Below are 121896 nucleotides of genomic sequence, written 5' to 3'. Positions count from 1 at the left end.
GAAGGAATGAATCAACAGGACAAGTCCTGCCCTCGACCTCGCTCCATAACTATCCAGGGCTCCAGGGAACCTAAAACCAATTCAGATGGATGATGGGGGCATCAGGGAGGAAGAGGGGGTTGTGGTGGGGGTGTGAGAGGAACCATCAATACGAGGTGATGTCAGAGAGGCAAGAAGAACAGGATTTGATGTCTAACAAATAACGCATAGAATTCCATAAGGATTTTTTTTAGAAGAAATGTTTATTCTTAGTCAACACAGTAAACTGGCCAATACGTCTTTGATGACAAAGTTGCATCATCAAGGCCTCTTAACAGTACCTACTTAGTGAGATACAATGATAAATAAATACACATGAAATGTCAAAACTGTGACCATAACCAGATTAGAAGAGAATCAAAAAGGTGACAGAAATAAAATGAAAAAAATACATTTGCCATTAGAATCTCAAATGAACACATCTTTCAGTTACATACTCTACTTCCTTAGAGAAGTGTGCACAAGATACTCTGTAGATAGAAGTGTAAACATCACCCTGTAGATAGAAGTGTAAACATCATCTTGGTGCTCAGACCAACTATCCAGTATCCTGTGAAGACGGAGGAAAGGGGAAAGGAAAACAGAGCAGGTGACTATGTCCACAATAGTGAACCTTCGCCAGTGTCTGAGGCAAAGACTTAACTGGCTTTGAGGCAAAGGCAGAAAACAGGGAGGTGGGAGGATAAGGCCCTCAGTCTGGTACCCAGAGCCTCCTGCTGGAATAGAGGACAGGAGCAATGGAGTGGAGGAAAGATAATGGCAGCGAGAGGAAGAGAATGAGACACAAGGATAGATATAGAGGGAATGAGCCAAGACCAGAGGTACCGCACCAGTGATGGATGAGGAAGAAAGGACGGGAAATGTGTCAACACGGAGCAAAGAGGGGAAGAGAAAGGAAAGTCATCACATGATAGAGAAGGGCAGTCACCGGACAGAGCGGTTCAATGGTAGCGACAGGAGGGAGGGAAGAAAGTGGTAGGAGAAAGAAATGGGAGAGAGAGAGAAGGGATGTGATGGGAAAACGATGGCAGTAAAGAAAGGAGAAGATCGGGAGTAACAAGGGAATGTAAACTTCTCTTCAGCTTCCCTGTGCATGGCAGCATCGCATTAATCACAGTATTCTGGTTATGAGGAGGAGGGTGAGCCCCTCTTCACAAGCCTCACTCTGCACTGCAGTTTGACATTCAATCGTTGGCTCTTGTGATGGTGCACGCTTTTGCACAAGCCTCACTCCACACTACGACATTCGATCACCGACTCCTGTGATGATGGTGCACAGATCCCAACAATTTGCCCTCTTGCTATAAGAAGGAAAAGGGTGAATGGGTCCTCGCTGTGGTGCTAATAGAAAGATGTCTACCAGTCTCCCTCCACTGTAGTGAAGGTGGAGGCCTGTGGCAGTAAAGAGGGCATACAAGGTCACACCTCTCCATGCACATCTATATCTGAATGAGTTCTGTCCAGAGCCCTCCTGTGTGTCGGAAGAGAGGGGCAAAGATTGCACAAGGTCACATCCCTCAACGCACATCTGGTCCTGAATAGGTTTTGTAGAAAACCCTATTGTCCACATCAAATACACCTGGGCATTTCACGAGGATGCCTCGGGCTAAACCATCATTTACTTATCAGAAACCTGGAATGAAGCGCGACAGTGATTTATGCCTTACAGCTCTGACCTGTGTCCAACATCTCATCTGCTTGTCGTCTTCGGTCTAGATCTTATAATCAGACTTGGAGCTCTTGTCTGCCTTGGAAGCTCCCGCCATCTCAGTTTATTGCTTATTTTGCCTCATTTCAGGAGGGGGTGAAGTTAGAGGGTCAGCAACGCTGAGAAGGGTTGCAGCCTTTTACATGGAAAGACATCAGCGATATGTTCATATTTTAAAGATCACAAAAGGGCTTTTGGAGAATTTGCTCTTTTTTGAACCAGCAGAAGATTGACAACTGTACCACCTACACCAACCTCACCCACGCTTATGGCCAGAAACAGCCTCACGTCTGAAGACTGTGGGTGGGTATGATGAATGGCGGGGGCTGCAGCCCCTACTTCTGCCTCTGCTCTGCTGCGGAGTGTTGGGTGTTGATAGGAGGGTATCTTGAACACTACATCTCACACCAGCCTCACCTCAGCCCTTCCCCAGAGGTGGAAGTATGGGAAGAGCCGCTCTGTGAAGAGGGCCTGCGGGAATATGTAGAGAAGCTCCCAGGAGTCAGCATTGTACAGGGACAGCCGTCCCCCCTCATAGTCCAGATACACCCCCAGCTTCTGGGGCTTCTCACGCGGGGACAGAGAGGTCGGAGGGGAGGTGAGAGCCTTGTGGTGACCCTTCCACCACTGCACAGCCCAGACTCCCTCCTCGGGTGACCATGTGAAGTATTCCTTCCTCTTCACAGACTCCGCTGCGACCCCCAAAATCCATGCTTCCCCCTCCTGCAGCAGCTGCACCTCCCAGTAATGTCCGCCGGAGGTGAACCCCTTGCTCCCCAGCACACAGCACCAGAAGGTGAATCTCTTGGGGGTGTTCGACAGGGTCTGTGTTGTGCCTTTGCCTCTCACACGTCTCCCTCCCTCAGACATGCGGAGCCGAGGATGAGCCGTGTCAGGATCCAGAGTCACCATCACTGCAGAGAAGAAATTCATAATTAGAGAATTAATGACACAAATACAGGCTGTAATTACTACATTGTTTTTATAGGATTAATCTAAACCACACCTGGAAGGAGCACACTGTGCTAAAGAGTGCACATCACAAGACTGCTCCCTCCACAAATGTGTGCATTCATTTAGAGCACACTACACCAAAGAGCACACTGCACTACATAGACCGGACATTCTACTACACACTACCATGTACCATGTGGTATACTACATTATAACCACACTATCACATATGAAGCATGCTACAGCACATTATCACAGATGATTAATACTACACAGCACTAGCAAACCTGACACTACTCAACACCACACTACACTACCACACAAAGCATGCAACACTTCACCAAACTACCGCACATGACACTATACCATGTTACAACACATGATACACTATAGCTGAGTGCCATACATGGAGCATGCTACACTACTCCACATTACCACACAACGCATACTTTACTGCATTACACAATACATGGACCAAAGTACACTACACCACTATCATAAATGGGACATACTACATTACAACACACTACCACATACAACATATAACAACATATACTACACCACAATACCACATATGAAGCATGCTACACTACTCCACATAACCACACGATGCACACTACACTACACCACACTACCAGACAGGACTCATGATACCCTACATCACAGCAACAGACATGACGCATGATGCCCTACACCACACTACCAACACGAAGTATACTACACCATACATGACATATTCTACATTATTCCACATATTTGGGCAGCACACAGCTGTAGACAAAACACTGTACTACATTGCACTATATGGTCCATTCTATTAGACAATGAATATTATGGGGCAACATTTTCGTCCCAATCCAAAGGCACAGCTAGCTGCATTCTTATTGCTTTCACGTTTGACGATGTGTTCCAATTTTATTCTGTGTAATCATTCACTTATTCCATCTCATCTTGTTCATCTGTTAAGTTTCTACGTGCACAGAATCAAGCAGATTATCCATCCGGACCACTATTCAAAAACTAGTACTGACGCTTTTGTTCGCCATATTGCAGCATTTATTGAGACCCAATGCATTTCGGGCCGCTGGGGCCCTTCGTCAGGGGTTCAGAGAGATCCCCTTCCTCAAAAGCTAGCCGAAGAATGATTAATCGAAAATAGGTGTGCATTCCCTACCCTAAGATGTCCATTCTATTATACAACACACTGTACTAGCTAGAGGAATGGTAGACCGTACTAAGCAGTGCACTGTCCTAACTTTCACAGTGGATTAGACCGTTTACTGTCCGGGGATGTACACTGTACTAGAAAGCTCTATACTAGCCTAGACAGCACACTGCACTATAGAGCACACAACCGTAGGTAGCACATTACTTTAGCACAATACACTAGAGAGGATCCTAAGCTGTAAAGCATACTGCAATACAAATTCCACTTTACTACAACACACACTACACAGCATATTACACCAGACACAACATAGTAACAGACTGCACATTGTTCGAGACAGTGCACTGCACAAACCACCTACCGTATTAGGCCAAACGGAGCTAGCACAATCCGTTAGATAGTACTGTATCCACTACACTTGAAAGAACCCTGTACTAAATACTAAACAGCACTAGATAGCGCACTATACTAGAACACACAAACTGTATTCAAATGAACCAGAGGTTTAAACGGGGGTTACTGTCATGCACTGTGTACCTGCACTTCTGTAATGTGAAAGGAAGAACACCAGCACTACTTTAATGTGAAAGGAAGAGCACCAGCACTACTTTAATGTGAAAGGAAGAGCACAAGCACTTGTTTCCTGTGAACAGAAGAGCACCAGGCATTTTTTAGTATGGAGGGAAGAGCACCAGCATTTCTATAATGTGAAAGGAAGAGCACCAGCACTACTTTAATGTGAAAGGAAGAGCACCAGCACTACTTTAATGTTAAAGGAAGAGCACAAGCACTTGTTTCCTGTGAACAGAAGAGCACCAGGCATTTTTTAGTATGGAGGGAAGAGCACCAGCATTTCTATAATGTGAAAGGAAGAGCACCAGCACTACTTTAATGTGAAAGGAAGAGCACCAGCACTACTTTAATGTGAAAGGACGAGCACTAGCACTTGTTTCCTGTGAAAGGACGAGCACTAGCACTTCTATAAAGTCAAAGGATAGCACCAGCACTTTTGTAATGTGATGAGGATGATCATGGATACTTCTCAGATGATTGCATTATTTATAACGGGAGAGCAGACAGGCACTCAAGGATAGTAAGTAACTACAGTTTAATTTTTTCATTTCAAGAACTGGGCAGACGCTTCTTTAAAAAGCGCACTATACTACATGGCACACTGTATTAGACAGCACACTGCACTAAAAAGCACAGTGCACTATGCTGCGTAATACACCAAGCAGTACACATCGCAAGAGAACACTGCACTAGTGCCAACGCTGTACTCCGTATCACCACAAACTCAACAGAACACTTTAGACATTAACCTGTCGTACACAGTAGAGTGATATTACAAAACACATTGCACTAGACTCTGCACCATTCTGCATGGCAAACTGCACCAGAGAGAACTGTAATTGAGGGCAGACAATATAATTAAGCACACTGCATTAGTCAGTGCTTTACAAGACATCACTTTGCACTAGACAACACATCACCTATTTGGTACATTGTACTAAACCAAATATTGTAATCAACACAACACTGCACTAGATAGTGCACAGTACTAGCGGTCACACAACCTTAGGGAGCACACTGCACTAGATGGTGCAGTGTAACAGAAAGCAACTAGAAGGTACATTGAACTAGTCAGTACATTCTAATAGCCAGCTCACTACTAAATTACATGCTGCCCTAAATAGCACTATGCACGAGAGCACCCTGTACCTGGAAGTACACTTTGCAAAAGACACAATTCCTTCGCTAGACACAGTGCACTGCACTTGACAGTGTACGACACCAGTGACCCTACAGTACTTTATGGTATAGTGTAGTAGGTAGGGAGCACACAGTACTAGATTGCAGTCTATATGCTCTAGAATCCACAGTGCATTAGTCCTCACACTGCACTAGCCATAATACTGTACTAGGCGAAACACTGTTCTAGCCGATACATTGTACAGTACAGCAGACTGTATTGAACTGCATACAGCACTAGGCAGCAAACTATACGTAATAGCCCCACTGTAATGGATGGTACAGTAAACCAGACAGCACAGCTCACTAGCCAGAAGACTGTACTAGACAGTACACTGTGGCCCACATGCAAGCTAATTTGCAACCAGAAACATTGCGAATGGGTAAAAAATGCTGTTTCCCATCGCAAAATAGCTAGTTCTGATGCATGAAGCAAATTCGCACAAAACATTTTTCACAATTTTAGCGCTTCATAAAATACAGAATCGGTAATACAGATTCTGTATTTTAGGAAGCTGTTAGACTTGGCACCTTGGCGTGAGTCTTCCTTCCACTTTTTGCTGATGTGCCTCATGTGTTTTGCTGGTGTTAGCTGCTCAGGGCACGGTGCCACTGATAATCAGTGCCACAGTGCAAGTGCTCCATATGAAAAGTGTAAACATTGATTGGTGTCCATGATTGACTTATTTGGTTTACTGTCAGTCCCCAGTAAAGTGCACAGGAGTGCCAGGTCTTGTAAATACAAATGCTGCTGGTGGGCTTGCAGCACTGGTTGTGCCACCCAGAGAAGCGGCCTAGTCAAATGTGTCTAGGGTCTGCCATTGCAGAACCTGCGCGCAGTCTGGTACTGTCATGCTGACTGGGCAAGTGCACCCACTTGCCAGCCCCTAAACCTTCCCTTTACTTCATGTGAGTCACCCCCAAGGTAGGCCCAAGGGCAGGGTGCATTGTAAGCATAAGGTAGGCAAGCCCGGATGTGTGTGGCCTGTCCTAATAGTGAATTACAGGCATTTTCCTTTTTCACTATTGTAAGGCTACCTGGTCTCATAGGCTGGAATGGGCTGCTGGAATTATTACACTCTGTAATCCCAGCAGGCTCAGGGAACATGGTAGAACGTCAAGTTTAGTATGCCTGAACTCAGAATAATAAAATACTTCTTTAAGTAAAGTTTGTTTTAATACCCTGTGTTTGCAAATGCTACTTTTAGAAAGTTAGCATTTGATTGCCTGACCATTTCAGCCCGCCTCTGCTAGGATGTGTGATTGCTGTCTGGTTTCTGTGAGTGACGGGGCTGGGGGATTCCAGGAGACTGGGCTGCCAGGTGGTAAATAGAGAGATTACACCAGGATGGGTGGGAGGAGTGCCCCTTGACTCTGAATAGGGCTGTGCTCTGCCACCACAATGCTGGCTCCACCTCCTACGGAGGTGGAGCCAGCATGGTCTGTCTGATGTCTCTGCCCTGCTCACTGAAAGAAGCCAGTCATCAAAACAAAATGCTCCAAAACTGGGCTGAACCAGGCTCAGGCCCCTTGGCCTGCAAGAACAAAGGCTTTTCAGTATAAATGTAGGAGCCCTGCTCCTAAGAAACTAGATCCTGTTTACGCCAAGAAGAAACTCTGCCCGAAGAGAAGGACCTGGGAAATCTGGATGAAGGACTACTGTCTCTAGCCTGAGAGACTGGCCTGTGGTGGGTGCCTTGCTGCAAGAAGGAGAGAAGACAGACTGAGAAAGACTATTTCAACTTGTGCATTTTTGTGAACAATCTCCAAGGGCTTGCGTGTGAACCTGCCCACTGAACTGCGCCCCAGGAACATTGGGCGCTACCCCCCTGAAGGAAGAGCTGCTAGCTGTGCTGCTTGTCCCTGCAGCGCTGATCAAGGAAAGCAAAGTGTGCTGTGAATCTTCATCATGCACTCTGACAACCTGTGCCACCCTGTCCCGCCGAGCAACGCGACTCCTGCCAGGCTGCGCCGCAACTCGCACCGTAAGGACCAGCCCCCCTGGCACGAACACCGCGACTGTGGCCAAAAACGAGCCGTAGCTCGCAACGTAAGGAGGGACCCGTCCAGTCCAAGCACTGCGATCTTCAGACCCCGAGCAGTAGCTCGCAAAGTGAAGACAGGCTCCGCCCTGCGTTCCTTTTCCCCCTGATCGACGTGCTGCTGAAGCGCCCCGCTGCTGTTGAGTGAACAGCTGCGTCGCCTACTGCAGCTGTGTATGTCTCGTACCTGTGGATCGTACCACCGCTTGCACCGCAGTCAGCCGCTCCCCCTCCAGGGTCGATGTGTATGCTTCATCGAGAGCCTGCCCCCACAACTCATCGCTAACCCGAGCGCACCGTGACTAACCAGCCCTCGAGCCGTAGCTCGCATCGCACCGGGGAGGCACCGCAACATGGGACGTCTGACCTCCGCACCGTCCGCCTCGAACTCCCAAAGACCAAAGGTACTGTGTACGTGTCGTGCGCCTCGGACTAGAGAGTCCACGAGGCGCTTGAATGAGGCCCATTTTGTTTGTGATCATCCTACGAGTCGTCAGAGCCTACGACTCGCACCAGCCTTGTGTCCACAGTCCCCCTGTGATCGCCCCGTGCTGTGACCGAGAGGCACGTACCAATTTCGCAAGCCTTTGTGTCCCGTCAACGAGGTACGTCGCACAGGAGTGCTACGACCCATACCCTCATGTAAATCCGGCAGCGCCATATGCGTCAGACCGCGAGGCGCGTGCAACTTGGCAAGGCCTTCGGGATCGCAACGCACAGGAGCGTTACAACCAGTCCAGTGGCAGTTCAGGCTGGACTGTTCCCATGAGACACAGGGTCAAGGTTGATTTGCATATGGCCATGTCTGAACTGGGGTGGTGTGGAGTGCAAAAAAACAATGGATTTAGGCCCAGATCTCTATACTGTGGTGAATGTATGACATTGTTCTGCATTCTGTCCATCAACTGTTTTTGTATTTGTCACCCCGAGTGGGACGGGTATGCTCAGACGTGAGTCCCATGCTCTCCACACCACTGAAGTCAAGCTATCCTGGCTGAAGACGGCTGATAGCCAGAAACCGGTCCTAGGATGCTAGATTCCGGTCCAGGGAAGATATGGCTTGGCAGTTCAGGCTGGACTGTTCCCATGAGGCACAGGGTCAAGGCTGAGTTGTATATGGCCATGTCTGCACTGGGGTGGTGTGGAGTGCAAAAAAACGATTGATTTAGGCGCAGATCTCTGTACTAGGGTGAATGTATGACCTTGTTCTGCATTCTGTCCATCAACTTTTTTTGCATTTGCCACCCAGAGTGGGACGGGTATGTTCAAACGTGAGTACCGTGCTCTCCACACCACTGGAGTCAAGCTATCCTGGCTGAAGATGGCTGATAGCCAGAAACCGGTTTTAGGATGCTTGACCGGTTTCTGGTTTGGTTTGCATCAATTCCTGTTGTGTCGTGGGGAACCTAATGTGGTGGTGTATCCTCTGCAACATGGCATTTAGGAACTGTTAAAGCGTGATATGGCCCTTTGGGAGACCCCTCCAGCTGCTGCAATACTCCCTGGAAGGTCCATGAAGCTAGGAGATGCAGGGCACACAGGACCTGCACATGGGTGAGTATGGCAGGTGTCCTGCGGGTCTGCCGCTGCAGTATAGGGTCTAACTCCGCAATTAGATCTAAGATAGCTGCAGCATTCAGCTTATATTTATCATAGATCATCTCCTCAGTCTGCTCTAGCAATGTGACGCGCACTCTAAAGATTCTCTCCTGGATCCTCCTTCTCTGTGCTGTAGAGCGCTGCCATTATGGGTCATTGTAATGCATTCTGGGACTGTTTAAGTTGTTTGCTGAGGATTTATCTGTTTTTGCTTGTATGTAATTTTTACCACCTGATTTGGGCCCATATGCAGCAAGCTAATTTGCGACCGGAAATATTGTGAATCAGTAAAAAATGCTGTTTCCGATCGCAAAATAGCTAGTTCTGATGCATGAAGCAAATTCGCACAAAATAGTATTTTTCGCAATTTTAGCGCTTCATAAACTACAGAATTGGTAATACAGATTCTGTATTTTAGGAAGTGCAATTAAGAAATCGCAAAATGGGATGAATCAAGTTGTTGCAAATACACAACCAGTCACAAATAGCTATTTGCATTTCTTAAACTAGAAAAAAAAAAATCAAATCAGGTGGTAAAAATGACAAATAAGCAAAAACAGGTGGAAATCATCAGCAAACAACTCAAACAGTCCCAGAATGCATCACTATGACCCACTATGGCAGCGCTCTACTTCGTGGCGAGGAGGTTCATCCAGGAGAGAATCTTTATAGTGCGCGTCACATTGCTAGGGCAGACGGAGGAGATGAGCTATGACAAATATAAGCTGAATGCTGCAGCTATCTTAGATCTAATTGCTGAGTTAGACCCTATACTGCAGCGGCAGACCCGCAGGACACATGCCATACCCACCCATGTGCAGGTCCTGTGTGCCCTGCATCTCCTAGCTTCATGTACCTTCCAGGGAGTAATTGCAACAGCTGGAGGCCACATTGCGCTTTTTTAACAGTTTCCTTCATGCCATGTTGCAGAGGATACACCACCACATCAGGTTCCCCACGACACCACAAGAATTGATGCAAACCAAATTAGAATGTTATTAGGTTGCACAGTTCCCACATGTTATTGGTTGTATCAATAGGACACATATACTCATTCACTGCAGGGGGACATATGGGTACATCTACTGCAACCGTAAATCTTACCATTCACTCAACATACAGGTAACATGCAACTCCAAAACACTAATCACTGACATAGTGGCAAGTTACCCTGGCAGTGCACATGACGCCTACATCTTCCGGCACAGTGGTATACAATGACGTCTACTTGTGGGGGATTTTGGAGAAGGATATCTTCTGGATAAATCTATGTAATCCTGTATTTCAAAACAGTTCGCCATGGTGACACATAGCAGTGACTAATGTTTGTTGATCGCTCAGATCCTGTAGGTGATAGCGCATACCCTGTGAGGTCTTTTATACTCACCCCATACCTGAATCCTGCCACACAAAGGGAGCGACACGCCATGTGATAAAAAGGACATTTTGGGTACTAAAATCATGATTCAGCATCCTACACAAGACCGGTGGGGCATTACAGTATAGTCCGGAGAAATGCTGTAAGATTGTGGCAACGTGTGCTATGTTGCACAACATAGCCACTAATAGAGGCATACCATTGGTGGACTGACAGCGAGCCGGAACAGGACATACAGCAGACACAACCACCCCATGCAGCAGGCGGACCAAATGCAGCAGAGGGCAGACAAGGAAGAGCAGAAATCACCAACATTACTTCTAAGGTGAATAAGCTCATGACAACACAGTATTTGCTGAAAGGTTTAATGTGTCAGTTGTGTGGTTGTGTCAATGCACACATACCATGTACAGACAATTACTTTCCATTGCCTTGGGACTACAACTACAGTGTGAATAAGTAACTCATATCTGGTAACCTCACCATATTGTTTGGATGTCCAAATGTCTAACTCTTCCTGTAACGCCCTCCTGTGGCCCTTGTAGTAGTCCCAGCTACATCTGACATGGTGCCTTCTGTGCCTGCCTGACTCCTGCTACTGCGCCTCCTGTTATGTGCCACAAGCTCCAGTAGGCTGCTAAGGCTGGAGGCCTCCTCACTGTCCCCACCTCTATGCAGGAGGTTCCCACTGGCTGCTGCTGTCTGTAGCCCTTCCACAGCAGTGGTGACTTGGATGAAGCCCCTGGCCACATCCCCACAGCAGTGAGTCATCTCAACCTGCATGCCGACTGCACGCCTGCAACGCTGAGCTGTTTTAGTACTCTGCCTGTTGATGGCCCTGGTGTATCCGCGTATGCGCCCCATAGAATAGTGTTGCCTCCTGGCATTAGAGACCTGCTCAGCCTGGATGACCATGCACATCTGTTCAATGGCTGTTACACAGTCAAGTTGCTCACTGTGCGCCCTGAGCCCCTCAACGACTGCAGTGGTCTGCTCCTTCATGCAGTCACGTATACCACCCATGTGTGTGACCATTGTTCCTAGTTGCTCCTGCAGAATAGGCATGTTCTTTTGTTGCAGGTGGTGGACCTTCAGCATCTTGGACCCCAGCACACTGCAGGCAGATTCACCATCGTCCTCAGCAGACCTCAGAAATGCACTTGGTCTTCGCCTGCGGAATGGACAGTGATGTTGCGGTATTGTTCCCTCTGTTGGTGGGGGGGTGTATGGGCAGTGTCCTGTGGGTGCGCTCCTGTTCGGGTGTCCTCCTCACTATCCAAATCGGGAAGTGGTTGGACTCTTCTCCTGCGAGGAGTGGGAACAGGTAGGGGCAATGATGCTGGCCTCTCTTGTTCTTCATCTGGCTGTTCCGTATGTCCCTCAGAAACGTGGAAGTCTGCCACATCACTCTTGTGATGCATCTGAGGGAAATAGTGCAAGATCCTTTTTTTGAAAAATTAAATATATATTTTTTTGCACATGTTTGTGACATTGAGCTAACAAAGGTCTAATAAATTGACTTCTGTGATGTAGAAAGTCTACTGTTGTCACTGCCTTGCTGTACTCGGATGCAGTTGAGCTGTGCTACTCCCTCCATGCTTTGCCATTACATTTGTATGCATGCAACTCCCACAATGCATTAGGGGGTTGCAAGTAATAGGTGGACTGGACTCATGTCTGATACACTACGCAGGGTATGCATTTGTGGCAGTTTGGGTTACATTTCTATGGAAATATGTTTGGTTGTGCTCTTACCCTGGGAGGTCCCTGCATGTCCTGAGGTGTCAATCCGCGAGATCCCGACAACTGCCTCCTTCTGCAGAGTGGATTCCACCAGGTAATCCAGTGGGGTGTTTGCAAGCTGAGTGGATGTTACCCCTTCTGTTTGACTTGCAGAGACCAGCCTTTGAGCCACTCTTTTGCCCGGCTGCAAAGGTCATACCATCTCTTCTGTAGGTTGTTGTCACGTGGTGTTACCCCCACAGAATTGAGCCTGGCTTGTATCCCAAGCCAGATCTTCCTCTTCACTGACTCTGCAACATGCAGGGATAGTTTCCCAAACAGCTGGTCATGTTTTTAAACAACTTCCTCAGATGGTATTTCCAGTTCCCTCTCACTGAATGTAATCTTCCTCTTCCTGCCTTCTCCTTTTTGCTGTTTTTTTCCTGTGTCCATGGTGTTGGTTTGTCTCAACTTCTGCAGGAAAAAGTGTTTTCCAGGCTGAGCACCAACAGTCTTCCTCCTCCTCAGTCTCTCCCTGTGCACAGGTGTGTGGAATCTGAGAATCACTTCCTGCTTGTGTCGTCATCTCCATGAGACGGTTGACGCTTTCGCAATTACCGATTCTGTAATTGCGAATTTGCAAATACAAATTCGGTAAATAAGTAATCTGTAAATATCTTAGCGATTTTTAAGGAATCACAAATATTTACTGATTTATTTGGTGCATTCGGTTTAACGAATCAGTAATAGCGTTTATTTGATGCACAGCAGTCTATGGAACACTGTACTAGAGAGAAGACTGTTCTAGACAACAAAGTGTACTAGAGAGTATATGGTGCCTGGTACTAGACTAAACTCAACACTAAACTGTGTACAGTACTAGAAAGCACAGTGGACTAAACATGACACTGTACATAATGATACACTGGGTACACTGTACTAGACGGTACCTCGCATCAGATAGCACAAAACATTAGTATGCTAGAAATAACACTGCACAACTCTTATAGCTAACACTATTTTAGACAGCAAAGTGCACTTAACCTCCCACTTTTCACACACTTTACTATAGGCGACACTACACTAGAAAACACATGTTAGTACCTGACAAACTGTAATATAGGGCACACTGTAAGACACACACTACACTAGGAAGCACCCTGTACTAGATGTCACAGGGACTAGATGGTCACCGACCTGGACGGAATACTGCACTATAAAGAACAATGTACTATGTGCCACAGTGTACTAGATGGTACAGTGCAATAGAGAGCACATGGAACAAGACCGTAAACTGCACTAAACAGCACACTGTACTAGACAGGTCTGAGGACATTACTGGAAGGAAATGCCTCTTTTCGCATCATCACCCCCTAACCTTTTGGACTGATGCTGCTGTTTTTTTTTTACTCCGAGAGTGCGCTGAGGCATGCCAACCAGGCCTCAGTGCAGTGTTCTACCCCATAAAAAGTATACTTTTAATGGTTTACGCACAATTGGCATGTTAACTTACTAATAAGTCGACCGTATATGGTACCGGGGTACCTAGGGACTGTAAGTTAAGTGTAGCCCGCAGGATGCTAAACCTCTGGGTTGGGATAGGGAGCTCCACAGACCGAGGAAAGGGTTGTGCCATGTGGGTAACAGTGCATGCTGGGATAGACCAATGCCACACTTCTCAGGAATTTGTCATCAGAAGTGAGTGGACCTGGTAGCCTTTTGGCTAGTTAGTGGCCGCATTCTCCTGGGTTCTGTAACAGGCATGGAAGTGGCACACAGACCTGACCAGGTCTGTCCTGGAGATTAGATGAAGAAAGTCTGCCCTGCTGTTCCCTGGACCCAGCAAACAGAGGCTGCTCAAGACTGGACTGCAGTAGCTGCACCTGTTGAATTCCAGAGGCAGTGCAAAGCGATGCGCAGGACTGCCCCGCTGGTCTCTGGTCCTAGCACAGAGAGTCTGCTCAAAACTGGACTGCAGGGGCTGCACCTGTTGACTAGCAGAGGACAGTGCCGGTGGTCCTCATCTGTAGAAAAGATTGCCCACATGTGCCAGACAAGAGAAGGTGAATCAAGAGTCAGTTCACTGGCTCCTTGTTACAGCCAAAAGACCAGAAAAGCTGAGAAATTGCACCTTTGAGAGCCTAGCGTCATCAAGTTTTGTCACCGCTGGATGCCGAAGTGCGGCCTGGAAGAAAGAGTCCTGATGCTCAAAAGTTGCACCAGAGTCTACTCGGACCTGGGAGAGTGACCAGAGTGAACTCAAGTCACCCAGCTAAGACATAATCACCAATTAAAGGAAACCAATGGTTTTACTGTAACTAGAAACCAGTAGAAAAGTTGGAACTGATCTTGTGCTGGAATGCACCCAGATTCCAAGGGATGTGGACCCCTGAGGCCAAAGTCGTCTCCCAAGTTCGAGAACCAAAGGGTGGCCACGGGAAGACCCTCAGTCACCGACTCAGCATCCTCAGATCCCTTGAGCATCTTCAGCAATCTGTATCCCTTGCATCAGGACCACTCCATTGACTTCAATGGCGGTTTGCCTTTAGGACTAAGGAACTAGACTGGAAACTGCTTAAATCATGTGGCAACTTTCCTTTGTGGTAACTGTTCACAGTGACTGACTCAGCATCCTCACCACTCTTGAGCATCTTAAGCATCTTCTATCCCTAGCATGGGGACCACTCCATTGAGTTAAATGGCGGTTTGCCAACAGAATTGAGGAACTAGCCTGGGGACTGCTTAAATCTTGCGGGGACTGTTCCCAGTGACTGACTCCCTGCTTGAGCTGGCACTCCCAAGATAGACCACATAGCAGTTTTCAACTTGCTTGGCTAATCCTGATCCTTTAACATAGTAGATCGCAATCAGTTATTACATCGAATTAAAAGCAAAGATTTATTGTCTCTTTAAAAATAAATCTCTGGAACCCTCCAGTGGATTTTTATCTTTGAGTGTCTATTTAAAGATAAAAACATAATAAAAAATCTAACAATTAATAAAATTAGGTTATGTTGTCGTTAGTGTTTTGGGACTTAATGCTTAAGACTTGTTCCTTTGATAAAGCCAGACTCCTCTGTTCCTAGATACCCAGGGCTGAGCTACGCTTTTACATACTTACCTGAATGAACCGGATAGGAGTCTGTTATCATCACATGGTGATGTCGCACAACCATACCATATATTAATACTGGTCTCTCACAACTACACTGCCCTTAACAGTACCACACTGGACAGCATAATGCACAGAAGTAGACTGCACAGTATTAGTGATTTCCCCAGCTCATATTTTTGTAATTTCAACAGTAGAGCCCCTTCGGTGCTGATGACAGAATGGGTCCGTCATAAGCACCCGTATTCATGACGGAACTATTACGTCATGTGCACAGACACACAAAATCCCTCTGCTCCAAACAGCAGAGTGATTTCCTATTTTAAATGTTTGCCACGGAAGGTGGGGGGGAAGAGCTTTCCCAACCTGCTGAGGTTTCTTATTTTTCTTTCAATATAATGACGATTACGCACATTGCAGACAGACGTCATTACATTGAAAAATGAAACTGCACAGAATCACATGGGTGAGGTATCATTGGAAAGGTGAGAATCTCCCCTTTCCAGTAGTACCCTTCCCTAGTGGATCCCTGTTTGGGGATCGCCCCAGGAGGGCGATCCGCAATCAGGGATCCACCCACTAGGCACCAGGGAGGTGGGAGCGGCCCCTTAAGCAAGGGTCTTTGCCCCCACCATAAAAATTGCCATAACTAGTCTTTCTGCCCCACCTGGGGGGCAGAAGACTCCAATCTGCCCCTCCGGAGGGGAGGGGGTAGGAACCACCCTAGACACAAGTCAAGTCAAGTCAATAAATTTATATAGCGCGCTACATACCCAGAGGGTCTCAAGGTGCTTGAAGAAGGATGGGGAATTACTTGTCAAATATCCACGTTTTAAGTTGCTTTCTGAATGCTAGGTGGTTCTGAGTAAGGCGAAGGTGAGTGGGAAGTGAGTTCCAGGTTTTAGCTGCCAGGTAGGAGAAGGATCTACCTCCCATGGTGGCCTTGTTGATTCGAGGTACAGTGGCAAGGGCTTGGTTGGAGGATCGTAGCTGGCGAGGGGGGGTGTAGAAGGACAGTCGTGTGTTGAGGCATTCAGGTCCGGTTTCGTAGAGTGCTTTGTGTGCGTGGGTAAGGAGCCGGAAAGTAATCCTCTTATTGACGGGGAGCCAGTGGAGGTTTTTCAGGTGACCAGAGATGTGTTCTTTACGCGGGATGTCTAATATGAGCCTGGCTGAAGCGTTCTGGATGCGTTGGAGTTTTTTCTGGAGTTTTGCGGTGGTACCGGCGTAGAGGGTGTTTCCGTAGTCCAGTCGGCTCGTGACCAGAGCGTGGGTGACTGTTTTTCTAGTTTCGGTGGGGATCCAGCGAAATGTTTTTTTGAGCATGCGAAGAATGTTGAAGCAAGATGAAGAGACGGCGTTGACTTGTCTGTTCATCGAAAGTGAGGAATCCAGGATGACGCCCAAGTTCCGTGCGTGGTCCGTCGGGATGGGTGCTTTTCCGAGGGCCTCTGGCCACCAAGAGTCATTTGTTTTAGGTCAGGGGTAGGTTCTGCCCAGAATGGGCAGGCCAATGCCCCACACTTGCCTCCCCCAAAAATTTAAACATCTCCCCCCCAGGAAGAAGATAGGGGTAATAGCCCCTGATCGTCAGGTATCTACCCTTCCATCTGGAAAACAGCAGTGGTCCAGCCAGCCAATCCTCAAGAAAGAAGGCGCAGACCCGGCAGAACTTAAAAACTTTAGGCCTATCTCCCTCAGATTTGACTCTACCCTCTCGGGCAAGTTTCCTCGTCATGTTTCTGAAAACTGAAATCCCTGTGGAGATTCCTCCTTCCAAAACAAGAGAGGAAGCGTATAGGTACTGATAGAATCACCCTCCTAGCAGAATTGTATAAACAATAGGATTCTATCAATGTGAAGAGGTGATAATTTTTATGATGTTTTTATTTTAGTGGGGTCCGGTGAGGTACTCTGCTTTCTCTTAGGAATAGAAAGATGAGAGCACAGTGTGCTTGTTAAAATACCCCTCACACACTAAAAAGTCCTTTAGTGTCATGCTTCATCATAGGGGTCTTCCCGTCCCTATAACGGGGCGGGGCGTGCTGCGACCAAACGAATTACGCAGGAGCACTTAAGTTGTGACAGAGGCTATGTGTAGGTGTAGGGGTGTCAGTGAAAGTGTAGGGACCTAACAAGTGAGTGCAAGAAAAGATACAAAAAAAGTTAAAAAATTCCCTGGCTTAGTAGAAAAATATATTTTATTCACTTCTCTAGCTGGGAACGTTAAAAAAAGGGAATTGTGAGGTAGAGCAATAGCTTGCTACCTAGTCGACATGTTTCGTAAGCAGTCCCCTACTGCTTACTCATCAGGACCATATATTGATCCCTACTACTAATCGCTCAGTTCTACAGAGGTATGCCTACTGTCCTACAAACAATGCAGCAAAAATAGGCTGACTGTTTGGCTTCAGGGCATGAGCTGGCCCGAGTGAAGCATGGTAATTTGCAATGAATACCAAAAATATTGACCTATTGCGGTCTCTGTAAAGGAAAAGGAGAAAAAGAGAGGGAGAAACCAACATAAATGCGTGATTTGCACATCAATTTGACTTGTGACACAAATTATTCATGTGGTCATGTAACACAATGGTAAGAAAGCGCCTTATTCATAAAAGGCGATTGTTTTGCCTTTTGTAATAAAATAGGCAAAATCAGAACACCTCTCATAACTGGTTGATTATCACCAGATATATGCTATGGAACCCTCGTGGTGATGGGGTTCATGAGACATACGTGAACCCCATCACCACGAGGGTTCCATAGCACACCACATGAATAATTTGTGTCACCAGTCAAATTGATGTGCAAATCACGCATTTATGTTGGTTTCTCCCTCTCTCTTTTTCCTTTACAGAGACCGCAATAGGTCAATATTTTTGGTATTCATTGCAAATTACCATGCTTCACTCGGGCCAGCTCATGCCCTGAAGCCCAAACAGTCAGCCTATTTTTGCTGCATGGTTTATAGGACAGTAGGCATACCTCTGTAGAACTGAGCGAGTAGTAGGGATCAATATATGGTCCTGATGAGTAAGCAGTAGGGGACTGCTTACGAAACATGTCGACTAGGTAGCAAGCTATTGCTCTACCTCACAATCCCCTTTTTAACGTTCCCAGCTAGAGAAGTGAATAAAATATATTTTTCTACTAAGCCAGGGAATTTAACTTTTTTGTGTCTTTTCTTGCACTCACTTGTTAGGTCCCTACACTTTCACTGACACCCCTACACCTACACATAGCCTTTGTCACAACTTAAGTGCTCCCACGTAGTTAGTTTGGTCGCAGCACGCCCCGCCCCGTTATAGGGACGGGAAGACCCCTATGATGAAGCATGACACTAAAGGACTTTTTAGTGTGTGAGGGGTATTTTAACAAGCACACTGTGCTCTCATCTTTCTATTCCTAAGAGAGAGCCGAGTACCTCACCGGACCCCACTAAAATAAAAACATAAAAGTTATCACCGCTTCACATTGATAGAATCCCATTGTTTATACGAGATTCCTCCTTCACCTACCAATGGACTGTAGGAAAACGGTGCTCCACGCATTGATCGCCTCTCAGCTAGACGATGTCAACAGTCTGTATTTGGGAGCCCCAGCCTATTTGATCAGAAAACTACGGGTTATTCAGAATGTGGCAGGTAGGCTCATCAGAAATGTGCCACTCTGCCCCAACATTTCTCCCCATCTGCGTAGCCTATATTGGCTGCCTGTTAAAAGGAGAATAGAGTTTAAGGCTTTGTCCCTCGCCTACAAGCAAGCTAGAGACACTGGCCCTCAATGCTTGAAGCAGAGACTTCATAAATACCACCGTACTAAGGCTCCGAGGTAGAATCACCAGGAACTCCAAGTCATTCCCCGCTTCGCAAAAGCCAGGCTTGGCAGCCGATCGTTCTCCCTTAAAACCGCCTCTTTGGAACTCCATGGCGGAGCACTTACGGAAAGCCAAATCAGAACCTTTGTTTAGAAATGACCTCGCCTTTTGGCCTACCTTAGAGCTATTCCTACCAGCTACTACCACTCTGCACCCGCTGTTAGCCCCAGCACACTTCCATTGGAGGTAGCCGTGCACTCTATAAGCTGCAATAATTATTATTATTATAATAATAATAATAATCTTTGGGGTGGGGGCATAAAGCACACCGGGCACAAGGGATTCGTTTTTTTTCTAATACATGGGGTGGGGGCTGGCCAGTATGAACCTGTCAATGCCCCCACCCCAAAGAAAATTGCCACAGTCTTTCTGCCCCCCTCCCCCCCAGGAGGCAGATGGGGCATTAGCGCTTTATCTCCTCCCCCCCCCCCCCACTCCCGGGGGGCAAAAAGCCCAATAGGCCACAGGGAGGTTTTTTTCAAAGTTCAGGGGTGGGGGCTGCCCAAAATGGGTATGCCAATGCCCCCATCCCCCCAAAAATGCCAAACTTTCAGCACCCCCAGGAGGCAGATGGGGGCAATAATCCCTGATCGCCCACCCCACCCCTGTTGGGGCAGAAAGACCACTAGGCACCATGGAATATTTTCTTTCAGAGTTTAGGGGTGGAGGGTGACTAGAATGGGCATGACAATGCCCCCACTCCCCTCCAAAAAATAGCCACAGACTTTATGCCCCCTTGGGAGAATATCAGAGCAATAGCCCCCGATCTGCCCCCTCCCCCCCACCCAGGAAGGTAGAAAGCCTAAAGGCCAGCGACTGGGAACAGCAAAAAGATTGTGATTGAGGGGGATAGCAAAGCGAGCTGTAGGTACTATATTTGTTTTTAAATACACTTTAGGCAATCCTTCATTGGACACCCACACAAGTGAGGTATCATTTATCTCGAGATACGGTGTGTGGTAGGACATTTGTACCAGCACAGTGATCCCACACATATATGTAAGGAGAATGATTGTTTCAGCTAAATTTGAGGTATGCAGGGGATTATGGGTAGGAAAACTTTGGAGGATCCCCACAAGTCACACCTCCCTGGACTCCCCTGGGTATCTAGTTTTCAGAAATATCTCAGATTGGTAGGTTTCTCTAGCTAGATGGCTGCCGAACCCAGGATCAAAAACACAGGTGACTCACTCGCAAAACAAGGTCTTTTTGTAATCGATAATTTTGAAGTCTCCACAGTACGTTTTGGGCTGTTGCCTGTCACAGGCACTAGGCCTAGCCATACAAGTGTGGTACCATTTTTATTGGGGCACTTTGGGGAATGCTGGGTGGGTTGAAGTTTGAGGATCCACGCAGAATCGAGAACTTTCCATCACAGAAATTTTAGTAAATTTTTATTTACAAAAGTTTGAGGTTTGCAAGGGATTCTGGGTAAGAGAACCTGATGAGAGCTACACAAGTCTCCCCATTCTGGATTTCCCTGGATGTCTAGTTTTCAAACATGTATAGGTTTGCTAGGTTCTCTTAGGTGCCGGCACAGCTGGGTCCACAATCCACAACTAGACACATTGTATAACAAGGGTCTGTTTTAAATGGAAAAATGTGATGTGTCCACGTTTTGTTTTGAGCCACTTCCAGAAGCGAGTACTAGGCCTACCCTCACATGTGAGCCACAATTTTTATCGGGAGACTGGAGAATGCTGGGTGGGTAGAGGTGTGTGGCCTCCTGCAGATTCCAGAACTTTTCATCGAAAAAATGTGAGGAAAATGTGTTTTTTTGTACAAAGTTTGAGGTTTGCAAGGGATTCTGGGTAGGAGAACCTGGTAAGAGCCACACAAGTTACCCATTTCTGGATTCCCATGGATGTCTAGTTTTCAAACATGCATAGGTTTGCTAGGATTCCTTAGATGCCTGCAGAGCTAGGGTCCAAAATCCACAACACGGCACATTGGAAAAAAGGGTCAGTTTTAAATGTAAAAATGTGATGTGTCCACATTGCGTTTTGGGCCGTTTCCCGTTGCAGGCACTAGGCCTACCCATATAAGTGAGGTACCATTTTTATTGGGAAACTCAGGGGAATGCTGGGCGGGTGGAAGTTTGAGGGTACACGCAGAATCCAGAACTTTCCATCACAGAAATTTGAGAAAAAAGTTTGGGGGACAAAGTTTGAAGTTTACAAGGGATTCTGGGAACCGAAACTGGTGAGAGTCACACATGTCACCCCCTCGTGGATCCCCTTGAGGTCTAGTCTTCAGAAATGTATAGGTTTGCTAGGTTTCCTTAGGTGTCCGCAGAGCTAGAGTCCAAAATGCACAACTAGGCACACTATATTTTTCCATTTAAAAGAGACCCATTTTTGCAATGTGTCATATTGCGTTTTTTAGCCGATACCTGTCGCGGGCACTAGGCCTACCCACACAAGTGAGGCATCATTTTTATCGGGAGACTTGGGGAAACACAGAATGGTAGAACCAGTGTTATTACCAATTGACTTTCTTGGCATTTCTGCCTTCCAAATATAAGACCATTTGTAAAAAAGAAATCATTTTGAAGGATGACCACTAATTCAGATGCTTGTATGGGTATACACAATTTTGGAGATGTGCAATTAACCACTAGCTCTCAACTCTATAATTTATTCTCATTTCCGAAATATATAGGTTTGCTTGGTAACTAGTTTTTCACTATTTATATTTTACCAAATTTATTGCTTCATACCCGGTACACAATGAAAAACCATTGCAAGACAAAGCCAAGTTTTTGGCTCTGGGTTCCTCTGGTTCTTAGTGAACCTACAAGTCCTATATATCACTGCAACCAGAAGGATTCAGCGGAAGTAACGTTATATTGATTTTAAAAATCTGTCATACCTAGAAGATGTTACAGGTGAAAACTTGGCAAAAATGGCTGTTTTTTTAAACTCAGTATCAATATTTTTTATTTTCAACAGTTAGTTTCCATTTAAAAATAAACTTTGAAGGATCTACACAAATTATCCCTTGCTGAATTCAGAACTGTGTCTACTTTCCAGAAATGTAAAGCTTTTGCGGATCAATTATTGCTTTCACACCCATTGCTACCACTAACTGGAGGTTGAAAGGACAAAAAATAGCAAAAATAGGCTGTCCCAATAAAATGCCAAAGCTGTGTAGAAAATGTTAGTTTTCTGACAAATGTCTGCTTGTCCCTGAAAGCTGGGAAGATTGTGATTTAAGCACCACAAACCCTTTGGTGATACCATTTGCAGTGAAAAAAATAGCCACTTTCTTCGGCAGCATTTTTTTCCGCATTTAAAACAACAAAAGAAATGTAGCTGTATTTTGGCTAATTTCTGGGTCCCCTCAAGGGAAATCCAGAAATTCTGGGTACCTTTAGAATCCTCAAGATGTTGGAAGAGAAACACGCAAGTTTCGAGTGAATACTTTGTGGACAAAAAGTTACAGGGGCTTAAGCGCAGACTGCCCCTAATAGCCAAAAAAAGGCTTAGCATCAGGGGAAGGCCTAGCAGTGAAGGAGATAGAATTCTCTTAATAAACAGGTTAACTTGTATATTGAAAAGATGAATACAATTTTAAAAACTTTTACTCTGATCATCTTATGCAGTCATTGCTCACTACTTTCAATTTCCAAATCCAATTTCACATTAGAAATCTAAACACTTTACAAATAAAAGGTGCACCCCTCAAATATTTCATACAAGCTTCTTGTTCACATATTTCTTTCTCCCCCAACTACTTACGATTTATCACCTCTTGTGTTTTATTGGCACTTGTGATTTGCTAATGCTTACGATAGATCACTGCTTGTGAATTATAAGGCTGATGATAGAAACATGACCCCTGCATGAGACAGAGGGGATTCTTTAAAGAGCAGAAGAACTTTCAATCAATTAGGAGTTTGTATAGTGCAGCTACTCACCCATGAGACTCAAGGCACTGTGGAGTGGGATGGGTGGAAGGTACAACCCCTTTAAACCAAGGGCCTGTTTTCCTGCACATAGTTCTGTGTAGGTGCAGAATCCCCGCAACACTTTTAGGCTAGTCCTACCAAGTTTACACTTATTACCATACATTGTCCCATTCACATGGCAATAACGGTTCTGTAAGGGTGACCTTTTTCTTAGGAGTTTGCTCCGGTCTCTTTGACACCAAACTCTTAGTATTCTATCTTAATCCCTGTATATGATGTCCATAAACAGGTCCTCAGGCACTGCATAATTATTCTGAATAAAGGTCACCACTTTTTTTCCATCCTTGGCCAACAGACCAGCTGTGTATGATCGGATTGTTTGGAAAAACATTGATTGTTTTCAAAACATTATTTCTTGAAGAAACCCTGGAGTGACCACTCAAGCATATACGACCCTTTCTTCCCCCTGCAAATCAGAGGAGAATTCCTTCCAAGCTGGTACGAGGTCCTGCATGCTGAATCTTCGACACACAGCGGTCTGCTATTTCTTGATGGGTTTCTCCTCTGAGCAGAGATGGGGCCCTTCATTCTCTAGCATCAGGTGAGATGTGGATATATATATAGATATATATATATATATATCCATCCATCACCAAAACCTCCTCCTCACGAACAGAGCAGAGGCTACACAGGGGAAAATCAGGGAAAGCACTTTAATTACGGTGGAATGCATTTTCGGCCAGTCGGCCTCATCAGCGCCAAACAGTGTTCAGAAAAATTCAAAGCGCCACCCAAAGTAAGTCCTGCTTTATAGTCTGTTGGACAAGGATATCTCCGCCCCCAAACAAATGTCTTTGCTCACCCTGCAGTAGTTAGAGACCGTGCTGAAAACTACGAGTCCCAGAATGCAAAGTGTATATATGCATGTATAGATATATACATAAACATATACACATCTATATATATATACATACATATACGTTCTACACCTACATATCCAGGCTAGTATGCGCACATTGTAGGAGTATGCTACTGCTACTTTTTTATCGGAACTGTATATGTTCATCTTCTTAGCTCCATGGTACAAATGTACCTACTGTTTACCACATTAGTACTTGCGATTTCTTTCGTATGCTTCTGTTTCCCAATTGTTGCACAGCCAACATCGCGAAAGCGAATAAATTGACCCGTAAGGAATACTGCCTGTGTTTGCCACCTGGTTGTGAAGAACCTGTGTGAACCTGAGTGAAGCGGCAAATCGACACTGTCCCGCAAGTTCTCCGACTCCTGAGACCGAGTGGAACTCTCACGTTAACAGTAGTGCATGTTAAAGTAAATGAGGCACCAAAGTGCATAAAATTAATCAGGCGCCAACAATCATGTCCGTAAACCGTGTCGCCGCAACTGAAGCACTATTTTTAAATCTCCCGGAGGTTAACAACCATGAACATGCACATATAACAAAGGAAATTAACAATTATGCAAGGACTCTATTAAGATCGAGAAAGACACCTTAAAACAGAACTTATCAAGTTGTGGGAGAAGAAGTCCCTAGGAAAATATCAATGTTGAAAGAGTACCGAGAGTATTGAGTGTAATGATAGCGCCCACATTTGAGAATCCCAATCCTTTAATGCTTAAAGAGTGGGCAGAACATAATTTGCAAGCCCCCATGAGTATGGTTAGGATTTTAATCAAGTATGCAGAAATTGATCGGGAGGCAACATTAAAAGAAATTGAATGCATTAATGGCATTTGGGATGGGTTGGATCAAAAAAACATGATAACGAAGAGTCGCAAGGAAATAGATTAATGCCTAAAAAAGCATGAAGAGGTGATAAAGGCGAGAAAAGCCTTCAAATTTGCAAGGGACAAGAATGTCTATGGGTCAGGAAGGGTGTTTACATTCTCAAGGAAGTTTGACACAGTAAAAATACATCATTTAATGAAAACAGTGTCAGCAAATTGCCAAGCAAAGGGGTTGGGCAATGCCAATGCAGCTTCAACCTCAGATTTGAGCTCGATACAAAGCAGTACAGATTACGAGGACAACAGGGTCAGGTCACGTGATAATAGAGGAAAGCTCATAACAAACCTCACACCTGCGGAGGAGTTGAATCTTTTAAGACGGGACCAAAAGCAAACCCTGCGTCCTTGGAATACCCAACAAAAACAAGGGCGCGTAGAAACCTAAGAAGGGAGAGGAGGAGGAAATCAAGGAAACACGATCAGAGAGCCCACGCCAAAAAAGGGCGATGGTAGTTACATCTACCAACAGTACAGTCATCAGTCTTACAAATCTAGTTAACTTCTGCTGAAATGCAGCTACCATACCGTGGTCCTGTCCTGAGAGCAACTTCAAGTACAAACAATCCAGGGTTGAGGTCTACAAATTTATTCAAAAACTGAAATTAATGAAATTTTAGAAACTGAACACCATGACAATCCATCCAATGAGGCAATGCACAATGACACTGACAGCAGCACCCCTTTGCAAGCAGCAGATGTGATAACATTAAGAACCGTTCATATGCTGGCTAATGACGAGGGCAATTCTGTCATGTTGACTCAACAAGCCATGAATTAAGCAGGAATTAATATAAATGGTACAGTTTGAAGCCCTTTCAGACCTGTCTCGACTTTTGTACCATCATGCCCAGAGAGGCAATAGATGTGTTCAATGGCAGTCATTGAACTAAAAAACGCAACTGGTCAGTCAATCAAAAGATGTACAAAAGAAAGCATCAACAGATACAATGTTCTAACTTGATGAAAAAGTTGGGGGACAGCAAGGAAAGGGTCATTAATAAAGCAGACAAGGGAGGAAACATCGTCCTGTGGCCCAAAGACCAGTATTTGGAGGAGGCTAAAAGACATCTGGATGACACAGCCGGTTATAGGAAGGCAAGACTTCAAGATCTATGTAAATTTAAGGAAATGTATGTAGAAGCGCTGAAGGGCTCAGCACCACAACGTCCCCCAGAGCACTGCTTGCAATTTATTAAGCCCGCTCTCTATCCTAACCTGACCGCTATAGAAAGGTCCCCCATACAATACAATCAGTCTGCAGCAGAGGAGTGTCCCCCACATCACACATTATCACACTGACCTCCTTCCACCTCAGATAAGGGCAACAATGAATCACAGATACCGGTTTCCACCATACTTATACTAAGGTTAATCTTAGACATGGTCTCATGGCTCCCTTATTAGTGAGGACTCTCACTCGACTTCCAGTCTCACTTTGTGACCCGCATTCCCTAGATGACAGCCCCTGACCAGTGTGAATCCCTCACCCTATCAGATTCACAGTACCCCCTCAAAGAAACGCAACAATGTCACCGGGCACGCCACATTCCCCCAACCCCCCCCCCCATACCGGCCTACTTGAAACCTCACGGCGGGAACTCCTTCATAATTAGCTTCCCCCAAACCTCTCCCTTAAACCTCAAACATAGGCTAATTACACAGCATCCAGAAATACTATTAGTGGACACATTACTGCTCCTCCAAAGGGCAGATAAAGATGGATCTCATCTTCCACACTGAAATATCCGATAACTGGACTGCCAAATTCAGAACGCAACTTCTGATCTCCAAAACTACGACTACTACGCATAGCTGCAAACTGACGACCTCGCCCACTAACCGCTCGACACGGAGCAGGAGCACGTCTGTGACCTTCTACTCCCACACAGTCTTGATACAGGCAAACGAGAACCTAGAGGCCTTCGACTCCCTCTTTCCCGCACTCCGAACCGCCCCTTACATATGCTTTGACCTTCCCTGACCCAGTACTTATCCCCGGACAACCTGTCTCACCAGGTGAAGCAAACAACCACTCCTGCACCCCTTGCCAGAACCACCATCCTCCCCTCTCTAGTCACCACCCACTCCTCCGCCCCCACGAATCGTGATCTACAACTCCCCGATGAACGTCAAACGCAACCTCACCCCCCCCCCCGACTCACCTTCAACAATATCATGACCCTGCCCTGCCGGCACGGTCCACTAACTACACTACCACACCCGTAGACATCAAGAGGATGAAACCACGACATGACCCAATGCACCCCATAACCAGGGTCCCAAACAGAGTGAACATGGTCAACACAAGCAGCAATAGGCACCATAACACAGTCATGCCCTCCACCTCACGGGACGACCCTACCCAAGACTCCCTCACCCCGCCCCAGAAAACGTGGCGCAGCGTCTCACCCTACTAGAAAGCCAGCTAGAAATTATATTCCTGGGCCTAAACGAAATCTTTACCAACCTCGAGAAGGCTCGAAAGCCCCGGTGATCCCCACCCAGAGCTCCCACTCCGACCAGCTCCAACCAACTAAAGCGCCCTATCGAGTCCTAAACCACCCCCGTGACCCGGATACAGAGACCCATAAGAACTGACAGAGATCCTGACAAAAGAGACCCATAAGAAGCAAAGCCCCCGTGTCCCGGTTACAGAGACTCATAAGAACTAATACAGAGATCCAGACACAGAGACCTATAAGAACCAAACCCGCAATGTCCTCAGAAGAAGCGACTGATCTAGCCTCAACGTACAACTCTCCTCCCACGGCAACCCCAAAAACCAAAGATCCAAGTGATAACGGGTTTTGGAAGAGACCACCCCCTCACTAAACACCCAAGACCCACACCCTCTAACCACCATACCAAGGGCCCCCCTGGAAAGAACCACAGCAAAAAAAGGCTTTGCACCAACTGCATGCTCATTAACTGCAGATCAGCCTCCAAGCATGCAACTGAACTAGCAGACGCCATCCTCTCTCAGGTAAGACATTGCGCTCATCACGGAGACTTGGCTAAATGAGCTGTCCTCACCATGCTTGGATACGCTTGTGCCCCCAGGTTTTACTATTATCAACAAAGACAGAAATGATCAACGAGGTGGAGGTATAGCTATCATACACAAGGACAACATCGCCATCGTGGAAAGGGACACTTGCAAGTACAGTACCTTTGAATGTCTTACCGCCAATATCAGGACTAAGAATAATAAAGCAATACTCTGCCACCTTTTCTATCACCCACCAGGCAACACCCCCGCATTCGGGGAACACTTTTTCGACCTGATTGCTCACTGCTCACTCAGACTCTAGCAACTTAATTCTTGGTGACCTGAACCTACGTTGGAATGAAGTGAATAACCCGCTAATTCAAACTCTAAACAATCTTTCCGTGACAAAAATTTATCCCAAATATCAGAGGAAATGCACAATAAAGGAGCAACCTTGGATGCCATTATCGCTCAACGAAACGAAATTACGATCGACCACATACTCTCTGTGGACTGGTCGGACCACTACATTATCTTATTCCACAACATAAAAGTGCTATCCCAGCCACCCGTGCAAGACCCCCCAAATGGGCTAGAAATCTCACCCAGATTCCCCTTGTCGTCCTAGAAGAAAGGATAAGCTTGCTCCTCCCCAGTGCTAATGATCACCTCACCACAACTGAACTCACCTCGCTCTACAACTCAAAGATGGTGGCCCTGCTTGATCAACTAGCCCCCCTGAAATTAAAAACAACGCACAGCCACTCCTTCCAGATCATGGTTCAACTCTGACATCTACTCCAAAACAAGACGACGAAGAGCCACAGAAAGACGCTGGAGGAACAATCCTACGAGTATCCTCCACAAACAACTCCGAGCAGTTTACAGGAAGTACAACAAACATAAAAAAAACACGTTTTTTGCACCGCGCTGGACAGCATAAAAACAGACCCAAGAAGCTCTTTAACATCAGGCAACAAACCTCCAAGCCCGCTATGTCCTCACTGCTTGCATCCAAAGAACTATGCGACAACTTTGCCAACTTCTTTAATGACAAGATCACCAAGCTCCAGCTCTCACTGGACACTAACAGCACCCCCCCCCCACCAATAGCAGCACATCTGGGGCGTATGATAACGCTCCCATACCCCCTACCAAACCTTGGCTACTCTTCCACCCCATTCAGGAAGCCGAGATAGTCAAACTGATCTCCACCTCCAATCCCTCATCTCGTCCTGCATCCTATACTCAACCCAACTGACCAAAAAAGCTGAAACTCTCCCTAGCCCCGCTCTGGTGCAAGATCATAAACAGCTCCCTCAAAAGCAGAGTCATTCCAGAATGCCTCAAAGTAGGACAAGTCACTCCACTGCTGAAAAACCCCGCCTTGACAAAGGATTTAAATAACTTAAGACCGGTCTCTAACCTTCCTCTACTAACCAAAATCCTAGAAAGATCCCTACTCCAACTAACCCAACCCATGGCAGTATCAACCTCCTTGACTCCCCAAAAGTCTGGCTTCAGAAAAGGCTGCAGCACTGAAACCAGGATCCTCATCATAGACGATATCCACAAATCACTTGATTCGGACCAATGCTGTCTCCTCATTCTCCTAGACCCATCTGCAGCATTCGACACAGTAGATCATAAACTTCTCATTAAGGTTCTCCAAGAAAAGGCCGGACTTGATGAGGTGGTACTCGAATGGTTCTCCTCCTTCCTACACAACTGCACCCAAAGAATCAAAATCAAAAACTTTGAGTCCATCTTTCAACCAGTCAGCAGGGGAGTCCCTCAAGGTTCAGTACTCTGCCCGCAACTTTGACATTTACATGGAACCCCTAACCACCCTACTTAAAAAAGCCTAAATTTGCTTCCACCTATATGCAAATGATACACAGATTTACTTGGAAACCTCCTGCATCAAGGACATTCATAGACTCAATGACCTACTGAGAGAAGTCCAACACTGGCTGTCAAGTAACCACCTAAAACTGAATCCTAACTAAACAGAAATACTCCTCATCTCGAACAAAGAAGAGAACCCCCAAATTGCAGAATGGATAAAAGCTATTGATGTGCTCAATAGGAACCTCACCCTGGCCGACTCTGTAAAATCACTAGGTATCAAGCTAGACTCTGAATTGGACATGACCAAACACATCAGGAACTCAGCTAAGAGCGCCTTACTTAATCTGAAGCTACTGAACAAAATAAAACCTTTATTCCTGCCCAATGATCTCAAACAAGCCACCCAAGCATTGGTGTTAAGCCTAGAATATGGGAATGCAATCCTCTCAGGAATAGCAAAATCACATCTTGCTCCCCTCAAAACAACTCAACGCGGCAGCCAGACTGGTACTGGAATCAAGAAATTTGATCACGTTTCACCTGCACACAGAGAACTTATGTGGCTCCCAGTCGAAATGCGGATGAGCATAAGAACAGCCTGCCTCACACACAAAGCCTTGCACATCGGCAAACCGGAATATCTGGCTTCCAAACTCAAAAAAGCCGGTAAGGCCGGTCAGACCAGGAACCTGAGAAGTTCGAACACTACTCATCCCGCGGAAAACACTCAAACAAAAACCAGCGGCAAGGTCCTTCGCCAGGGAATGCGACCAAAATCTGGAACTCTGTTCCCCCTCACATCAGAATTATTTCCTCTTCTTTTACAAAATTCAAAAGTCAGCTCAAAGTCCTGTTCCTTGAGTGTTCCCTAGTGAACTGATAGGAGCAGTCAGAGCGATGAAGCAGACACCTCATACAGATTCGACTCGTGTTCGCAAGACTTCTACACCTGCCTCACCCTTGACCCCACTCTTCTCACTGCTCCCCGAAAATAGAGCTCTGCTCATGATAATAACTTTCCTCTAAGACATTCCAAGACCACAGCACCTCATGGTTAAGCTACGAATTAGAACTCTCCGCCAATGACCTATATTATTATTGTATTACGTGATTTTCTGCATTGTAACTGATGTAAAGCGCTCCGATACCCTCGAGTTAGGTCAGCGCTATGTAAAACTTCTTCAATAAATAAATGATCTAAAAAAAACAATGGAAACGAAGGGGGATGCTGACCAAGGATGTGACAAAATTTTTAAGATTGAATTCCCTATACCAACTGTGTTATACTTTATTCCCAAAGTCCATAAGGGTATAATGCAGGTCCTTGGTGACCTATAATTTCGGCTAGAAAACGTCTGTTAGAACCAATGTCCAAATATGTGGAATATTTCCTGCAAGACTGTGGCTGAATTACCATCATTTATCAAGGACACAGAAGACCTTTTGAGAAAAATACATAATATGAAGTGGGATAAAGATTTCCTTTTTATAGTGATGGACATCACATCACTATACACCAGCATCAACCCCAGCGATGGCCTAAGAGCCGTGAAATACTTCCGCAACAAGAGATCGAGAAGTCTTCATTGACAGAACAAGATGCTAATTGCGATGATCAAATTATGACTAACAAACTACTATTTTATATTAAATAAGTATCAATATATGAGGGGAATAGCCATGGGAGCCTGCTTCTCCCCCAGCTATGCGTGTTTCCATGTGGGCTGGTAGGAGGAGCAGGTCCTCAAATCACAATTTAAGCAATTGTGGGAATTACATGGGATACAATGGTGGTGCTTATTGACGTCTGTAGTTTGGAGGGGCAATGCTGAAGATGCTAATGCTTTTGTGGAAAATATCAATACAAATGATCTAAATCTAACATTTACAGCCCAAATCATGAACCAGTCTATCAAGTTTTTAGATGTGCAAGTCTATATTGAAAATAATATGGTACAAACTAAACTACACAGAAAACTCAAAGCAGGAAATTCAATCCTGCACGCTAAGAGTGCACATCCCAGACATTTGATTTACCTCCAATCCCTTGCTTGCCATACCTCCAATCCCTTGCTTGCCTTTACACACCTAAGAGAAACCTCCGGTCCCAGACAGCAGCATGGTTCTGTATACCAAGGTTCAAACGTGTTAGATCAGGGGGCAGATCTTTTGCCTATCTTGGACCCTCCCTGTGGAACACGCTTCCTCCAAGCATTCGGAAGGAAGATAACTACCATAGCTTCAGAAAGCTTGTAAAGACCTGGTTGTACGAACAATAATCCCTCTTTAGTCCCCCCGTTTCTGTCTTTTCGCTTCTAGCTGTGTCTAGGCGCCGGGAAACCCTTCTTGGGTAGCTGTTGCGCCCTACAAATTGACAAAATAAATAAATAAAAAAAATAAAATAAATTAGAGCATCCCCTATGGGGAATATTTAAGAATACTTCGAATCTGTAGCTCTGAAAAAGATTTAAGGCAGTGCCAGAAAGAAGCAACCCATAGATTCATTGCTTGTGGGTACAAAATCAATGACCTACAAAAATCCATACTTAAAGCCAATGCCCAAACAAGAGAGGCTAGTCTGTTTGTTAAGAATGATAAGAGGGAACCTGTTAATAGATCAACTCTGAACACATGGGAGACACCACGTGAGATCAGAATGATCATGACCTATAGCAAACAAGGGTGGCAAATCTGAAAAAAATCATCAACATCCAATAGTCCATAGTGTTAACCAACATTACACTAAGCCAGATTATTCCCCAGAAGTGTGACTCACTGGTTAGAGCGGCAGACTCTGAAGCAGAGAGCGGGCCCAGGACCAGGGTTCAAGTCCCGACGCGGCAGGGTCTTGGGCTCAATGTCCGCGGACTTGATAATTCTCGCATCGGCGCCTACTCTAATCATGGGTCCCACGCTGCAACTCTGGGCAATAGCTTGCTTAATCTCCACAACGGCCCCTACAACACTGGGATGCCTGGCTTCACCTTGGGGGTGCCCAGGAGAGGCATCTCACAGGGAGAGCCAGGAAGGGTTCCACAGCGTTATACAGCACCAGGACGCCCCGGTGGGGCAGCTGTGCACTTTACAAAATACACTACATTTACAATATTCAGACATTCTCTCTCCATGAGAGATTCATTAGTGAGGAGCAGCCCGGAGGACACTCAGGCTCTTACCCGGTAATAAACCAAGACAGGATTTTTCAAATGCAGCTCTTGTAGAGCCTGTAAATTTGGAGTTATCCAAATTAACTTCACCACTGCATTTAGCGACGTACCCGTTAAAATCAGAGGTCACTACACTTGTAGAACAGAATATCCAGTATACGTGTTAGAGTGCCCATGTGGGTTAAAATATGTGGGGAGCACCAAACTCCAAGTTTACAGCAGAATCTTGCAACATGGGGCTGCAGTAAACTCAGATCCAAGTTACCCCGGTGGTCAGGCATTTTAAACTGATACATCAGAACATCATAAGGGAACTCAAATACTTTGTGATTGGACTGGTTCCTACACCAAGAAGAGGAGGTAACAGAAATTATTAAGGCAATCAGGATCATAATTTATAATGGAACTTGGCACCAAAATGCCGAAAGGATTGAACACTAGGGAGGATCTCCACTACTTTTTTTAATGGAGTTTTACATAATATCCATTATAAGCCATCAGCTAGTTTTATTTAGGAGTTGCATATACTAAAGTGATGTTATACTCCCCCAAGTGAATACCTGTAGATTAATAATACTTCTGTGATGTCCCCGATTGTTAACAAAGGTTTTTCTCTCCCGCCACGGGCAGTATAGTATGTGTATAATTTGTATAGAGAAATTTTACCTTGCATTAGCACTATGACACTTTAGGTATTGAATACCTGCGATGTGCACTACTGTGATATTACCATACATGAGGCTTTGTGGCGTTAGAAGGCTGGTTCAGATAAACACATAAGCAATTTATTCCACAGCAGCACTTTTTCAAACACTTCGCAATTCATAGGGAGAGTGCAATTAGGCGCACATAACACTTTAAGAGGTGCATGTAGCACGATATTTAGAAAACACAATTGTAATAGGCTAAACCAATGGCGATAATTATGAACTTAAAAAATCTAGAGATGCAATTGTTGTTTTCACAGAGTATGATTATAAATGTATACAATTCTTTTTTTTAACTGATTGAAGTAATAACCATATTTCTGTTGGCATATGTGTAGATATTGATACTTGTGTGGATTATCCAACCGTGTCACAGTAGCCATATACTGGAATATGGAGGAACTGCATGTGATTAGCTCAAGTAAATCAGAGGGGTGTGTCCCAAGTAGAACAATTGTCAGCCAAATATTGTGGTAATGTTATATTTAAATTTTGCATTTCTGGATTTGTAATGTATTAGAACAAGAATTGGAATTGTCTGTTTTTATGTATATTCAATTAATGTGCATCAGTGATTATCAAGGATATAGAAGGGGTAAAAAATGCAGGGTTGCCATGTGATCAAGACCGCGATGTAGCAGTCGTCATGGCAGATGTCTTGTGAAGTCTTTCATTTGGGAAATGAAGCCTGAATAAAGCACTTTTTTGTATTCGACAATGTGGAGTGGTCAGTACCTGTTTAGCTGCAGTGGTAATCTGTTGTGTGCCAGGATTGCGTTGTATAGAATATATATATATATATATATATATATATCCAAACAAACAGCCGCTTCTGCTGCAACGCTGCGACCCGTTGACAAGTGGCGTACACTCCGGCGAAGCAACCGGAAATCATATATCACACAAAAGTTCCAATATCGTACGCTCTCAGGAATCAAAACCACAATCCAAAAGTGAAATAGAACCTTGGTTTATTCACACAACGCGTTTCGGCGACTTGCCTTGATCACGTGTGACAAAGTATGTGAGAAAAGTGTGCCATTTTCAATAAAGTTACATCAAAACAAAAGTAGGACTATGCACAAGTATACATTTCGCGTCGGCCATTTTAGAGTGGTGTTATAAACAAAAGAGCATCCAATACAAGTAACACTGAAAATCTTGTCACTCATGCTGGTTAGAAATGCAATTATACAACAGTAATTGATCAAGAGTGGTCCGTGATAATAGTGAGTCAAAGGGGAATGAAATTCACCAACTGAACACAATTCATCATAACATATTAATACTATGCCGATGTGTAATTATATGATAATTGTCCAACAAGTACTGGGTTTTGTGGTGTGTCCCCCATTCGTAGAGCATACCCACATTACTCAGAGTGGTGATGGTTATCCTCGTAATGACAAGTGTCTATTCGTATGTCAAAACAAAACTAAAGTAGGACTAAAGTAGGACTACGTACAAGTCTATGTATACATTAGGCGTCGGCCCTATTAGAATGGTGTTGTATACGATACGATACAAGTAACATTGTAAATCTAGTCACTCACGCAGGTTAGAAAAGCATGATTATACAACCGTAATTAATCCTGAGTGGTCCGTAAAATTCGTGAGTCAAGGGGGATGAAATTCATCAATTGAACACAATTCATCATAACATGGTCATAATAGGCCAACATGTAATTGTATGGAAATAAGTGCTGGGTATGGAGGTGTGACCCCCTCCCACATGATTCATGACTACTCGTATTCAGTGCTGAGATACAACACCAAGGTGCATCATGCGTCATACATAGTACCTGCATTGGTAGTACATCCCTGCAAGGTTCCCTCATAATAAATCAAAGAGGGAAATATAACACCACTCTAAAATGGCCGACGCGAAATGTATACTTGTGCATAGTCCTACTTTTGTTTTGACGTAACTTTATTGAAAATGGCACACTTTTCTCACATACTTTGTCACACGTGATCAAGGCAAGTCGCCGAAACGCGTTGTGTGAATAAACCAAGGTTCTATTTCACTTTTGGATTGTGGTTTTGATTCCTGAGAGCGTACGATATTGGAACTTTTGTGTGATTATATATATATATATATATATATATATATATATATATATATATACATACACATATACATACATACATATATATATATATATATGGGAAGAGTAGGGGGTGCACATGGGGGGTACCTAGGATACCTCCCTGCATTTGCATGCACAATGTGGCAGGCACTGCGCAGTGCCTGCCACGTTGTGCATGCAAATGCACAAGGTGCATCCATGGCATTGTGGTGGGCGGCGCTGTGAGTACCGTCCGCCACAATGTTGTGGAAGGGGTATGCCACAGCTGTGGCATCCTGATTGCCGGTGTGGGACCGCCGCACCACTGGCGGCTGGTCCCAGTACCACAGGGGTGTTCGCCCGCCATCCTAATAGACCCCAATGTTAGGAACACACAGCCAATCAGAACACAGCATGTACATTACATGCTGTGATCAAGCGCTCTTCATGGTAGACTTCTGGGCACGTACCCGCTGACCCTACATGTTCACACAAGGACAAGGCCGGCTAGCGCTTATCAAACCCCCGATTTATAGCACCAGGATTAGGCCTAAATTATGGTCACCAAAGAAATGCATAAGTAGTTTCATGATGCTTCATATAAAGTATAAAATGACGGCCGAAACCAAAGTGCTTTGAAACAGTTTTCAGACCCCGACTATTGCCTGATCTCTCGGCCGCTGCGTTTAATTAAACAACTGTGCTTGTTGTGCCAAACGCCTCTTGTCTTTCATTTTTTTAAAGTTAATTCATATTCAAGTAACAAATAACATATCATACATGAACCCCAACAAACACAAATAATCAACACAATGATTTTTACCTTTATAGCTCTTCACCACCTCTGGGCACTGAATCCTCAATTTGTTGCACCTGTAACACCACACAAATCATCTTTAAATTAAAGAGCAATGCCAACTACAGGAACAAAGGATGAACATTGCTTAAGACCTGTGTTTGAAGTAAGATTCAGTATTAAGTGGGAGTCACTGCTTATACACAACAATCAAAGCTCTAACGATATCCAAACGTGCCTTTCATATTTTATGACAGGATGTGGAGGCTCTAAGGCAGATGGCTCAGTGAGATCAGGGTGAATCAAGGGAGGCCGCGGAGGGCCAAAGTGTGTGTCTTAAGCACAATGGTTAGCTCAGTGAGAACAGGGCTAACAGGTTACATCTGCTCCAGGTGGGGTATATTCTAAAGACATAATAAATACCTTGTTAATTGGGGTCGTGTCTATACCGACCATCACCCACACAAAGTGATGTTATGGATATTCAACACTAACACTTTGTGTGAGCTCAGTAGTTGCATTCACACAGCAGCAGCGAGGCCTGCTCCTTACACACAGAGAGGAGGATAATAAACCAGCCTTACCTGCTCAGGGTGCTTCTGGCATCCTGCAAAACAGAGAAACAAACACAGAGAAATCAGATTCCACAGAAGAGGTCAAAATGTGGAAATATTTTTAGGAGGGAACACTCAAAAGTTAAGACAGTCTGTAATATTGTGAATGGGGAAACATGACAGCACAGGGTATGGGATACCATGACTAAGCACAGAACGTGACATTCTGAAAGTGGTCCCATCACATGGCAGAAACTGATATCCTTAATGGGAATCACAAACCATAACAGTCTGATCATATGAATGGGGTCATGTTACGCATTGTATGATGTTTTCAACATCAATAGAAACATCAAATCAATTTGAAAGTTGAGTTGATAAGTTGTATGGGAGTGTGTGCGGTGCATCTTTGTACATTAAGGTATTATGGGGTATATCAAGACAGGCGATAATATTGCTGCTTTATGGGTAGAAAACTGCCGATAAAGCGGCGATAATGTTATCGCCTGTCTTGATAATATGCCCCTATATTTGTCAGTTGTTAAACGTTTTATAGTAGTAAATGTGTTTTGCATTAATGCATGCGGTTATGTTTTTTTTGTCTAATATCAGTTTGGGCGTCTCCGTACATTAAGGGATAATGGGCCATATTAATAAAGGGCGATACATTATCGCCACTTTTATAGCCAGGAAACTGCCGGTAAAGCGGTGATAATAGTCTTGATAATATATCCTTGTGAATTGCCATAGAAGCCCAGGTTAACACCAGAACCTGGGCTGCTTTGGAAATTTACAAGGGCCTATTATCAAGCCCATTATCGCTGCTTTAGCGGCAGTTTCCTGCCGATAAAAGCGGCGATAATGTAACGCCTTTTACTGATATGGCACTGACGGGCATATTATCAAGGACCGGTGTTAAAATTAGACGTTTTATGCACAGGAAACTGCTGATAAAAAGGCGAAAATGGTCTTGATAATACGCCCTTGTTAATTCCCATAGAAGTCCATGTTCTGGTGTTAACATGGGCTTCTATGGGAATTAACAAGGGCGTATTATCAAACCCAGACGCGGCCCGTGGAGGGAGTTGCGGTGGGACAGGCAGGGGAGGGGCAGTGTGGGGGTGATAAACGAATCTGGCTGATTGTAGGTAAGTAAACAATTAAATTAATAAAACGAATTTTGGGCCATATTATCAACATAAGGCGATAAATTATCGCCGCTTTTATCGGCAGGAAACTGCCGATAAAGCGGCGATAGTGGCCTTGATAATATGCCTTGTGAATTCCCATAGCAGCCCAGGTTAACACCAGAACCTGGGCTGCTATGGGAATTTACAAGGGCCTATTATCAAGCCATTATCGCCGTTTTATCAGCAGTTTCCTGCAGATAAAAGCAGCGATAATGTATCGCCTTATGTTGTTGATAATATGACCCTTTGTTGCGTGCCCTGCATCGCATTTTGCGATGCAGGGCGCGCTACGAAATACGGGGCAAATTATCAAGGACCGGTGTTAAAATGATCGCCGTTTTATCTTATTCGCAGGGTATGCGGAGACTGATTAGCAGTAGCAACTGTGGTGCGATCACTCTCACTGTCAAATCAGAGCACAGGCGCGCTATGAGAATAGATAGAAGTGGTCACTTATTGGAGATCCGGCTTATTGTGCGATGTTAGCAGGCATCGCTTACATGATTACGGTAACTGAGCGTGTGGTTTGCTATAAAAAAGTTGTGTTTACTCCTCTGTATGGGAAGCTGGATGTTTCCATCTGGCCATTGATTCCGACCTTGAAAGAAGAGTCAACCAAATGAGCCGTATAAGAGCGCTATTGTCTCAAAAAGAGGTCGCTGTTATACACGCTACAGAAACATTTGTCCTTCATGTAGCAAACACCCGTGATGTCATGAGTGATGTAATATGTGACGTCATCAGCAGTGCATTGCGGGGGCACGAGTTATAGTTAGCTGAACTAACTATAACGGGGAATTTCAAAGGTTTTGTATGAGTGAAATGTCCAGCTAAGTATAACGTGTGTGAAACCTATGGTTTTTTCAGTGAATTTCCAAGGTTTTTTAAATGCGAATTCCTAACTATAACGTGTGTGAAACCTATGGTTTTTTCAATGAATTTCTAAGGTTTTTTAAAAATAATAATTCCTAACTACAACGTATGAAACTTACGGTTCAGTGAATATATATATTTCTCCTTTTGTGAAAAATAATCCAATTGGACAGAAAAAGGTGCAATGTTTGGGTATGCTCCACTCACACTTTTGCAATTGTTAATTTTATGGTCACTTTGAAAGATTGATCCTAAGATTAAGCATACTTTCTGACTAAGGGAACTATACAGAGTTCGGTGAAAACTATATCACAATGGTTCTGGTCTCTTTGTTCAAAACATGAGACAGTCTGATACTCAAATAAAAGTCAAAGACAATGTTGTCACACAATATTCTGAAAAGATTCACATAAACCAGCACAGTCTACGTTTTTCTGAATGAGGCCACATCTCACAGTCTGATATTGTAAATAGGGTTGCATGACCCCGTATGTCTAATATTCTAATCAGTGTCGCATTACCCCGATACATGGTGAATTTCATATAATATTACAAAATATGAATGATTCCCATCCATAAAAGATGTTGATCTTCTAGGTGATATCCCAACCACTGAGAAGTACATCGCCCCTTCCAGGGTGAATTCTGCCTTGTGGAGCCATCAGCAAAGAGGTGTGTTGACTGAGAAGCAGTGCAAGGAAAGTGGGTCATAAGCTGGTGGAGATACTGCATCTACCTCGACACAAGAATCCAGCTCACTGAGCAGAATGGGCGCTAGACGAGTGACCTGCAGGAGCAGGAACGAACAGAAGGAGCATTAGAAAAGTGCCCTAAAAATGGAGGCATGACCAGAAGGAGTACACTAAGACTGCCGAACGCAGGAGGTAAGAGCAGACAGGGTACTAAACGAGTGCCATAAGGGAGATGGTACCAGCAGAAGGGGTACTAGAAGAGTGCCCTGCAGGAGGAGGTGCAAGCAGAGGGGTTACGAAGAGGTAATATAAAGTTTATTAGGACAATTATTCATAAACTATTCTAAACAATAAAACCGTACATTCTAAAATTGCCTTATGAAACCTACTGGCCACACTGAAACAGCACAGCCATCCTTAAAACTCTTTGACCTTCAGTATAAAACTTGTAATTCCCACTGGCACATTCAGAGAACGCATGTTGGACAGCAGTGCCATAGTCTCTAGCCTTTGATGTGTCACAAGGGTATTAAAAACTTAATTGCAGCAGAAATATAAAAAAATACAGTTCTTAAGTACACAAGACAAGGAGAATTTTACATTCAGAGGACATGTACAAAATCCATTACCATTTCTGATCACATTGCACCAGGCACGGGATGAAAAGGGGTTACGCCCCACTCACTTTTAAAAGGTTGTTCGGAATCTGGGCCAAATAGGGGAAGACCATGTCCTGGCCAAGGGTATTTAATTAGAGGCTTATCAAAGACTCTGCTCTTAGATAGTCCAGGTCTAAAGAAACAGTGACCTTCCCACAGAATCTCTCAAAGCTAGTTTTGCCTGTGGAAAAATTTCTGGACGTGGGCGTTCACCAACAGATTCCATGAACCCAGATCAGTTTTCTCCTTATCCCCTGAACCATGGTTTCTGAAGGCAGCAACAAGAGCCTCCCGAGTACTGCCCCCTCCAAAGAAGTTCCAATCACAAGAGGGGTCAAGGGCAAGTACCTCTGCTCCATGCACACACAGTGAGGGATTTTTCCTTCGTAGGCCTTCATTAAGGGAGTGAGGGCCAAACCTCTGTATTTCCAGTTAAATCTGACAAGACCACTAGCTTGCAGCTTGGTCTTTTGCTTGACGCACCCCATATGCGTGTCCCATTTTAAGCTTCTATTAAAGGACATACGTAGATATTTATAAGTCACTATTTCCACATTTCGGGCATTCAGGTACCATTTAAAGTTAATCACTTTTTTCCCCAAATACCAGAACCTTGGTTTTCTCCAAATTAACTTTGAATGAGTTCTACTTGCTATACGCTGTCAGAGAATCCAGTTTTCTCTGCAGACCGGTCGGGGTATAATCCAGCAGATCCAAGTAGTCTACATGCAGCAGACAAGGGATATGCTGTTTCCCTACTTTGGGGGGGAAATTAATGTTAGACTTATAGCTGCCAACAGGTCTGCAAAAGATAAACTAAAAAGTCAGTGGGGTCAGACACACCCTTGCCGGAGGCCATTCTGTATTGTGATTTTTTTTTAGGGATAACCTTCCAGATTGATCAAGCTCAGATTGTGCCCTTGTTGAGCTTGTAGTGCACTAAGGAGGTCAGTCGGGAGCTTCCATGACTGTAGTTTTCCCCAGGAGTCCCCAGTCTACTCTGTCCGGAAGTCAATAAAACAGCAACATAGTCTTCGGTTCACTTCAAGGGCCTTCCAAATGATGGCCCAGTGAGCACAGCAATGGTCTATGGTCGAGTGGCCCTCCCAAAATCAAGCGGTCCAATCTCCTGTTCATATGCCCAGTCATCCAACCATGCAAGTAGGATTTTTGAGAACACCTTCACCGAAGGGTCAAAATGGCAGATGAGCCTCTAATGTAAGGGGTCAGAACCATCCCCCCTTTTTAAAACCTGGTTTCACTATTGAACCCCTTCATAATGGGGAAAACATGGTGGCCATTTGAAGCTATCCAACATAATAAGAGTGAGTACACCCTTGCCCATCAGTCACTATTAGACTCAATTAACACTGCCGGGATACTATCAGGACCTGCGGCTCTTGACTGCTTAATACGATCAATTACCACCCTTACTTCCTTCACAGAAAACCAGGAGGAGGTCAGATTCTTATATTTAGGACTGAATGTAAGAGGAGGCCTACCTTACAAATCACCCAAATGTGCTGCCCAGACATTCTCAATCGTACACGTAAGGGCCCTCCCAGGTAAGCCGCAAGATTAGTTTACCTTCAATATATTATCCCATTTGGTATGTCAGAAGGGGGCATTTTTGCCTTTAATGAATTGCTTGTATTGACTCTTTAGCCTTTGAAGCTCCAGTCTGAAATTACCATCTCAATGTGACCTAACTTGTTTAGCTGTCACCAGGTTTTTCATTCACTGGCAGGCAAAATCGAACAAGCCCTTCCCATTATTATGGCAGGTAGTGTGACCCCCCCCCCCCCTTCACCTTTTAAGATTTACTCCTATGCAGGCCAACATATTAACCAAGATTTCGATAAAACCACAAGGTTTTTGTTCTTTGCTCACCAAGAAAATCTCTATGCTTTCTGTTAATTGATTTTCTGCTAAAAGCTGAAGTTAGTTTGGGTCAAGGCGAGTTGGAAGTCTCCATGGGAAAGACAACCCCAAAAGTAGAACCTTCTCCACGGACTCCTGAAAATATAAACTGTTGAAGTGGCCAGATGATTGCTTCCCCCCTATTTTGGTACCTTAAAGTCTAAATAGAAATCACACTGCAGGGCAAGGAAGAGCATCCAGTCAATTGGCCCCTCCAATTGACCCTGCCAAAATGTTGCTGCTTCCGGGCTGTCACTTTTAAAGTGACCAATCAGAGACCAGGCCATTACCAGCAGCCATTGGATAAAATCCTAAGCCTCTCACTTTGCTGAGCCAGACGGATAGGATGCTGGAGGAATATGATAACAGTCCAGTACGTCTCATCTGAATGTCCGCCAGGCCAGGATAGAAACGAGCATTAAAATCCCCAGCCAGCCTTATTACTGCTCCAGAAATGTTCCCAGTATTTCCTGCAAACATTGATCTAAGGGCTCCAGCCAGTCATTCTCTCTGCGGTATAGTTCTCTATGAATATATCCATTTATCAGTATAAAACAGCGACAAGCATTATTGTTCCAACCAAGTTCAACTGCAGAGAGCTGCATACCACTAAACAAATTAATAGCCTCCAATGTTTTATCATCACCTTGGTAGACATTAGGGTTAATACCCCTGTGGAGGCTCTACCCTCCACTCGTTTAGACCCTTTACTGTTCCTAACTACAAAGCCTTCAAGCGTTTTATCCTCTCTCAAAGACGTGTGAAGGACCAGCACATGATAGGGTTATATTATTTTTTTCCAGGTCACCGCTCCTAAGACGCTCAGACCTGTGAATGTTCCAACCCAGGATTCTCGGATCCTGAGCGGATTCCTCCCTCAATGGCCCACTTGGCCAGACCTCCCATTCCCATGTATGGGGGGAGCTGCATCAGGGGCAAATCTATTCCCTGCTCCCATTCTGGGACCACCTCCTGTTCTTTTGATCTGTCATTTGGGAATAGCACCCTCAAATTATTGGGGCCTGTTTATCTTGCTTTACTCTCAAGTCAGCTGGCCGCACCCTATCCTGGAGATAGGATAGACTCTGAGCCAGCCCGCCATGCAGACTTTGACTCTGGTTCAAACCCCTACACAGTTTAAACGTCTTGGGCTTCTCACCTATAGAACATCTGACCTCTGTGCCAGCTTTGGAGAGTTTCATTTCGGCTTTTGCTACAAAAAGAGCGATGCAAGGAGAGGAGAAAACCACTCTTGATAGTTCCCTCCCTGGTTCCAGCCCTGGAACCCCACAGAGGCTCGATCAGAGGATATCCCAGAAAGCGAAGGAATTTGCTGAGATGTTAAGAATTAGAGTGATTCAGGGGGTTTCTTTTCATAGCTTATTTTCCACGACGAATGACATCCAGCAACAGGACATGGGGCCTCAGCGCAAACTTAGTACAGGGACAGAACTATATTCTTCATTCTGGCTCCTGGTACGATAGGTTCCTTCTCCCCGGCAGGCACTGGGGTGGCTTTACACGCAGTAGCACAAGCTTTTGTTGGCTGGAGGCTCCTAGCTGACCGACTTCTAACGTGGGTTTTTGGGTCCTGAGAAGGAAGATCTGACATTCCTGTAGTACCGTTTGACGGAGAGTGTGCCCTGCAGACAGTTTGGGCCACGTCACCCTTTTGTTGCGGGCACTCTTTTCTTACCTCAACCTCTCTCTCCTCTGCCCACCCTTGGTTCTAGTGGTCTGCATTCTTTTTATTCCTCTATACTGCTGGGAAAGATAATAGCTCATGAAGAACTTGGGAAGGGGGTGGATGTGCTGCTTTTTCCCCGATTAACATTGGGTGCTTTGATATATAAATTGAGCCCCTCTAGTTTGGTAAAGCCCCTCCACCTTCTGATGTGGTAGGCCTTTATCCCAAAGCCTCCCCGGGATAAGATGCCTTGGTTTCCATACCCTCCCTTGCATGTATACCCTTATCAGGACTACACAGCTCTGTCAGAATACCTTTTCAGATACTTTGATTGAGCCTTCTGGATTGAATGAACAACCACCAGGATTTCTATAATGCAGTGTCATGTATTTTGCATCAACAAGGATGATGAGCCAGATGGCTGAATCTCAGACTTTTTGGGTGTCGTGGTGGACCAAACACTGCCAATAAGTTGCCGAAACAAAGTTGCCGCAGCGATTGCCAGAAAAGGTAAGGCCACTTGATTGTGCGGGAGTCTGCGAAGACGCCTCTGGCAGGCGTGAAATAATGTAGCACAATCCTTCCCGAAGAAAAGGCGGAGACCACATCGGGGACAAACAGGAGTCTCTTTATTCACAAACAGCCACAGAGAGCGAATGCATTTCGGCGTCATAGCCTTCATCAGCGCCATGTGTGCTTGAAGAGCAGGGAAATGTCCGCACCTATGAGGGTCCCGCTCCCGTTGGATAGGCTGTGGCAGTTCCTCCCCCTTAGGGCTCCACCTGATGTAGTTTGCCAAATCGGTGCATCAACTACAAGACCCAGAATGCAACAGTTTGTATCAGGATCCCCAGGCGTGTGATTTTAGCCGGATTTGCCAGCATGCGGGACAATTTTACGTGCAGCACTGTCCCCTGTCCCATCGAATGTGAGTTGAAGTCTCCTTACGTCCCCTGCCGCACAAACCGCTCAGCACAAGATATATGTCAGCGGGGGCATGCAGCGATGCAGCTAGCCCAGCTTCGCTTCTCTCCTTCTTGGGCGTTGTGGTGGACCAAACACTGCCAATAACTTGACGAAACAAAGTTGCAGAAGCGATCGCCAGAAAAGGTAAGGCCACTTGATTGTGCGGGAGTCTCCGAAGACGCCTCTGGCAGGCGTGAAATAATGTAGCACATATATATACACACATACATACACATATATATATACGAAAGGAATATGCTTTTTTTGTTTTGTAAATTATAAAAAAAAATAGAAAGAGGGAAACAGAAAGAAAAGTAAGAAAGAGAGAAGGAGGGAAAAGAGAGAACAGAAAATAGAAAATTTTTATAAATTGAAAGAAACAATGGAGGCATAATATGATACACGTCTGGAAAGAAAATCAGTTAAAGGTAACCATAACAAAACTTTTAATCAAAATAGAAGTAGTCGTAGCATGGGCCCGATCAAGTCTGTGATGATGACATAACAGATTCCACCATGCGGTATAAGAGATCTTTGAAGTATCTTTCCAATTTGTAGTAATAATCTGCAAAGAAATAGCTATGAACAAGTCTATAAATTTACGAACAGTATTTGAAACATTCCAAATAGGAGAGGAACCACCTAGAAAAATATGAACAATGTCAAAAGAGTGATTGGAGCTTAAAATATAATTCAGCTTGCACCAAATATGTAGCCAAAGGGATTTAACCAAGGGGCAGTGGAAAAACATGAAAGATTACTATCAGGATGAGGACATGACCAGTATTGACTGGAATCTAAGGTTTTAAACTTGAGGTCAGAAGGGGCAAGGACAAGTCGGTTATGAAAAAAATAAAGGGTCTGAGTAGTGCTAGCTGAATGAGATACGGTGTGAATTTTAGACCAGATGGACTCCCATGTAGGAAAGGAAAATTCTTGTGCTAGATCCTTTTCCCATGCAAGTTCGGGTTTGGATTCATGGCGGTCGAGGGTAGAGCGGGAGAGGATCTTATAAATAGTGGCAGCTTTGTGTCGGGTGGTAAAATCTAATGGAGTGGAGTCTGATGGAGCATCATCAGATAATGAACTGTGGTACGAGAGGAGGTTAGATAAAGCTAGTTTAAAAATCAGAGAACCAGGAAGAATATGTATTAGATAAATGAAAGGATGAGCGTATGTCTGAAAAATCCAATAAGGAACCATTAACAAAGAGCTTATCAACATACATAATGCCTTTGTCAATCCATTCCTTCCAGAAGAGGGCTTGGTTATTAATCTTCAGGGAATGATTATACCATAACGGGGTGAGAGTGTAAATGTGCTTGAGAAAAAGGAGCGAAACAATGAAAGTGAAAGTGCCATAGAGAGTTTGAAAGTGGGTGAAAGAAAACCTTTAGGGGGTTGAGATAAATGAGTAGCAGCAAGAAAAGGGAAAGGCTAAAGCTGAGCTAGCTCTAAGGCACTCCATGCGGTGATAGGGGGAGATGATGAGTCGGATAGGAAAGGCCAGATTTGTTTTAAAGTTAAAGGTTGGGAAAATGTACCCCTCCCAAGTGTTTTGGATGCTGAAGGCGAAACAGGGATATCCTGGATTTACGGTTGTTCCAGAGAAAATGAACAAGGATGCGATTACTAAGCGTAAAAAAGTAAGCAGGGAGGGAAATGGCAGCATAGAGTGGTAAAAATTAATTGGGAGAAGCATCATTTTAATAGTTGCCAATCTTCCCCACCAGGATAAAAATAGGGGAGACCAACGTTCTATAAGAGCAGACAGCTTGGAAACAATATCTTTATGATTGATTTTGATGGTATCTTTGATAGAATTAGCATATAAAGCACCCAAGCATTTGATACTCGTTGAGTTCCATTCAAAACCGGAGTTGTGAAACATATGTGAAAGGCAATGCTTATTAAGAGGTAAAACTTCAGACTTCTCAATATTAGGCTTACATCCAAAGACTGAGGAATATTCATTAAGTAAGGAAAAAAGTGCAGGTAGAGGTAGTAGGGTTAGAGATATAAAGTAAAATATCGTCGGCTTATGCTGTGAATTTGATATCTAGCTTTTTATAAACAAAACCGGAAAAAGAGGTGGAGCACCGAATTTTTTCAAGGAAAGGTTCTAAGGCTAAAATAAAAAGGAGGAGGGACAAAGGACAACCTTGTCTGGTACCCCTATGTAAAGGAAAATACGCTGACAGAGCACCATTAACCCAAATAGAAGTAGAGGGGGCTGAATATAATAATGGATTAGTTTAATGATATGGGGACTGAAACCATGCCAAAGAGCTCCAAACATAAAGTCCCAATTAACCCCATCAAATGCTTTCTCAACATCACGGGTAATAGCAGCGAGGGGGGCATTCATCTTGGAAGCAAGATGACTAATGTTGAGGAGGGTTCTAGAATTATCCGTAATAGACCTGCCTTTAACGAAGCCGGATTGATAAATATTAATGAGGTCTGGAACAGTATTCAATAGGGAAGCTAACATTTTTGCATATACTTTACAATCCGTATTGATTAAAGAAATAGACAATAATTTTTGCAAAGGGAGGGATCTTTGTCTTTTTTAGGGAGTAAGCATAACATGGCTGGAGTAAAAGAACCTTTGGATTCACCCATGGAGAGAAAGGAAGCTATCAAGGATGATAAGTGAGGTATTAGATAATTTTTAAAATGAAAATAAAAGCGTACGGTAAAACTGTTGGGGCCAGGAGACTTATCTTTGGGTAAAAGAGTGATTGCTTGCAAAATCTTCTTTTCAGAGATGGGGGCATCAAGTGAGGAGAAATCAAGATCTGCAGATGAGGATTTAGGTATGTTGAGAAAGAAAGTCTATTTGAGAAGAGGATGGAGTCGATTCAGGTGTATATAAAAGAGTAGTACTGAACGAAACAATCAAGAATCTTAACATCCGTGCTGTGACGATTCCCATGCGCATCAGTAATGACAGCAATGTTTGATTTTTGTTCTTAATTTTAAGATAATTAGCAAGAGATCTGCCAGCTTTATTGCGCCCTCCATACATTTTAGAATTACATTTTAAAAAGGTGATTGCAGGCCGCATCACAAGAGAATTTATTAAATTGAAGTTTCGCATTAATAAGGGAAGAAAGAGCTTCAGGAGAGTTAGATGTATAAAAAATATGCTCCAGATCTTCGATCTGTTTAAGGATAAGGGAGGATTTGGAAAGGGCCTGCTTCTTTTTACGAGAAACAAAGTCAATAATAAAGCCTCTAGCTGAAGCCTTAAAAGCATCCCAGTCAAAATGGAACTGGGAAGTAGAGTTAAGATTATTATGAAAGAATTCATCCGTAAAAAGAGTAAATTGATCAACAAATTGAGGGTCCAGAAGGAGAGAGTTATTGAAACGCCATCGACGGAAACTGGGAGTAGGTGAAGATAAATCAATGTCTAGAAGAACAGGGGCATTGTCAGAAATAAGAATAGAACCAATTTCAATATTTGTCATAAGTTTTGCACTTTTGAACCTCCCGCTTGTGTGAAGCTCCCGCCAATCTCTAACTCACCCAGACAACTGCAAAGAGGAAGGCGCGTGCTCCAGACTCCCACAGCAGGGAGCCATTCCCTGGCACACAACCCAGAAGAGAAAAGGCAGGTCCCTGGGTGGCGCCTGCATAAAACCATTGTGGTGGGACTAACTTTTGTTAAGGCCCCGGGGGAAGCTGGCCTGATGGTCGGGAGGGTATCCAGGCACGCCGGTAAACAAAGAGTCACCCGGGATCAGGGCTTCCAAAACAAGATACATGAAGTCTAATTAACGAGTTTGTTGTTTCTCTGGGAAATATTTTGGAATAATGTTTAATAATGTTTATCAATGTTTTAGACATGCTTGAAAATCTGCACTGTCTTTTTAAAAGAGACCCTAATGTGAATTACAATGCCTGTAGTTTTTAGTTAAATGTCTGAAATGTTCCTGTCAAAAGCAAAATATTCTAAATGTCTAAAATGTTCTTGTGAAAGGCAGTAGGCCTTTATCTATATTTATCAATCTCCTGACCAAGCCCGTAGGCCTCACAGTGTTCATTGTGAAAAGCCATGTATGTGGTGAGGTTGGCCTGTGTGGGAGTATTCCTAGTTTGATATCCGCGGCCCTGAGAGCATGCAGATTTCCAGTAGGCACCTCGAGATAATCTCCACAGGCTCGATTGATTGATAGGGCGTGTACCTCCCTGTGAAAAACATTCAGGGTGAGTGATTTGCACCAGACGTATTCTGTGAGGCGGATTTGTAAATTGGTATTCCCACCATGAACATGTCTGCTATTTGGTATACAGGTTTGTCTATTGTCTGTTCTGTACATATGGTAACTGGACATAATATCGACTACATAATATCGAATGGACAAAATATCGACGGAAAAATATCGACATTAACTAAATATCGACTATAGGAATATTGTTGGACAAAATATCGACTGTAAAAATGACCCAAAAATATCGAATACAAAAATATCGACTCAAAAATATCGACCAGACAAAATATCGAAATATAGTGAAAGTAAAAAATAGAGAAAATGTTAGAAAATATTGATTTTATAAAAAAATATATATATAATATATAAATAAATAGTACTTAATGTTTAGGAGCGGGTTGTGGGTTTATAGGGGAATAGGGTGGGAAGTAATTTAATAATAATTAATTATTTAATATATGTTTGGTAATTGTTTTAATTGGTAATTAAATAATATTAATTAGTTAATTGTTTAATTGATTAATTAGCATATAATTTAATTGAATTAATTATTATTTTTATAAATTGATTTGTATATGATTTTAATTGATATATTGGTTATGAATTATTAATAATTAGTGATTTATTTTATTAAGAATTAGCATATTATTTACATTTATAAATTGCTAACACATTAATTATAATTAGTTAATGATGTAATTAATATATTGCATATCATTAAAAAAAATTAATTGGTAATTAATTTTTCATAATGACTTAATTACATTAATTGGATACATTTAAATGTAATGTGTTAATTTATGTTGATGTTAATTAATTAATTGGAATTAAACAATATTAATTAATCAAAATTATTATTATAGCTAATGTGATAATATATTTTATTATTGTTTTTGTAAAATATATTTTTTTTATTATATATTCATATTTAATGTTGTGTTCATTATTATTTATAGTGTTCTGGCTCAGTTTCATAGTTTTTGTTATAGGTTAATTTTTTAGGGTTCAGGGTCATTTTTCTGTTCGTGAGTAAAGGTGTATTTAGTGGGATTTGGAAAATTTTTACGTTTGTGGGTAAATGGGTTTTTTTGAGGTTCAGGGTCAGTTTTCAGTTTGTGGGTGAAGGGGTATTTGTAGGGTTCAGGGTCAGTTTTCAGTTTGTGGGTAAAGGGGTATTTGTAGGGTTCAGGGTCAGTTTTCAGTTTGTGGGGAAAGGAGTATTTGTAGGGTTCAGGGTCAGTTTTCAGTTTGTGGGTGAAGGGGTATTTGTAGGGTTCAGGGTCAGTTTTCAGTTTGTGGGTAAAGGGGTATTTGTAGGGTTCAGGGTCAGTTTTCAGTTTGATGATAAAGGGGTATTTGTAGGGTTCTGGGTCAGTTTTGGCCTTTAGGGTAAAGGGGTCTTTTTAGTGTTTTGGGACAGTTTTGGGTATTTTAGAGTGCTGATGTATAGTGTAACTTAACACTGATATATTAAATAAATTACACGAAAATAGCTATTATTATAACTTTACATTAGTACGCTTTATTTTGATCAAAAACATATATGTATTAGCATGTTTCCAGACAGTAGCTAGAGTGGAGTTGGAATTCTAATTATTAATTGGTTGGTGTCCAGCACCATCAGTAATATTAACTACACTGGAGTTGGATTAATAAAAAAACATTGGTCAGTCTCCACAACATTTTATGGTATTACCTTGAGTGTAGTAGGAATAGTAAATAATTTTTTGCTAGTGTCCTGCAGCTTCTATGATATTAGATTGACTGGAGTAGTAATAATACATATAAAATTGGTCAGTGTGCAGCACATTTGTATACATTTGTTCATTACTGTATTTTAATATTAAAAATTAATGCAACATAGATGTTTTCAAATAACTTTATTAAACAATTTTTTAATTTTTTATTGTGTACTACAATACAATCACAAACAAATATAACATCAAATTTTTTTGACTTTTATTATTCACAGAATAACATCTTTACATTTATATACATGTTGTCAATGTAAAAAACAATTTTGATTACTAGATTCTTTCTGTAAATTTTACATATTCCCATCAGTCACTTACAATTTAAAGTATTTATATAGAAATACCTAAAACAATGATTTGTTATACATTTCTTACATTAATATTTAATAATTTTAATATTAAATATTAATATAATAAAATATATATAATACATTTTTCTTTTTAACAAGTAACATGACTATTATTACATTTGTTAGGATAAATTGAAATACAAAAAATAATTTCCTTGGTGTATATTTCACAAAATGTTGTTTTTACATAAAACATATAAATCGATTTGGTTGTAAAGTTTATAATTGTATAGGGAAACAATATGTTTAATTATAATATCTGGTATTGACAAAATATTATTAAAGCAATTATATACTTTTGTTATAGTTAGAAATAATTATAAAACTGTTTGTAATAATTAATAAAAATAATAATTATTTTATTAATTATTATTATTATTAATTAATAAACATAAACATTCTTTTATTATTAACAAAAATATATACATTCACAGATAAAATAGATACTTTTTCTCAGGCCATTCTTTATATACAAAATGGTTCTAATTGTTATATTAATAACAATAAATAAGTTTTATTATTTATTATTATTAATTATTAGCATAAACATTTATAATGTTTAATTAAAATTATACACAAAATTATTCATATAAAGATACACAATAACAAAATATTTACATCTTTTATTCAAAGTCTTACATAATTATTTAATATTATTAATATATAATAAATATTATATATTAATTTCTATTAAATATATTTATTTTTGTTAATAAAGGAAAATTGTCATGAGTATAGTGTATTAATTTGTTACATTATACATGTGTATGTATTATATATTTTCTATATGACATTGTTTATTCTATTATCCTTTTACACAAATGGGTTAAGGGGACTACTTTTTTACCGCGTAAGGTTATTGCGCTCCATTCAGGACTGGAGAAGCTCGCGGTTGGGAGTTGCTTCGCGTGGAGAGAGGTAAGGTTATTTTTAACTACAAATTATAAGTAAGTGGTTATGTTTGAGGGTATAATCGAACTCTGTAGTGTTTTTAGGTGTATGTATTAATAGTTTAAGTAGCGTTTTGGTGAAAAGTCTCCGTTATGGATGTGTCGTGCTTTTTTCATTCAAGTCTAATTTTAAGTGTTCGGAAATGTCTTCTTACATGGTTAATGTTAATGGTTAGTATATTTACAAATGTGAAGGGGGTATTTGTGGGTGGCTTTCGTTATGTATGTTATTTTACAGGTTTCGGTTCCTCGCATGAAAACTACATGGAAGGAAGCGTGTTTTTTAATGGAGAAGCAAATGTTTAAGTTATTATGCTTATATTTTGACATTTAGCTCCTATTTTTCGTGTTTGCCAGGAGCGGTTTTTACACTTTTTAAACCTTTCGGGTTTTTTTGAGGGTTTCGATTCGGATTGATACATTGATATGCGTGACCGTTTTTTTAAAATAGTGTGTATATAACTTTAAATCCTAAAGTGTCCACACTACTGTTTTCGGGATTTCCTGGAGCGTTTTTTTACGTTTTACTTTTTATTTTCGGGTTTTTGAGGGTTTCCCATATTGGAATAGTAAGATATTGGATTGGATTGTATGGATTGATTTTTCCTTGATTGCGTCTCTCAAGTCCAAAAATTGTAAGTATTTATTTTACAATTTTGATTGGGTGGGAAATGTCGATTTTTAATGTTATGTGTATGTTATAAAAAATTATAAACATTGCATATTTGTTACGAATTTTTTTAAATAAATTTAAAAAGTTTGTCAAACAAATATGTTTTATTTATAATTCATTATATATGTTTATGACATGTAATTTTTATTATTATTGTAAGAAAACATTCGTATATTTCTTTACATTTTTATAGTAGACTTTTTGCTATTATTGCCAGGTATTCTAATCCTCTAGTTGTAGGGTATAATGTGACTTGACTTTGAAGTAGTCGGAACATTTGTTGGGTTTGTTTAGTGAGCTTTGGACCTATTTGTGACACTGATTGTTCCATTCTTAGTTCCTGATAGCTTTGTTCTTTTTTCAAAGCTTTTTTCAAAGCTTCTAGAAGGTTATGGAATGTGGGTTTGCCTCGGTTTGTAGTTGCTTGGAAAGCATTATGCCACCCTTCAACACTGTTGTTGGTTTTAGCCTCTTGGTTTAAAGTACTGAGATAGACATTCCACCAAGGGATTTGGAATTTGGGCTGGCGTCGATGTCCTGATCTGTGCAACCTTCCCACCCAAGTGTCTTCAAAATAGTCTAGCAATGGTGTTAGTTTGTCCTCATTCCTCTTATAGTATGCGCTGTCAATTAATAAATTGTAATGTTCAGCAACATCTGTAACAGGGACGTAGGCCAGGGCTATTAACTTTTTAACTTGATAGGCAAAGGTGCTATCTGTAGAGTATAGTATACTTAAAGTAGATTTTTGGAGATGCCTCCATATACTCTGATTAAAATGATAATAGCAACCCTGGATTGCTGTGTGGGGAAATGTTCTCAAAATGCTATTAATCATAGCTAATTCGAAATCAATAATTATTTTTTCGGGAAAATAATTATTGATTTCCGTTTTGAGAACATTTAAAATTTCGGTGCAAGTTGTTTGCTGTTTGTTGGGTAGCAAACAGTAAATGAAAGGTATGTTAGAATGATGGTATAAACCGTGGATGGAATACAGTTGGTAAAAAGGTTTTGGGCAGGGTTTAAATGTTCCATCCATCATCCATTGGGGACACTGTTGGATTTTTCGTAAATTACTTGCAGTTGCAAACATAATTATTCTGTTTGTACTGCTTTCATTATCAAAAAGAATAAATTTATCTTTGTGTGTGATGGCCATTTCGGGAGAAATAATAATTTCCTCAAAACAAGTTGGGTTGGGTTGGGTTGTGCTAGTGAGTCGTTTAGTGCGTGCAATTGTGCGTTTCAGGGAGTCAATAGAGGGTAGTTGACCTGAGGCATGGGCAGGGATTTTTACCAGTTCTTCTTTAGGGATTTGTGTGGTGGGTTTGTCACTTTGTGTGCTAGCACTTTTAATACTTTCTAAAGCATCTCTAATTTCAATTTCTGTGACATTTGGGGGATGATTATGTTCTCTAGTAAATAGCACATTAGTTTCCTCAGTAGTGGCCCTCCCATAACATTTGTTGGAGTAATATTTTGTACACTTCCAAAAAACCTTTCTACCACTTTGTCTCTCCTGATTGTACACATAACCCATGTAGCATAAGAGTAATTTATTTTTCTGAGACATGACAAATTCTGCACCTTCAGTCATTTTGATTTACTTGTTCGAGGAAAGAGTAGAAAGAAACAAAATCAGAACACATTTTTTTACTTTTGTGGTGCTAACATCATTATTGATGCATTTATACTTACAGTTAATCAAAGTAGTAGTCACAGAAGCAGAAATGTCTTTTCAATGATGTTCTTGTATGTATGTCTTTATTTGCTGTTGGTATGAAAATATAGAAAAGCAACGTTAATGTTTACATATAACAAACGTATTTCCTACTCAAAAGCAGTTGTCATTTTTCACTACTAGTGCATTAGATGTAAACATTACATATACTTACTTGTTTAAATAGTAGAATAGTAGTAATTGCTGGAGTACATCAATTTCGTACAGGTATGATCTGTAGAGTAGATAGAAGAAATAAAAGTAAAATATTATAATTTTAATACTGAACCGTTTGGAAATGTAACAGATTTAAACGTATACTAACTTCTAAATATGTAGTTTTCTTTGTTGTAGGTAGAATAGCTGTATGATGTATTCTGAATATCTGTAGAGGAAATATAAAATAGATAACATGTTGTTAAGGACATAGTCTGTGTTATTTTCGGCAGTTTTAGAGAAACGACAAGTATACTTACATTTTTTACAAGGCTATTCTTGTATATTGGTATATTTTGTGTAGGATGTTTTCATATGATATGTAGAATAGATGTATGATGTTTTCTGAATATCTGTAGAGGCAATTCAAAATATATAACATGGTGTTAAGAATATAGTTAGCGTTTTGTGCCCACTTTTTTAGCAAATTACAATTATACTTACATTTTTCAGAAGGGTATTCTTGTGTTTTGGTATAGTTGATGTTGGATTTTTCAAATGAGCTATAGGGAAGATGTAAAAACCAAGATATGTTGTTTAAAAATGTGCATTAATGAAATTGGCAGTTTTATAACAAACACATCTATACTTACATGTGTAATTAGTGTAGTTTTATCGTTTTTGCTGTAGAAATAGCACAATTTCAGGATATCTGTAAATATAATGTTTGTAAAAATTAAATACTCTTGTAAATTAGTGTTTAAAAACAGCAGTTGTTGTGTAACAGAGAATTATTATATACTTACTATCTGATTTTGCACGTGAAGAAATATGACCATCTAATAGGAATTGTGTTGGAGTAGTTTCTATCAGAAAAGTAGGAAGACATGAAAATAAAATAAGTGTAAGACTTAGGAGATGTAAGGAAAATAGTGCACTTCTAATTTAGTTTTCTACAAAAATGCTGTGTTACTTACTTGATTAATTAGCTAGTGAGTTGGATCTTTAAAGATGTTTATTCTGCAACAAAATCTTCAAAGTGTTGGCATCTACTTTCCAGAGAGGTAGCAGCAACAAATGGTAGAATGCATGTATCCCTTTTATAGTATATGTGTTGTGTGCTTTGATTTGATTGGTTGTAGGATGTAAGGAAGCATAGTATAGGCTAGTTTGAATTTTTAAGTTAATTGGAGTGTTTGTTGATGTGAGAATGGTGGTATGTGGTAATTCCCGCATTAAAGCAGGTTCGTGTTTAAATGAAATATATTTATATGTGAAAATAAGTAATGAAAATGTTAGTTAAATGCAAAGAATAGTAGAAAATGATAAAATGCATCTAATAGAATGTATAGCAAATGTGGATTAATAGTAATTTTATGTAAGTAACAGGTATTATATGTGAAATTTATTTTTTACTGAGAAATGACTTTTATTGATGATAAAGATGGTATTTTAGAAAGAAAAGTGTACAAACATGAACTCGATATTTTTTTTTTAACGATATTGTGGTAGTCTATATTTTTGTAGTCGATATTTTTGTAGTGTTAAGGCTAATTTCATGTCCAACGATATATTTGAAGTCGATATTTACTTAAGCGATATTTATGTATTCGATATAGTTAGTACTCGATATTTTTTACTCGATATTTTTGTAGTTTGTGTAATAAGTATACTAAGTCGATATTTTTGTTGTCGATAATTTGTCAACGATATTTTGGTAAGTCGATAATGTGCCCGTCGATAATATTTCAGTGATCCGTACATATCTGTACATTTACATGCACTCTATATCTGTTATTTTGTACATTACTGAACTGAGCGCTTCAGGCTCCCAACACCTATGGGAGGGAGCCTTGCTCGCCCGCCGCTGCCTTCAGAGTGAAGAGCGAGGGGGTGTTCTGGGGTAACAATTTATGAGGACCCCGGGACACCAGTGGTTAATGACATCAATTGGATGCCCCTGGGACTGAGGCAAAACCAGGCTCTAACTGACCGTGCACCCCCTTCTTATGTCTCTTGTGTTCCTAACTCGGCCTCTTGTGCACACTCTTCTGCACTAGCAGACATCCAGCAGTCTCGGGTGCGCTTGTAAGTATATTATGAATCCATCACTAGCACACATAGGGCCTTCTCAGCAGCACTTGCAGATATATTAACAATCCATCACTAGCACACATAGGGCATTTTCTGCAGCACTTCTCTGTATATTGGGAATCCATTGATGCCTTGCAGAAATACTCTTAGCAGACCTTACCTGTAGATTAGGATGGACTCCCAACATGTATGCATCACCGTAGGCTGAACTGACCTTTACACCGGGATGGGTTACTGGCGTGCAGGCAACACAGTAGGCTGAACTGACCTTTATACTGGTATGCATTAATGGCATGGACGCAACACTGCAGGAAGAACTAACTTGCATATTGCGACATAGAAAGCAGACTATACCAGGATATTGTGAAAGTGTCAATAACATAAATGTGCCCTATAGCCAGAGCTTACCTACAAGTGCCCACCTAACTGAACTTAGAGAGAAATCTTGCACTTTTGACCAGGAGTTGTATTTGTTCATTACTATTATAGCCATTAAAACTAAGCGGGTATTAAAGTCTATGATTCGGCTACTGAAATCTTTGCTTTTTATGTGTGTTATCTTCTGGTTTGGGGGGGGTCGGGAGTGGGCTTAGCCAGCTGCAAGATGGCTGCACCTTGAGTGGGCTCTACCGGCCAAGCCTTTAATCAGTCATCATCCTGCAGACCGCTTGCTAACCGCTCCCTGGATACCTACCATCACTGCTCATCTTTATCTGGGGCATCTTTTGAGCCATCTATCAAGACCCTACGACCCGGCTGCGCTTGGTTACAGCACATCCGGGGTCCCGGGCCCTGGTTCCTGCTCGCTCAGCTGGGCCTGGCCTGCGCTGCCTGCACCACCTGGAGGCTGAACATCCAACTCCTCACGCTGCGGCCACAACTTTGACATTCCAGCCAGTGAGTCTCGCGGCTGCAGGCTGAACCGCGACAGGCTGGTGAGCGCGCTTGCCCAACCGCCCGACTGGGCATATCCTTGAAAAGACGCCCGGCGTGATTTTCAGCCTCTGCTCCATTGGGCCGGGTGAAGGAGGCGGCGCCTTCCCCATGTCTCCCCGCTACGGGCTGCTTCCCCCCAGTTAGCGACCTTCTCACTCCTGGCTGTGCCCACCTGGTGCCGCTGTGCTGAGGAGGCCAACAGGGAACTCTCCTTCCTTGGCAGAGAGGCCCGGGCTTGCTGCTTTGGTGAGGGCGATCGGCCTGGCAGGACCCTGGCCAACCTCCTTCATCCCCCCTGTGCTGCATCGTATGTTGCGGCACTTCACGACGGCAGCCCTGCTAGAACCACCTCCCCATAGGAAATGAAGACGCGCTTCATGGATTATTACACGCAACTCTACACTGCGGGCTCCGCCCCTTTCCGTGAGGACTTTAACCAATATTTTGACACCCTCGCACTTGTTTGGCTCGAAGACTATCATTGTAAATTTCTAGATGAGCCCTTCTCTAAAGAAGAAGTACTCGCTGTGATTAATAGTTTGGCTAGTGATAAGGCTTAGACATCCTTCCTGCTTCATTCTGTAAGACTTTTGCTCTGCTCCTGGTGCCACCATGTACAAGGATTCCATTGAAAATGGCCTCCTCCCGCCATAGCTCCGTGAGGCAATGGTAACGCTTCTTAAGCCGGACAAACCTGCTGATTATCGCGATTCCTACTGCCCCCTTTCTCAAATTAATACGGACAATAACATTTTCGCAATGTTGATAGCCTCCAGTCTACTCCTCCTCATGCCCCTCATCGCCCTTCCCGACCAGTCCGGTTTCATTCCAGGACACACCGCATCCCAAAACCTCCGGACCATATTCTCTGTCCTCCATCAGGTTAATCCTAGCCTCCCTGCAGTGGCTGCTCATCTCGATGCCACCAAGGCATTCGACACCCTGGAGTGGCCCTTTTTCATCTATCTTCTATCATGCCTCGGCTTCAGCAACATCTTTATTCGTAAGATTCTACTACTCTACACCCGCCCTTCTGTCCGCCTTCATATCAACTGACATATTTCTGACCCCATTCTGATCAAATGCAGGGGTGCCCACTTTCCACTATGCTCTTCGCATTTACGATGGAGCCTCTCGCTGCCAGATTCCGGCAACACCACACTCAGAAGGGCATCGGCTTCTCAGCCCATGCCCTCTTGGTCTCCATGCATGCGGATGATATTACATTGCATTTCCGCCACCCCCAAGAAAACCTCAGTCCCCTTGTAAGCGAGATAATAAAGGTTTGGTGGATTCTCCGGCATACAGGCACTGGAGTAAGTCAGTGCTGTCCCCTCTTACAAATGCCACCAGCCATTCACCCCGGACTTTCCTTTCATATGTGCCTCTGGCCCCACCCGCTATCTAGGTATTTGGCTGAGCAGGGACTTGGATGACCTTTGGTGGGCCAATTTTAGACGTGCGGTGGACTGGCTAGAGTCCAAAATACCTCATTGGAACGGCTCCCTCTGTCACTGGCTGGTTTTATAGCCATTGCCAAGATGGTGGTCCTCCCAAAATTTCTTTACCTCTTTTTGAATATCCCCATACCACTAACTACACATTTTTTCGTAAGATCCGCACCCTGATCATATCTCTTGTCTGGGCTGGCAAACAACCTAGGATTGCATACGATATCCTTACTCTCCCCATGTCAGTTGGCGGCATGGGCGCCCCCAATTTCAAACTTTATGCCTTAAGTGTCCACGCCAGCTTTTTACATTTCTGGATTCACCCCACCCCTTACCAGCTGCACGTCACTGTTGAAGCTGACCTTGCTACCCCTTGGTTGCTGAACACCGCCCTGTTTGCCCCGCTAGTCGCCCACAAGCTGAGGTGGACACTTTCAAGACCTTGCGCTGGGCCTGGTTGGGACTGCGTCGTCTTTCTACCGCTCCGATATTATCGGCTAATACTATGCCGATTGTATGTCGCCCTACCTTCCCTCCGCTCCAACCATCTGGCTTGTCCAAACACGTCGCCCCCCTGGGGCTGGAGACACTGGCGGATCTCTACTCCCGAAACATCTTCTATTCTCTTCCTGCTACCTCTAGTCCTATGGACACATTGCTCTTTTATCAGCTGCGGGCTATCTGTAGGGAGTTACATTCCATGTCCCCCCCAACATCCACCTTCGATTCCCACTCTGGACTTCATATATTCCTCCCTCACCCCCGGAAGCTGGTGATCAAATTATACCCCCATACGCGGTCGACCTCCTCCATCTCCACTGATCGCGCCCAGGTGGCGTGGGGCGAGGATCTTGGTATGGACATTTCCCAAGCCAACTGGCTCTATTGCTGCAATCAGACGATGAAACGATCTCCCAACTATCGCATTCTGCTTATACACTTCAAATACTTCCACGGGCTATATCGCACCCCTGTTCAGCTTCATAAATTGGGAATTATCCCCAACGATAGGTGCTTGGGATGCTCTGCCCCAGCAGCAGAATTTTCTCATCTTGCTTGGTTATACCCGAAGGTGTCGGATTTCTGGCGGGAACTCTGTGCCGCCCTCTCTCAGATCACCTCCGCAACTGTCCAACTCGACCCACCGTTATACCTGCTGGGCTTTGTTAAGTTTTGCCTGGATGCCTCTCGCCGTCTGGTTGCAATGCTGCTCGTTCTTGCGTGACGTAGGGTGCCCATGTACTGGCGGCGTAGCCTGGCGCCTAAGTTCGCAAACTGGCTAAAAGATGGTTTGAGAAGTCAGGCCCTACTATCTGAATTCTGGGACCTTATGCCTGCTAGATCTCGCCCACCCGACATATTGGGCCCCATAGGAACGTACTTTCACACCCGATCATATCTGAGCCAGGCTGACTCTCCTGCGTTCCCCGCCGACACTCCACCTGCAGCAGCCACCGGTGCTGGTCAGTAGCCCCTTTCTTCCCTGTCCCCATCTCTCCTCGGCTGGACCGGCTTTCCTCTGCTGTGCTGTCACCACATTATACAGCTATGTATTATTCAATGGTGCTATTGCTGTGCTGTACAAGATAATGCTTCTGTCTGATTGGTTTGCCCTATTTTTGAAGTACTCCGCAAATGGCCTAATGTGTACGATGCTCCGATTTGATGCAAAATTGTATTGAAAGATAAAGGAGGCCGTGATGTCCCTTTGGAATGTCCAGGTGGCCTTCCTGGAAAGCAGAGAAAGGAACTCTCAGGGGTGCTGAATCCAGTGTTTCTGTACATTCTTCAATAGGTCAAATCAAAAGGTCGGGAGTCATCATTCTAGACTGACAAGAGGGATCAGCAGATCAGGAACAGGAGCTTCGAAAAGGTAGTGCAAGGTTAGCTGCGTATAGGGAGAGGCACAGAGTATAGACTTGCCGTCTGGCCAGTAATTTACAGTCTTGTTCTAGATTTTTAGGTTATATCTAGAAAAACTTACAATCTGTCACTTCCGGTATTTTAACCTTTGGCTTATAAACTCAAGTAGCCACATGTGAGAGCTGCTCAAATGAATTCTAAATGGTTATTAAAGCACAGAGAAGGATACTTATAAACAAATGCTTAGGATTTTATCCAATTTATGTTTAGTTTTCCGCACTTGGTATCTTCCTCAGAGGCTGGTATTGTTTTCTGAGAACGATGGCACTGATACAATCCTTATCAGGCATGCATCGTCCATAGGGATTCCTACCCCCAAACCCCCACCTCCCTTGTGTCTCAGCCCGGGCTGGGGCAGCTTCCATGACACAGTTCTTGAGCTGCTGTGGGCTCAGCTGGACAGTGTCTGGTGCAGGCTTCGTGTTACTCCACCACCATCAACTTACTCTACCTCATGTGCTGCTTTCCCATTCGATGTTTGGCCTCACCTCACATGCTCCTTGTTGCTGCCTTCTCCCCTACGCCAGCTTTTCTCTTTATTTTTAACCTCCTCTCATGGCTCAGTTACACTGAAACATGTTTGTAGCTGCACTAGTGAGTGACTCTTCTTAATTGCAGCTAATCTGCCCAGAGAGTTGGGGCTGTGACCAGAACATCCTGGACCTTTATTTGATTCATCAAACTCCACATTTTCAGTCTTTTTTTTCAGTACCCAGATTTCACTCATTTATGTTCGTTTTAATTTATTAAATCCTTACTTATCTTCTTGCTTGCTTCCTCAGTACCTCCTTCTCTCATGCTTTCCTTTATTGATTCTTTATTTATCCCTTTCACTCACCTAGTAACATAGTGCCTGGCATTCAGGTGACCTCATTCAAGTATTAGTTTACCATATCAGTTTCACACCTGTTCACCAAGCTAAACCTTACAACAACAACAAAAAATTAACAATAACATAGGTGAAACCTATGCATTTACCAATCCTTGTTTTTTAAGCAGCAATCTCTACCTTAATCTGGGGCCACAAAAATCCCAGTGAGTTTACAGTTCCCTATTCTAAATACCAAGCTCACTGTTCACCCTAACAAGAGATTGGTGCAGGCAACAATATGTAGCCACCTTCATTAGGAGAAAACTAAACGCTTTCTGAGACAAGAGACAAAGATTTTGACTCATTATGTTAAATATTGTTATCTTGTTTTATCACATTTTGCTCCGTGGCCTCCTTGTATCACGGTCACTACAATTGCTTGGTGTGTTGCACCCACACCAACAAAAGAAAATAAATATAAATATATATACAAACATCGGCAAGGTCAATAGGTCTCACCTTTGGGATCTTATAAATGTTTAGCCATGCAGCACATTATCATGGGTGCTGTGCTGGCAGGCATTGAAGAGATAAACAATTACTACACACTGGGACATACAGTGTGATTCAGGAATACATGTTTGCATCAAGAAATATTTATGGACAGATTTGAAGGCTTTTTAACACAAAGAAAAATACAAGTGCCTTGATGCAAGTCAACAGCACTATAACATTCTGTGTTGGTCTATCAGTTTTGAGCATATGAAACAAGCATTGGCATAGCCATTAGGTCTCACCTTTGGGACCTTACAAGTGTTTAGCCAAAGGCGAGACCGATTGGCTATGCCAATGCTTGTTTGATAGTGGAGGTTGTAATGCTGATGTTTGGCTGTGTGAGATTAGTAAAGAGTTTTTCACTTTGTTTAGATTTGGATGGTTTTAGTTAACTTGACAGTAAAGTGAACTTGATGTATAGTGCCTGCTCCTGAACCGCATGCACCACACAGACACAGTGCAGCAGAAAAATGTAAAGATTAATCAGTTGATCCGAGAAGCACCTAGATGCTGACTTGTGACAACCACAGAGGAAGGAGAGTCATTAAAAACATGCTATTTCAAAGAAGAGCAGGAAACCACTCGTCCACACATGGGGCTGGGCAGACACCAACGATCTGGAAACTTACACAGGCTGAAGGACTGGGTTTTTCTAAAACCATCGGTGCCAGGGATAACACCTGAAACCTTCGTGGGTTACCTGTTCCGGCGTACAAATGACAGAGAGACGGGACACTTCCTTCGGTGTCAAAGATTCAAGGTTTATTTACTGCAGGGAACACAGAAGTCACGAGAAGTACATAACATGTATGTTCACGGAGACTGCTTCAAATTGTATCTGTGGATCGCTCCTTTTATACAGTTTTTTGTCATAAGATAATATGGCAAACAAAAGGTTACAACCCAGTTCCCACAGTAAATTTCATAGGGGGTCGCTGTCATGTATTCAGGGCCCAGAACATAATTACAGTAGCATTTGCCGGTTCCCAACTGTAAAAGTACATCTTCCCACCATTAGTGCTTTCCGTCCGGCTGTAAACGAATCAAGGAAGAGTCAGAAACAGGTGCAGAGAAAGAAGAGGATAGCGAACAGATTGAAAAGAGTGTAAAGGGGTGGTATCAGAAACACGATTTCAGGGATCAAAGGAGACGTGCCTAATGAATGCACAACTAAGACAATAGACCGGCACGGCAAGATGAGCCTCGAGCGGGGCCATCTGCCTTACAGTGTCATCCCCCTCGTCGTAAAGACACCCTCAAAGGAACACGTGTCTTCAGCAAGAGTTTGGGAATCCCAGGGTCACGAAGCGGACAGTGTCCGTTCGCTGGCTACTTGAGGGCAAGAAACAAAATGGATGCCGTATCTAAAATGGAACCCGTGGGTTCAGATGAAGAAACCCATAAAACAGATGAACGGTTTAGGTTAATACAGCAAAAACGCGTACACCCACTAAACTCTTCATTTGCGGTTCATAGATACCAGACTCGACCATATTCGGGCGAGGCAAAAACACCACTTACAATTGTCACGGAACCTCAGACGCTCCTTTTGCCCTCATGTAGGCAAGCACTAGTCGTAATCGATCTCAATATTCATCAGACCATCCAGATGTTGCTGCAACATTATTCTATCCATCAGTGCTTCCTTGGTAACAGATGGCCGTCTTATACATGTCGTGGCACAGAGGCCACATAAGGCAGGACCACACTGCACACAAAGACAACACGTGAACAGAAATGCTACATTAACCCCGATGATCGTCAGAATTTTCCAACCCCACGTCGACATCAGGCCCCAAAACCATCCTAGTAGCGTCCAATCCCCTACGTCCACGTGTATGGACTCGGAGATCTTATGCAACTTCGAGATGGCTTGATAGACAGTTGGAGCGTTGTCAGGAATGAAAATGCAGCAACTCGAATGGATCACCTTACATACTCCACCTCTATCTGCAAGGACAACGTCTAAAACCATACGATTTTGTAACGTCATAAGCCTGTCTGCCTGAAGCTCTGCCGTAATGTTGCCAAGGGCACTTGCAGTGATATTAGCGGTCGATTCCACCACTCGAGTCAACTGTCTCAGGTTCCTTCTATTGATCATAGGTCCCCAAAACGGCAAGAAACCCTTAAAGAAGTCTCCTGCTTCTTGACCGGCAGTGTCCTCTTCGCTAATCACACCTCTCACAACTCTGGTCTTGTGATAATCCGACCCAACAGTAAAGGTCGGCGGCAACAAATTCGCAATATAACATGTGCCTGAGAAGTCACGAGGCAACCATGTATACGCGCGGTCATAGCAAACAAAATAAGTACCCTTGGCAGTCAGAAGAATCGGGGAAGAGAGCATCGGTAAAACATACGTTTCAGTACAGGCACTCCTCCCGAGCTGAGCTCGCGGACTTCGGCCAAGACCTTTCAGACAGAAATTACCGAGATGGGGTACGATCCAGATCGGCGACGAGCTTTTAAGCTGCCGATCACCCACTGACATGCTATACTCAGCCTCACTCAGATCTCCGTATGCTCGCACCTCTTCCTCTGGGATAAGCGATGCGTCGAAGATATCCCTATCTAAATCGGCAATCGCTCTTGCCAAAGGCTTGTGGTACGGGCCAGGACCATGATCTGCAGTGCGTGGCTCTCGATGGGGGTAGGAATCTAGTGCGCTACGAAACATTGTTTGAAATGCTCGAGCTGAACCCTGGGAACTGTAAGGAAGGACCAAGTACGGAATTCCCCTATGGGTGGTATGTGGCATTAACCCACACACCCAGCAGTTGGTAGTGTTCATCACCAACTGATGCTGATGAAGGAGCTGAACGAAGGAATTGTTCATAAATTCCGCACGTCTAACCTGCTCGTGTTGGGGTAAGATGTGAAAAGAATGAGGAGAAACAGTGGAAGTAGGTTTTGGTTCAGAGGAAGGGGTAGGTGAAGCAGAAGGCAATAGTGATTGTATCGCATAATACACTCCACCCACCAGTAATGAGGAAACAGTTAGGAACAGTAGGAACACCTGAAACATAACGCATTTAGTGCGTACAATCCTATGCAATTCGGATCTTTGCGCTTTAGTCTTCTCCACTTCCAACAACTTTGAGAATGCCATCCTCTAAAACAGTCCGCAACGTTCTTGACACACTTTGTTCTGTGTAGCAATAGTCAATCCCCAGGAGTTCCTAGGAATCAATGGTCTCCGACCTGGTGTCAGGACCTACTAAACAGAAGGAAGTACCCGCACGGCCCTACGGTCCACCCGGATGTAAGGTTCTTTTAATTAAACAATATACACAGAATCTCCTAGCTGTGGAAAAAAAAAACCCATGTGTGGAAAAGAACTCCGAATTCAAACAGAAAACCACAGTTGTTCAAAAATGTTCAGAGTGATAATGGGGTAACGTGGATTTCAAAAGGAAAAAGCAAAAATAATTTTATTTGTCTCTAGTATTGGAACAGAGAAAATATCTGCTTCTTCCAGGACGAGTCTGCTCTTCAAACAATTGGTCGGATGATGAAACAGAGTCCTGTCGGTCAGATGATAGTTCAGATCTTGAATTCTCCAATGACAAAGGTTCAACAGCGTTGTCTGGCTGCACTGAAGTATCTCCCACAGGCTGAGCGTCACTGAACGGCACAAAGTTCGGCAAAGCTTCGGTTTCAGATGAGGTGATGCCTGTCCTCACCCACGAGTCCGCTGGTAAAGGTATCGGTACCTTTTTAGTGTGGGTGGCGTGCACCCAATGCTTGCGGCCCTCCAAACGAACAGCAGTTCTCGTGGCGAGTAGCACTTGGAAGGGTCCAATGAAGCTCGGCTCAAGGTTTCGCTTTCGGCCAAAATTCCTGGTAACCACCCAGTCTCCGGGTTGGAGCTGGTGGCCTGGACCCTCCGTCTGCGCCGGCAGTGCTTCAAAGACCTGTTGATGAATTAACCTCAGTTTAGCAGTCAGATCATGAAGGTAATCAATCAGCATTGGACATTCAAGATTTGTGAATGCACTGGGTCTAGGAACCCCCCAAATATTTGCAGGACGGCCGAACACAATCTCATATGGGCTGAGCCCTACTCGAGAGTGTACAGTCGCCCTAGTTGACAAAAGAGCCAGGGGCAAAGCGTCGGGCCACGAGAGACCAGTCGTAGCCTGAATCTTTGCGAGTTTTAGCTTTAGAGTACCATTGTACCCCTCAACCAAACCTGCTGACTGGGATGATTGGCGCTGTGGAATTTTTGTGTAATTTCAAGGCCCTTACACACACACTCTTCATCACACTCCCCACAAACTCACTTCCGTTATCAGACCATACAATCCGTGGCATTCCATACCGAGGAAAGTACTCCTTCAGTAGGACTTTCGCTGTGGACAGGGCAGTATTGTCTTTGAGAGGATAAGCTTCGATCCATCGAGTGAATGCACACCACAACTAAAACGTATTTTAGGTTATTGCATCGCTCCATATGGATGAAGTCCAACTGAATTACTTCAAAGGGACATGTAGGAGGAGCAAAGTGGCCAGGGGGTGTAGGAGTGCCCTTGCCAGGATTGTACATCATACATATCATGCAATTCTTGACCAATCTCTCAGCACACTTAGCGATACCATCATTCTTCCATACGGGGGACAACAACTTGCAAATACCTTTCGCACTAATATGCGATAAACCGTGTGCCATGGTCACAACAGCTAGCACATATGCATCCGGCAACATCCATCTTTTATTCTCCGACAAATCAATCCAACAGCCATTCGCATCCAACTTTCCTGTGCTCTCCTTTCACTTGGTCTTTTCAATCTCGGTGGCCTCATTCTGAATCGCTTTCACAATTTCAATAGTGTCCTCCCATATACCAGTTTCTGCAGGCCACCTTATCGAACTCGTCACATACATTCTAGTTGTAGGATTTTTCGCAGTCTCTTTAGCGATCTCATCAGCAAACGCATTGCCATGACCAACATCAGCCATCACCTTACGGTGCGCACTACATTTAATAATCGCCACCTGCTTGGGCAATGTAAGTGCGTCTAAAAGATCATTCACAAGCTGTCTGTGCTGGATTTTCGTACCATGCGATGTCATAAAACCTCTCGCCACAATTGTCCATAACTATGGCCGACGCCAAAGGCATACTGGCTGTCGGTAAACACATTCACCCTCTTTCCTTTCGACAAAACACACGCTCTCGTCAACGCAATTAATTCTGCCGCCTGCGCAGAATTCTGATTCAATCTCGCAGTTTCCACAGTCGTACTCAACGTTACCACGGCATACGCAGTCGTCACATCACCATTCGGCAACTTAAAACACGAACCATCCACATACAAAGTGCCATCGGGTTCTTCCAATGGAGTGTTTTTTAGGTCAACACGACCCTTCGTTTCTTCCTCAGTTCGTAAATACGATCGTGTGGTGGTACCTCGTCTGATTCCATATTGGTTGGCAACAAAGTCGCCAGGTTTAGGACATTGCAGCGTTTTATTTGAATGTGACTTGCCAAAAGCTTCAACTCATAACCAGACAACCTTGCGCTCGTCAAGTGTTGGTTTTCGTACGATTCAAGAGAGTGTCAACTGCATGCGGAACCATCACCGTAAGCATATTATCCATGACCAATCCTGCAGATTGTCGGATGGACACTCCCGCTGTCGCTCTTCGACAACTCGGCAATGCTCTAGCTACCGGGTCCAAAGTCGAAGAAAAATATGCACATGGACGCTGCTTAACGCCAAATTGTTGCGTCAAAACACTCAACGCACAACCTTCCCTCTCGTGAACGTATAGTGTAAACGGCTTACTGTAGTCAGGAGTACCTAACACAGGGGCTGAACACAACGCATCACGCAATTCAGAAAAACTTTTCTGACACTCTTCCGTCCATGGTAAAGGAGTTGGAACATGCTTGCACGTAAGGGCTACCAATGGTTTCGCTAGCAATGAAAAATTTGGAATCCATTGCCTGCAGTATGACGCGATACCTAGAAAGGCACGCACATCTCTCTGAGTTGTTGGCACAGTCATCCGAGCGATCGCTGCAATTCTCTGAGGTCAACCTTCTTCCTTCCTTTGACAATAAGTGACCTAGATAGGTTACTTCTTGGCAACAATATTGCAGTTTAGAAGGTGACACCTTGTGATGTAAGTTACAAAGATGCTGTAACAGAGATACCGTAGCAGTTTTGCAAATCTCTCGTGTGTCCGCAGCCACCAATAAGTCATCGACATATTGGATCCAAGCTGCACCAGCCGGTAACACAAACGCATCAAGTTGACTCTTCAGGGCTTGGCTGTATATTGATGGACTCTCACAGTAGCCCTGAGGAGCACGTTTAAACCTAAAGCTGCGGCCACCTAACGAGAAACCAAAAAGGTCCCTGCTCTCCTCAGCAATTGGAATGCTAAAGAAAGCATTCTTCAGATCGATCACTGAGAACCAGGACGCAGATGCTGGAATCAGAGTCAGTAAAGCCGTAATGTGAGGCACCACAGGGAACTGAGGAACCACAATTTTGTTCACCTCCCGTAAATCAATGACAAAACGATAAACAGGAGGCTTAGACGGATCAGTGCGTTTCAGAATTGGTAGCACAGGACTATTACACACGTTTCCCCGTGTCTCCTCGATAACATCTTTCTCGATCAAGTCATAGATGATCGCTAACAACGCTCGCTCACCATCAAGGGAGATACGATACTGGGGAATACGTGGTAATCGCACGTTCGATTTCAATTGGACAACATAAGGGGAGATGTCAAGCAGGCCCACGTCATTGGGACCTGTTGCCCACAAAGATGCAGGAAGAGAACTCAATTCCGGTGGGAGCTTATCAATTGACAAGTACATAGGAGAGATTACTCTCTCACCCAATGTAAGCTTTACTCCCGCAGGAGAACAATACAAAGTCGCATACAAACGTTTCAGCAAATCCAGACCCAAAAGATTTTCACCACAACCAGTAGTCAAAATCAAAGGAGCTTGCAGCTCACGAGGCCCAATTGTGAGGGGCAAAGGGCGAGAAACCGGATTGCTAACAGGGGCGCCGGAGAATCCAACGGAAACATTTGTTAAGCCAGACAAAGGTGCGCCAGGGAGTTTCGAATGCATGATGGAACTTTTCGCTGCACCAGTGTCCAACAGAAAAGGCTCAACTACGCCCGAGGTGGCAACTGCGACGTAAGGCCCTCTCTGATCAACCGGAACTGATACTACTCCCTCTCCTGGTCTATGGCTGTCCTAGTAATTACCGTCGTCAGTACCCTGATCGACGTAATAATCGTCCACATTGTACTGTGCGGATCTACCTGATGACCCACGCTGATCAAAACAATTATTGGGATCAGAGGAATTGTTAGAAAGCTCATTTTGATTCTGAATAACACCACGACCTCTACCTCGTGAAGCCTGTTGAGGACCACTACGACCTCTAGATGAATTGTCATTATTCCGATCGCGCAAAACCGGACAATCAAATTTCAAATGACCCTCACCTCTACAATAGGCACATTGATTGTACCCAAGCATAGATCTCTACGAAGGAGTCATTCCGTGACTGCGACCTAGTGGGCTGCGATTGAGATCTATTCCGCTGATGAGAATAGTTTTGATTTGAGCGCGGAGGATACGCTTGTTGTAACAAACTTTCGTTTTGAGCTCTTTCGTCTTTTTATCCGCACGATCATTTTCCTCCTCTCTATTTTCGTAATATTGAGCTGTGGCCAATATCTGAGCAGAGGTAGAAACGGCCCAAGCACTTTCTGAATTTTTCAATTTGTTGCTAAGGTCAGGCAACAAATTCGATACAAATTTATCCACAAACAATCTCTGGCCTCCCTCAGTGCCCATATCTTGACCACTATGATCGATAAATGCCTCCTCAAATCTCGTAAAGAAATCAGAGACACTCTCGTCCTTTTGCTTACAAGCAGACAGTCTATCCCAGTTAACTTTCATTGCTGGCATAAGTGTCTTCATAAGAGTAATTATTCTTTGGGGAAGATCAGTAATGAGCTGTTCAGGCTTTGCCCCACCAACTTGTCGTACGTCAGCCGCTGTAAGCGCAGCCCAATCACCACCTAATTCAGCTGCATGATCCTCGTGACGTATCTTCGCCCATACCGGTTGCGGTACGACATTGCCGAACAACATGTCGATGTCGGCAAGATTCATTATCGTAGCATCCACTAGTTGGGACAATTCTTTATAGTACCCTGCAGGATTTTTGCGAGGGTCAGGCAAAGTTTGCTTAACCTGCAAAACTTCTGATAGTTTCCATGGAAGGTGTATCCACACTCTCTGGAAGTGTGGCAAAATAGCAGGATTGACAGTTGCATCACCTGGCATCCACACTGGGGGAACTTCACGCATGAGATACGGACCAGGCGTCGACATCCATTCCTCATGTTCATCCTTAAACAATGCACGAGGCATCACAGTGGGACGAAAAGATAGAAGATGCTCAACAGCACGTCGAACATTGCTACCCACAATCATACCATTCGAAAACTGAAGCTGAAGTTCAGTTAAAGCAGCCAGTACATCATCTGCCGCATCAACTGATATTTCATCACGTAAGAATTTGCACATTTCTTCAAACACGAATCTCTGTGTTGGCTCATTAAATTGGGAAAAGGTATCAACAACTATGCGTGGAGGATTCTTAAGGGGATACCTAATCCAATTACGCGCCATTTTGATTAGCGTATCACGTTCCCTACCACCAGGAAGCTGACTTCGTCTTTGGGGAGCATCAGAATCAGCAGACCCAAGAATCGGTCCAAGAGGAGAGTAAAAGTTAGCAACAAGATTAGGAATACGCCGCTGGACAGACAGGGAAGAGGAGAGGAGTAAAGGGGTAACAATAAAAGGACCAAAAACAGGAGGAGCAGGAGGAGTAGCCACTATAGTGGAAGTAGCAGGAACAGTAGCTTGAGAAGGTATAGACGGTGGAGCAGTAGGGACAGGAGCAGGTAGAGGAATAGGAACAAGAGGATTCGCAATGGCAGGACCAGGGACAGGCTGATTACCAGCTGCCGGAACAGCAGGTTGAGGAACAGGGGGAACCACGGGAGCTGTGGTATCCTGTGCATATGGAGGTGGCGACTTCAGTAGATAGGACAACAAAGGATCCTCTACTGCTTCCTCTCCCTTCTTATCCGTACCCGTCGGTAAAACGGGATAACATTTATCCACTGTCATACGTTGTAATCTATCAAAAATTTCCTTTTCCTTCTCTTCTTTGTCTCGCTGAAACTGCTCTGCATTTCTCATTGTTGTAACGATACCTTCTCTTATTACGTTTAAGCTGCTTGATTTCTTTCTGCTTGGCTTCTTTACGCCATAACCGAAAGGAATCAAACATGGCCGGCCTTGCATTCTTTTGGAACAATTTAGCTTCAAGATTATCTAAAATCGGGGTCTCAAAACTACCATGAGGTGGCCAACTAAGGACACCGTCATTTTTAGTGTAACGAACCCAACAATCATTGAATGTGATAGGACCCACACCATGGCGACTATATAATTCGTAAATTGGAGTTCCAACTGGAGGTATCGAACACGAGTCCTCCAATCGGGAATCCACACCACAGCCTCTAAAGCAACTGAACAAAGAACTGCGGCCAGGCATCGTGCACACTAACCGAGTTTCACAAACGTCAAGGGTTATTGGATTACAATGTCCCCGCAAAAGTGCAAAAACCCTCGGTTTTTGGCGACTGCAGACGTCAAATAGAACAACTAAGAACAAAATACGAAGAACCACAAATGCAATGGAACCATGCAACAACTAAGCACCCACAACAACTAAGGATTTCGGGAGCGACCACAAATACTTAACTCAAAGAACAATGGCGTCACCAGGAAGGCCCGTCAATCGTCTCGCTGTACCAAAGTCTACGCCAGGTGCCAAAACAGGTCTACAGTCAGGGCAGCAGTCCGGAGGCGGGGATCTTCGCGGGAAAAGTCTTCGCGCCACTTATTTCGACAACAGGATCGATGAAGCGGGGTGCACCTTCCCTCGGAGATTTCACACGAAGTTCCTCAAGATCGTCGGGCTTTGGACCGGTACCACTGATGCAGCCCCACATTGGGCGCCAACTGAAGGACTGGGTTTTTCTAAAACCCAGCGGTGCCAGGGATAACACCTGAAACCTTCGTGAGTTACCTGTTCCGGCGTACAAATGACAGAGACACGGGACACTTCCTTCGGCGTCAAAGATTCAAGGTTTATTTACTGCAGGGTACACAGAAGACACGAGAAGTACATAACATGTATGTTCACGGAGACTGCTTCAAATTGTATCTGTGGATCGCTCCTTTTATACAGTTTTTTGTCATAAGATAACATGGCAAACAAAAGGTTACAACCCAGTTCCCACAGTAAATTTCATAGGGGGTCGCTTTCATGTTTTCAGGGCCCGGAACATAATTACAGTAGCATTTGCCGGTTCCCAACTGTAAAAGTACATCTTCCCACCATTAGTGCTTTCCGTCCGGCTGTAAACGAATCAAGGAAGAGTCAGAAACAGGTGCAGAGAAAGAAGAGGATAGCGAACAGATTGAAAAGAGTGTAAAGGGGTGGTATCAGAAACACGATTTCAGGGATCAAAGGAGACGTGCCTAATGAATGCACAACTAAGACAATAGACCGGCACGGCAAGATGAGCCTCGAGCGGGGCCATCTGCCTTACAGTGTCATCCCCCTCGTCGTAAAGACACCCTCAAAGGAACACGTGTCTTCAGCAAGAGTTTGGGAATCCCAGGGTCACGAAGCGGACAGTGTCCGTTCGCTGGCTACTTGCGGGCAAGAAACAAAATGGATGCTGTATCTAAAATGGAACCCGTGGGTTCAGATGAAGAAACCCACGAAACAGATAAACGGTTTAGGTTAATACAGCAAAAACGCGTACACCCACTAAACTCATCATTTGCGGTTCATAGATACCAGACTCGATCATATTCGGGCGAGGCGAAAACACCACTTACAATTGTCACGGAACCTCAAGGCGTTGTTACATATCAATTTCCAGTTTTCCATGCCGAACAGGCTACAATGCAGGAGACAGGAATAGGACAACTGACTTTCAGAGATACACAAGTAAAGCACAGAGAATACCAAGTTTGCTTTTCTGCTCATTATACAAAGTGTACCACTTAAGTTATCAGTCCAAAGCAGGTCCATGCTACAAATCTCACAGAAGCAACCACGGAGCTCCCTGTTATCAGTGAACACCCACTTCTTGACGGATGGCAAGGTATTTTCTGATGATAACAGCCATTAAGGACAAGAGGGAGCGGCATATTACCCTTTAATAAGAAAAAAATCCACACAAAAAGGCAAAAGGAGATGAAGAGGGCGGAGGAGAGGTGCGTGCATTCGTTTTCTGACCCGGGAGTGGTGCGTGTATGTGTGAACGCGCAGTCTGCTCTTTCAAAACACACTTGTGCTTGTGGAGCACCGCTGCGCACTCCGGCAAGCTGTATGCCGCCAAAAAGGAGCTGTACAACGGCTAAAGGTCTCCTATGCAGCGCATGCGCGCTGCGTAGGCGAGACTCAAAAAAGCAGTTAACTACTTTCCAATGGCCAGCTTCTTGTGTTTGAAACATTTCCAGAACACGAGGAAGGCAATCAGGAAAAATAGTGCGTGTAACAAACTGAAATGGACCGAAACGAAATGAGCCCGGTAACAGGGCCAGTCACTCTGGAAGGGAAAGACATACCAAAAGGAGAGAGACAGATGGGCACAATTTACCATTCAAAAGTAAGGAATTTAGAAAGGCAACCAGAACAACCAATGATAAGCGATGGGCCGGTTAGAAGCCCATTTACTGACTACACCATGCCTTGCAAAGCAGCGCATGCGCACTGCGAGGCTCGACCTAAAACGTACTACTGTAGACAGACATTACAGCAATTGTATGCAAACACACACAGGCTCAAATAACAAATAGACAATGCAAAACTGAGGGAGGTAACTGAAAGTTTCTGATGATGGAAAAGCTGAAATAAAGCCTGCTTACCCAAATTACTTTAAAACCAATAAAGGTAGTGAAACAAACATTGGTTATGAATTCCATGTTTAACAGAAAGAAAATGACAAAGAAAGGATTAAAAACCTACAGGCATACTCCTGCTAAAATGAAACTGTAAGAATAGTTTATATGGAAAGGGGGAGGGGGGAGATTTGCCGCTGTGTATAAGGGTGATGTAACCCAAAAAACATGGAAGGCAAATATAAAAATAGGTTATAGACATGTATGTGACACTGTAGGTAGTCACTATTTTGCAGTGTTTATATACTGCTTTGGGAACAGCACAAAAGGGGGCCGTGTAAACAATCAGAGTGCATGGGGTCACTGCATTGACCCGCACACATTTAATGCTGCATGCAAATTATAAATATTTCTTCTTATCCTTGTATATATCAAACTGTGTCTCACCTTCACTAGTTCCCTCGCTGGCTCCTCACACTTCTTTTCTATCTCCGTTATTAGGGCATTGATAGAGGTGATTTGATTGGACAGTTTGGTGATATTTGCATTTTCTATCATGGTGATTTTCTTCTCCATCTCATGTAGTCTCCTGTGCTGTGTTTGCTCATTTGCATTTAGGAGTTGCCGTAGTTTTTCAAACTCAGATTCAATTTTCTGCTGTGCAGTTCTCAACTTGTCCTGTGAGAAGCAAAGAAATCCTTGTTAGATATTTTGAAGATTCCTACTAGTGCTGCCATCCTTTGGGTGAGAGTCATGGGGGGTGGGGCTGAGGTGCTTTCAAACCTCTGAATAATAAAGTTGTTTTCCTCATTTGTGAACGGCAGACAAAGTATCTTCCTTCAACCATCTTCCGTCCGTCCTCACACTCCTGCCCTCTCACCACAGACCCCTCACAAACCATAGAGAGGTCAGAATTTGTATAGCTGCAAGAAAGTTCCCTCCATGGAGAAAACAAGAGAGAGAACTCACCGCAGGCAGAGACAGTCAAAGACCCAGGGACAGACTGAGGGGAGAGACTGGCTGAAGTCAAGTGTGAGAGAGTGTGACTAACATGAGCATGTAAAAGGTGGAGCCAAGAGGTTTCAGCACTTGGGATGGAAGACCGGAGATTTGAGGGGCTGGGGAATAACCCCATGTTGCCAACACTGGGTGTGCAGAATACATTGTGCCATTAACCTATTATATCCCTCTTTCAGAATGATTAGGTGGGTAATTTCACATTCAAAATTAGACCTAACATCAATTGTGCTGCTGCGCAATTGAGAATTACCATATGTATATCAGTTACTGCATCAGTGTCTGCAGGTAGATCACAAATTCCTATAGGTGATCGGCGAGGAGGTTAGAAATCTCATCCTATCCTAGGACAGGAGGGTGTGAGTTTTCAGGTGAAATACATTTCACTGCAGCAGGAATAGGAGTGTTTTAGCGGTTGAGAGAGGTATGTCTCTCTGTGGTCACCATGTAGAGCTGTACTCAGAAATACTGTGGAGTTCGCTATGTCTCCACTCCCGGTAGAGGGTTGTCCCCATGCGCTGTGTCACTAGTATACATGTAAAGGGTTGTGCTCCTGTGATGTCACCAGTATACTGGTAGAAGGTTGTGCTCCTGTAGTGTGTCACTAGCATACAGGTACAGCGTTTTGCACCTGTATATACCACTAGTATAAAGGTGGAGGGATTTGCTCCTGTGGTGTGTCACTAGTATACAGGTAGAGGGTTGTGATCCTGTGCTGTTTTACTAGTATACAGGGAGAGAGGTGTGCTCCGGTGGTGTGTCACTAATATACAGATAGAGGGAGTGTGCTCCAGTGCTGTGTCACTAGCATACAGTTAAAGCTTTGTGCACAGGTATATGTCACCGGAATAAAGGTGGAGGGTTTTTCTCCTTTGGCATGTCACTAGTATACAGGTAGAGTATTGTGCTTCTATGCTGTGTCACTAGGATACGGGTGAAGGGGTGTACTCCTGTAATGTGTCACTAGTATACAGGCGGAAGGTTATATTCCTATGCGGTTTCACTAATATACAGGTACCCTTAGAAATTCGTCTCAGTACTTAGCAGAGGGCTGATAATGAGTCCTTGCCAAGCACTGGTCTTTAGTAGATGGTAGAATTGACAGATGACAGTAGTTTGTTAGGAGAGGAGGAGGATTTTAGGCATGTCATGCACTTTTGTCTGTCTCATCACTGCTTCAGGACTGCTGATGACAGCCAGGTGGAGGGATCTCAAATTCCTTGTGCCCCTGTTTTGGACACTCCTGCTGAAGCAGGCGTCATTGCGGCCTCCTGCGAGTGTCATCACCTTGTGCAAAGGCTGTGTCTGAGAGACATCCAGAAAATGTCGAGAATTAAACCAAACTAGTTCCTAAGCCTTGGAGAGCGGATGTGCATCTCCTCACTGTAAAATGAGTATAATAAGTCACTCAACCCCCCACACACGTTTATTTAAACTCCAAGTTCATCTTGACCAAGGGATGCTATAAATAGTACTCGGAGGCCTGCTGTGTGCTGATGAATGGAATCTGCATAACAGACAGTCTCTCAGATGTGAGGGGACATCACCTGAAGTCTGCTTCTTAATACAGCTGAAGCGCCTCACACCTAGAGGCCAGCCCGATGAGAGAGGATAAGAGAGCCAGGCACTGCTGTAGTACAACCTCTCCAGGGTGATTCTCATGCAGCATATTTCCAGCACGAGAAACACCCAGAGAAAGCGGACAGCCATTCGGAGAACAGCCAGGGGGCATCTGTGTTGTATCGGGTCTTCCAGTCTCCCTCTGCAGTTTCCGGTGGAGACAGCGAGCGACACACAGGTGATGCAGCCAAGATGCACTGCGAGAACCCTCTCAAGTGACCCTCACTGATCTCATGGGGTCTTACCCTTCTTACTAAAGGAAGTTCTACTCCCTTCATTTATCCGGTGGCACTGAAACCTTCGGGCCACTGTAGATTTAACTTTCTTACTTGGTCCAGACGAAGCGCTCTGGATCTCTTCCTGAGACCATAAAAGTGCGAAACATGTTGACCAGAAAATATGGCCATTAGGGACATATGGTTGACCCAGCTACCAAGGGACATAATACCCCATAAAGCAGCACCACACTTCGTTTTAATAATGACATAGGGATCACCTTAATAAAATTATTCACTCTCCCTCCAGCCATTTTTTAATACACCCTTTAGGACTTGACTGCCACTTACACCCATACGGTTTCATCAAAAGATCTCCGCAAAAGAGACCCTTCGGGGGACCCATAGGCAATGCAGCGCCGGCCCGACGAGGAGCAAAGCCCAATGAAGAAGCATGACATCATTTGGGGTGTGTGAGGGCAACAAGAAGAGGACACACTGTCCCCCACAGCTAGAGTAGCACACGAATAGAGTACCTAATACTTCTATTTCTTTCTTTCTCTACTAAGGAACAGTGATGGCCTTTTGGTATCAGTTTCCATTGCTGCAGATGCCAAACCATTTAAAGGAAAATCAACTGTGTTGTCTGGCGCCCCTATATGTGCTTGCTGCTGCTGGACGTCAGTGCTGACCCAAAAAGGAACGTCATCAACATTTGATGTGAAAGCACTGATCCGGCCTGGCAGGCTGCAACTGTCAGAGACAGCTATTCACTGAGACCCAACCCGGAGGTGGTAACTGCTATGAACAAGCACTCGTCTGCAAGTGGCCTGGGAGGCCACAACTGTCACAGACTAGTGTAGCAGTGCAGGACTGCTGAACTGACTATCACTAGCAGTCCCTGACCTTAATGAAGCTGCCACTACAGCTCCACATAACTGAAGAAGCTGCGAAAGGAACGGGTCCACCAAGCATGCCCGACAAAGCCATAACTCCACCAAAGAGGCAGAGAGAAGTCTGCAATCCGAGCAATTTGTCTTCGTCAGAAGCGGTCGCTCCCTACAGCCCCTGGTCTTCTCTGCCTACTCTGCCTGGGTATGGTTAGCGCTGCTCTGCTGCATTTGATAGCGCTTGACTGTGCCTGCATTATTTATTTATTTATTTAAAGTGCCTCTATTGCCTGCTCGCATTGTTTATGTAAAGGGCCTCATTGCCTTGAATACTCAGCATTACTGGATCGTTTATTTCATATTGTGCCCCATTCCTTCTGCGCCCCATTCCTTAGGCGCCTCTCTGCCCACAGCGTAAATAATTATTTATTTTCCCCCAACCGGTTTGCGGTTTCATTTCTGCCGCCGTTGTTGTTGTGCCCGGAGCCCGCCCTCTCCACCACGCACCCGCCTCCCAGCTGCTCCTCCCTCGCCCCTCCCCTTCCACTATCCATATATGACTGATGCTTCCGCGCGCAGCGGTCGCGCCCCATGCACACCGAAGGTGCGCCAACGGTAAGCCCGTCCGCGCCTGGACCGCGCCCAGCGCCATACCCCCTGGCCCCCGCAAACCGCACTCTGGCCGCATTAAGTATGACGCAGCCACCCTCCTAGCCCTTAACCCCGGACGCACACCCCAATGCTACGAAGCTGCCCCGGGACGTACCCACGGGCCCTTCGCCTGCCACTCCTGCAAATTTACCAGCGTCAAGACCCTTACCACATCCACTAACCCCAAACACAGCTCCGACTCTAACCACCTGAAGTGCATCCTGCTGAACACCCGCTCGGTCCACAGACACGCCACCGAACTCTGGGATCTACTCGACGCTACATCACCAGACGTTGCCTTCCTCACTGAAACATGGATGAATGCATCATCAACACCCGACATTGCCATAGCCATCCCGGACAATTACAAGATCATCCGAAAAGACCGCACCGTCCAAACAGGAGTAGGCATCGCCATCGTCCATAAGAACACCATCAAAATCACGACCAGCTCCAACGATAACCTTACCACCGCTGAACACCTCCACTTCCAGGTCCACACTGACCCTAGGACCACATTCAGAGGCACCCTCATCTACAGGCCTCCAGGAACACGTAAACAATTCAGCGAGGACATCACTGACTTCATCAGTCCACATGCCCTCGCCTCCGAGAACTACATTCTACTAGGAGACCTCAACTCCCACCTGGAAAAGAAAAACGACAGCAACACCACCACTCTTCTGGACAACCTGGCCAATCTCGGACTCAAACACCCCCACCCATGTAGCCGGACATACGCTCGACCCAATCTTCACTTCCAGCAAACATCTCCTTCGATCGCACCACAGCTCTCCATTGGACGGACCACAGTTGTGTTCACTTCAGCTACAAAACCACCTCGACCCACAGAAATGGAACAAAATCACCACCGACCAACTCCTCACATCGCTCAACCAAAAACCAGCCGCCCTCTCATCGGACCCAAACCAAGCTGCCATCAAATTCAAACAATGGATCACTCACAGCGCTGACGAATTAGCACCCTTAAAAAACCATCACACCAAACAAGACAGCAAAAAGGCCCCCTGGTTCAACGATGACCTTAAGAAATCCAAGAAGCTATGCCGAACTCTCGCGAAAACATGGAGAAAAAACCCAACCACCGACAACATGACCACCTTCAAGGCAGCCACCCGCAAACACCACCAGCTGATTCGATCCACCAAGAAATCAGCATTCAAGAATCGACTCGACAACAATGCCCATAACAGCAAGGAACTATTCAACAACCACCGCAGCCTCAAACAACATCACTCCCTCCCAAGACCTCTGCAATTCGTTATCCTCCTACAACAAAATTGCCGACATACATAACAGCTTCGAAAACAGTTCCAACGAACAATCCTCCCCACCCCCCTCAGAACTTAAACCGCCCTCTAACAATCTCAGCGCCTGGAACCCAATCACCACCGAAGACACCATCCGCCTAATGAATTCCATCCACTCTGGCTCGCCAACCGACCCATGTCCACACCACATCTTCAACAAAGCACCCCATCTCCGTGATGTCATCAACTGCTCCTTCAACTCGGCTACTGTAATGGCCGGATTTTCTGCTTAGATGGGATCAGCCCCTAGGGGCCCCTCTAACCCAGCCAGAACGTAACCACATCCCTCCTCAGGACCATCTATCCAGGCACCTGGGGACCTAACTGAGGATGGGGAACTCGCAATATACAAGCTCATATTATTAGAAACACCACTAAATCCATAGGGATACTAAGAATACTCACTGATTACTAAGGATATCCATGCCCTACACCACACTCATACCTTATAGTCTTGCGGCCACTCAGACCCAGACTAATCTACCCTGGGGCAGATATGACACACAATCTGGCGTGTCTACACACGTGGGTCTGCAGCCCCAGTGCTCTCCTTTTCCAAACGGTCTACAATCCGGCAGACCTCCACGTTGGTAATCCCCCCCAACGCTCTCACTTACACACGGCCCGCAATCTGGCAGACCTCCACGCTGGTAATCATCCCCAGCGCTCTCATTAACGCCGTATATCAACGACGACCACATTCCTATGAACACCTTCAGTTTTCTGTCTCTTCACTAAGGGTCTGCTACTACAATAATATTATGGGATAGCCGAATTACTTGGTGTCAACAATTCCCTAGCTCAAGGGCTCCCTGCTCTCCCTATTTATTCAGACTTACCGGATCAGGGGCAGCATCTGTTCTGGCTGTAACATCTGACTAGGAGAAAAAGGTTACCTATGCTTTGGAACAGAAGACACTGTTTACAGGATTATGGGATGGTGTACTAACTTTGTCCCTTAGTTGCAGGTCTCCTATCTCCCTAATTATTCACTATTACTTACCTGATCAGGGGTAGCATCTGTTCAAACAGTAATACCTGACTAGGAAAGGGGATTACCCCTCACTATATGGGGACAAAGATATACACACTATGTGATTGAGTTATTCCTTGATTTAAGCGCTCCTACTCCCTTCTGTTAGAAGACAGGCTAGCTCTATCATAAAAAAAACTCATACACGCTGATTCACTAATTAATGGGGAAGTTTATTGTAACAATAATAAAGTACACATACGCAAAACTATGGGGTCTCTATAACTAGCAGTAACTAACACACCGCTGAAAGAAAAGGATTAGACATACAATTTATCTGCGGGGTAACAGGAACTTTTAACACACCGCTGAAAGGGAAAAGATTAGACATACAATAGCCTAGGGAATAAGAACAAGATTAAGGTGTAAGTGTAAAGGGGACTAGTTCAGACTACCTCACCTATTAGAAGGAAGATTTATCTCTGCCTCTGGTGGGATTAGGGCTCTCTCTGTCTCTCCCTCCTTCACCACATCACCACGCCTCTGGTTCAATTGCTCCAGCTGACAGCCTTCTTTGATGCTCTCTGCACTGCTCTCTCTCCTCATCTTCAGCAATCGTCTGCCTTCTTTCTCCATTCAAGAACTGTACTCTATTCTGCAGCTCCAGCAGACATCCTGTTCTCTCTCCAAGCTGAACTGAGCTCCAAGCTGAACTGAGCTCCAGGCTGAACTGCACACAAGCTGGAATGAACACTCCTCCTTTCCTGCAGCTCGCTATTATGGATTCCTCTCCCCTCATGGAAATTTCCACCAAAGGGCTGCCTCCCACCGAATTCCTGTGCCAGCTCCAAGGCTTCCACGCAACCGCAGTGCGCATCTGCATGTTACGTCTGGGCCCAAGAGAAAAACACATTCCTCGGATAAGAAGCAGTCCTAACTGGATTTTCCTCTAGCACACAACAGCCTTAACTATAAACATTACCTTTACTCTAAAAGCCTCTCAGCTCCATCAAGATGGAGTCCCTCTAGTTCTAGGCCTGAAAGGGATGAAATACCCCTTAGCTCTGTCAGAATACCTACATAAACCATACCAATGTGTAATATAAAGTCAGGACCACAGGATCCAACCTCTACTATAAGCAAAAGTAACAGGCCAAAGCCAATAGGCAATAGATGGCCTCTTCTAGGTCTGGAAGAAAGGGCTTAAAAGGGCCAACACAAGCTAAGAATACCTATCCTAGATGTGAGCAAGATTAAAGTCTACATCACTGCTAAATAGAGCCAAAAACCCTGCCAAGACAGCTACCTTCCCAGAAAGCTGGAAACATGCAAGTCAGCGCCCTCCTGAAGAAACCCACAGCAGACCCCTCTGAACTCAAAAACTACCGCCCCATATCCCTCCTCCCTTTCCCAGCAAAAGTCAGAGAAAGCTGTCAATAGCCAACTCGCCGCCTTCCTCGAATCCAACTCCCTCGATCCCTCACAGTCTGGCTTTCGAGCCAAACACAGCACCGAGACCGCTCTAATCACAGCTACAGACGAAATCCGAACACTACTGGACAATGGAGAAACAGTGGCCCTCATTCTTCTCGACCTCTCCGCCGCCTTCGACATAGTCTGTCATAGCACCCTCATACAACGCCTCAACAACGTCGGAATACAAGGAAAAGCATTGGACTGGATCATCTCGTTCCTCGCCGGAAGAACCCAGAGAGTACGACTTCCCTCATTCAAATCAGAGGCTACCGAAGTCATCTGCGGTGTACCACAAGGATCATCACTCAGTCCCACCTTCTTCAACGTTTACATGAGTCCACTCGCATCCATCGCGCGTCAACACAACCTTAACATCATCTCCTACGCTGACACCCAGCTGATCCTTTCCCTCACCAAAGACCCTAACTCCGCCAAAACCAATCTTCACGAAGGCATGAAAGAAGTAGCCGAATGGATGAAAAACAGCCACCTAAAACTTAACTCAGACAAAACAGAGGTGCTCATCCTAGGATCATCCCCCTCTGCCTGGGACGACTCATGGTGGCCTTCGGCTCTGGGCACAGCACCCATACCCACAGATCACGCACGCAACCTGGGCTTCATCCTAGATTCCTCACTCTCGATGACCAGACAAGTCAACGCAGTCTCATCCTCCTGCTTCAACGTACTTCGTATGCTCAAAAAAATCTTCTGTTGGATCCCCTCCGAGACAAGAAAGACTGTCACCCACGCACTAGTCACGAGTCGACTGGATTACGGAAACACCCTCTACGCCGGAATTACAGCCAAATTACAGAAAAAACTCCAAAGCATCCAAAACGCATCAGCGAGACTCCTTTTGGACATCCCTCGCCAAAATCACATTACCGGCCACCTGAAAGACCTCCACTGGCTTCCCGTCAACAAGAGAATAACATTCCGTCTCTTCACCCACGCACACAAGGCCCTCTACAAACTAGGGCCCGAATGCCTCACTCTATCCTTCTACTCACCCACCCGCCAACTAAGATCCTCCAATCAAGGCCTCGTCGCAGTTCCGCGTATCCAAAGATCCACTATGGGAGGTAGATCCTTCTCCTACTTGGCGGCCAAGACCTGGAACTCACTCCCCACCCACCTCCGCCTTACACAGAACCACATCTCCTTCAGAAAAGAACTTAAAACCTGGCTATTCGATAAATAATGAACCCCATCCCCAAGCGCCTTGAGACCCTCTGGGTGAGTAGTGCGCTATATAAATTCTTGAACTTGAACTCTGTGTGAACTCATGAGGCAAAAGCGATTGAAATGTTCTGCACATGAACCGGTATGGTGATCTAGAGCAAGTGCACCTTTGTCCTCGAATAAGGCCTACTCCCGTATGAGATCCCGTGGACCGTAGACATTAAAACTCCAAGAGAGGGAAGAGGGCACCAGAGGAGGTGTTGCGTCTTTCTGGAGATTGTACAATGTAACCATGCAATTGTGACTTTATTGAACTGTTTGATATTTTATTTTTCTGTGAACTCAAATATCTTTCTTCCTAACTAAAATTAAGTAATGAGCTAGACACAACATTATTGTGTCGGTTAGTTGGCTGCTGAGTTCCGAGTGCTTGCCCCCCTTCTATCTTCATGAGAAGCATTTGACTCCTCGATCTCGCTATCCTGAGAGTCAAGTGCAGAAAGGGATGTATTTGGCCCCCTTTGCAGAGCCACAGTAGGACAGACCCCATGACATTAAAATAAACACTTCACGAAAATTGCGAGAGTTTATCAAATACTATGACATGTTTATGCAATGACACCCTCGTAAACTTAAGCACCATAGACGCACCTGATGAAGTTTTAAATATCACAACCAGGGTGTCCAAGCAGTGATAAATGTGCACTGTTGCTGATGCGTTAGGGGATAGCCCTTTCTACCAGTCTGAGTCAGGACCATGGGTCCTAGTTCTCCGGGGGAGGTACGTTCACCAATGCCCAATCTTTGTAACGCATTTATAAAGTATGACAAATCGAACTGAGGCCAACTTATGAAACTGTAGCAGAAAATGTTTGGAACATAAGTTAAAGCTGTGTTGTGCTAGGTTTCCAGAATAGGAAATGCACATCTCCGGAAGAAGGGAAGGGAGATGTTCCGAAAAATGTCAAGATTAAAGAGCATCTGATTTGAAACTAATCAACAATTCGTAGGTTTAAATTAACTTTAAAAATAGCTGTTCCGTGAAAACGAAGGTAAGTACGTAGAGCGTTGCGTTTAGGACCGAGTATGTATTCCTTTCCTTTAAATGAATAGATAAGGGTAAATCCCTCCTTACTTTGGTTTGATCTTAGCAAAGGCCATAGTCATGTCTATTCCGCTCTTTAATGATTCAATTCAGTTTTGTTAGGTTTATCCAAATTTTATTTATTAAACAAAGAGGAAAGACAGCCGACACGTGTTTCACCCTTTGTGGCAGGTAGCGCCAGGGCTTTCTCAAGGCTGTAAGAGAGGGTACATTGTCAAGAGAAAATATATGTAACAGTTAACCCCAAAGAGGAGAGAAAGAGTGAAGAACAGAGTAAGATGGGTGCAAGAAATGAGCGAGTGAAAGATCAGGTGTTCTAAATTTGTTTAAAATTCATGGAAGAAATTCCGGAGATAATTACGTTTTTTTGGCAAGAGTAAATGCTCTAATCATGATGTGCGCTTGCCTTTCTCGAAAATGAAAGATGGTGACAATAAAGTGCAAGGGGATACCATTACCAAGACTTCATGAGAGAATAGAATATTTCTAATGCTAAGAAAGGAGATTCTTTGTTATTTATTAAGGCTTTGCATTAGGGGTAGTGCATGCAGTCCCGTGTAGGTTCATATGTATTAATCTCTACATGATCCAGAGTGGTGATCAAAATGAGATATTAAGAGTTCGAGAACCGAAGTACCAAAAGATAAAAAAGTAAAATAAGAATGACAACATAATGTGAAAACCTAAATGAATTTGTTTACATTTTTCTAATTTCCTCAGTTTTTCAATTGCACAACTGTTTTGTATCACATTCAATTCTGTAAAGAAATATACAGTTTTAATCAGTACAACTTTGTGCGGTTTGCCATCATGATGTCACATATTTTGCCATATTGCTATTATTCGCTATGACAGATTTAACAGAATATTGTTTAACAGTGCAGAGTGAGGTTAATTGGCGGCAGCATCTCTCCGCTATCACTGTATTCGTGATTCACACGTATCTCAGGGACGCTATGTTTGCAAAACTCCGATGCAGTGTTTTGATTTATACTCTGAATAACCTATGTATTGTATACATTGCGTGACTTGTATCCACAATCTGTAACAATGCGATCATTGGCTAAACATACCACAGCCAGTCCACAGTACTGTCCCGTGTATAGGTAATTGCTCTCTCCCTTTAAGATATGTCACACCACAGTTCACGCCCCCACGTCACTCTCCTAGACTCCTCCCACATGCTGAAGTATATTCCTCTTCTCCACTCGAATGCCAGCTTCCAACAGACCTCTGGATTTATTCCGGTGCCGGCACGCTGATCAAAGGTAAATTAGTCTTACCCCACGTCTTACCGCGCTATCTTTAAAATAGGGATACATCGTAAACCTGGCATTAATCACCCCACTCCTGTTCCTTTCCTTCACAGGACTCTTGCAGGTTTGGCGGATCACAGAGGACCGCCCAGCTCTCCCGGACCTGTATGTATTCTAAGTTTAATACTTATTAACACCCTGAATAACTGACCAAGTGCCCTGATCCCAGGCCTCCCCTTTTTTTTACAGAGCCCTCGTGCAGGTTACGATTCATTCCCTGACGATCATCCCAGATCGCCCCCTAACCTACTTTTTCCAGGTATTTACTACCCTTACTTTCCACGCTCCCACCTCCCCCTCCACCACCAGCACCCGCCCCTTACCCCTTTTTCTTTCCTTGCAGCACCCCCCAAACAAGACAACCCAGTCCTGATGACGATCCTTACTAGCGTGGATCGAAACGCCGTCGACTCTACAGCTTATTAATAGGCGTACTTCTCTAATGTGGTTCTAAAAATCAAAAAATGGAAATGTAATTTTGTATCTGTGATCCCACTTTCTCACATGATCTGGACCACTCACTGTAGATAACTTGCACCTCTTCACAGTGCGCCGTTTCTGCTGTTCACTTTTCCACTTGCATCGCCACCTTCACCACAGTCACTTTTTGTAGAGCACGAAGTTTCTTTGGTTGTCATCTAATTGAATATATGCAGTGCTGCTTATAACTGTATAATACCGACCATGAATTTACACTATAAAACAAGATGATTTACTACCTGGTCTGAAAATTTATAGAGGGTCTCCTTTTTCCCTTGTTAGCAATGCAATGTGCATGCATATCTAACTGACGGTTCATTATTTCCTATTGGGACATTGTTTTTTGATTTACCAATATTTCAACAGTAACCTTTGTTTGGGAACATTTTTGGATTTTGATTCTTTCGGTTTGGGCCGCTCACATTCTATTTTATCTGTGGTATAAGTTTATGATCATTTGTCCTGACCTTTGACCGATGTTTTTACCCTTTAGGCTCCGACCTTGGAATTTGACTTTGAACTTGTGCTTCTAACCAACCAATGCCATTTGCTTTCCGTTATCTGGTTCTGATTTGTGACAGGTGCCTGCGTTGTCCTAGTCGCGACAGCTCTGTCTGTGTGTGTGTGGGGCTCTGTCTGTGTGTGTGTGGGGCTCTGTGTGTGTGTGGGGCTCTGTGTGTGTGTGGGGCTCTGTGGTGGTAGTAACTGCTATGAACAAGCACTCGTCTGCAAGTGGCCTGGGAGGCCACAACTGTCACAGACTAGTGTAGCAGTGCAGGACTGCTGAACTGACTATCACTAGCAGTCCCTGACCTTAATGAAGCTGCCACTACAGCTCCACATAACTGAAGAAGCTGCGAAAGGAACGGGTCCACCAAGCATGCCCGACAAAGCCATAACTCCACCAAAGAGGCAGAGAGAAGTCTGCAATCCGAGCAATTTGTCTTCGTCAGAAGCGGTCGCTCCCTACAGCCCCTGGTCTTCTCTGCCTACTCTGCCTGGGTATGGTTAGCGCTGCTCTGCTGCATTTGATAGCGCTTGACTGTGCCTGCATTATTTATTTATTTATTTAAAGTGCCTCTATTGCCTGCTCGCATTGTTTATGTAAAGGGCCTCATTGCCTTGAATACTCAGCATTACTGGATCGTTTATTTCATATTGTGCCCCATTCCTTCTGCGCCCCATTCCTTAGGCGCCTCTCTGCCCACAGCGTAAATAATTATTTATTTTCCCCCAACCGGTTTGCGGTTTCATTTCTGCCGCCGTTGTTGTTGTGCCCGGAGCCCGCCCTCTCCACCACGCACCCGCCTCCCAGCTGCTCCTCCCTCGCCCCTCCCCTTCCACTATCCATATATGACTGATGCTTCCGCGCGCAGCGGTCGCGCCCCATGCACACCGAAGGTGCGCCAACGGTAAGCCCGTCCGCGCCTGGACCGCGCCCAGCGCCATACCCCCTGGCCCCCGCAAACCGCACTCTGGCCGCATTAAGTATGACGCAGCCACCCTCCTAGCCCTTAACCCCGGACGCACACCCCAATGCTACGAAGCTGCCCCGGGACGTACCCACGGGCCCTTCGCCTGCCACTCCTGCAAATTTACCAGCGTCAAGACCCTTACCACATCCACTAACCCCAAACACAGCTCCGACTCTAACCACCTGAAGTGCATCCTGCTGAACACCCGCTCGGTCCACAGACACGCCACCGAACTCTGGGATCTACTCGACGCTACATCACCAGACGTTGCCTTCCTCACTGAAACATGGATGAATGCATCATCAACACCCGACATTGCCATAGCCATCCCGGACAATTACAAGATCATCCGAAAAGACCGCACCGTCCAAACAGGAGTAGGCATCGCCATCGTCCATAAGAACACCATCAAAATCACGACCAGCTCCAACGATAACCTTACCACCGCTGAACACCTCCACTTCCAGGTCCACACTGACCCTAGGACCACATTCAGAGGCACCCTCATCTACAGGCCTCCAGGAACACGTAAACAATTCAGCGAGGACATCACTGACTTCATCAGTCCACATGCCCTCGCCTCCGAGAACTACATTCTACTAGGAGACCTCAACTCCCACCTGGAAAAGAAAAACGACAGCAACACCACCACTCTTCTGGACAACCTGGCCAATCTCGGACTCAAACACCCCCACCCATGTAGCCGGACATACGCTCGACCCAATCTTCACTTCCAGCAAACATCTCCTTCGATCGCACCACAGCTCTCCATTGGACGGACCACAGTTGTGTTCACTTCAGCTACAAAACCACCTCGACCCACAGAAATGGAACAAAATCACCACCGACCAACTCCTCACATCGCTCAACCAAAAACCAGCCGCCCTCTCATCGGACCCAAACCAAGCTGCCATCAAATTCAAACAATGGATCACTCACAGCGCTGACGAATTAGCACCCTTAAAAAACCATCACACCAAACAAGACAGCAAAAAGGCCCCCTGGTTCAACGATGACCTTAAGAAATCCAAGAAGCTATGCCGAACTCTCGCGAAAACATGGAGAAAAAACCCAACCACCGACAACATGACCACCTTCAAGGCAGCCACCCGCAAACACCACCAGCTGATTCGATCCACCAAGAAATCAGCATTCAAGAATCGACTCGACAACAATGCCCATAACAGCAAGGAACTATTCAACAACCACCGCAGCCTCAAACAACATCACTCCCTCCCAAGACCTCTGCAATTCGTTATCCTCCTACAACAAAATTGCCGACATACATAACAGCTTCGAAAACAGTTCCAACGAACAATCCTCCCCACCCCCCTCAGAACTTAAACCGCCCTCTAACAATCTCAGCGCCTGGAACCCAATCACCACCGAAGACACCATCCGCCTAATGAATTCCATCCACTCTGGCTCGCCAACCGACCCATGTCCACACCACATCTTCAACAAAGCACCCCATCTCCGTGATGTCATCAACTGCTCCTTCAACTCGGCTACTGTAATGGCCGGATTTTCTGCTTAGATGGGATCAGCCCCTAGGGGCCCCTCTAACCCAGCCAGAACGTAACCACATCCCTCCTCAGGACCATCTATCCAGGCACCTGGGGACCTAACTGAGGATGGGGAACTCGCAATATACAAGCTCATATTATTAGAAACACCACTAAATCCATAGGGATACTAAGAATACTCACTGATTACTAAGGATATCCATGCCCTACACCACACTCATACCTTATAGTCTTGCGGCCACTCAGACCCAGACTAATCTACCCTGGGGCAGATATGACACACAATCTGGCGTGTCTACACACGTGGGTCTGCAGCCCCAGTGCTCTCCTTTTCCAAACGGTCTACAATCCGGCAGACCTCCACGTTGGTAATCCCCCCCAACGCTCTCACTTACACACGGCCCGCAATCTGGCAGACCTCCACGCTGGTAATCATCCCCAGCGCTCTCATTAACGCCGTATATCAACGACGACCACATTCCTATGAACACCTTCAGTTTTCTGTCTCTTCACTAAGGGTCTGCTACTACAATAATATTATGGGATAGCCGAATTACTTGGTGTCAACAATTCCCTAGCTCAAGGGCTCCCTGCTCTCCCTATTTATTCAGACTTACCGGATCAGGGGCAGCATCTGTTCTGGCTGTAACATCTGACTAGGAGAAAAAGGTTACCTATGCTTTGGAACAGAAGACACTGTTTACAGGATTATGGGATGGTGTACTAACTTTGTCCCTTAGTTGCAGGTCTCCTATCTCCCTAATTATTCACTATTACTTACCTGATCAGGGGTAGCATCTGTTCAAACAGTAATACCTGACTAGGAAAGGGGATTACCCCTCACTATATGGGGACAAAGATATACACACTATGTGATTGAGTTATTCCTTGATTTAAGCGCTCCTACTCCCTTCTGTTAGAAGACAGGCTAGCTCTATCATAAAAAAAACTCATACACGCTGATTCACTAATTAATGGGGAAGTTTATTGTAACAATAATAAAGTACACATACGCAAAACTATGGGGTCTCTATAACTAGCAGTAACTAACACACCGCTGAAAGAAAAGGATTAGACATACAATTTATCTGCGGGGTAACAGGAACTTTTAACACACCGCTGAAAGGGAAAAGATTAGACATACAATAGCCTAGGGAATAAGAACAAGATTAAGGTGTAAGTGTAAAGGGGACTAGTTCAGACTACCTCACCTATTAGAAGGAAGATTTATCTCTGCCTCTGGTGGGATTAGGGCTCTCTCTGTCTCTCCCTCCTTCACCACATCACCACGCCTCTGGTTCAATTGCTCCAGCTGACAGCCTTCTTTGATGCTCTCTGCACTGCTCTCTCTCCTCATCTTCAGCAATCGTCTGCCTTCTTTCTCCATTCAAGAACTGTACTCTATTCTGCAGCTCCAGCAGACATCCTGTTCTCTCTCCAAGCTGAACTGAGCTCCAAGCTGAACTGAGCTCCAGGCTGAACTGCACACAAGCTGGAATGAACACTCCTCCTTTCCTGCAGCTCGCTATTATGGATTCCTCTCCCCTCATGGAAATTTCCACCAAAGGGCTGCCTCCCACCGAATTCCTGTGCCAGCTCCAAGGCTTCCACGCAACCGCAGTGCGCATCTGCATGTTACGTCTGGGCCCAAGAGAAAAACACATTCCTCGGATAAGAAGCAGTCCTAACTGGATTTTCCTCTAGCACACAACAGCCTTAACTATAAACATTACCTTTACTCTAAAAGCCTCTCAGCTCCATCAAGATGGAGTCCCTCTAGTTCTAGGCCTGAAAGGGATGAAATACCCCTTAGCTCTGTCAGAATACCTACATAAACCATACCAATGTGTAATATAAAGTCAGGACCACAGGATCCAACCTCTACTATAAGCAAAAGTAACAGGCCAAAGCCAATAGGCAATAGATGGCCTCTTCTAGGTCTGGAAGAAAGGGCTTAAAAGGGCCAACACAAGCTAAGAATACCTATCCTAGATGTGAGCAAGATTAAAGTCTACATCACTGCTAAATAGAGCCAAAAACCCTGCCAAGACAGCTACCTTCCCAGAAAGCTGGAAACATGCAAGTCAGCGCCCTCCTGAAGAAACCCACAGCAGACCCCTCTGAACTCAAAAACTACCGCCCCATATCCCTCCTCCCTTTCCCAGCAAAAGTCAGAGAAAGCTGTCAATAGCCAACTCGCCGCCTTCCTCGAATCCAACTCCCTCGATCCCTCACAGTCTGGCTTTCGAGCCAAACACAGCACCGAGACCGCTCTAATCACAGCTACAGACGAAATCCGAACACTACTGGACAATGGAGAAACAGTGGCCCTCATTCTTCTCGACCTCTCCGCCGCCTTCGACATAGTCTGTCATAGCACCCTCATACAACGCCTCAACAACGTCGGAATACAAGGAAAAGCATTGGACTGGATCATCTCGTTCCTCGCCGGAAGAACCCAGAGAGTACGACTTCCCTCATTCAAATCAGAGGCTACCGAAGTCATCTGCGGTGTACCACAAGGATCATCACTCAGTCCCACCTTCTTCAACGTTTACATGAGTCCACTCGCATCCATCGCGCGTCAACACAACCTTAACATCATCTCCTACGCTGACACCCAGCTGATCCTTTCCCTCACCAAAGACCCTAACTCCGCCAAAACCAATCTTCACGAAGGCATGAAAGAAGTAGCCGAATGGATGAAAAACAGCCACCTAAAACTTAACTCAGACAAAACAGAGGTGCTCATCCTAGGATCATCCCCCTCTGCCTGGGACGACTCATGGTGGCCTTCGGCTCTGGGCACAGCACCCATACCCACAGATCACGCACGCAACCTGGGCTTCATCCTAGATTCCTCACTCTCGATGACCAGACAAGTCAACGCAGTCTCATCCTCCTGCTTCAACGTACTTCGTATGCTCAAAAAAATCTTCTGTTGGATCCCCTCCGAGACAAGAAAGACTGTCACCCACGCACTAGTCACGAGTCGACTGGATTACGGAAACACCCTCTACGCCGGAATTACAGCCAAATTACAGAAAAAACTCCAAAGCATCCAAAACGCATCAGCGAGACTCCTTTTGGACATCCCTCGCCAAAATCACATTACCGGCCACCTGAAAGACCTCCACTGGCTTCCCGTCAACAAGAGAATAACATTCCGTCTCTTCACCCACGCACACAAGGCCCTCTACAAACTAGGGCCCGAATGCCTCACTCTATCCTTCTACTCACCCACCCGCCAACTAAGATCCTCCAATCAAGGCCTCGTCGCAGTTCCGCGTATCCAAAGATCCACTATGGGAGGTAGATCCTTCTCCTACTTGGCGGCCAAGACCTGGAACTCACTCCCCACCCACCTCCGCCTTACACAGAACCACATCTCCTTCAGAAAAGAACTTAAAACCTGGCTATTCGATAAATAATGAACCCCATCCCCAAGCGCCTTGAGACCCTCTGGGTGAGTAGTGCGCTATATAAATTCTTGAACTTGAACTCTGTGTGAACTCATGAGGCAAAAGCGATTGAAATGTTCTGCACATGAACCGGTATGGTGATCTAGAGCAAGTGCACCTTTGTCCTCGAATAAGGCCTACTCCCGTATGAGATCCCGTGGACCGTAGACATTAAAACTCCAAGAGAGGGAAGAGGGCACCAGAGGAGGTGTTGCGTCTTTCTGGAGATTGTACAATGTAACCATGCAATTGTGACTTTATTGAACTGTTTGATATTTTATTTTTCTGTGAACTCAAATATCTTTCTTCCTAACTAAAATTAAGTAATGAGCTAGACACAACATTATTGTGTCGGTTAGTTGGCTGCTGAGTTCCGAGTGCTTGCCCCCCTTCTATCTTCATGAGAAGCATTTGACTCCTCGATCTCGCTATCCTGAGAGTCAAGTGCAGAAAGGGATGTATTTGGCCCCCTTTGCAGAGCCACAGTAGGACAGACCCCATGACATTAAAATAAACACTTCACGAAAATTGCGAGAGTTTATCAAATACTATGACATGTTTATGCAATGACACCCTCGTAAACTTAAGCACCATAGACGCACCTGATGAAGTTTTAAATATCACAACCAGGGTGTCCAAGCAGTGATAAATGTGCACTGTTGCTGATGCGTTAGGGGATAGCCCTTTCTACCAGTCTGAGTCAGGACCATGGGTCCTAGTTCTCCGGGGGAGGTACGTTCACCAATGCCCAATCTTTGTAACGCATTTATAAAGTATGACAAATCGAACTGAGGCCAACTTATGAAACTGTAGCAGAAAATGTTTGGAACATAAGTTAAAGCTGTGTTGTGCTAGGTTTCCAGAATAGGAAATGCACATCTCCGGAAGAAGGGAAGGGAGATGTTCCGAAAAATGTCAAGATTAAAGAGCATCTGATTTGAAACTAATCAACAATTCGTAGGTTTAAATTAACTTTAAAAATAGCTGTTCCGTGAAAACGAAGGTAAGTACGTAGAGCGTTGCGTTTAGGACCGAGTATGTATTCCTTTCCTTTAAATGAATAGATAAGGGTAAATCCCTCCTTACTTTGGTTTGATCTTAGCAAAGGCCATAGTCATGTCTATTCCGCTCTTTAATGATTCAATTCAGTTTTGTTAGGTTTATCCAAATTTTATTTATTAAACAAAGAGGAAAGACAGCCGACACGTGTTTCACCCTTTGTGGCAGGTAGCGCCAGGGCTTTCTCAAGGCTGTAAGAGAGGGTACATTGTCAAGAGAAAATATATGTAACAGTTAACCCCAAAGAGGAGAGAAAGAGTGAAGAACAGAGTAAGATGGGTGCAAGAAATGAGCGAGTGAAAGATCAGGTGTTCTAAATTTGTTTAAAATTCATGGAAGAAATTCCGGAGATAATTACGTTTTTTTGGCAAGAGTAAATGCTCTAATCATGATGTGCGCTTGCCTTTCTCGAAAATGAAAGATGGTGACAATAAAGTGCAAGGGGATACCATTACCAAGACTTCATGAGAGAATAGAATATTTCTAATGCTAAGAAAGGAGATTCTTTGTTATTTATTAAGGCTTTGCATTAGGGGTAGTGCATGCAGTCCCGTGTAGGTTCATATGTATTAATCTCTACATGATCCAGAGTGGTGATCAAAATGAGATATTAAGAGTTCGAGAACCGAAGTACCAAAAGATAAAAAAGTAAAATAAGAATGACAACATAATGTGAAAACCTAAATGAATTTGTTTACATTTTTCTAATTTCCTCAGTTTTTCAATTGCACAACTGTTTTGTATCACATTCAATTCTGTAAAGAAATATACAGTTTTAATCAGTACAACTTTGTGCGGTTTGCCATCATGATGTCACATATTTTGCCATATTGCTATTATTCGCTATGACAGATTTAACAGAATATTGTTTAACAGTGCAGAGTGAGGTTAATTGGCGGCAGCATCTCTCCGCTATCACTGTATTCGTGATTCACACGTATCTCAGGGACGCTATGTTTGCAAAACTCCGATGCAGTGTTTTGATTTATACTCTGAATAACCTATGTATTGTATACATTGCGTGACTTGTATCCACAATCTGTAACAATGCGATCATTGGCTAAACATACCACAGCCAGTCCACAGTACTGTCCCGTGTATAGGTAATTGCTCTCTCCCTTTAAGATATGTCACACCACAGTTCACGCCCCCACGTCACTCTCCTAGACTCCTCCCACATGCTGAAGTATATTCCTCTTCTCCACTCGAATGCCAGCTTCCAACAGACCTCTGGATTTATTCCGGTGCCGGCACGCTGATCAAAGGTAAATTAGTCTTACCCCACGTCTTACCGCGCTATCTTTAAAATAGGGATACATCGTAAACCTGGCATTAATCACCCCACTCCTGTTCCTTTCCTTCACAGGACTCTTGCAGGTTTGGCGGATCACAGAGGACCGCCCAGCTCTCCCGGACCTGTATGTATTCTAAGTTTAATACTTATTAACACCCTGAATAACTGACCAAGTGCCCTGATCCCAGGCCTCCCCTTTTTTTTACAGAGCCCTCGTGCAGGTTACGATTCATTCCCTGACGATCATCCCAGATCGCCCCCTAACCTACTTTTTCCAGGTATTTACTACCCTTACTTTCCACGCTCCCACCTCCCCCTCCACCACCAGCACCCGCCCCTTACCCCTTTTTCTTTCCTTGCAGCACCCCCCAAACAAGACAACCCAGTCCTGATGACGATCCTTACTAGCGTGGATCGAAACGCCGTCGACTCTACAGCTTATTAATAGGCGTACTTCTCTAATGTGGTTCTAAAAATCAAAAAATGGAAATGTAATTTTGTATCTGTGATCCCACTTTCTCACATGATCTGGACCACTCACTGTAGATAACTTGCACCTCTTCACAGTGCGCCGTTTCTGCTGTTCACTTTTCCACTTGCATCGCCACCTTCACCACAGTCACTTTTTGTAGAGCACGAAGTTTCTTTGGTTGTCATCTAATTGAATATATGCAGTGCTGCTTATAACTGTATAATACCGACCATGAATTTACACTATAAAACAAGATGATTTACTACCTGGTCTGAAAATTTATAGAGGGTCTCCTTTTTCCCTTGTTAGCAATGCAATGTGCATGCATATCTAACTGACGGTTCATTATTTCCTATTGGGACATTGTTTTTTGATTTACCAATATTTCAACAGTAACCTTTGTTTGGGAACATTTTTGGATTTTGATTCTTTCGGTTTGGGCCGCTCACATTCTATTTTATCTGTGGTATAAGTTTATGATCATTTGTCCTGACCTTTGACCGATGTTTTTACCCTTTAGGCTCCGACCTTGGAATTTGACTTTGAACTTGTGCTTCTAACCAACCAATGCCATTTGCTTTCCGTTATCTGGTTCTGATTTGTGACAGGTGCCTGCGTTGTCCTAGTCGCGACAGCTCTGTCTGTGTGTGTGTGGGGCTCTGTCTGTGTGTGTGTGGGGCTCTGTGTGTGTGTGGGGCTCTGTGTGTGTGTGGGGCTCTGTGTGTGTGTGTGTGGGGGGCTCTGTCTGTGTGCGTGTGTGGGGCTCTGTCTGTGTGTGTGTGGGGCTCTGTCTGTGTGTGTGTGGGGCTCTGTCTGTGTGTGTTCTGTGTGTGTGTGGGGCTCTGTGTGTGTGTGGGGCTCTGTGTGTGTGTGTGTGGGGGGCTCTGTCTGTGTGTGTGTGGGGCTCTGTCTGTGTGTGTGTGGGGCTCTGTCTGTGTGTGTGTGGGGCTCTGTGTGTGTGTGTGTGGGGCTCTGTGTGTGTGTGGGGCTCTGTGTGCGTGTGGGGCTCTGTGTGCGTGTGTGTGTGTGGGGCTCTGTGTGCGTGTGTGTGTGTGGGACTCTGTGTGCGTGTGTGTGTGTGTGGGGCTCTGTGTGCGTGTGTGTGTGTGGGGCTCTGTGTGTGTGTGTGTGTGTGTGGGGCTCTGTGTGTGTGTGGGGCTCTGTGTGCGTGTGTGTGTGTGGGGCTCTGTGTGCGTGTGTGTGGGGCTCTGTGTGCGTGTGTGTGGGGCTCTGTGTGCGTGTGTGTGGGGCTCTGTGTGCGTGTGTGTGGGGCTCTGTGTGCGTGTGTGTGGGGCTCTGTGTGCGTGTGTGTGGGGCTCTGTGTGCGTGTGTGTGGGGCTCTGTGTGCGTGTGTGTGGGGCTCTGTGTGCGTGTGTGTGGGGCTCTGTGTGCGTGTGTGTGGGGCTCTGTGTGCGTGTGTGTGGGGCTCTGTGTGCGTGTGTGTGGGGCTCTGTGTGCGTGTGTGTGGGGCTCTGTGTGCGTGTGTGTGGGGCTCTGTGTGTGTGTGTGGGGCTCTGTGTGTGTGTGTGGGGCTCTGTGTGTGTGTGTGGGGCTCTGTGTGTGTGTGGGGCTCTGTGTGTGTGTGGGGCTCTGTGTGTGTGTGGGGCTCTGTGTGTGTGTGTGGGGCTCTGTGTGTGTGTGGGGCTCTGTGTGTGTGTGGGGCTCTGTGTGGGGCTCTGTGTGCGTGTGTGTGTGTGGGGCTCTGCGTGTGTGTGTGTGGGGCTCTGCGTGTGTGTGTGTGGGGCTCTGTGTGCGTGTGTGTGTGGGGCTCTGTGTGCGTGTGTGTGTGGGGCTCTGTGTGCGTGTGTGTGTGGGGCTCTGTGTGCGTGTGTGTGTGGGGCTCTGTGTGCGTGTGTGTGGGGCTCTGTGTGCGTGTGTGTGGGGCTCTGTGTGTGTGGGGCTCTGTGTGCGTGTGTGGGGCTCTGTGTGCGTGTGTGGGGCTCTGTGTGCGTGTGTGGGGCTCTGTGTGTGTGTGTGGGGCTCTGTGTGTGTGTGTGGGGCTCTGTGTGTGTGTGTGGGGCTCTGTGTGTGTGTGGGGCTCTGTGTGTGTGTGTGGGGCTCTGTGTGTGTGTGTGGGGCTCTGTGTGTGTGTGTGGGGCTCTGTGTGTGTGTGGGGCTCTGTGTGTGTGGGGCTCTGTGTGCGTGTGTGTGTGTGGGGCTGCGTGTGTGTGTGGGGCTCTGTGTGCGTGTGTGTGGGGCTCTGTGTGCGTGTGTGTGGGGCTCTGTGTGCGTGTGTGTGGGGCTCTGTGTGCGTGTGTGTGTGGGGCTCTGTGTGCGTGTGTGTGTGGGGCTCTGTGTGCGTGTGTGTGGGGCTCTGTGTGCGTGTGTGTGGGGCTCTGTGTGCGTGTGTGTGGGGCTCTGCGTGTGTGTGTGTGGGGCTCTGTGTGCGTGTGTGGGGCTCTGTGTGCGTGTGTGTGTGGGGCTCTGTGTGCGTGTGTGTGTGGGGCTCTGTGTGCGTGTGTGTGGGGCTCTGTGTGCGTGTCTGTGGGGCTCTGTGTGTGTGTGTGGGGCTCTGTGTGTGTGTGTGGGGCTCTGTGTGCGTGTGTGTGGGGCTCTGTGTGCGTGTGTGGCTGTGTCCGCGTGTGTGGCTGTGTCCGCAAATACTCTCTACTACTCTCTAATACTCACCTATTGCCATTGTAAATGACAATACCATTTATTTATGAAAAAAAAAGTCATGAGCAATGCCAATAGCTCTAACTTTAATAATGCCGAGACCATTGCATTGTAAATGCTTGTTCCTTTTGTCACTTCTTTTGGTATTGGGTTGCTATGAGATACTCATAACAATAGATGAACACATTATCTCACATAGTTGCATCTGGCTAATTCTTCAATACCGCTCAATGAACACAGGGATATCATCCATGTTTTAATGTGAGTTGGAGAACACACCAATTACATCCCTTGTTTAATAAATATGTTTGGAATTCACATGTATAAGCACGTGCAATGAACACACAGTTCCTGGTTTGTCAATGGTTAGATTGTGTAAACATATATATGTTATTTTTGCAGTTCCACTGATAGAGTTAACAACCTGAAATGCATTGGGAATCCATTTACAGGAGCAGTTAAAATGATGGCATTGTACGAAGCAATGTTATTTGAGCATGATGAGTTGTGTCAATGTTGTTTGTTCTTTCTTATCAGAAGATCTGTGAATGAAAATCACACATCAGGATAAAGCATATGAATAAATGGATGTCTCATTGCATTCAACTTTTTGTTTTATTTACCTTATTGGAAAGAACCCGAGAGGTCTATAGCGGTGTGCATTGTGTTGAGCTCTGTGCACCTTCTTAGAATGATTACATTGTTAACACCTTAATTTAGGAAGGGCCTTACACCAGGTGCGCTCAGACCAATGAATGGATTGATATATCCAGACACACCCTTGGCCGATATCATCCCCAATGTCCAACAGCAGGGACACTAGTTACCTAGTTTTTACCGTAGACCTGTCAGTAGGGTGTCTTATGGGCTTATGTGTATCTTGAACTTGAAGAGGTACACACAAGTACATGGGCAAATACAAATACAGAAACAGAGACTCAGCACTGACTGCAGCCACTCACCCTCATGGTTTTATATTGTTCCTCATCCTTGACCTTAGACTCTAGAATATATTCCTCCTCTTTTTTCAGAAGACACAGCCACTTTTGAAGTTTTACCTGCAGGGATGAGGACAAGAAATGAGTGTAGATCTGTAGAGTGTGGTCTTAATTACAGAAAAGAGTCAGTACAGTACCGGTCACACCTGCCCAGACTGTATGTACCAGTCAAATTATTGTAAGTACCACCCAAACATATCCAGATTGTAAGTACCAGTGGCACATATCGGGATTATAAGCACCAGCCCCAAGTATCACAGACAAGGGTGTCATCTAGTTGGGAGTAGGCCAGAATTCCTGTTCCAGGTAAACTAGCTTCATCAATGGTGTTGCCGTACTTTACCCCCAATCTCCCTAAATAATGTCACCTAACCTCCACATCTTAGGGACCCCCCCCCCGTAGATGGTGGGGGGGCAGCAGACCTAGCAACTCTGGCCTTTGCCCGGTGGAGCTACCTAGCTATAGAGGAGATGGGCTGTGGATCACCCCCTCAGCCATCACCTCCCCAGTCAGATATTGGACAGACTTTCCTTCGTCTCTCTGCCATGTCTCCGTCCTCCCCAGCCATCCGACGAATCAGACAGCTTGTTTTGACTTTCTCATTTAGGTTCTCCTGAATTACTTTCCCCCTTGCAGTTTTTCTCCAGGCAGGTCGCTCCCCCACTCTGCGACAACACCACCTGTTGTGCCTGTGTTTCCCTGCTCGCTGCTGCTGACACTGCAGTGAGTTCGAGGCCCTCATCCACCCACAGGCTACCACTTGAGCCTCATCCCTGGTGGCCAGTGGCTGGCATAGGTCTGCTTGCACTGTACTTCTTTGTTTTACTGCTTAATTGTTTCATTGTTCTCCTCCTTCAGTTTGTCATTGCTTAATTCTGTGCCATGTGCCCTCTTTTGCCTTCTGTCCCCTCGCCGCTTCCGCCATCTTCCCACTGCTGTGCACCCTGCGCCCCCGCGCTGCTTGTACTGTATTGCTTCTTTAACTATAAATTGCTTGTTTTTCCTCCTTCACCCTTGGCTTTTGTGCCCTATGCCCTCTTTTTGCCTTCTGTTCCATCACTGTTCCTGCCCCGTTTTTCCCCACCGCTGTGTCCCCTGCGGCCCCCCTCGCTCGCTCATTCTTACACTCCCTCCTCCGACCTGCTCCTCCCACCCATCTCCCCTTCTTATGGCGGCCGCTGGCGCTCCGAAGGGGCGCCTAAGGCAAGCCCGTTAGCACCTGGACCGCGCCCACCGCCAGAACCCCTGGCCCCCGCGAACACCACGACACCCGACTCCGCTACGATGCCAGCACCCTCCATGCACTCAACACCAGACTATCACACACCTGCTTCCCGAAGCGCACCCAAGGACTCTTCTCCTGCCGGAACTGTAGCTTCACCAGCATCCGCCCCCGCCAAGCCACCCGCCATGACAGAACACAATCCCCTCAGATGCATCCTTCTCAAAACCAGTTCGGCCTGCAGACACGCCGTTGAACTCTGGGACCTACTTGACTCGACCTCCCCAGACGTCCCCTTCCTGACAGAGACCTGGTTGAACCTCTCCTTGGCACTAGACATCGCCAAAGCCATCCCGGATGGCTACAAAATCACCCGCACCAACCACCCGCGCCAATGGAGTAGGAATCGCCATCGTCCACAGGAACACTCTCAGAGTCTCGACCAACACAGACGACTCCCTCCGCACCGCCGAACACCTGCACTTCCAGATCCACATTGATCCCAACACCACCCTCTGAGGAACCCTCGTCTAAAGTACCCCCGGACCCTGACCACAGTACACACGTCCTCGCCTCCACAGACAACATCCTTCTCGGGGACCTGAACTTCCACCTCGAGAAAAACGACCGCAACTCCATCACCTTGATCAACAACCTTTGATTCAGACAGACAACTAATAACCACCACCACCACCCACTTCGCTGGCCACACGCTTGACCCCATCTTCTCCGCAAGCTCCCACATCTCCAACCACACCACCGAACTCCCACCGACCCAGTCGTCCGCAACCTCAGACAATGGATCAACAACTACGCCAACACCCTCGCCCTGATCAAGAAACCCTCCAACAGACACCAGCAAGAAAGGCAACTGGTTCACGGAAAACCTCCAGGCCTCCAAGCAAACCTGCCATAAGCTAGAGAAGAAATGGCACAGCGAACAGACACCAGACTGCCACGCAGGCCACAAGAACGCCACTCGCAAACAGCATCAACTCATCACCTCGCCACCCCCTTCACCATCAACTATTCTACACCTCAAGATGAAGCACAACTAAAAAGAGGAAAAATTACCTTCCATTTTAATCAAAGACATTTGTCACTTTCTCATTGGTCAAGACTGATTTGCATATGGCCATGTCTGAACTGGGGTGGCTTGGTGAGCAAAATAATGGATTAAACCAGGATCTGTGACTGGGGGTGAATGTACTGCCATTGTGCAACATTCCGTCCATCATCTTGTGTGTTTTGGGGCTCCCCAAGCCAGTGACGTACTAAGTGACCAATGCACTGAGCTCCTACTATACTGACCTGAACAGGCACATGCAGGCTCACAGACACTGCAAGGGCCAGTAGAGGCTTCCAGACATTTACCAGTATGCAAGCGCTCTTCCTTTTCCCCACCCTGTCCCTCACCCTGCAACTACCCTTTACAGCGCCCTCTCACTGCATAGAAAGGTAAACGCAATGCAACCAGTTTACCCTCTCACCAAGGATGTGATCACACCTCTCCTACAACAGAAGGAAGAGGACATCTATGCAATTACCCTGTACCACATACGTGTACCATCTTCCCATATCTAGTCCCATTTTGGATTATTAATACACCCTCCTTTACTCTCGCTTTGTTTGCTTCTCCTGAATTCTGTATCGTAATGGGTGGCACTGCGGGCGACAATCATGTGCCTACCCATGGCATGTTCTTGTAAAATATTCAACTTTAAAGAAGTAAAGGTTACAAAATATAACCAAAAGGAAACAACCATCCAACTATGATCGATTCAGTCAATATATTGAAATGGTTCACATCCTACCCCACGAAGTGGTGCAAGTTCATGTAAATAGGTCCCACAAGATCACAGAAATTCCATGTCACCTGCAGAGTACCTCTGGGCTCCATCCTTTTCCCCATAATTGTTAACCTCTACGTGGGATCTCCCGGTTCCATCCTTACAGACAGCAGCATCAAGATCCTTCAGTATGCAGAGGACACTTAACGTCACCTAAAAATATCCTCACCCAACAGAGAATCAAATCCTGACCTGAGAGAAACTCAAGACCGAATTCTTCCTGTATTCTAACATCTCAAAACAATCTGATTTTCATGATTGGCTCTCCAACTTAACCAAGACTTTTACTCCACCTTTGACACAGATGTCTCATTCAAGGAACACATTGCAAACATGACCAAGGAAGCTGGGTTTCTAGTCTATCTTGAAGAAAATGAAGTTGGAAGATGACTTCAGAACAACCGTTCGAGTCCTCTCCCATGTGGATGGAGCCAAGACCCTCCTCAACTGTCTACCCAATACCAAATCAGCACCTATTAAAAGGTAACTTACACAAAGTAGCAAGCACGGCCCATCAAGTCCTTGAACAAATTGAATTTATTTATTTATTTATTTATTTTTTGCACTTATAATGCGCGCAGATACCCACAAAGGGTTTCCCGGCGCCAAGATTGGGAAAGCGCAAAAAGCAACCCGGTCAAAGACCGCGATTATTTATCAAAGAGCCAAGTTTTAACGCCTTTCTTAAAGCTGGCGAGATTTTCCTCCTTACGCAGGGATAAAGGAAGGGAGTTCCAAAGGACTGGTCCCAGATGGGAAAAGGACTTTCCCCCCCCATACGGGCCAGTTTAAATCTAGGAACCACAAAGTTTGCTCCATTTAAAGAACGGAGATTGCGTGCAGGAACGTAGGGCCTAACCAGTTTTTGCAGGTACTTTGGTGCGGTCCCTGCCTTGATCTTAAACATGTAGGTCAACGCTTTGAACCGAACCCGGTTCTCAACTCTCAGCCAATGCAGGTCCTTTAGGTGCTTCGAGATCCTAGCTGTCCTAGGGATCTTACATAGCAGCCTGGCTGCGGAGTTCTGGACCAGTTGAAGCCGCCTAATCACAGCTAAATTGGAACCCAGATATAAGATGTTACCGTAGTCAAGCCTAGATGTAATCAGTGCATTGACTACGGTCTTCTGGGTATCCACAGGCAGCATCCAGATGATCTTCCGCAGCCATTTGAGGATAGTGAAGCACGTACCAGCTACTTTATTGACCTGCTGTTTCATCGATAAAGAATCATCGATGCATACCCCTAAGTTTCTGACCTGGGTTGCCGGGCTGGGAAAAGCACCCAAGGATGGCGGCCAATGGGTATCCTGCCACAGATCTCTTTTTACCTAGGAGAAGAATCTCCGTCTTCTCCCCGTTGAGCTTCAGCTGATTTGTTGACATCCAGCTGAAGACTTCGTGGAGACCTAATTTCAGCGCAGAGGGGGATGAAGGCTTTGAGTTGGTAAGAGAAAAAATAATCTGCGAATCATCCGCATATGTCATGAGTTCTAGACCTACTCGCTCTGCTAAATCGGCGAGAGGGCGGAGATACAGGTTAAAAAATAACGGACTCAAAATTGAGCCCTGAGGCACGCCATGGGGTGAGAAAAAGGTGTCTGAGCTTGCGAGGACGAGATCTGAAACGTCCGGTTGCTCAAGTAAGACGCGATCCAGTCCAGCGTTTTCCCTCCGACACCATCATCACTCAGCCTAGCAAGCAGTCTGTTGTGTGAGATGGTGTCGTAGGCCGCACTTAGATCAAGTAAGACATTGTAAGAATTGTTATCACCGCCACATTAAAAGACCCACACTGGTTCTTCCTCCCAGCCCAGAACATCTTTAAGACCAATTGCAACATTTATAATGCATTCAAGAACAGGACGCCAACTTACCTGGCAAACAAACTATCCAAGTATAGGGAACAACGTTGGACCAGGAGCTTGTCGATCACCAGATTAGAGATAACATAGTAGGAAGAGCAGGAGCCAGATCTATATAGGGTCTGCCACAGAGAGCAAGAGAGCTGGACCCAGATCTATACAGGGTCTGGCACAGAGAACAAGAGAGCTGGAGCCAGATCTATACAGGGTCTGCCACAGAGAGCAAGAGAGCTGGAGCCAGAACTATACAGGGTCTGCCACAGAGAAAAGGGAGCATGAGAGCAGAAGCCAGATCTATATAGGATCTGCCACAGAGAACAGACAACGAGAGAGCCAGATCTATAGAGGGTCTGGCACAGAGAGCAAGTGAGCAGGAGCCAGATCTATACAGGGTCCGCCACAGAGAACAGACAAGAGAATAGGAGCCAGATCTATACAGGGTCTGCCATAGCGAACATACAAGTGAACAGGAGGGAGATCTATACAGGGTCTGCCACAGAGAACAAACAAGAGAATAGGAGCCAGATCTATACAGGGTCCAGTGATAACAACAACAACAACCCGGGAAAACAACTTCACTCGGTAAAGCAACGCAAGAAACCAATAGCCTCAAGGAAACAATGTACCCCAGGGAACGAAAACACAACACAATACCAGGAGCCACAGGGTAACAATGAGAAACAAAGCCCACCCTGGTGGAGCTAAAACAATGCGCACTCCTCCTAACAATGCCTCAGGGGGAATACTTATTAGTTTTGGTTTCCCTGCATGAGAACGGAACAACTCTCCTTCTAAAATGACCTGCAGGAAGGGAAACTTACCATCCTTCTGGTGCGACAGCACTTGGATCAGAAAGGTCCTAACCTCCCATCCCAAGGAACACATACAAATAATTATATGCTCTATTACACAATGATAGAATGACAAAAGATAGAAATTACTAATATGTCACGATAGGCCTTCTTCACACTAACACCTAAGCAATTGCTAAATGCAATCAGTAAAACGTATATAGAACTTATATGTATATAAGTGTATGGAACCTGAAAACAGAACAGGATAGTTTAGGCAATAACAGCTAGAATATAAGAGTCAGTGGAGCACCTCACCAAGTTTCTACACATCCCATTTCCACTTCGGGAGTCCGTTTCTCCAGCCAAAATAGGATTCTCTGCTCCACCGTCACAGCTACACGTCTGTACTGTGATGAACTACCAGAGATCAGAGCCCAGACACCTCCTTTAGTACAAGTGGAAATGTAAGACAAAGCTCCTGTGAGCCTCGCCTCCTTTTCCCATCAGATTCTGTACCACTCCGTACCAAGGCCACAGCTTCAGCTGGCCAGGCGTCTGTTATGACTTCAGAATAGAGTGAGCACATTCCTCCGACAAGAACCGGTCCCCTCTAGTTTGAGACGGGTGAACAACAAGTGGAAAGTAAAATATAGCCTCTCACCTAGAGAGACTTAGAAATTGGCGACAGCTCAGAAAATGGAGTTGTGCAAGCATAGGCCACTATTCCCGCAAAGGAGCAAAACTAGTATGCAAGATGGCATAAGATTATGGCTAAGCCAACAGGCAAGCCCACCATTAAGCAAGTTAAAGTCAGAAACAAGACAGAGAACGTCATCAAGCCCTCCTTTTTAGCCAATTCATATTATATAAGCCTACACAACACTATATTAGATCAAAATATACTGAGATGGTAGTGGGCAACGGTCATAACCGAGCAGATTATCTATAAAAATAGCTCAGTCACTACACAGGGTCTGCCTCAGAGAACAGAAATACACAAGAAAGCAGGAGTCAGATCTATACAGGGCCTGCCATAGAGAACAGGAGCCATATCTATACAGGATCTGCAGGGAGAGAACAGACAACAATCGAGCCGGGTCCAGATCTATAGGGTCTGCCACAAAAAAAAGAAATACACAACAAGAGAGCAGGAGCTAACCCACATATGGTCAGGAGTGAATAGCGGGAAAGGGGGGGTAAGGGTTTTTTAGGGTTTAGGGACAGGTAAAGAAAGGGAGGTAGGCAGTGTTTAGAGTTCATAGGCAGCAGCAATAAAGGGAGTTAAGGCCTTTGCTATGGTTATGGAGCAGGTAGCGGTAAAGGAGGTAATGGTTGAGGGCTGGTAAGGACAAAGGAGGTAATGGCTGAGTGGATAGTAGAGGTAATAGGGGGTCTGCCAGTCCCTGCAGCCAACCCCATAATCTGAATGGTTGGTCGATGGCCGTGTTGAAGCGGCCAGGCCATGTTGCCAACCTCATGAGGCACATGGAAGACCAGTGTACATAGTGGGGGAGGGGGAGGGGGACTGGTCACACGCAGGGTTTGTAAAAGACACACAAATGATGGACGGAGTGAGGAACAATTCAAACATTCACCCCATTCAAGAGATCTGGGTTAAATCCATCATTCTTTTGCTCAACATGCCACCCCAGTTCAGACCAGTGCATCATGGGTATAGTCCAACCCGAACTGCCAAGCCAGGTCATCCCTGGACCGGAAACAAGCATCCTAGGACCGGTTTCTGAGTTTCGCCCCTCATCAGCTAGGATAGCTTGAATCCAGTGGCACAGTTAGACCGGGACCCACGTCTGGGCATACCCGGTGCACTTAGGGCGAGAAAGCAAAAGACACACAATTGATGGACGGAATGCAGAACAAATCAAAACATTCACCCCAGTCAACAGATCAGGGTTAAGTCCATCAGTCTTTTGCAGTTTAGACCTGGCCATATGCAAATCAGTTTTGACCCTATGACTCATGGGAACAGTCCGGACCGAACTACCAAGCCAGGTCCTCCCTGGACCAGAAACAAGGATTTGGGCACAAGGTTGGCCTGTGGACTAAGCCCTGTACCCAGCCCTGTGTTATGCATGCTGAAGCGGTCAACCATCCGGCACGCATGGAAACATGCAGAGGCAGAGTCCACAAAAAGCCAAATCAGGAGAGCAAGCACTAAACCCAAGCAGGGTCTAGGGCAGGAAATCAGCAGTCAGACTGAGAACAGGAAGAGTAGGATACCTTTGTTTTGTAGAGTGTTTCAGATTCTTACTTTTAGTCAGTGACTAATGACTTCCTTCTTTTTGCACATGGCATTCATTCACTGCTCCTCCATTTACCCCCTCTCCTTAGAATGTTTTTAGGGCCAAGTACAACATTTTGGCGTGAATATCTATCCTGATGGAAGGCGAGGTCATGTGTGGTTCACTATAAAGTCCACTGGTTCCCTCCAAACATCTGGGTTCATATATGAATTGTCTCCTGCACATATGTAGTGCTTCTCTTTACTCTAAGGAGTTCTGCACACCGTTGAAGAGAAGGCCAAAGGCCAGAGAAAAGAATATTCGCTGTATCTTAACGGGTAAGTGCTAGACCCCAAGGACTGAAGGATGAACTCAATCCTGCCACTGAAGGCCACCGGAGATACACTGCTTGCGAGGAGGACTTTTGCTGATCTCCCAGACCCCAAGTTCAATGTACAGCAACTTGAAGTAAGGTTTGAGACTCTGAGCTTTCCAAGGCGAGGAGTCTGTAATCAGTGCCCAGCCTGACGTTTATTCATTTCATGAAGGGTCCCCAAAGTCAGCATACTTCATGCAGAACATACTACAGGAGAACTTAACTTAAGAAGATCCAAGTCTGCCGCGCCTGGACCCTGCACTTCCTTTTGGGTCTGTTGAACCCTGCATTGCTGATAAGTCATATGCACCGATGCCCATTTGAACCTGTGTGCTAGACAATGCATTGCCGCATCTCTTCGACTGCCACTTCTGATGCATCTGAGCTTCTGGGCTACACCCTGCCTTACTACACATCACCAAGGACCAAGTGAACTTGTGCACATTCTTTACTGCACCTCTTCTGCTGTGTACCGAAACCATGACTACGTGTGCCACCTGTGTTGCTGCACCTCATTGGTCTTGCTCGATGACCACATGAGCCAGTGTGCTACATCTTCTGCTGTGTCTGAGGACAATGTAAGCCTGTGTGCTACACCCCAAATGTCTGCACCTCTTCGTCTGTCGCTCTTCTGCTGTGCACCATGACCATGTGAGCTTGTGTCTCACACTCTGAAATACTGCATCCATTCAGCTGATTGCCAGACCATATGACTGTGTGCGCCACACCTTGGATTGCTGCACCTCTTAAGATGTGTCCGATGACCACGGCAGCCCATGCGCCACACCCTGAATTGTTGCATCAAGTCTTCTGACACCGACGAACGTTTGAGCTCATGTACTACACACTGCACTGCCACAATGAATCCTTGGAGTATACTTTTTACAGGTTTCTCTTCTGGACCACAGGGTGCATTATGAGAAGTAAACATCGACACACATACATAACGCCCGCCAGCAGACCTGCTATATGAACATAAAGGGTGCCGAGTGACCCATCGAAATGCACTAACATTCCATGTGCTCTGTTGCAGCCTCTTCAAAGGGACACACAGGGTGACCTCAGAGCATCTGCACACACAGCTGGTGCTCTCCGGCTGCCCCTTGATGTGGCTCACCAAGTGACCTAGTGACCTTTAAATTTCCAGACACACCTTGTGCTCTTCACTTGTGTTTATATAAAAAAAAGCACACCCCTCCCCCACCCAAGCCCCCCTTGTCCTCTCCTGCTGGTACCTCATAGTTTGACTTTGCAATCCCTGAATGCCCCCAGAGATACCTTGCACTTCTCTGCAGCCTTCTCTTCAACACTTGCTGAGTGTGTTTTATGCTCCTTGGACTCCTGGCACTCCAAACATTTCATCATTTGATCCTCTGCACAGAACAGCCTCAGCTTCTCTTCGTGTTTATCACATAGGTCCTCCCACGGGGGCTTCTCTGGGGACGAGTGAAGCTGTTTTAACATTTCCACCATGTTCCCGAGTTGCCTGTTGGGTTGGCGGTTTTTCCTAGAAGATGTTGCTCTGCACTGTGGACAGGGGTAGTTTCCACCTCTTCCCTTCCAGCTCTGGGTGATGCAGGAGCGGCAGAAGTTGTGTCCACAATCGATCATCACCGGATCCTTAAAGTATTCCAAACAAATGGAACAAGTGGCCTCTACCTTAAGGTTCCTGAGCTGAGCAGCCGCCGCCATGATGCAGAAATGCAAAATTTCCAAAAAATTTCGCTTCTCTTCCTTTAAAGTTTGGGGCAGACTCTAATTTGCTGGCAGCCTGCTTGTTTCCATTGGTTGCTGCTGAGGACAGTGCAGACTCACATTGGTCGACAGAATGCTTGTTTCCATTGGTTGCTGCTGAGGACAGTGCAGACTCGGATTGGGCGACAGATTGCTCGTTTCCACTAGTTGCTGCTGAGATAGCCAGGCTAGGATTGGTTGACAGCCTACTGGCTCCCATTGGCTGATGCTGGAGATGTGTATAGCCTCTCAAACACGCCTGTCATTTATTGCTTAAAGTTGTGTTCTCAATTGCTAGACACAGAAAACGAAGGAGGAAGACTTTAAGACAAACATTAACAAAGGGAAAATACACGAATACTATAAGATAATGTCGAATAAAAAAATGAACGGGCGGACTGAAAATTAAGAAAATAAGTATAAGGGGCAAAGGATGAAAGAAGAAAATTCAGACCCCAGGGAGAAGAAAACATAATAAATAACACTGTAATGCGGGTAAAGCGGTGACAATGAGGAGGTAAAAGGAAAAGTCCTGGAGAAAGAAACCGTACTGTTTTTTTTAAGAAACATAAAGTTTTATTGAGTTTGTTTACACACTGCACATTGTAAGAATTGTTACAGGACAAGTCCCCTGTGGTATTCTATTACTATGTATGTTTTAGAATTGTACTATGTCTGATAGAATGTTTGTAGTTGTATTGAGAGTTAGTTAGAGAAGCAGAGGAGTTATGAGGGATCGGTCTGGTTTTCCTACCTTTCGTTGTTAATCTGTTCTTCTCCAATAAATCCTGTCTGAAACTTACCTTTGTGCAAGATCATTGCTACATCCCCCTTAACGCAGAGACTGTGTGCACAGCTGCCAAGCAGTGCTTTGTTGCATGTATTATCCGGAATGAAATCCTCCTCCCTCTCATGTCCTCTCTGTCCTGTCCTGCCACCTCTGAGGGGCTCGTGGGGCTCAGGCAGGTGCAGCGCACCCACCCCTGGACTCTGGGGCCCCCTCCAGAGGAGGCAGTGCTGCCCCAGCAGCCATCATGTGAAGTACAGTGTCCTGGCAGTCCGAGCCCGAGGGAGGGCGGACAACTTGTTTATCATCTGAAGGCTGGGGTCCGCGGAGAGGATATTAGAATAGACTCCTGATAGGAGTCAGTCGCAAGGTCACTCAGCCCAAGCAGGGGCGGCTCCACCACAATGGCGGAGGAGCGTCGTCCCACTGGTCAGAGTCAGTCACAGAAAAATAAAATGATATTAAAACAATAATATCATTTTATTTTCCTGTGGCGGGCTCTGTCTTAGTGAGCTTGCGTGTGGGGCCGGGCCATAACAGGCAGGAGTGGTGGGCACTTAGAAGTGCGCAGTTAAGTTTGGCCGGTGGTCTCAGGGCAGCCAAACAGACATGCCCACATCTATTTCTCAAACCCCACAGCTGGTTTGGAGGAGAACAGCAGGCTCCTAGGCAGTGTCTGAGCTGTAGACTAGGCTGCTCAGACCAATCCTGGTGCTGCTCTCAGCATGAGAGCAGCGTCTGGATTGGGTGGGGAGGCTGTGCCTTCCTAGTGCCTGCCTGAAGTGAAGCACTGAGGCAGTCATCTGCGTCTGGACAGCAAGAGGTAAGTTAAAAAAATATTATGTTTACCCTCAATTCCCTATCCCATCCTAACCCCCTCCCCCCACACTTTAATTGTGCGGCAGACGCCACTGGAAGTCAGCTTTGATTTTCTTGAAGTTTGATCAGACTTAACCTCCGGGTGGGCGGGGCTGAGACTATAGCATATGACAGGGTTCACAGGACGCCTGTTGGACTAGCTGCCCTCTTCCCTACTGGGAGGGTTGGTAGTGGCACAGTATCCAGAAACATCCCTCAGTTGAGCTCCAAAGCCCTATTCGTTGACTCTTTGAAAGGCATCAAAGCAAGTTAAACGCGGTTACTTCTCCTTGAATAATCACCTCAAAGGCCCTCATAACAAATGATCACTTCCTTTTGATGAGGTCAGGAACAGATGTTACCAGCCCCATTGCAGGTATGAGATTCGTGGAAACACTACATATCTCTTGTCAAAACAAGCAGGAATATCAGGCGCTTCCACATCAAAAATGAATTCTGATTTCTGCACAAATGAATTCTGATTTCTGCACCCCATCAGCAATTTCTGCTGAGCCTGCAGGAGTATGTGGGAGGTGCAATATGCGGGAGGTAGGGTATTTGAGAGGCAGAGTATGTGAAGGTGCAGGATGTAGAAGGTAGAGTATGTGGGAGGTGCATTATGTGGGAACCATAGTATTGATGGAGAAAGGATTTGCATGTGAAGCGACTTGCTTGAATTCATGAACCTCGAATAATATATAACGTACTTACTAACATGTTTTGTGTATTAATATTTGCATCACACGGCATTCAAGTATCAAGGGGACGCTTGTCTATGTGCTTTTACTAACGATAATCCGCTTGCAATAAAAGGGCTGCTGCTACGCAGGGTTTTTCTATTGCGCATGCGTCTGTCACACTCACATGACATGACGTGTTCTCTGCTTTGGAGGGAAACTTATGCTTCTGCACACTAGAGCTAATATGGTTGATCCGTATTCTCACATGCATGAAATTTGCACTGCTGCTTTTGCTAAGCTGTTCGTTCTGCCTAATCCTAATGCTGTAATTAAATATAAATTAATGAGTACAGAGTAGAGATAAGTGGTATACAGAATATTCTTTTATCTTTTGTTCTAAAACTGTTTGTCTCCTATTTTTACATGTAACTCATTTGGGCCTGACGAGATCCCACTGCATCCATTTTCAACATGCGCACAAGAAACCAAAAGACGCTTCAGAAAAGGCATTGAATGAATGCCAGGAACTGTCTCATCCAAGATGCGACTTAGACCCTAACCTGCTGACCCCAAGCGGAAGAAAATATTGTTAACATTGTATTTCTATAAAGAACATTCATTGTTGGGTGGAATAAAGATGTCATGAGAAAATAAATTGATGGACGGGAACGTTAATTTGAATATGATATGCAGAAAGTTTCATTTTGGTATGGTGTGATGACCTCTCCTCTTCTTTTGTCCAATCAAAATTGGGGATTCTTAAACTTGCAACATTGGGGGTGGTACACTGCCCTGGAAAATGGTATAACTAGAGTAGGCTTAGCTAGCTAAATTGTCCGACTTGTCCAAATAGCTGACCTGTCACTGACCCAACGCACTCAATAGGATTTCGAGAACAGAGGTGTGGGCAAAGCACTCTGTCAGAAGATTCGCTGACCCAATCGGGGTCCGGTAAGCTGAGATGCTGGCAAAGCACTTTGTCGGTGAAATCGATAACCCATCGGGGTTCTGGCTGTTAGCTGTAGAGAGGGAGTAGCGCAGGCATTGCAACTGAACTGCGGGTGCCGGTCTAAACCTTTGGTGGTCCTGTCCTGATCCAAATTGGCTTTTTCTGTCCTGATTCTGATCTGCATTTGCTGGCCTACTGGCGACTGCAACATTTGGGGTTTGTGTCCTTTGTCCAGCCCGTGGCCAGGGTTGGTCTTCACACCATTCTAGGTAAATATAACTATGGGTTCGTCATTGTATTTGTTTCCTTCTCTTTACCCTCCCTCATGTCAAATGCGTAAAGACTGTCTTATTAAATCTTTGCATATTCTCACTTTAATCATTATTTTCCAAATTGAGCAATGTTTAATGTTTAACGCTTGGATCATGACACTTAAGACATTTTAGATAAAGAGTTTAAACCTTTCTCGAATCTGGGGCTATAATATGAGTGCAAATGTTAATTTTTCCTGCCTATCTTCATTCTAACTCCCTGTTCTAATAGGTTTACAGGTACCAGCAACAAGAATTGGTAAGTCAATGGTATAGATTTGATTTTTTTTTTTAGTTCAAAAAGCTTTATTGAGCAGATAAAACCAAGTAAAACATCATTACAAAATCACAATCAATAAGAGGAAATGGGATTATATAATAAGAAAGTAAAATATAAAAGGAGCAAAAACCCCTAAGGGGGAATATAAGCAATATACTAAGGGAAAAAGCATTTTTTAAACTTTTTTGGAGATGGAAAAGTGAGAGAAAAGGAAAGAAGAAAGAGAGCGAAAAGGAGAGAAACAAAGACAAGAAAAGAAAGGGGGAAAGAGAGTAGGAGGTTAGAAAGAAGGGAGAAAAAGGAGAAAAGGCATATTAGGGTGAGCGTCTGGAAAGAAAATCAGTTAAGGGTAACCATAACAAATCTCTTTTGATTAAAAGGGAGGTAGTTGTAGCATATGCACGATCAAGTCTATGATGATGACATAATAAATTCCACCATGCAGTAGAAGAGATCTTTGAAGTGTCTTTCCAGTTAGATGTGATAACTTGTAAAGAAATAGCTAGAAAAACAAATCTATAAAGTTGCGAACATTGCGTGAACCATTCCAAATAGGAGAAGAACCACCTAGAAAAATATGAACAATATCAAAAGTATGATTTGAGTTAAGAATCTCATTCAGCTTGCACCAAATATGTTGCCAAAGAGAAGCTACCAAGAGACATTGAAAAAACATATGAAACAAGGTACCATCAGAGTGAGAGCAAGACCAGCAGTGACTAGATTCTAGGACTTTGAACTTAAAAAGGTCATGTGGGGTAAAAAAAAGTCTATTATAAAAGACAAAAAGGGTCTGAGTGGTGCTAGCTGAACGAGAAACGGTGTGGATTTTAGACCAGATAGGCCCAGATGTAGGTAAAATAGATTTACCGATTTTTAATTACCCAATTTTACTGATTCGGTAATTAAAAATCGGTAAATCTAAGGGGTGGATATGTAGGTATTCCAGATGTGCTGGAATACCGATTCGGAAGATTTCGGTATTTACCGATTCGGTAAATACCGAATCGGTAATGCCCATTCGTTCCTATGGGCTTTGAAGCCCATAGGAATGAATGGGCATTATCGATTCGGTATTTACCGAATCGGTAAATACCGATTTTCACAAGGGTGCAGGGGGTGTCACTTTGACACCCTCTGACACCCCCAAAACAGGCTCGGGTGCCATGTGGCAGGCATACATGCCCGAAGGGCAGGTCTGCCTGTCACATGGCATAGGTGTGCATGCACACATGTGCATGCACACCGGAATCGGTATTTTACCATCAAATTGGATTTGATGGTAAAATACCGATTCGGTAAGGCCTCTGGGACTCTGAAGAGTCCCACCTACATCTGGGTGCCTCAGAATCGGTAAATTTACCGAATTTTTATTTTACCGAATTCGGTGTCGAAGTGGTTCTCTTCGTTCCTTCAAGATCGAAGGCAGGAAGTCTGGATCCCACCTTTCTCCTCCTTCATGCCTCCCACGGAGGTGGGTGTCCCTCAGGGCTCTATCCTGAGCCCATTACTTTTTAATCTTTACATGGCCCTTCTCTCCCTGCTGGCCGAAGCTGCTGGAGCCCGGATTATATCCTACGCTGACGACACCCCGCTCCTGTTCACCTGTAAGAAGGGAGAGGATCTGGATGGCGACAAAATCAAGAACTGTTTAAGACAGGTCTTTTCCTGGTTTAGTCACAACCAGCTTCAGTGCAATTCCGCTAAATCCTAAGTAATTCTTTTTAGAGCCTCGGACCAGGATGTCTGGAGACAGTGGTGGCAACCTGACATGTCCCCCCCGCAGTCATCGGTGGGAGTAGCCAAAAATGTAGGGGTCAAACTGGACAACGCATTGAACATGAAGACCCAAGTTCAAGCTGTGGTAGGTGCCTGTTATGGAACTCTGAAAATGCTCCGGAGATTCCTCCCCCTTTTGTCCCTCTCCCACAGAAGGACCGTGGTCCAGGCCCTTATCACCTCCAGGCTGGACAACGCTAATGCCCTCTATTTGTGTCTTCCAGAATACCTCCTTGGAAGATTCCAGGTCGTGCAGAACTCGGCCGCAAGAGCTATCCTTATGCTGGGCCCCAGAGTCCATATCTCGCCACACCTAAAGAAGCTGCACTGGCTTCCCATTCGACACAGAATCAAGTTCAAAGCTCTATCCATTGCCTACAAGGCCCTGCATGGTTTAGGGGCCACCTATCTGAGGAAAAGAGTGAGCTACTACATACCTGGTAGAGCACTCAGATCTTCTCACAAGTATCGGCTGAGTGTGCCAAAAGTCAACCGTGCCCGCTTTGGAGCACGTTCCTTCCAAGTCCTGGTCGCTAACCTCTGGAACGAACTTCCTTTAACAGTCAGGCAAGCGCCTGATATTCTGCACTTCAGGAAATTACTGAAGACATGGTTGTTCCAACAGAAGCTCGGACCCTTCTCCCGCACCCACGCCTCTTTCTAATCGCTCTGTCCGCTAGCGCCGGGACACTCAGCTGAGTAGCTGTGCGCTCTATAAATATGTTAAAATAAATAAAATAAATGCCCCCTACATACCTGTCACCCATTTACCGATCGGTAACGGCCAAAATCGGCCGTTACCGCTCGGTAAATGGGTTCAAACGGCCACCTACATCTGGCCCATAGACTCCCAAATAGGAAAAGAGAAATCTTGTGCGAGATCCTTTTCCCATGCAAGTTCAGGTTTGGATTTAGGGCGATCAGGAATAGGTCGGGAGAGGATCTTATAAATGGCAGCTGCTTTAAGCGGGGAAGTGAAAACTAAAGGAGTGGAGTCAGGTGGGACAACATCAGATAAGGTGGTATGAAATGAGGAGAGTGTAGTTAAAGCTATGGTAAGGTCGGAAAGTTGAGAAAAGTGAGTGTTAGAAATATGAGAAGTGATGCAAAGAGTGGGTAAATCCAGTACAGTACCATTGACACAGAGATCATTCAGATAAAGAATGCCTTTCTCAATCCATTCCTTCCAGAAGAGGGCCTTATTCTTAATCTTTAGGGAGGAATTATACCATAACGGAGTAAGGGAGTGTAAATGCGCCTGAGAAAAAGTGGAGCAAAACAATGAAAGAGAGAGTGCCCTAGAGAGTTTGAAGATGGGGGAAAGAAAACGTTTAGGGGGTTGAGACAAATGAATAGCAGCAGAGAAGGGAAAAGGCGATAATTGGGCTTGCTCTAAAGCACTCCATTATAAAACAGAACAAAGGTGCCAATACTGATATAAACAATTTAAATAAACCAATATTCATCCACATCTAGAAAAAGAAATTCGAGAGTAGGAATTGCTAATTAATAGCTTTTTATTTTAAACAATTTTTGAGTAAAATATTTCAATTTTTTTTAAATTCATAATACAAAAAGAGTTTTCTTAAAAAACGTGAGACATTGAAATGTAGCTATACATATAATCATTCATTCAAAGTTACAGGCATATCACATACGACCAAAACACATTCACACAGTCAAGGGGACAAGGAATACAGTGCAAAATATATATACAAAATAGCAGAAGAAAATAGCCAAGGTCTGCAATTATTTTCCAATGATAAAGGGGTAGACAATTTTTATACAGTACATTCCTATATTTCTAACAGACTAATTGGGACTCATTAGAATTACTGCTACAAGGTAATGTACATAGGAGAGCCCCGGGGTCAGCTAATTGGATACCCGGATGCTCACGCAGACCATGGGTGGCAAGGCCTACGCGTTTCGAATCCCACCGGAATCGTTGGGGAGCCCCGAAACAAAATCGAACATTACTAGGGGCATCTATCTCCCGTTCGGCAGTGTCCAAAAAAACAACGCCACAGGCATTTTTGAAGAGAAACCATATATCCTTCAACACACTTTTTTAAAAAAGGTTTAGAACAGCTCCCGAAAAGTCTCTGCTCTTAAATACACGTCCAGGACCCCCAATAATTGATATTCCATTAGGCCCTGAGGAGAATCCCCAACGATTCCGGTGGGATTCGAAACGCGTAGACCTTGCCACCCATGGTCTGCATGAGCATCCTGGTATCCAATTAGCTGACCCCGGGGCTCTCCTATGTACATTACCTTGTAGCAGTAATTCTAATGAGTCCCAATTAGTCTGTTAGAAATATAGGAATGTACTGTATAAAAATTGTCTACCCCTTTATCATTGGAAAATAATTGCAGACCTTGGCTATTTTCTTCTGCTATTTTGTATATATATTTTGCACTGTATTCCTTGTCCCCTTGACTGTGTGAATGTGTTTTGGTCGTATGTGATATGCCTGTAACTTTGAATGAATGATTATATGTATAGCTACATTTCAATGTCTCACGTTTTTTAAGAAAACTCTTTTTGTATTATGAATTTAAAAAAAATCGAAATATATTACTCAAAAATTGTTTAAAATAAAAAGCTATTAATTAGCAATTCCTACTCTCGAATTTCTTTTTCTAGATGTGGATGAATATTGGTTTATTTAAATTGTTTATATCAGTATTGGCACCTTTGTTCTGTTTTATAATTATTTTGGCTCAGCCTTACTGATTGGAGCCAGCCCTCAGTCGTTTCAGGCTAAAGCACTCCAAGCAGTAGAGGAAATGGGAGGAAGATCTGAGAGAAAAGGCCAGATTTATTTTAAAGTGAAAGAAGAATGAAAGCGAACAATGTTGGGGAAGTTTACACCACCTAGATGTATATAGATATGATTTGATTTGTGGATTTGTGGATTTTGTAACAGTGTTGAATGCAGAAGATAAGTCAAGTAGTATCAGAAGGCCTAGGACCTAGTAGGTAAAAATAACTGGTAGTAGAGCGAAGGTTACCTGATTAAATTATGTGTTATTGATTATGGGCCCAGGTGAGTATGGTAAAATTATAGTTGGGTGGCCTGCGCGCTCTATCAGTATGTTGGAGGAGGAGTTGGAAGTGAAATGTCTGGCAGCCAGTACTGTGTGTAAACATACTAAGCTAGCAACAGCCTAGTCTAGAGTGATCAACATGAGGTACCTACCGCATAAAAGAGGTTTCACATATAGCAGCCGCATTTAATGGTGGCCGAGCGATGATATAAAAAAAAATGAAAGTGCCTGTCTGGTCTTGGGAAGATGTTATTTTCTTCAAAATTACCACTTTTTTAAAGGGCCTTAAGAGCCCCTAGTTCCACCCCAAGAGCGACCCACCCGCCAGAACTCAGAACCCACCAGCCAGCCCTTGTGAACCCCCATCAAGACCTGAATACACACAAGCATTCATAAGGAAACACTGGCCAGACCTAACCGGTGACTATTCAAACCTCACCACTCGTGTACCATGCCCTGCCACCCATCACCCAAGCTCAGAACACACATATTAAGATGAACATGATCTTAGTTCAGTACCCAAATCCAAGACTTCAAGTCCACCATTCAGGTCTTACAATTACACAGCCATGCCTCATGACCCACCACAAATCCAACCTCCATACTCCGAAGAGATCAAAGTCGCTATTCTTCGCTTATTCGTCCCTCAAACTTTGTAAATGCCTCGCTACATCAAGGCACTGTCCCTGACTGCCTAAAATAGGACAGGTAACCCTAATTAAAAAAAAAAATCCTAGTGGAGCTGGCTCAGATCTCAACAACTTCCGCCCTATCTCCAACATCCTGACTCTTGCAAAGCTTCTGGAGAAATCTATCCAGATCCAACTCTGCCACCACATAGATAACTTTCAACACCTTGACCAACACCAATCCAGCTTGCGTCAAGGTCACAGCACTGAATCAGCACTCACACACATTGCGGATGACATATTCAAAATGCTGGACTTAAATGAATCATGCCTTCTGATACTACTTGACTTATCTTCTGCATTCAACACTGTTAAACTTGACAGTCTACTGAACCTACGTGAACGTAGGATGGGCTTATCAGGGTCTGTACTGCAATGGTTTACTTCATTCCTCCACAACTGATCCCAAAGAGACAAAATTCATGAATCCCTTTCTAAGCCCCCTGTGGTCACTCTTGATGTTCCACGGGGATCCTCCTCTCACTCATTCTCTTCAATCCATTATTGGAACCTCTAGCAGACACCTTGAAATCTACTAAAATTCACTATCACATGTTTGCAAATGACACTCAATTGTATATCAAAATCTCCTCCCCAGAAGACTTTCATCTCCCTAAACTCTGCCAAAACGGAATTACTACTCATCACTCCTCCGAATAACACTCCTAAGATCGACCGTTGGATGAAGCATCTAACAGCCCTCAACTGCTCTCCTCACATTATAGATTTGGCCAGATACTTAGGAACCTCAAGCAAGCAGTTCAAGCTCTTGTATTTTTCTAGGTTGGACTACAGAATTGGCACTCTATGACTCCTACCTAGAAACAAGCTGGCCCCTTTAAGTGCCTACCTTAACGCTGCTGCCAGACTTATCTCTGGAAAAAAAGAAATAATCACATTTCCCCGACTCTCAAATCCCTGAACTCATTCCTTTATGAGGCAAGAATACAACTAAAGGTTGCATGTATGACTCAGATATCTAGGGGTATTGAAATGCAGGGCTTATATTGCATTTCAATACCCCTAGATATTTGGCTCAAAAGCTAGAATAATTGGAGGGGTTGCAGATCTTTGCGAGGCACTAGCTCACTGCTTCTGAAACCACTGTGTTTCCATAAAAAGAAAACATGCTACAGAGCCTTCTTGGGTATCACCCCGAAGATCTAGAACTCTCTGCCTCCAGATGTTCGCCTAATCTCGTCTACTGCCTCCTTCTAAAAAGAAGTAAACATTCCTGATGAACGTGTTCCTGCCCTAACATAACACCTTGTGTTTATTGACTGGATTTGTGCCTGCTATTCATTTATGAGCTTTGACTACTACATTGCTGACCACCTTTCGAGGTCAAGCTTAGTACTCGGTTTATCCTCAATGTTTTGTCCTTCGTTCTTATAGGTGACTCGTTTTTGTCATCAATTAAACAATACCTTATTTATGATGTCTGACTACTACATTGCTGACTACCTTTAGAGGTCAAGCTTATTATTCTGTTTATCTTCAATGTTTTTGTTAGCACAAATATAACCCTCCTTCCCTTTAAAACTCTCTGATACCCTTTAGGGTCAAATTCGTGCTATACAAAACTTTATAAATAAATAAATAGCTAGACTTCTGGACACATCAGTCAGGCCTTTGACATCCAGGCTAGAACTTTGGATATCCAAACCAGGCCTCTAACGCACCAGTTAGTTCTCTGGACACAAGGGCATATGTCAGAACCAACTAGACTGTGTACTCATTATCTGGATTTAGAACACCTCACGATCTTCAATCACCCAGCAGCAGAGTTGAGGCTGGCGCATGGGCTGTGCCCCCACCACAAACACCTAGCAGCAGAGCTGAGGCTGGTGTATGGGCTGTGTTCCCCACAAACACACAGCAGCAGACCTAAGGATAATGTTTGGGCTGCATCCCCCACAAACACTCAGCAGCCGAGCAGATGCTGGTGTATGGGCTGTGCCCCTTTAAACACACAGAAGCAGGGCTGAGGGTGATTTATGGGCTGCGACCCCCACAAACACATAGCAGCAGTGCTGAGGCTGGGGTAGGAGCTGCCACCCGCCCCACATAAACAAACAGTTGCAGGGATGAGGCTGGTGTAAGGGCTGCATCCCCACAAACACACAGCAGCAGAGATGAGGCTGGTTTATGGGCTTTGCCTCACACACAAACACAGCAGCAGAGCTGAAGCTGGTGTAGGAGCTGGCTTCCCCCCCCCCCCACAGAAACACACATCAGCAGACTGGTGCAGGGGCTGCGCCTCCTCAAAAACACACAGCTGCAGCAGCGGCTAGTGTAAGGGCTGTGTCCCCCAAACAAAAACCCACACAGCCGCAGGACTGAGACTAATGTATGGGCAGTAAACCCCACAAACTCATTAGCAGCAGTGCTGAGGCTGGGGTAGGAGCTGCTACCCCCCAACACAAACAAACAGTAGCAGGGATGAGGCTCACAACACACAGTAGCAGAGCTAAGGTTAATGTTTGGGCTGCACA

General features: G+C 44.8%; 1 protein-coding gene across 1 annotated transcript; it reads right to left on the bottom strand.

The window, feature by feature from the left end:
* Nucleotides 1-223: 223 nt before the first annotated feature.
* LOC147710246 (E3 ubiquitin-protein ligase TRIM39-like) lies at nt 224-110004 on the bottom strand. The gene is made up of 6 exons (XM_086920921.1): nt 109559-110004; nt 99898-99993; nt 75221-75451; nt 37234-37256; nt 36677-36726; nt 224-2661 (listed from the first exon to the last, which is right to left on the bottom strand). Exons 1-6 carry the CDS (start codon nt 109970-109972, stop codon nt 2150-2152), a joined length of 1326 nt encoding a protein of 441 aa, XP_086777047.1. The 5' UTR covers nt 109973-110004; the 3' UTR covers nt 224-2149.
* Between the last annotated feature and the right edge of the window lie 11892 nt (nt 110005-121896).

The sequence above is a fragment of the Lissotriton vulgaris genome, chromosome 5, assembly GCF_964263255.1.
Source record: "Lissotriton vulgaris chromosome 5, aLisVul1.2, whole genome shotgun sequence".
Classification (NCBI taxonomy): Eukaryota; Metazoa; Chordata; class Amphibia; order Caudata; family Salamandridae; genus Lissotriton; species Lissotriton vulgaris.
This window is presented reverse-complemented; position numbering and strand designations above follow the sequence as displayed.

Coding starts and splice junctions, on each gene's coding strand:
- LOC147710246 (XM_086920921.1), bottom strand. CDS start 109,972: ATGGCGGCGGCTGCTCAGCTCAGGAACCTTAAGGTAGAGGCCACTTGT. Junction 75,452..99,897: donor AACAATATAAAACCATGAGG/GTGAGTGGCTGC, acceptor TGCTTCTCACAG/GACAAGTTGAGAACTGCACA. Junction 2,662..36,676: donor GGTGGTGAAGAGCTATAAAG/GTAAAAATCATT, acceptor TCTTCTCTGCAG/TGATGGTGACTCTGGATCCT.